Genomic DNA, 144,179 nt, shown 5'->3' on the forward strand with positions numbered 1-144,179 from the left:
GAGGTGCTGCAGCTAAACTGACAGAGGAAAAGTCCATTTTAACCCACAAATGAATGATGGGAGACAGTTCCAAAGCTGGAGTGGCTGAATAAGTGGCAGAAAGCAAGTGGCTTGTATGTGCATGTTGGAACGACAAAAATATATGAACAACAACTACATAACTAATGTGTCATGTCAGGTAATGTGTCAAACTAAACATAACTGAACTCAAAGAAGCCATAAATAAGCTACATGTTCAGACAAAAGGTCAGGTCTTAAAAACCCTGGAGATCCTCATCATAAAATGGCTTCCTTGGACTCTTCCACCTAGACAGGTAAGTCAGTTTTCTGCAGGTTTACACAGTACAATGAATGTATTCATTTGCAGCACACGTCTTCGACATGCCTTATGTAAACTGGTGTATACACAGTCTTTCAACCATAAAACAAACAGAATAGAAGAACAATTTCTATAACTGAACAAAACCAAATATCTTCCCTCACATATTTGTCCCTCATATTTGTGACATCTCCCAGTGATGTCACAAATATGAGCTATAAATACAGGAAGTAATTCGGCGTTTCCTCCATTTGACCCTGGAACACATGGTGAGTACACAAACGTAAATAATCAAACAGTTTTAAACAAAAAGAGAGTTAATTGAATGAATACAGGTGCGTCTTGATTTAACAAATGTTGATGTATTTTAGCTAAACTCAAATAGAAAGCACAACACAAACAAACCCGCAATAGTTTGTGTCTACTGACCACTGTTAGTTTTTGTAGCAAAAATAATTCAATCAAAGAAAACAAATACGGTTAACAGACTGTTGTAAGTATGTTTCTCACCCACTTTGTCACAAATGATTTCAGGTTGTTGTGTGCCTAACATTAGAAATCATCATTTTTGTAAGCCTTATGTATGCAGTGTATTTTGGAGGATTTCATCATATCAATCATATCTTCAGACTCTGAAGCAACTTATTTTTATTAGATAAGGTTGCGAATGCAAACATGCAAACATACCAGCTTGTTTTGTTTGTAGATGGTAACGATAGAATACATTGTGATTGGGAACATAACAAGCTGGTATGGGAAAATACTATCAATGGTTCAACCAATCCCAGGAGCAGCAGTGCTATTGATATAAAAATTCTGTTCACAACGAAAGTCACCAGAGACGAAAAAACATAAATTACGGTGCATGAGTTAGACTCCTAATTGCTAAGAAAATAATTATTAGGCTGCTGTGGTTGCGGGTTCACCAAAACAGGAGAAAACTCTGGTCCCATGCATCTGTCTCTCCTTTTCTGCAGAGTCAGGGCCTCAATATAACATCAGCAACATGGTTCCATGGAAACAGTACCTCAAGTCAACAGTCTAGAAAGTTTTCTTGTCAAGTCAAACAATGATACATTTCCCAAGAAAACCTTGTGGTTCAAACAGTGACTGTGCAGAGGACGGACCCCTGAGCACTGTCACTTTTTGAACGCCACATGAGCAGAACTTCCAAACACTGCCTGACACACTGTGTGGAGGCACACAATCAGGAGAAATCTCATGCTGGTACCACAGAGAGCAAACTTATCTTCTCCAACTGGTGAACTAAACCCTGATCCCGACAGTACAGTCATGTAGCTATATCCAACCAAAGGGTGTCTTGGTTACATTCTTGCTGTGGTTCACTTACGTAAATTCAAAAGCATCACTATTTCTAACCACTATTTTTAATGTGGTATTGAACAGATGGTGTTTTACATGTTTCTGTGTGATCACACAAGCTGTTGCTTTTCAGTATTGTTGCTGATATTGGACACTACAATGTACCTGTGTTAAAATAACCATTACCAACATTTTAATGATGATGCATAAGTAATCTTGAACTATTTTAATCAATTTGGCAGGGATTTCAGTGTATAGTAGAAGCACCCCAGTCCTCAGATCTGAGTCCAGTGGAGCCCATGTGTATGTGGCAGATTAACAGCTTGAATGTGCAGACAGTTGTGTTCCACTTCATTTTGAATGTGTGAGACATAAGTGAAAACCATGCCACAAACAACTGAGGCTATTTTGAGAACAAAGGGAGGCCTCACTCTCTGTGATTTTAAAAACATTAACAATTTGAAATGGCCATATCAGCACATGTTCAGCCACTGTAGAAAGCTACACTAACAAAAGACGCGAGGAGAAGAGAAATATCAGTGCCCTTGAATTTTAATAGATGAAATGAGTTATTTTTTAGCTGTTAGGGTGACCTGTTATTGCCTACTATCCAGCTTCTGAAACGCTGACATATTAGTGACCTGAAAGACTATGTCCAGCCCCGCCACAGCCTGTTTTCTCATCATCAGCTGAGCAGCTTGGGCACTTTATGGCCTCATTTCTATTGTATTAAAATCAGAATGTTTGTTTGTCTTTTGAACTTTTTCTTCTGCTACTTTGTGGCTTGAAAACACTGAAATCCTGTAAGGTACAGCATGTTGACTAAAAAGCTAAGCCTTGACCATCTCCTCTTTTTTACATTTACACTAAGTTACCGTCTAAATCACTTCTGTATTTCTTCAGTAGTTATCAGCATGTATTCATACAATGCAGGCTAAAAGTGGTCCTTAAAGTTTTGCACTATTATTGTGGTGTATATGTGAGAAGCAGAGGTGTGGCCGCTCTCTCCAAGCTACCACCACCTCTACAACACCAGGTTCCTGATTGCGAAGGCGAGCAGCGCTCAATAACCCGAACACAAACGTGTAACAATAATAATTTATTGTGATGATGATGTCAAAAAAGAATTAAAAGAATAAAAGATAAAATAATGTCTGTCCTTAAAAAGGGGAAGCCTCCTTTTAAAAGTCAATTTAAGAGCAGTTTAAAACCAGGGTGCTCCTGGCTACGCTCCAGCCCTGTGCCCCGCCGTCCTACTTCGTTGGTTGGCCCCGAAGAGTCGTCCTCCGCTTCCAGTAACCTGATGGTATCCCGGCCTGCTGCTCCCCTCCGTCACACGGTCTCCACTTACTCAGAACCCCCAGCTGGCGTGGCATGGACCTAGGACGTAAACGGATGGCCAGCAGTCTACTCAGCAACACAGGATCAGTCCTCTCTGGTGCACGGACCCTTCAGGCTACGGCTAGATGTGTATCGGTAAAAACAACTCACACTGATGTTTTGGTGTGCCTTTTGTAGGAAAAAGGTCCACCCACATCCAGTTACCTGACCTGCTTGCCAATCAGTCTCTAATTGCTGCAGCTATCGGTCAGAGGTTGCATTCACTGCCTAAAATTATAAACAACTATTCCAAAACATGCATGCAACTCAAAGCAAGAAAAATAACCACACCAATCGTAACTAAATAAATAAACATGCAGTTAACAAAATACAATACATAATAGAAACAATTATAACCAGCAGTGATGCATTTAACGTGACCCTCAGTCTGACATATAAACTCTTGAATAACTTTGAATCCTTAAATCAGAGTCTTGGGACTACAGAGGTCATTAGAGCTTCAGGATAAACACTGCTCCTTGATTTTTTTTCATGAGGATAGTTTGATATTAAAATGAATGTCTTTGATTCCCAGTCTGTGATTAGTTGATGAATGGGGAGCACAGTTGCAGAACTAAAAGCCCTCTAGCTAACTGGAAGAGTCAAGATAATCGCATACGCTTTGCAATTTAATATCAATAGAGTGGATAGGAATTTCCTCATCCTGAAAAACAAACAAAAATAATGAATCAAGGCCAGAATTACCATTAGAGGCATTAAACAAAAGACTGCTGAATAATTCAAGGTGTCTGTTCTTGGAGGAAATCACAATGCCTAGGATTGATGCAGTCATACAGTTAGTCACATTACCTGGGTTTTATGATGCACACGTAGATTACTCTTGGACATTTATGCAGCTAGATAACACCTCCTCCTGTAGACTTGCAAATAGTTCATTTTCCAGTCTATGCCAATAAATAGTTTTTCTCATGTTTCACATCAGAACATTGACTTGTCGTAAAATCCTGCAGTTACTAATCAGCACAAAAAAAGTACATTAAAAGATTTCCATGATTAACTTGTAAGTGACTTCTGTGTGCTGTTGCAGTATTTTCAGTAAACATGGTTCACCATCTCTCTCAAAGACATACAGGATGTCGTGCAACTTGTCACAAAGATAAAGAGTCAGCTGATGGGCGGTTAATGCAGATGTGTGGTCAGATGCACATTAAAAAGATTAGTTGCCTTGTGGTTGTGTTTATATAATCTTGTGTTCTGCTGAATTGCAGAGTTTTGTGTAGTGTAATCTATTATTTTATGCCATATTTGGGATATATCCCTTGTAATTAGCCACTGTTTCTTCAGTTGAAGTGTTTCTTGTTTGTAAATCACCTTATAAATATGTTTATAGCAGGTGTGGGTTGGTATGAAATTGTGACGGTATTTTAATCTTATGCAAAACATCACGGTTTCATGGTATTGCAGTGATGGTTGTAGCATGTGTTATGTTGACAAATTTTGCATTCCAATACTTTAGTCTCCCGTTTTGTCTTCAAAATAAAATGTACATTTTTTCTATGTCTAAACTATTTATCAGTAATGGAGTCAAGATTGAGAAAAATACGAGAATGTGTTGCGTTAAAGTGTATTAATGTGCTCCAGGGTTTTTTGAAGAAAGCTTACAATTAGTCTGGAGACCTGTTTATTAAATACATTTCATGCATCTTAATTAGTCACTTTTCCTTCTGCGGTGTTGAAAATAATATCGAGCATCGAATATTTTCCTCATTGACAGTGTGAAGTTTGAAATTCTAGTATGTTAACAACTGTAAAAAGAATGTAACATTCAAAGAGTAACTAGCTCCAGTTTGCTATATTAGCTAGTTAATTAGCCAAGTTATCTGCCCGGGTAGCTAGGCTATTTAGTTCACAGATGCTTGAGGCACTAACTTTTGTAACTGGTTGCAAACTTTCATTTTAAAGTTGCAGTTGGCCGTGTGTACAGCGTTGTGAATACACTTTCTTTTTGATTGATTTTGGATAATTTTGGCTTCAATGGTGTTGTGTTTGGTTTACAAATGAAGAAAAAATGCTAAAAATGCTAATTCCCTCTTTTGCCTTTGGCTTCTTCTTCTTAGTGACTGCAACCACTGTATTGGTTTGAATGAAAGATATCTCAGGTAATTCACCATATTCACATGTCCTGAAACATTTATATTTACAACAAGTTCTTGATGGCAGATTCTTCCTATTTTGTTCCTGAGCTTGATTTGACAAGGATTGCTTGCAAATGGGAACTGAATGAGTCAGCCTTTACCTTAACAGAGATTCATATGTTCTACTGAGGGAGAAAAAAGGTTCAGAGCCACTGAATTAGAAACCGGTATTCCATAGAAAACACAGCGAAATATGGAGAACAGAGGTATATGTTTTAATTAGGCAGCAGTGATGACGGAGGGTAATGTGAACTAATTAGGCGGCAACCAACACAGAAAATATAATATGATTAAATGAGCTATTTCTGATGATTGAAGGTGCTATATGTTTTAATTAGCTGGCAATGAAAAGCTAAGGATATATGTTTTAATTAGTACAGTCTCCTGTGGCCCCAGGCTGTGGGGCTCAAACATTAGGTACAGTGTTAATCAAACCTTCAGAAATTAGACTAATTGTTTTCATGCGGCAGTTCTCCTGTGGCATGACAGAAATAATCTCCTCACATCACACGTCTTTTTACCTTTTATTTTTTTGCTGTTCAGTAGTCAGAGTTAGGTACAACTCGCGTCGGTTGCCCTACTTTTGTCTGCTCCCAGGTGACTCACAGATCTGAGCAGGTGTGTACAAACCACACTCCAGATAACTGTGAGACACACGCATTGTGTTTGGGAAGTTTGTGGAGGTCTAAAAGTTTGAAAAATACTGAGACGACTTCCTTTGACATCCTACATGTTATATTACTCTTCAATCTATCATTGACCTGTCTACTTATTTACTGAAACTAAAAGGAGAATACAAATCTCTTCTTCATCACAGAGGGAAATGCTGTAAATTACAGAATACCTGTTGTAGAAGACCAAAGTGGAGACATTAACCATTATTACCATAATGTCAGCCAAATAGCTTTGGGGCATTTAGGAGTCACACCTTGCACAGACTAAGCTAATGAAATGTTGTTTTTCCTTCTTTAGTTTGACTGGTACATTCAACAATATGACAGAGTACATTGCCATAAAACATAAATCACATGTCGGGTACGTCACATTAATTTGTCAGATACTTTGATGTTAATGTATTTTTTTTCTCAGCAGTTTTCACGACTTAATGTTGTCGTTACAGGATTTAGTTTAATGTGAATATTTTTCTACCAGCTCCTTTCAGCAAAATAATTTTGAATACAGCTGTGTTATTCCAGGACGTTATTTAGTTACAATGTAGATTTAGTAGGACATGTGTTAGTCTGCAGCGCAGGTTGCAGCAAAGGAAGAGATTAAACAAAGATCTAAGATGGTCCTTTCAATCAGAGGCCGTTTTGTTTGTCATTACTTTAAATTGTGTGACACAGTAACCCTTACCATCACACGGAAGGTTAAGTGTGTCTAAACCTTTGACTGATGGAGCCTGCCTGTCTTTTGTGAAATCACATGTATTTGATGGAATTCTGATGTTATTAACCTCTAGATTAAAGGGTTTACCCTCTAAGGCAACTAGATTTTTGTGAGATGTTGAGAACCCGTCTTGCAAACGCAGAAGTACAGACTAATCTGTTCAGCACATGCAGACATGGTTAGGTTCTAGGTGTGTTTTTCAGTTCCATCAGGACTGAGACAGGCACATGATTAATTTATTTATTTGAAAGTGCATAGGCTTTCTAATTTGTTTTGTTACACGGAACAATCTCTTGCATCACACTTTGCCAAAGTATCATACAACAATCTTTTGGGGAGGAATCAGAACCTCTGATCTGTCACAATTGTTTCCCCACATTTAGTTTACATCACAAGTCGTAGACTTAGTTTCAGGCACGTCAGGCAGGTTTTATATTGATATGGTCCTCACTAAAAGGGCTAAACACAATTTTCAATCAGATTTTATAGTAAGTGTTCAAATTTTAGCTTCTCTAAAGCTTATTTTAGATTTTGTTCCATTCAATGCCATTCTTCATCCGCCATATTGCCTCCCGATTAAAGAACACCTCCGTGATGCATCGTGTGTCCACTAGGCTTTGGCCTTAATGTATCACAAGCAATCATCCTTTCGCTTAACCGCGTGCAAAGCTTGGACAGCAGGGAATTTTGTTTTTATTGATCTTGTTTTTATTTTACGTGGTTTCTGTATGATTCCCCTAAAAAGCAGGTCATATTTTAAATGAGTGTCGGCTTGTGACACACACAGTTATTTGAGATAATGGTGATCATCATCGTCATCACAATCATCTTCAGTCACATGGATAAAAAAAAAAAACAGCTGAGTGAAACTAACAGAAATGTCATGTTTCCAGATTGTTTTCTACCAATTAATAGAGTTTACACACTTTTAATGTCACGTCCATCTTTGCTCTGGGCCTAGAATATTTGCCATGTACAATAAAGCCTAAAAGACAAACAGTCATTTATTTATTTTTATTTATTTGCATGTATTCTTTTCCAAATATGACATTTTAACGAATAATATGTCTGTATATGAATATATGTCTCGTGTTATGAGGCTCATTGGAATGGTTTAGTTTATAGAAGAATGTAAGAACATGCTGATGTATGAATGAACAGGGAAAAACAATTGAATGATTTTCTTTCTCCTTATTTGTTTGGCAGTTAATCATCAACTGTTTTCTAACCGTAACGACTCCACCATTTTGTCATATTGTTTTATCACCCATCCATAATCACTATAAACGCACAGGCTCTTATCGTCCTAAATCTGTGGACTTCAAGTGGCTTTTAAGTCATGTGAAAAGCCACAATAAAGGAATGTTTATCGCACCCTTTTGAAGAATTGTAAGCACTGTTTTTTTTTTTTTTTTTGTCACTTATTTAAAGTTGGACTTCTTTATAGATGTCAAAGTAAGAAAGCTTCTTTTTTTTTGGAAAAATGCTATGATATTTATTAGTGCAGACATCTTTTATGCATTTTTAGGGTTGGGATTTCCTAAGCAGTCTTAACCTCTCTCTGGACTAGAAAGTGCAGGTTGACAGTGAAAAATAGCCTCAGAACTCAGAGTACATGTCCTAATTTTCTGTTTTCAAAAATTGGTTTCATGCATGTCACGAAAGCTGAATTCTCATCATTATCAGTAACCCCAGGTGATTTTTCATTTGCTGAGCAGTGTGGTGAATGGATAAATAAATTACACTAGCTTATGGTAGCAATGTCCCGGTTCCCCTTTACACTGCCAGAGCGGCTCTGACCAAACAAGACATGGGCTCCAAAAGACGGCTTCATGTTTATGCAAGGGATTGGATGCATTTGTAGCACATCTCACAGATGCTTATTTTTAGTGAGACACGAGGAATTTGTAGTAGAAGTCAACACCTTGAACATTTTGTCGAAGTCGAGCCTATCCTGAATGATTTTTGAAGTGTGACAGCAGCCATGATACAGTACCATTAGGGATGAGCTATGACGTCTTCCAGGTAAAGTTAGCAAAGCGTAAGTTTTAAGGGACGATGCACTGAGAATGAGGCACCCGGCACACATTTTGTTTTTTTTTTACCAGTGTGTGACGATGTATGATTCTTTGTGTGATACTGATTACTGCATTGCATCTCAAAAGAATGCAGTAGTGTGGTGAAAACTGACTGCACTTTTACATGCATGTGTTTTTGTGTGTATATGTGTCGTGGGGGTGAAATGCACGTCCCTAGTGCCCTTTCTCTGGAAAATCAAATCTAACGGAATGGTTTAGAAAAGAAGAAAAATGTAAAAGAAAATAAATTGATCAACTTAACAACTGCAGAGGACATCCACAAGAGGATGATAGTGAGAGCTATGTCATATCCAGGAGGGACGGTGGATGGTTACATGAGTTTGTTTGCCGGCCTGGACCAGAAATAGCCGGTGAGTCACATCAGTTTAATCTTTGCCATTTCAGACCGGCCGCAAAGCTGTTTTCATTCAAGTCTTTGAACCTTAATTTTCTGCATCACAAATGGAAAATGAGGTCTGGCTACTCAAAAGGGTCTGCGACAATTTTCAGCAGGGCCGTGCATGTCAAAATGATATCCATATGAATGCTTAGACGCAGGTAAAACATAGAGATTTAAAATGACTGAAAAGAAAACACTATTCATCATTTCTCTGTGGACCAGCTGTGATCTTCCTGTCCATTGTTTGCTCTCAGCTGTGAGCAGGAGTCGGCGTCAGCCCTCTGAAAGGTCAGCTTATGTAACAAACTGCAATGCTCTGTGTGTTTTGGTGTTTTCTATCGGGCGGGATTTTTGGGGTCGACTAATCAAGCTAATTAAAGTTGATTAGTCAATCGTGACGTCACCATTAAATTAACATTAATCACCAAAGCTGATGTTTGCTCCCGTCGTTTGCTGTTACACAAGCGTTTCGCTACAACAAAAGCTGACATGTTTGTTCTCTTTCCGCCCGCTCTTTTTGCTTATGCAACATTTTGTTTAGCAAATGAGTCGTTGTAAGGCTGGTAGAACCGTGGTAAGTTGGCTTCATTAATGTGCATTTGACTTTGTTGTCCATTTGAGTGAAATACTGCCATGCTTCGCTTGGTTTTGTTGCCGACATGTGCTCCTGTCTGGAGCTTCAGCTGCAGGTGCAAACTGCGGCAGAAACGGCGCCGTAAACATCAGCTCCACGTCTCTGCGCCGTGAAACAAGTCTCCTCCTGCCCCACACAAAACATTAGTCGACTCTTAAAAAGAGTAGTCGAGCTTGTGCATCGTTCCAACTCATCCATTAGTGGAACATTTAAAACATTTAGCTTGTCCTTTCTTGGAATAAAACAAAACATTTAACACATTTCCTACAAAACCTGCTGCTTTTAAGAAAGTTTGTCATCTGCCGCTCCAATTTGTCTCGTGTCAAAGTCGCTCAGATCCTTCCCCTTTCCTGATTTTCCTTTTTTTTTTTTTTTAATCCATGCTGCCTAATGCATCCTGCACCTTGGCAGGTGTCAATGCAATGCTGCTGTTAATGAGCCTAAGCTAATATGCTGTCAGTATATAACACCCATGGCAGGTCCACCGGCTCATTTCATGTACACACACACACACACACACATATATACTTATGTATGCTATTCATCGTTTTTTATAGTTTTCAATGGTATCAAATTATTGCATCCTACTAGGACCCGAAGCCTTTACACATGTTCATTTGGACAGAGATTAGACAACAACTGCCCCTGAGCATATGCCAGCAGCTGTCAGACAGCATGCATTACCACATCTGTGGACAATATTTACAGATAGAAAAGGTTCCGACAGATGATTTATTGTGTTATCCTTGATGACTTGGCTACAATGCAAATTTATTTGATTTACAGGCATTGGAGTCTCTGGCATTGCCAGGAATACCACTGTTGCTAATGATGATAATTTGAATAAAAGAAAACATATGTCCATTTATTCATTAGCAGCGGGCTAAAATGATGACAAATGATGGTGGTTGTGGCATTATCCGTGTTAGCCATCCCCGTTGCTCTGTCAGGGTGTAATAGCAGGGGATAATGGCTTCTCAATTATTCATATTGCCCCTCCACTCTATGGAGAATACTGTCACACAGCCTCTATATGTCTTGATCTAATTAGCCAAAGGAGAGACGGAGCAGGCGGAAGAGGAAATGGAGTGATGAAAAGAGGGGTCGGATATTTTAGCAGGATGAAGAAAACTGTGGGTGAGAAGAAGGGAAGAAAGTGTGTAAGTGGTGTTTTGCCTGGAAGCTTTGTAAACACTCTTCAAAAAGCGGTTGCTTTAAAGTTAATGTTCTCCTTGAGTCTGTGGAACTTTAAGGTTATGTAGACTGTGTGCTTGTGTGTTTGTCTACATTTCTTCTGCTTCTCTGGTAAAGAAAAAAAATCATGACTGCAGCGTTAAAAGCAGCTCGAATCTCGTCTCAAGATCCGATCTAATAATTAAAAAGCACTTCAGTAACAGCTGAACATAGTGTCACTGACATGAGAATTTATACATAGTGCTTTATGTGTATTATGTAGTACTGCATCCATAGAGAAAGACTATTTAGATAATTGTTCAGAGCTAGAAATGTTCAATGTTTGACTCAACAATTCAATTTCCATGTTATGATGAAAAATGATTTATTTATAAGGCCACAGCTCATCAATTTCAGTGCTGGAGAAAGTTGGATTATTAGAGAATGCACACAAAAACCTGACACTATCACAAACTTGTTTATTTTTCTTTTCCCAAAAGAGCGGACAGCTCTTTCCTGTAAGTTCCAGAAAAATAAAACTGACACAGACTTCACAAATGTGTGTTGCTGGTTTCACAAAACCGGAGCTGACAGGTAGAATGCAGCCTGCTGCCGGCTCTGAACAGGGTTAAGAAACTTTGTCGAGGCACAACTTTGAAACGCTAATTCCTGTGGAGAATATCATAAAAGTTTATGTACAAAGTAAGTAAGCAGATGCTTCACAAGAATCTACACTCCACAAATACAACTTAATAAACTAAAATAAATGAGGAGATAAAAAAAGACTCACATGACACAGGCTCCTTAACTGCTGAAAGATGTCATGGTATCCAGAAATATCTAAATTTTCAGCTGGAACTCAGTCCCATTTTGAGATGTGTTCCTCTATTCTATTCTATTCTATTCTATTCTATTCTATTCTATCAAGCCCTTAGTCCCTGCTGATAAATGAAGTGGCCAGTCAGGTTATGTTAATTGATGTCTCCTCCTTTGCTTCCTTCCTCTTTTCTCCAAAGTTCAATTACATTCATCCACTGCCATCCATCACTGGAATGAAGCCGGCTGTGGGGCAAAATTAAATGTGTCAATTTCAATTAGCCAGTCTGAGGGAGTGCAGGGGACAGAGGTGACTGTGGTGGAAATTGGTTTGTGGAGGGGGATTCAAAAATAGGGGACAGAGGTGGAGTGCTGGCAGCATTAAGGGGAGTTTGGGAAGCAGAACAGCCCTGAAAGAAAAGCTCCATTCCTTTCTGCTCCATTCTAGCTCAATGTCTTTAAAGCCTCTCTAAAAAAATTAACGTTCCTTTGCATTGTGATACGCAACACAAACCGAACACACCGTCTTGAACTTATTGAATTCAAACTTTACAGTAGACCTAAGGATATCCAGTGAAAGCATGCAGGCCCTTGCTTATGACTTGCTGTCATAAGAGAGAGCCTGCAAGAAGGAGACTTCCAAAGGTGGAGATACCGTGTAGGATGCTTCAGCACAACAGCCTCCATAAATCACTTGCAGAGACGACATGCAAAGGAATGTGATGATCCACAAGAAACAAGCGGGGGCAAGAACATTACTGTAAGGAGAGGGGGAAACAACAAACCCAGGGGAAAAAAACAAAGCTGAGGAGGGAAGGAAATTATGGAATCGTTGTGGTGGATGATCAACCACTTTTCATGAGTTTTCCACTTCGAATTGAGCATCCCGAGGCTCTCTTCTGAAGCCAAACCAGCATTAAATGACTGTCCCACATTTATGCACATTTGTGAATTCTTTCCAAAATGCTTTAAAAATGTTGCTGCGGTGCATTTAAAAGCTCATGTCTGGAGCTCAAGCATGTCTTGTCATCGAGTTTCAGCCAGCTTAAGACACTAAAATTATTGCATTTATACCATTGGTGCGGAAGCCAAAGAGAATATTTTTTTTGATAAATTATGCATGGAACCTTACTCTTAATGGTTCTCACTCACTGTTTTTCCAAGCCTGATAATTCTGTTTACTCAAAGAAAGGTGAGCCACTGAGCCGCAGATCCTATCCCACGATAAAATAAAAGCTGCATTCACCTTCGACTTCGAGTTTATTGTCAAAGTAGCTTGTTTAATAAGAAGCAAACCAAAGACATTTCTTTGTTACCAGCTTGTTATTAAAGCCACAGCAGCATGACGACAACAATCAGAGGAGTTTCTTTGTGCTGCTGTTTAAGCGCCTCTCACATGATAACTAGAACTCTCTGGGCACCAGACAGGAACGGCTGATAAATAATCTCCTCTTTACTGAGGACTGGCAGACACCAGGGCAGAGGAGAAATAATAATTTTCCCCCCTTTTCTCTCAGTATCCTCAGCAACGGACCTGGTTTAGCCATTTACCCCATCCTCCCTCCCTCAGGCTGAAACCGGCTGGTACTCTACAGAGAAGTGATTTCAAACTTTTAAACGGTTTCTGTGTGACTTGTATATCCTCTAATTGTTATTCATAGCTCTGTCAGGAAAGAAGGAGGAGAGGGAGAAGAGAGAATGAGAAGAGGAGAGGGGAGCATGTCGAGGAGAGGGAAGGAGATGGGAAAAGAGGAGAGGAAAGGAGGGCAGATGGCCACACAGAGCAGATGATATAGAGGTGAAAATGAGAAGAGGAGAAATAAAAATTGACGACCTCAGTCAGGATGTGAGGACAAACACACGGAAAAGAAAATGGCTCAAAAGGCTGAAGACGAGAAACGAGGTCCGTCTGTTTCCTCATATTTCATAATTATTATACAGAGAGCCGTGGGACTGCATACACAAAGGACGATACAGTACGTAAACACGTCGATAGTTAGCTTATACCAGACTGCAGAGACTGCCGATTCAAACTTACAGTTAGAATCGGCATTGATTTTAAATCTTTAAAGGATTACAATCTAATATCCACTCAGGGTATATAAAAAAGAGTCACAACAAATCAGTCATAAGCACTGATGTTGGTGTACAATTTTAGAATCTGAACAGTTTATCATCGGCTGTTGGACTTTCCTCGTTTGGTCATTGATCTGAATTGGCCGATTTTGCTTCCAACAATCTCTGATTGCCCAAAATATCCTGATTAAAGCAACCTTCGAAGCAAAAATTTAAAAATTATTTAAATGTGCATTATATCGAACCATTTTCAGGCCCGAGGGTATTCATTCTTCTCTCATAGTTTCTTCCAACTTCAGCTGTTTGTTAAATTCTGTTTATTTGCCTATTTGTTATTTTGATTTGTAAGCAATTTAATTAGATTTTTTTTGTGTTTTGTTGTGTACTTTTTTGTAACTCATCTGAAAACACACACATTTCCCAATCTGAGGTAGTCCTAAATATCTTTCATAGACTTTGTCTTATGTGAAGGGCGTCTTGTGGCAAAGATTTTTAAAAGCCACCAAGTGAAACGACTGTAACTTGTCCAGTTTGTAGATGAAGTTGCAGCACATCCCATGTACTGACTTCTTTGCTACAGCAACGGGACACGACTCCTGTTCATGGCATGCTTACACAAAAGGCATGCCAGGGCTCAACATTAACGCTTGTCCGCTTGGCCAGGACAACTAAACTCAGTCGTTTGGCAAGTGAAAACGGATCTAATGCTTTCATTTATTTTTCCATATTGGAGAAATCTGTGGTATTGTTGTTTGCCATCCATGCTGCTTTGTGCCCAGTATGTCTCCCAATCCCAGAACAACTTGTGGACCAATAATTGGCAAAATCCCTGTTGATTTAATCCTCCCTCTTTAAGTTTTTTAATTATTATTTTTTTAAATTGGTATTTGTTTTCCATTTTAAGTCAGTCCCACCGCTGGGCAAAAGACTGAAGGGTAAATGGCTGAAAAGGACTAATGTCAGAGCCTGCCTGCATGCCAAGTAGTGTGAACATCTGCTGCTTGAATGACACCGAAGCAAGCATTCTTAAGCAAGGATATTGGATTATTTCTTGGGGCTTTAATTCACGATCAGACTGACAGCGAAGTAAAATGATATTGACATTTGGAGCAGCTTTCTTTACTTTTCTACTGTGGATTGAAACCAGAGGCAGAGAATTTAGATGTTTCACTTTTTGCTGTTGGTTTTTGTGTTGTGGTGTGATCCGTCCCTGGTTTGCAATAACCCTTGAGTAAATTATTTTACCATCTGGATGACTGATTGAAATTACTGGTGTGCACTGGCAAAACCAAATTTTCAACCTCCCCTGATAGTACGAATAAGAGAAGATTTCAGCCTACATTTTTCTGTGTAACCATTAGAAGTAAAACAACTCCAAGGTCTAGGGGGGGGAGTCAAAGTTGTAAAAGCCACATTAAATAAATAGTCTTGAACAGATCACATTGAAAAAGCACAAACACTTGATTTTGCTGGATGGAGATTAAACGCAACACATTAGACATAAGCTAAAATGTTAAAAAACGGGCCAATAACGATACAATTTCTTTCTTTCTGTTTGACTGGCTGGCTGGCTGGCTGGTATTCCTTAATCTGCTTAGGGTCTAATTGTGAGTAATGATGCTATTGGCTGATATGGCATGAGGCTCAGCCAGCCCCTCTGTGCCCAGCCTGCATATCCAACCCATCTGTGAGCTGCGGATGGGGTATCAGCGCCCATACCAATACACACACCAAAACAACTGGCACATACACGTATTACTGCAGCAACCTTCCTTTTACACACCCGCACACACCACAGTAACTGTCAGCTTTAGGACATTGGCTAACAAGCAGATTCATAACACACCAAATTAGCTTTAGATTTGCAATGAAAAATCAGTTAAAGATGCATTAAATATGGTGATACTGAGAATGTGTGTGTGATTGTGGTGGAGTGCGCTTAATCTAGACTCATTTTTTCTGGCCCCCATTTATATTCATCTCCCCTTTACTTACTGTATTTTCTCCCTCTTTGGTGCCAGCAGGATGATACCTCAAATAGCTATAATATATTTTTTTACATCAGAATCGATGCTACGTTCAACCCTAATCACACAGGGGTATCCTTTTAGCCTGGACCGTCCACCAGGAACATTCATTTGCCAGGATGTTGATCAAAATGGTTTCTGTGGAAACGAGTCACGTACAACGGCTGGTTAAGTCGGGAGAGTTTTTGGAATCTTGTAAATCAAATAACAGGGGCCCAGTTGTTCCAGTAAGATTAGAGATGTGGTTTGGTAGTCCCCTTTTCTCATTGGTATTTCTTAAAAAAACAAGCTCCAGCTCCATGATTGCAGGTTTTCTTTCAATGTGCTGATTTACCAGTTGATGCTGCCTGCAGACATACTCTTTAGTATTAAGTCACTGCTTTATTACCTTGCTTGGTCAGAGGTTTCTCTGCCCTTTCCTTGTTATAAAATGGTTCCAAACAATAATACCAATACTTTGCAGTCATAATGCAATTCAGGATCTTATATTTGTGATTTTGGAAATCTAATTCCAGTATAAGAGGGAAAAAAAGACTTGTCACCCAGCGCACATTGGTATAATGGGATGATAGCAACGGCTGACATGGAGAGAGGCTCGTTTTTTCCCGAATAGTGAACTTTGTGTGCTGGATTTTGTGAGATAGAAGAGAAAATTGTGAAGTTATTTGCACACATATCCTTATCTTTGTGCATGTGCTAGTAGAAAACAGTGATGTAAAGTAAACTATTGTGTGCTTAGCGACTACACCACAAGAAAGCATTCAAAAATTAAACAAACTGGTCAAACGTTGTACTTTATCATCTAGCATCACGAAGACGGATCAAAAGGAGAGAGCAAGAAAAGGGGGTTCTTCAGCATGGTGAAAAAAAAAAAAGAAAGATGATGATTTTACAGTAGAAATAGACAGGGCCTCTTCTTTATGAAAGTTTAAACAGGCTGCTGATTGCTTTTACAGATCCTTTGTTCATGTACCCCTAGTGAGTGGCACTTCTTTTTGTCCTGCCTTTGCTTTTTCTGTTTTCTCTCCTGTGTAAATGTGCCCTTTGACTAACCTCTCCTTTGTTGTATTCAGCCTGAGACACACAACAGAACACCTGCAACATCAAAAATCAACAGTTTGATTCATCGAACCCCTGGAGGTTCGGTAATGGTCCAGAGAAAGCCTGCTGTTCATTTAGAATCTTCTCGTGACACAACTTTCCGTATCAACCCAGATTTAGACATAAAAAGTTCAGCTTCAAGCGGTGAGGAACCTTTAACTCAACTAATTGCAAATGTAACCTTCAACTGTATGTTAACCCATTTTTTCTCCCCATATTGCCCCCCAGACGTACAGCAGATGTATCACACATCATCCATTTAGATGTTGTGATTCTCTGGCCAGAACTGGCTTCTGTGTTTATCCGTATAGAATAAAAAAAGAAATTCCTCAACAGTTTTCCTTTTTAAATTGATAAAATGTATGTAAACAGCCAGAACATCCTTAGTGACTTAATTTCTGATGATAAAGATGATTTAGATGATATTGTTTTAGACTTTACTTTGACTTCATATTATCTCGTGCTGCAGAAACTTAGAAAATATTTGCCGTCAGTTTATGAAAAGTTGTTTGACTCAATGTAACCCTCTGAAAAAATGGAGATACACAGTATGCACACAGTGTGGGTGTGACTCTGCTCTGCACTGATATCACACGGTGAATCTCCTCAGTAAACCCATTTTTCTTGTAATAGTAGATTTTTAAAAACATAGCAAATGCCACTGTGTTGTTCTTGATTATCTAGCATTGCTGCTGTTTCCTGCAGAGGTGTAAATGATCCAGAAGCCACGTGTTGGCCTACATGTTTTGAAGTTGTCCTTGGTGTTTCTTTGATAATTGCTCTGACTCCAGGGTGACTTTTTAGCTGTGAAATCAGAACCGTAATAGCTTTATTATTGTCTAATTGTATTTTACTGCGGAAAAGGGTGGAATGCCCTCTCTGGGTTGGGAATGAGATCCTTCCCCAAGTGGAGGAGTTCAAGTATCGGCCCGTCATGGTGAAATGGATCTGAGCCTGAAGGCGAAGCTCTAGGTTTACCGGTCAAGCTACATTCCTACCTTCACCCTATGGTCAGGAGCAGTGGGTAGTGACCGAAAGAACGAGCTCGCGAATACAAGCGGCCGAAATGAGTTTCCTCTGCTGGGTGTCTGAGCTCTCCCTTGAGTTAAGCCTGATTTATGGTCGTCCGGGAAAGGACACTTAGAGCGTCGGAGAGCCCTCTCTGTCGCTTGCGTGCGTCGGCCAACAATCCTATCTATCCGTCGAGGCGACGGAGACTGGCGGAGACCACAAGGGTTGTGATTGGTTGGCTAACATCATCATATCCGGAATCATTTTTCCGGTTTAGCTCCTTCATCTCAGAACAACAACGCCGCCATTTTTGAAAGAGTTTACTGTGTGCTGGTCAACATTTGGTCAAAATGATTTGCATTTCAATATCAATGAGTTCCAACTCCAACAACAGTCTTTTTCTATCGGTCGCCATCGTTCACTATGAGGAGTGGAACGGAGCCAGAAGGTAAACAATCAATCAACGACTTTCACGATAGACATCGCAAGATTGGGTCGTTTAACGTAGCGACGCCTACCGATCTGGAGGTGAATTGCCTTGCATATCCGACAGCCCGATGGAGAACTTCAAAAGGTTTTTTGACCACGGAGTCGGATTGACGGATAGTGACAGAGAAGCATACCGAGGCCTTTAGAGTGAGAAGCTCGGTCATCCGGGAGGGGCTCAGAGTAGAACCGCTGCTCCTCCGCATTGAGAGGAGTCAGATGAAGTGGCTCGGGCATCTGTTTAGGATGCCTCCTGGACGCCTCCCTGGTGAGGTGTTCCGGGCCGGACCACTGGGAGGAGGCCCCGAGGAAGACCCAGGACACGTTGGAGAGACTATGTCTCTCGGCTGGCCTGGGAACGCCTCGGGGTCCCCCCAGAAGAGCTGGAGGAAGTGGCCGGGGACAGGGACGTCTGGGTTTCTCTGCTCAAGCTGCTGCCCCCACGACCCGACCCCCGGAGAAGCAGCAGATGATGGATGGATGGATATTTTACTGCATGACATACCTTTTAGAGTTCAGGGAGGATTTAAATGCCTTCATTTTACGATCCTCCAAATGCTTGTTGGAAAGACTTTTATGCTGAGAGATCAGTCTACCTGCCGATTGAATAACTGACTGAATAATGGGGCATTGGGCACCCTCCTTTAATAACCAACATACTTTCCAAATAACTAATTAACTCACTGACATGCCGATGGATTCATTTTCTGTGCGAACGGTTCCTCACTGGGTTTCTGTTTGCAGTACCTTCAAGGACATCCAGCTGATAGAAAACACATCCCTGTGCATCTAACCAACTCTCTAGCAAACTAAATGAATAACTACATTACTGACTGTCTGCCTGGCTGGTTAATGAACTTACTGACTGTCTGTTTGTAGTCCACCCAAGGACAACCATCCAGCTTGTACACAAACTATTTCACACACAAACACACACACACACACACACACACACACAATCATATGTCTCCTCTCTGGAGTGACGGGGAGAATATTTCCCTGTTTACTCAAGTGCCACTTCATGATTAAAAACTAATCAGGCTTCAGCCAGGCTGGGATCCCCCTGCACACTGACACAGAATGAACTGTAATTATCTTAACAGGGGAGAGAGAAGTGAGAAGGAGGATGAAAGAAGCAAAGGAGGGGGATAAAAAGACAACTTTGAAGGAAAGGTGAGTGGTCAAAGTAAATTAAAAAAGAAACTGAGATAAACTTGTGTCAGATGCAGAGAGATCATGGAATTTAGAGGTAAACAACAGCTAAAATCCACCCAGCTTCCATGATTTGAAGCTACTTATTGTTACTCTTAAAAAGCCATATCCTCTCTCTTTAGCCGAAGCTTACAGTAGCTATTTAGACTTTTCTGTGTGTTGTCAAGTTTTTGCTTTGCCAAGCAACACCAACCTTTTTTCTGTCAGATATTAGGAACGCTGCTCCTGTAGGGCATCAAAGCGTGTCTGGAGGGTTTGTGTAGAAAGTGGAAGGAGATTGTTCAGGCTAAAGAGTACCACTTTAGATGACTTGGCCTGCCCTCAGACAAGCTGCTGAATCATGCTTTTGTGTTTCTTCCCACAAAGCTGAAATGCAGTGCACAGGGACTGCCGTGTGGAGACAAGCTGAGCAGCACAGACAGTGCAGCACTTCAACTTAAAATAGCGATAAAGTCACATAGAGTCACAGAATTATTTTTGTGACTTTTTCACACTTCTCAGATTGGTTTCTGATGACTGAATCACAAGGCTTCATTTTCTATGTCCACGTTGAGTCCATTGTAAAATGTGACACTATTACATTTTCATTGGTACTTGAGTGTGTCAAAAGGCCTTTTCAGACTGGAATATGTAAAAGGAAGGGCTTCATCAGTCTGTTAGATTAAGAGCATTCACTCATTCAGACATTGTTCATTTTTACATTTATGTTCCTAATGGCTTCATTCAGACATAACCATGACAGTGTTGGAGAATGTTTGCACTGGATTGGATCGTATATCAAGTGAGGTACAATGCCAAAGCTTCTTTAGAGTCACAGTTGTCTTATAGTATGTTTATATTACTATAATAGCATAAAAAGGCCCTATTGTTGTGTATTAGAAAAAAAAAAGAAAAAACATCTATTTTGTACCTGTTTAAGTTTGTTTAATAGGTGTGATAAAGGACTTCTCTTGGCTTCAGACTTAGTAAGGTTTTATTGTCTTACAGTTACAAGTTTAATTGCTGTGAACTATAAAAAAAAAATTACATCTTTCACTTCAGTTGGCTTCACTGTCCCCACTGCTGCTCTTTGCTGTTTGCTGATATAGTAATCTTATCAGGTCCAATCTGGTGAAATAGCCATCCCGATTTTTGAAGAAAAGCACGAGGGAGAAGCTGACATCAATCTGGCAGGTGCAGCGGCACTTTGAATAGTGGACAGGAGTGTTTGTCGAAAAGATGCTAGTGCAGCTATTGTGTAATGTAAAATCTGACACCCTCCTGAAAAGCTCCACTCTTGCAACAGTTGTTCATAGATTGATGTGATAATTTGCGCCCTTCCCTGTTCAGTGATTCAGTGCTTTGCAGTACTGGCAACTGGCATCCAGCGCATCCATGAATACAGCAGTGAGGACACTGGGAGGTTTGCAAACTCATGACAGCACATCAGAGGGCAGGTTCGCTGTCCTTTTCTGCATTGTTTGCTAAGATAACAACAAAAATGAATAATAGTAATGAATGTAGGCACATTGTGGTTGTCTTATTTGGAAATGAGCTAATGTAATGACACGACTAGCAATGCTTTTTGTGTTGCTCTCAGGATTTTTATAGATAGGATTACAGTTTACATTACAGTAGAACAATAGTATAGTAAAACTGTAAAACACTCACATGTCTTATTGCTTTCAATTTGGGGAGAGAGTTGCAATAATTGCAATTTATTCACATGTCATACCTGTTTGTACACATGCGAGTGTTATGAGGGCACCTCACTATATGCAAGTATGAATATTGAACCTGGTCAAACATGTCTCTGGGTAACTGCAGACCAGACAAAACCTGCAACTTAAAAAAACAGGCCCATTCTCATCATCTAAAACTGTCCATCAGGAAAGATAGAAACAGCCGAAGAAAGTCATGCACAAGGACTGGCTCAAACACAAACCCACGGTGGCCTAACAAGCAGAGACGGAGCAGCATCTTCTCCACATGAGGCACCAACAACAGAGTGTGAGCTGCAGATTAGCCCAAACTGCCACATAGTAAATTCTGACATGAATACTAATGATGACATTTAGTACATAACACACAATTACAGGCATACAAACCTGAGCTCAGGAAGACTTTTGTGTGTACACTTTCACACATTTAGCTCCTGGACATGCACTCGCACAATCATTCCTCACGCAGACACTGCATCTCACTGTCCGTTGATGAGATTTTTGCATCCCCCAGGAGTCTGGCTCCAAGGATATGAATGCAGTTTAGGTTTTTATGGATATGAATTATTAGAGGGGAGACTGTTTGATACACAAAAACACAAAGCATAGGAGCGAAGGAATACAGTGTGAAACATTGAGATGCTGCAGCCTTTAGCTTGCTCTTTATGCTCTTGATGAAACTCTTGATGACTTATCTTTTCTCAAACCTCCTCTGCTCGAAACACCCGAACATACTGAACCTGCATTTACTTTGCACTTCTGCACCTGTTCTGCTTGTATTATCTCCTTTAAAAATCATTTGAAAATATTTAGCACTTGAATATATACACTTTACTGAGGCGTGAATATTGTTTCTCACTTGTAAATTGCTTTGGATATATATATATATGTCTTTAATTGTATTATTCTTCAATACAATTAAAGGCTTCGGGACAAGGTCCGCAAATTGAAAGTAAGCTAAATTTGGAAGTCTTGTACACACTGCACATGCTTTATCTTTGTGTAACAATGTTTGAATAAGCCATTCTCATTTCCTGTAAAAAAATAAATAAATACTGCAGTTTTCTCAATGCACCCTGACATCTATGAGATGCTCACAAAGTGTCCTTTGATGTTGGTGTCCTGACACATCAGCTGTGATATTATTAGACAGTGAGAACAAACACAGTCATTCTGGAGTGTTTATCCACGAACAAGCGACTCGACTCTCATAAAGCCGCTGGAGATGAAGGATACTGTCTACAGGGCTTGAAAACCAAGACTTGGATTCAAAACCACTTCAGGAGAGACTGCTTTTCCACTTGTTTTTATTCACTCATTGTGAGGCTTCACCTATTGTTTAGCTATGTTTAGGCATCGCAAGTAGATTGTTAAATTTAGGTAAAGATCTGGGTTAGTTTTGAATATTTTAATATTGATCAAGTGTGGTGTGGATTTGCAGGATGGGGACTCAAATAGAGTTGGGCGATGAGATGAGTAACAGAAACAGAAACTTAAACTTACTCAGAAAAGGGGAGAAAAAGGAAAAAAAAAGGCATGACCATACCAATGGCAGATAAACCAAAACCAAAGACACTTTAATGTATATTTATTCTTCACTGCATTACTGGTAGATAAATTATGCTGGCCATAAACCTCATCATTAGCTAGGTGTGATAGTTTCAAAGATGTGATATGAGAGATGAGAAGCTCATGGTGATTTCCCAGTCCCCAAATAAATATCTAACACACTTCATAGTTTCAATGTGTTGGCAGGGGAGGAGTTGTGAGTGAGTCGTCAGAGGCGATACAGCCAATGGGAGTGAAAGAGATGGGTCAGGTGGAGAAATGTCTAAATATGTGTAATGGTACAAGCAGGTGCCTTTCAGACATAATCCCCTCTGTTTCCCAGCCCAGAGCTTCATTTAGAGCTGGATAATTCTGTCGACTATTCTGTTGGTCAATCAATGAGAAACCAAACATTTAATCACGTGCATCATCATTTAAGTCACTTAAATGAAATGCTGTTTTCTGTTGGTGTTGATTTTCAGCAATTTGCCAAGAATAATAAGTAATGAATCATTATTGCAAGCTAATTTATTTCTACATATAACACTCAAAGTCAACCCGATCAGAGAGGTTTGCACAGGGTGAGCTTAGTAGAAATATTCTCAGTTTCTCTCTAGATGTAATATTACTGCAACATAGCCTAAGGTGTAATTTTGCTGCTCTAGACCTCTCACATCCCCTGCCCCCTTTCACTCCCTGCTCGCTCTGATCCATTTCCCAGCTTTTCTTCTCATCTTCCTTTGTGTACTCTGGCTGTCTCTTGCTTTCCTCACTACATCATCTCTTTTGTTGTTCGTCCAAAGTGAAACCTGACCTTTCCCAGTGTTGCTCCCTTTAGAGTTGGTGAATGAATCCTACGTGTGTCTGTTTGGGTACTTTGTGTGCGTGAGTTTGCACATGTGCATGGTATTTAACCGTGCATTAATGCTGCATAGTTGTAGTGACTCGTGTATTTCTTTGCCTTACATGCACAATGTCCTCAGCTTGAATATTGGTGTGGCAGTACGTAAGACTCTTGATTCTAACCATGACATTCATGATACCGGATAAACGTTGTTGAATTTAAAGCATGCTTTAAATACAGTTTAACAGAGGTTCTCGTTTATCTGTTGATTTCTCAGTCTGTGATTTACCACAGTGCAAGAAGTGATGCTGGTACAGATGCAGCCACTTGGAATTCCTTTCCCAGCAGCGCCATGAATCTTTGCTCAATTCGATTTGATCACAATTCACCTGTTAACAGTTCGATGCATCTGTGCCAGGAGATGAAACTCCTCTGAGATCAAATACATAGACTGTGTTTTGATTTGTTCTTCTTATTTTTACTCAATATTCTTTCTTATCATACTGCAACAGCCCATTTTTTCTATTTCACTATCAATGTCTTGCGTCTTTAAATTGTCAAACGACAGCTCGTAGCTGAACTTTTAATGAAAAACAAAAACAGTCAGATCTGTCTGAGTTTCCTTTTTATTTTGTTCCTTCAAAACTCAGACGTGTCGAAAAGCTGCAAGTTTCCAGCATCGCTGTCTGAGTGACCAAACTCTGAAATGTACATACTATATGTTACGTGTCAGTTTCCCCAGACGTCAACAAATCTCCTTCAGTGGCTACTCGACTAGCTTGATTCATTGAATTATTTACTTTGATTTTAATTAGGCTATAGATTGCTGGCAGAGCTGTTTCTGTTGGGAATGGCCTGCTCACACTGCGGCTCCCACAGAGAAACCCATGGCTCTCCACAACCAAATGTGTTCTGAGAGCCTTAGCTCTGAACGCTGCCACAGATGTGGTGATTTTCTTCCCTCTCTTGTAGATGGAGCATAAAGTTGATCGTGCCTTGTTAAGTTTGCACTGATAAGTTGGGCTAGCTGGGTTTAATGAGGCTAGGCACGTTTGGTCAGGATGAAAACAGCTAGCACGGTTCCTTGTATTAGTCATATTACTACAATATGTTTTCACATGGTAGAATTTATGAACACTTTGAATCACTTTTTCCTCTGCTATATCACCCAAAGCACCACTGTAATGTCAGCATAACACATGTGTAACATAGCGACATGTTACTACTACTACTTCTTCTTTTGCTTTGGCTTCCTTGGTGCTTTGCGGCAGTTGAACATAACATAACAACGTGTATTTTTCCGCTGAGGCCCAAAATTCACAAATTCAAAAAATGACTTCAAATTATGTTATGTTCTGTCATGGCATCCATCCACAATTGTTAATTTTTTTGGCATCGGTATGCATTTTAAAATTCCAACATTCCCACACCTGTAGTTTCCAGCGAATTTCAGCCATGAACCGAACAGAGAATTGGCTGGAAAGTGAACGACCTATGCATGAAGCAGCTGGCTGTTCCAAATAGCCATTTCTCTACTGCAGAAGAGTATTGGTTTATGAAATGAAATACAACCTGAGTTACAGCTTTTTTTTTTTTTTTTTTTTGCCATCTGACCAGCAATCAAACTGATGAAGCTAAATTGTTTATGACATTTTCAGATAGTATGTATTTGACCGGTTACTGTGGCTCCTTGTGAGACGTTTTTGCACTGAGGGTTGAAACAAAAATTGAGCCTGGTCCGGGTCTCGTGATCCCATTCTGTACCTATGCCCTCGGGACTGAAAGTGCAACATGCAGGTTATTAACCACAAAGACTTAAAAGTGTAGAAACATGTAGCAAGAACTAGAGTACTGTACTGTCTCGATCCACCTCTCATTTCTTTATACTTAGCTTTCATGCAGCCAGACTTTCTTGTAATCTTTTAAAGTTGTCTTAAGCAACCCTTCTCCTGGCTTCCTGAAGGTCTTTCAAGGTTTTTCCTTGAACATTGACTGCTTTTTCACTCATTCTGGCAGCTCCTAAACTGTGGAACAATTTGCCTCTTCATGTCAGACAGGCTTCCTCTGTGTCTGTTTTTAAATCCCATCTTAAAACACATCTCTTCTCCTTGGCTTTCGACACGATGTGAGATGTTGAATGTATAATTATTATTATTTTTTAAATTTATTTTAGGATTATTATTGTTTTAAATTATATAGCTGTTGTATGTCTTTTATTTTATTCTTGTATTTTATTATTTTAATTTTAATTTTTTATTTTTTCTGTACAGCACTTTGGTCAACTGAGGTTGTTGTAAAGTGCTTTATAAATAAAATTGGATTGGATTGGATTCTCAGTTGGGGCTTAGCCTGGCGACGCCATCCTACGTACTTCCGCCCAAAGATTTTGGCTCCGCACATAGTCTGGCCAAATCCCCCTACCTCAGTTCGCTCAGTGTTTTGCCAATCAGCAAACAGTTGCGAGTAGTGACGCAGAACTCACGCGCGGAGTCCATTGTAGTCCATATAATTGTAGTTCAACCGCAGCGGAAATAAACATGGCGACGGAAGAACGCTAGAAGCTATCCATGAAGTTGTCTCAACTCTGGAGATCATTACACAATTAAAACGAGAGCAAGAGGAATGCCTCGTCAATTTTGTTAGTGGCAAGGATGTCGTAGCTCTCCTTCCAACTGGCTTTGGGAAAAGTTTGATTTATCAAATGGTACCGGTATAATGAAAGCGGATGTGGGAAGCGTGATTCGCGAGCTAGAGCCTCGCGAGAGTAAGCATGAACCTCGGCGCATAACCAACGTCATTTCTAAACATTATGATTGGTTAAGGGAACTCCGTTACTCCAATGAATTTAAGTTGCTGGGGAAGGTCCCGCCCTCCATGGAAACGGATTCCTCTTGGGTTTTCCCAGACTGTTTGACAGAGTCAACAGTCGGCTTTCGCCCAGGCTAGTTGGGGCTGGGTACCGCTACTGATTTTCTGAACTGCTTCAGTTTAAATTCAGAAGGTTGTGATTCAGTTTGATTTACGTGTTGATTCAATATCGATCCATATAAAATTCAGTTTCAGTACAAATTTGGCTTGGCTATGAAAGAGGTTTTCACAAAAGTAATTGCAAAAATAGACAAATGAAATCATTTAAAAATAAGTTTTTTTTGGTCAGGTGCAGAACAAAAAATGTTGCTTTGCTGCCACACGTCTGCCTTCAGGCGTCCGTGCTGTTGTCAGTGTTGCAGCTTCTGTCATGGCTTCCTGCTCCCCAAAGAATCAACTGTATGGGTTTCGGCTGACACGTGCATGACTCATTGCTCAAAGTCGTGAGACAAGTCATATAAAACTAGTCTTGAAATAGATTTCCCAACGAAATTCCTTATGCAGATGATTCTGAAAATGGCATATGATAAAAATCATTTCAGGGACTTTGAGTCGATGTTGGATTTTTCAAAAGAAAATGGGTTCACATTGAAAAAACCCAGTTTTCCCTTCAAACAATTTATGCAAAATGACTGAAGAATATAATATTTAAATGTATGTAAGATTTATATATTATCTTCATTGTTTCTATTAAATTACTATTTAACCTTACTGCCTCTACGTTAGTTGATGGGTATTTTTTAAAGTAAAAATGGAAGCTATGTTGTGCTCAAAGCTAACACAGAGTCTAACCCAACACACAGTTCAGTATAATTTTATAAAAAGAGCATTTATTTCAAAGTTTTTTTTTTCTTTTTTTTCGCTTCGGAGATTGAAGCACATAGTAAAGCAACAGTACAATGTTCAGAAAATATAAGTGTGATGCTGTAACATTTTTTAATCTTCTTAACATGTTTTTGTTGTAATACTGGAATATTCTGCATGTATACTAAAATAAGAACTTTTAAAATTGTACAAATCGGTACCATAAAACTTGACAGAGAATAAAAATGAGGCGTTCTCTCACTGCAACAAACACAAAATTGCTATTTATCCTCTTAAACAGGGAGAAAGAACCAAGAAACGCCAAATAATGAAAAAAGAAACAAAAACAAAATAGAGGATAAAAGTTGTGTGTACACAGGGAACCATAGCTGATATTTAAATTTGAATATTACATTTCTTACAGCTGCTCAAAAATGAAAAACCAACCTTTTGTGACAGCTGTAAGAACATCTGCTGCAAATTGTTAAATATCAGTTTGTTCCTGTGCAGCTGCAGCCAATACAATAACAATTACTGTCATAATAATGATAATAATAATAATAATAGAAAACAACACTAATTATAATAATATAATAACATTAAAAAGAGACTGAACAAAAACCTACACGCTTAAAAAGGATGTTCTGGTTTCGGCCGTTCCAAATCATGTTATTGTTCTTTTCCTATGTGCACATTTTATGTTTAAATGGCAACACGTGTTGATACAACAGATGTTGCTGCCAACATAACATGTAATTGGGGAAAAAACACAATGCACATTTTACCAGTCTATGTGAACCACGCTGGCAGAAGCAGCACATCCTTTTTTAAGGGTGCACGAGGCGCAGGTTGGATCCTCAGAGTGATATATCACATGTCTGCAGATTGCTCTGTACACACCTAACATGGGGAATAGTTTGCTTTCTGAATATGCGTTTCAAGTTAAAAAAAAAAAGAAAAGAAACAAAAGGAGAAAAAAAGAGAATGCACTGCGTTGCAAGAGTGTCCATTAAGTTTAAGGCGATTTTTAGAGCTCACAGGTTTTTACTCATTGTCATCATTGGTGGACTCCAAATGAGGAGGTGCTCATTCATGGGTGGACTCTGCATGGGAAATGATTGCTGATGGGATGATTTTTGGACATGGGTGTTGCGGAGAAGGGTGGCTTTTCTTTTAATGTCTTCTTTGCTGTGAAGTATGATAACAAGGAATCATCCACAGTTTTAAGATTCAATCCATCTTGAGTTTGTCCTTTTTTTGGGAATAGAAAAACAGGGTATTCGTGTAGCATTTTCACAGATAACTCCTACAGTCCATGTGTGTTCATTTGTCTGTGTGTAGCTACTGAAGCTGGCGGTCTCTGTCTTCAGTGTTGTTGTGTTTACCCCTGGAGTTGTTGTTTAATTATTATAAGGCCACCATACTGTGAAGATGCTGTTAGCGTCTTCAAAGTATCAACAACCCAGAGTCGGTCACGCCATCTAAACAACAGTACCTGCTGATTGCAGCAGACAAAACAACAAATTTGACTTTACTGACACATCTTTAGTTTTTATATCTCTTAGCACACAGTTGCTTGATCCCAAAGAAACCTTTTTTCTTAATTTAGTTTTACCTTACTTTTCATCTTTTTCTTTGAGACCATAGCAAAGGGAAATATGCCCCACTCAGGAACCTCTTAAGGGAATAAAATGTCTCTCAGGAACCATCGAGGAAGCATGTGAATCCAGTCCATTCAGGTATACAGAACCTCAGATACACTATACAATTTGCTCTTGGCAAATCATCCTGGTGGTACAACAACAATGTTTCCATCAAATTGCTTCCAAACCGACAAACTGGTGACATATCAAATCTCCCAGCCCTGTAATGCTCAAGTCTGTAGAAATTGAGAGGGAAAGAGCCATAGGTCAGATGAAAGAGATTTGAAATAATGGGAGCAGTTAAAGTCCAAGCGTTCATTATGTGTCCTTTAACAAATGGTCTTCGGTGACCAGGAAGGGAAAACGGTTAATGTTCATTGACGAATTGGCGTGAACTAATCAGTTGGAAGATGGTAACTACTGGAAACTGGGGAGTCTTAACCCTCAGTTAACAAATCCTCTCGGAATCAGTAAATCAGAAATCGGGGGTGTCCACTAAGGAAGACCACTGTTAAGAGTCCTCACCATCATCACCATCATTAATGGAACAGTCTTTGGTCCCGTACAAATCTGCCAGCTTCTTAAACCTTGGCCCCCAACTCTGCAGATAGTCATAATCCAAGTCAGACTCTGTTGTGACAGACTCGAGCGAGCTCAGAGACCCAGCCAGCGATCCTCTGCCCTCATAGCCGTAGATCTGAATGGAGTCGTAAGGAGGTGCAGTCGGGTCACTGTCAGCCTCTGCAATTCGACTCTTGATGAAGTCATCAACATCAACACTGTTGGCTGCAGGAGGCCCAATGCCGGGCCTGATGGGATACTGAAGCTCTGGTTTGATATCCTTCCTTGGCAGGAAACCATTGGCACCGTCTGGGTTCTGAGCAGAGTGACAGAAGTCAGATACGGCTGTGAACACTTGCAAAGCTGGAGTCAATGAAAGAGCTGAAGTGGATGGAATTTTATTTGCTGACAGATGAGATGCTTTGTGTTCAAATACTGACTCGAGAAAACACTGTTGAAGAGTTAGAGAATGTAAATACTTGCCGACATTTAGTTTAATTGCAAAAAGCACTCAACGTAATATTCTAAAACTGACTAATAGCATCAGCATTGCACAGCCTGCATGTGAATATGAGTTAATACCCCCTTCATTAGTAGATCCTTCCATCTTTAATTCTAAAATACTTATTAACACAGCATTCCTCTTTCTTACCTGCAATGTAGCAATGTCGAAAGCCTCGGTGTCCTCCTCGCCACCTCCCTCGTCATCATAAGTGATGATATTCTCCCTGATGTCCTCCTCCTCAAACACTATCAACGGCTCCTTCTTCTGACGCCTCAGAGCAACAAACAGCACCACTATTGCTGCAGAAGAAAGAACATTTTTTTAAATGAATGCAGGTTTGATCACAATCCTCTATGACGAAGCAGAAAAGCAAGTATTAGATAATCAGCGCTTACTTTGGGACATTTACATAATAACATCTGAGACGGTTTAATTTATATTAGATTTATGTAATGCTGTGCCCTTGCAATTTTAATGGATAGTGGTTTTTGAATTATCAGGCTTTTAAAAGGTTTTCAGAATATATAGAGCTGTGTCTAAAATAGTGTAAACCAAGACTGAAGAGCCAGTTAATGACTTGCAAAATATAATCATGTGCGATACTTGAACACCCCTGAGTGCAGTTTCAGCAAGAACTTCAAATTAATGAACATTTTTGAATTTGTATTCAGAGTTTTGCCCAATAAATGTCTGTCATAATAAATGCTTATTCTGTAAACACACTTTTAATCTATTTCAATCGGAAACTCATAAGGACGGTTTTTGTTACTCACCGAGCAGAATGACAATGCAGGCCAGTATAGCTATCAGAGCCCCGGTGCTGAGACCAGCGGGTAGGATGTAAGGCTCCACGTTACAGGAGAGGATGGTGTCTTTGCTGTCACAGGAGCAGACTCTGATGGTCAGGATGTTGGTGCTGCTCATAGAAGGGAAACCATTGTCGTTTATCTCGATGGGAAGGTAGTAAACATCCTGCGTTGGGCGGCTGAATCCCTTACGGAGCACGTAGATACTGGCAGTACTGTCTGTGGAAGAAGAGAGAAATATGGTGTTAAGTTAGTCAAATAATGGGAATATTAGGGAAAATAATGGGACATTTTGCGCTCATGTACACAAACATAGGGTAACAGCCGATGAAATGTGACTTTAGTGATATCGAATTTATCTTTAATAGTGGGTCAGTGCTGTTGTGATACAAAGAAGGCTGGCTCGCTTTGCTTCTGCAGTACCTCTGCAATTCTTTGTTCCTTCCAATCCAAACAATTCATTTCTACTGCAACATAAGCTCGTTGCCAGCAAAGAATGATCTGAGGTCATTTAAAAGGCATTTCAGAGCATCAGGAGCAACGTTTACATTAAAAATGCATCACAAGCAACATAAGAGGCACTTAAAACTGAGCTTAGAATTGTAATACAGAAGATGATATTAAATGTACAGAGATGTACCTTTAACAAACTGTACAGTAAAAATGTTATGATTAGAAGCAATTCACCCATAAATACTTCAATGATTGGGACATTTCTTTTTTACCGCATATAAACGGTCCTATCTGGGTTCAGCTGAGTCATTGTGGGATGGATGCCACTTGACTACTAAACTCTAGTACACTGAACAGAGTTATATGTATCAGGTGAACTTTCTTTCAAGTTTTCTGTAAAATGGGGAGTGTGGTGCATCCAATCATAGACACACAAAACATAGAACTAATTTTAGCGCAAGGGAACTGCAGGCATGGGGAATGGAGGAAAAAACTAATTCCTAATTAAAACTTTTCACCCTCGACTACTCAAGTCACCGTCATCTGTTGCTATAAGCCTCCTGCCAATAGTTGACAGCTCAGCATGTGTGTGGTTGAGTCACGGGTAAATAGAACAAGCTATTTCCATCTTCCATCTCTGTCTGTTTTTTGCATTGTGGTTACATTTTGAGCTCTGATGTTTCACATGGATGAATATAATTTAAGACTGACGTGCTCAATATAGGCCTTAACTTCCATGCTTTCTGTTCTGTTGATCAAATTAAAATCACCTTAGCACAACTTAAATTTCCGTCTCAGTGTCCCCTATATTCTGCTTCTCTGGTACATCTTACTCTCTCATCTTATTTTTTATAGTGTTCCTCCTAGTACTCCCAAAACGTAATTCAATCAGTTGCCCCCCAAAGATATATGTACAGACGGACAGAGACCCCACTGCAATTAATACAGCCCGCAGGACATATGTGCATTCATGAGAGCGCGAGAAAGATTCAGAGCACCTGCTGATTCCTACAAGGTACTGTAAGCCTCCATCTGGCTATGCTTTGATCTAATCTGAGTGAAAGGGGGAGGTGAGTAAAAGACTGCAGATGAATCAACAGAAATACTGGTGGCAGAAAAGGCTAGAAACAAAAAGAAACAAAAGAAACAAGGGGATGTACAACACGTTTTATAGGTCATCTACCTCTGTTGTCTTTGACTGAGAAGTTGTGGTTGTGGGCGACTTCCGGAGCAAGGCTGAATGTGAAGTGCTGTCTGTGAGCCATCTCGTCTTTGTCCACTGCACTCACCGTTTCAATAACCTGAACCACACACATATAAACACAAGTTAGAAGACCACACATCCATATAGAAATGCTGTTTCTGGGTTTGTTATTTGCTGATATACGTTCTTAACACACACAGTCAACCATACCTTCCCTGGTGCTACAGTTTCACACATGAGGACTTCGTTGTTGGTGGCAAACTCTGGGGGGTTGTCATTCACGTCTTTCACTTTGATGTTTACACGTACTTTGGTGTCCTGGTGGTGGCCTCCTATATATGCACACAACATAGGATGAAATCCTCAGCATTCTGGGGTTCATAAACATTTGAGGCTGTGTCAAAGTAATGAAAGTAAGAATGTTTGTTTTTGAATATTGCCTGTGTGTCTGCATTCAAAGCCATGTTTGAAACTGGATGAGTGGAAAGCTAACTATATTTTCAAGGAAAATGGCCTGTCAGTCACTCTGCCAGCTATTTGTTGTTGTGATTTGCAAAAAAATGACAGACACGAGTTTCTGAAGCATCAAACAATTGAGTCAAAGTCTGTCACTCAGAGGGTGCCAGCTATTTCTCTCCTTTTCGAAATACCATTATGATATGCTAAAGTGACAAAAGTTACGCCCGCTGGAGGTTAAAATGAAGAACTGTACGATGCAGACGGAATGATCTGAATGGCTGAAATAAAAACACACAGCAAACACAACGCACGCATTTATCTACCCATCTTTTTAACTAAGAAAGGCCATACTTATGCTGTAGTGCCTTGCATATTTGTAGCTGAAGTCAGTGAGATTTTTCCACTACCCTGTCATTACTAAGCGTTTATTTAGCTTCCCAGGGTCTGTAAGCGGTTAGCATAGCCTGCAATGGTTCTAGCCTTGTGGGCAGCAAGCCTGTTTCCATCTGTCTGTCTGGCGTCTATCACGCCGCAGGGAAACCACGCGGCGCTCTTCGAGCTTGAGCCCCAACCACTGAATACCAGGGTGGGGCCACTGTGGCTTCTGAAGGTTTTCTGGAGTTAAAGCCGGGGATAAAAACTCCGGATAGCCTGTTGGTCGACTGCCGTTTCCCTTTTCTGTGCCCATTCTTTTTGTATAGTTTGCATGATGGTTTTATGGAGATTTTACTTGTATCTTTCCACAACTCGCTTTGTGTGTCACTGAGGATTAACGGTCAGATGTTTGGACTCACCAGCACAAAACAAAAAGGATGGGTATTTGTGTCCAAACAGTTAACCGGTACTGTACCTGCTGGAGCTGGGAATCTTTATTTGCCTTGTGATTCGATTAAATTGCGCCTAACCTATTTACGATTCAGTGAAATGCATCTCCTTTAATAGACTGTGCCAGATGGAGAGATGGAACTCCTTTCAGACGAAATACACGTTCTGCCTTTTTAATTGTTTTGCTTACCTTTATTTATTTATTTTTCTTTTTGTAAATACTAGATTTTGAATCAACACTGCTACGATATACTTTCCCTTTGGGATTAATAAAGTACTGAATTCAATCTCAATGTCTTGCATCTTTGAATTATTACATGACAGCACACAGCTTTTCATTAATACATATAAGCAGTCATATCAGTCTGAATTCTTTTTTATTTAGGTTTTTAAAGATATACCACTAGAACTTCAGCATCAGGCACAAGCCGGGGTTCTCTATAGTTAAATAGGTCTGTAGTTCCTTAGCTTTTAAAGCTGCCACAGATTTGGCAATTCCCTCCCCCTTCTCGACTGTTTAGCCGTCTGGGTGACATCATTCCCTCTTGGATGGTCTGAAAATATCCTTTTTTTTTTTTGTTATTCCAGGTTCTACGCTGACATTCACATTAAGAATGTTAAGTTTACTCCAACCCAGAGGGATTAAATTAATGTCAGCAGCTTGAATCTTCTTAAAGTTTATACATAAGAAGTCATGGAGTGTATCCAACACTGCAGAATGGCAGTTTGGGCTTTGGATGCCAGCAAATGTACAGCTTGGTGGCTATCTATTTTGAATTTCCCCCATTAGGGGATGAATAAAGTATTTTTCTAATCTATTCTATTCTATCTGAGATTTTTCCATCTGTTAGTTAATGTTTGACTTTGCCCTTCACCTCAGTACTTACCAGAGAATGTTTCAGTAATACTAATCACACAACAGGTAAAACCAAAACTGGGTAGAATCTAGCTATTTTACAGACTTGGCATGTTGAAGTGAAAGAGCCAAGATACAGACATTTCGTTGTACCTCCACAGTGCAATGACAATAAAGCTATTCTATTCTATTCTTTTAAGCTCGATATATTAGGCATCATGATGGCATGTGTGTTCTTAGCCTTTATTTAATAGAAGACAGACCGTAAATCAGAGTTGATGTGTATGATCGGTACTCGCATACCTATCTCTATGGCCGACACAGATATGTTGTGCCAGGGTTGTGCTTCTCTGTCCAGCGGTCTTGTTGTGGTAATCATCCCATCTTCTGAAATGCTGAAGAATTGTTCTACATCTGTGTACCGAGGAATCATGTACCTGCACAGAGAATTAAGACACATACACAACTGCTATTACACAATAGAATTAGAATTATGATACTTTGACCCTTAACGCATACTGTAGCTTTATTTATGTGCAACATATGTACAGTTTAACTGTATGTACCTAATTGGCCTACTCTCTTATTATAAATTGTGTAGTTTTCATAAGGCATGGCCAGTTAGGCCTCTGTAATTTCATTATACACTCCATTTTGACCACACTTTTGTTTAGTGTAGCTGAAGGAAAACTTTTTAGGTAAATTTACACTTGAGGGGAAATCAGGTGTAAATTTAGTCTTTTCAAACATATCCCTGTGTGTGTGTGTCCCACGTCCGTGTTACCTGACAGGATTGTTGGCAACATCGGTGTCCTTGGCGTGAACTCGTCCCACCGGGGTGCCCTGTGGGGCATTCTCTTCCACCTCAAAAGTGTAACTGGGAGCTATAAAAACAGGAGGCTCATCTGCATCCTCCACTGATATCTGCACACAAACAGCCACACAAACATGCATGAGTGTCGGGGGGCCTCTCTGATATCAAATACAAATCTGCCCCCAAAAACACAACCAGGTGCTTGCATTAATGTTTGTCTGCTCAGTCAACACAAACATGTATACCTTGATTGTGGCTTCATCTTTATAAGGTCCCCAAGCGAGGAACTGAGGGTCAACATGAGGGTTGGATCCCTCGACCTTCAAAGTGTATGATCTCTTCGTCTCAAAGTCCACTTGCTGAGAGAAAGAAACACCAGACAAGTGATTTAATTACTTTGTTTCAAAACAAATTCAGTCAGTGTTTTAGCAAATGCTAACTGTTCACATAGAAGGGCTGTGAAATATCTGTTCACTCAAAAGAAAATGAATTATTCATACTCTGGCGGCTGTGTTGGCTCTGTGAGATGCCTGCATGACCCATGTTGTATTATTTTCCTCTGATAGGGGGAGCTGTTGCTACATGGATGAATAGAGGCGACTCATCAGTCGTGCTACAACTACCGCTGTGACACACCAGCAAAACCAGGAGCAACCCAAATACAGACTTTAATTTCAAGATCTTTTGTATTGCATGATATGGCATGATATGATGTGATTATTTTTGGATGGGAATGAATCATTTGGTTGTTTCTGTTCTGGTTGCTTTCATCACCAGATGAAAACAACACTGGTCTGTTTCTAATGAGCCAGGATGAGGTTTGGGAGTCTGGGACACCACATGATAAGAGGGAATAGGAAGTGCTTTCAGTCACAAGATGAAGATGAGGAGATGGAGTAAGACCACAAGAACAGCTGTCTGCCAATATAGTTGCACACCTTGAAAAATGGAAACAGGTGAAATTGAGAATACTTTTTATTTCAGATCCCAGGCATGGATTTTCAATATGTCAGTGTAAATGCCTGCGATTAAATTCACTCACATTAAACTATGCATCAGTTCATTTACACAATTTTAAGGGAAAAAAAATCGACTCACTCATAGTAGCCTTGATACCGAATAGATTCAAGTGTGTGCCCTGAGGTTTCCCATTCAGTGCCAAATATACAAATTTTTCTCACACTTTTCCATTTAGCCATATAAAAAGTAACAAAGCACTAATAAATTGATGGCCTTTAGCCAGACTTCTAATGTATCGTCCTCTTTCTACTGACTCCTCTTATGTATTCTACTGCAGGGGAAACTTTTAAGTCAACAAATGTTCTGGCTGTTGTTGTATGATGCAATACTCAAGAGGTGCTTACTGTTATGATAACGATGAATCCTGCCTTGCCAGCAGCACTTGGCAGCAACTTCATCTGCAGCGCATTTGGAGCCATTATCATAGTAAGTGACACTCTTTTAGATATCATTGTTTTGTCATAAACCCAGATAAAATGCACTTTCCGCCACTACAATTTTTCCAGCTGGAAAGGCAATGTTGAAGTACCTGAGAAGGACCTGAAACAAGGTTAATCTTTTCATTTCAAGGCTTCCATCACTTAATGAAATCCCAGGAGGGAAGGAGAGTACTCACAAGCCTCGTGTGAAGACGGAAAAGCAGAGTGCAGCTACTTGAGATCTGAGTCTGGTAACCCTGGATAGCTGCTCAGTCTACCAGCAACACATCACTATACACTAGAGGCAGGCAGTCTTGATTATCATTGATAAAAATCTCTGAATCCAATCAAGATTATAGCCGTAAATGGATAAAGCCCACGGTGCTGTCGAAGATCCAGCATAGAGGCCAGAAGGTAACACCTCTTCTCAAAGGATTAGTCCTCACTCATTCACTTGCAGGTAAACATGTTTGATGCCATGATGATGACGGGCACAGTCGTAGAATAGTTGTGACCCAGTTCTTTCGTTTTCTCTTTGGTCGCTCCGTCCCACCAGCCCCATCCTCTCATCCCCACACACTCTCCATTCTCTCCCCCTTTGTATAATCAGTGTGAGATAATGATAATAATATTCACAATAATGCCCCTCCTTCTCCCCGCCGCTCTCTGTAATACTCACACATATACAGCTCCTTAATATTCTGTGGACTGCTTTCGTCAGGACACAGTTGAAAGAGAATAGCTGATTAAAGCTCATCCCCGTGTGTGTGTTTGTGAGGAGGAGAGTGAGAGAATAGAGATTAGTGAAGGCTACTCTTGATGCTGATTTGAAAGTGTGTATAGGTGTGAGTTTGTACATGTGCTCTTGTGTGTGTGTGTGTGAGTGAATGTATTTGCTTGGCTTTTAATTTCGCGTGACACTGCCTTTGGGGTGCAAAAGGTTTTGATTTCCCTCGAGAGGCATCAAGACCCAATAATCTGAAACACGCGCACGCTCTTTCACTTATGCAAACACATACATACAAACACATTCAAGTCAAGATGCTGCCATCATACCGAGGGGAGCAGAAGTAGGTGTTGCAAGGTGCGAGTGTCTCAGTCTGTGTTCATGCACACACTTTTAATCAGCATCAGCCTGTTGAGCTGCGTTTCCAAGAGCGACGGGGATCTGTGGGACAGAGCTGATGAGTGACAGCTCCGTGTGTCAGTCGGTGTATACACAGATTGATGGCTTTCAATCAGCACCTAATTCTCATTTCTTTGATCTCACTGATCAAATTATAACGTAAAATCTTGTACACGTTCTGGTCCAAGATTACTTTATCATTTTTAAACCAGAGGCTTTCCAACAACGTTTTCAAGCGCTCATGTCCTCCACAAATAAATAATTACATAAAACACAAGTCATAGTTATGGATTTGGCAGTCTCTCCATCTTAGGAAGAAGAAAACGGCTCCTAAGCTTTGTAGTATGGCAGGAGTAACGTCTGTATCACCAGCCATGTGGATGAGTTGGCCCCAGTATACAGTGTGTACAGCAGGGGGCTGAGCTCTCAACCTTGGGAGTGTTTCAGCGTTCATCACCACTGCGATACTGAGTAGGGCAGCTTTTGCGTTTCACAAACCCACTTTTCTGCCTTTGGCTTGATTTGGTGATCAGTGCATTGAGACAGCGTCTTCAGACCACTTATTCACAGCATCATCCTTAGAGGTCTACATATTCTAACTTCTCAGATTGGCTCTTTTTACAAGCATACATGGGGAATATGAGTGATCCGGATTCCAGACCTGCCACAGTCTTCTTCTTAGTTACCTGCTCAAGGGCAGACTAATTATAGTTGCCGATAGGAGAGAAAGGAGCATTATTCATCCTTATAACTCTCTCATTTCCCTGCTTATTCCTGGTAATGTTGCTGAGGGAAGAGCCTATAGCTCTGCCAGTCTCAAGGCCTTGCTTCAGTTCTGAGTGTCAAAGAATCGTTTATGAAGACAGTTTTGGAAATTTAAAAAAACTGGAACAAGCTTGTACTGATTATTTCAGCCAGAGGTTTTCTCATTGCATTAGTGAAAATGAACTGTGGTTAAAGCTGGCTGCTCTTTTCAGCTCACTGTAAACTACACACAGATCACAAAAGAGTCTAATGACGAATGTCAAGTATTAAACTAAATATAGATTCATTAAAAAAAAGTAAGAAACTACAGAGTTTTTTCTTCTTTTAAATTCCAGTATAACCATTACAGCAAAGAGAATTCGATGTAATTTAATTCTCATTTCCTTCACGCGTTGATGATGCGACTGAAATGCTGTTACACGGGAACCCAGCGACTCAGAGGCCAGACACCGTGGGAGGAAAAGCAGGCTATCACAGCTCACTGGAAGACTCAGCTCGTAATCCTGACCTGCAGCCACACATGCAACAATGCGTCTGTGCGCGTTTACAAGACCGAAGGAAATAAATGCGCGTGCGAGCTCCTGTATGTCTGATAGAGCAGTGTGTATGTTTGAGGTTGACTTTATGTGAGCGAATGAGTCGACAAATGGTTGTGTCACGTAGGTAAGACTGAGAAGGGTAGAAAGTAATCATGTGTGCTGAACTGGTTCACTGAAAGCGACGCTTGTGGTGTATATCTGTAGACTTGTGGGTTACAGTCACTGAGTCACCGTTCTGAGGATATGCTCTGGCCTAGGGGAACCATGGAAGCTACACACACGCATTTATGGAGGATGTTAACGTCTTATTTTTTTGTTTGTTATATTTCTTTTCATGCTATAGCTATCCTTTGTTTCACAATACATCAACACAAAAAAATGCAGTTGTTGGTTTACATCTGGTTGAGATCAACACTGCATTGTCTGTAGGAAAAATCCAGTTTCAACTCCATTTTTGAGCTGGCAAATTGGAAAAAAAAAAGTGGGTGATGACACGTACATAGTTTCCATCAGAGATAGCTGTGGGAGCACAGAGCTTTGGGCCACATCAGAAGGTGGAGCACTGTTGAGTTTTCTGTTATCTTGAATCACAAAGATATGAAAACAGAAACTGTGTTTCCAGCAGTTCGGCTCTAACCAGTAATTTCCCAACAACAATAAGCTCTACTGAGTGATAAAATGAATGTGCCATGTGATGAAGTGGCAGTGGCAGGTTTTATTAATGAACTTTTAATCATCAACCACATTTGCAGCTCCTCTCCATGTGATATTTAAACTGCGTTTTCTAATCACACTAGTTTAAAAACAGTTACAAATCAATATCAAATCAACTTATTGGACCAACTTACAAAGTGATGACACTGAAATCTTTACTGAAGTTGACGGGTTAAACAGCGAGCTCTGGCCTCTACTGTTGTGTCATAAAGCTGAGTACCACAAGACAAAATAGTGAGTTCCTTTAGCATCGAGTCTGCTCTCAGTCCAACATAAGAGGCAGAGACTGCCCAAACTTTTTTCTTTTTATTACCACCCATTTTCAATCATGTTGAAGAAAAGGTGTAACAACAACAGTCTAAAGCAAGTCTAAACCTTGACAAGTTACCCCAGGATAAGCAGTGTCTGGTAAGGGTTTGCTTTTAGCCAAAGCTTTTGCCGCTCTATTCTTTCTGCTCTCATGCTTTCCTACACACCACTTTGAACAATTTCTGTCAGAATTGAAATATCTGAATATATGTTAATCTTCATGGAACTGTACAGAGTATTTCATGGCAATTAAACATAACAGCAATCTTTCTCTGTCTTCAGAAACGATTACGCAGCGCACCTTAGAGTGATGCTCACCCTATACTGTTCTGTGTCACTCACACTGCTCTTACAGCAATGCTTTCAACTACAGCAGGCAGCTGTCTGGAGAGAAGAAGATCTAAAACCCCATTGTACACGGCCTGCTCTGCACCAGACAGCAGTTAACTCCTAGGATCTGAAAAAAAGGTTTCCATCAGGAAATGGTAGACACCTCAAGCGGAGAAAAACTAGTGAATATTAGACATACACCCAATGGATGTATACTCCAAATGGTTTCCCAGCAGCTTTGCTATATGTCAATGTTGTGTTTCCATGTACCCATGTGGACGAGGTTTTTCTGGGATTTTTACCTCCATTTGCAGTGAATAACCATTAATGTACATTTTAACTAGTTAACCACGACTTTACTTAAGTATCGTAGGCACATTTAGATTTGAGATGGTTAATAATTGGAGATATCATAGATTTCAGTCCAGTGAAGTAACAGACTCATTGCCTTTACTGTATGTGGACAGATGACACTGTAACAGTCACTCTCCCCAACAGCCCGATCTGAATCGGATCAAAACCTAGTGGAGTTAAAGGTTTTAAGTTTCCACATCTCTTTCCTTCATTTCTTACCTTCTTCAGTTTAATAACAGCCTCCCTGGTCTCAGAGTTTGTTGTCAGCTCAAACACGCCCATTCCATCTCCATCTATTAAGCGATAATTCACCAGTCCGTTGTCTCCAAGATCAGGGTCTTTCGCCTTGAGGCGACCCACCTCCTCTCCTGGTACTTTATCCTCCAGCACAGACATGGAGTACACACCTGGGAGGAAAGCAAGCAAAATCATTTACATGGCTTTGGTTGGTGAGCAGTGTCAGCTTCTGGTCTATGCTTGCTTTGGTATTCAGCACTCTTTAAAGCCCTCAGAGAGTCCCTGGCTGCCTTCCCCTGTGTTTACTGTCTGAGGCAGGGTCAGCTCTGGTGGGCAGCTCGGGATTAACATGAGCTATACCATCTGTCTCATATTGCCCAGAGGATATTAATATCTCCTATACTGTCAGGTGTGTGAGTGGTTGAAGGCGTAGACTCCTGGTTTTGTAAGTGTGAGCAGTAGGACCATATGTCTACTTGCTCTCTTTTATCCTTCCTCCTCTCCCATTTCTCATTTCACTTTCTGCCACTTCCCTCATTCCTCCCCAAACCATTCCTCCTCATTTAATCAAATTTTTCTTCTGCCTCTGCTCCTCCTGTCATATAATAATTTCCCTCCTTTTAGATCTGTCCATCTTCAGAATTCTGTTGTTTTTCCTCCGTCCCTGTTTCTCTCTTCATCTCCTCCAGGTTTCTGGAGACATGCAGAGAGTTACCCCATAATTTTATGAGTTGTACACCATTAGCATGCTTATCCAGTTTATCCAGGTGTAGCAATCCCCTGAATCGTGAAATTCATTTGGTAAAGTGCTGTCTGAGCGAATGCATGTGGAAGAGGAGAGCGGTTCACAGGACTGCACCCATCCAGCTGATATTCCCCCAGCTACCCTCCAGCTCTTTGCCTTTTCTTCACCACATCTCCATCGACCCTCACCAAAGCCCTCCCATCTGTCTTTCATCTCCATCTCTGTTCCTACCCTTAAAACCCCTCCTCATGTCATTTGACTCTCCTTTGCTAATGTCTCTACCTCCCTCGTCATCTCTCACTGGGTTCTCCTCTCTCCACCCTCCCAAATCTCCTCACCTCACCTCTCCTCCCCATCTCCCCCTGTTGCCCTATTTCTCTCAGGCCTGTCTCTCCTCTTCTCTGTCCCATTCTGGGAGAAAGCTCATTTCATGCCTGCCCCCCCATTGCCCTCTTCCTCCTGCTCTTCTCCTGTCATATTCTTGCTTTTCCTAAGTAGCTTAACTTCAGTGGCTCGTGGCAGTTGAGTTAAACATTGTATGACAGAACACACGGGCAGCTCGGCGTACCTGGCTGCAGGCGAAACTGAGGCACAGCACGTACTGCAGATGTACATTTTCATTCAAAGACTGCGGTGGAAGACAAAGGTTGTTTTATTAAGGGCTCATCACTGAATACAGTCAGTGTTTTGTATGAGAAAGGTAACACTGGAGAACCAGAAGGTCATTAGTTGCTTTCATTACTCCCACCTAAACGCCTGCACTATTTGTTCACTTAGACCTTCAAAGAAAGGGAGAATGTGAAGATCTCTTGCAAATGAGTCTGATTTGGCTTGAACACACAGCTTTCTGAGCCTGAGTAAGGTGTGCTACTTCTGCTTATTCAGTGAACTGATTCAGTTGGGGTTTGTTGAAAGTTGTTGGTGATTTAAACGTAGTTCCCTACTATGAACACGCTTCTTCAGAATTTTAATCATGCTTAAATAATAAGGTGATGGCAGTTGCTGTACTGCACTCAAAAACCCCAAATACCAAAGTAAAATGTAGTTTTTTCAGTTTTCCATGAATAACCGCAGGGTTTTTATGTTGCTGGTTTACATCTTTTGGGACCATGGATGCATAACAAATGCACGATGCCTTAACAACCAGATAAGACATGATTGATAAGCCACATTGATTGATAAGGCACATTCACTTCTGAGGTTTAGGAAAACGCCTTGGTTTTGCTTGGTGGTTATGTCCAATTGTTTTTTTGTTTTTTTGCTTGGAAATATACAACTAAAAGCACCCATAGTTTATAAAAACAGAGCTTGTCTAAAGATTTACTGACTGTGAGTGAAATCCCAACTACAGTGAGTTGCAGTTTTTTCTTTCACACAGTTTATACTCCACGAATTGCACAAGTTTTAGCATAAACCTCCAAAGCAAAATGTTCGACACGTGACACTTTTGCTTGCATTCTTTTGCCAAGAAATTATTTCCACTTACTTCAGTGAGATCAACAAAGATGTGGCGTTTATTTCCAACTCAGAATTAAGATTTATTATCCCTACTGCCTTTTTTTCATTGTTTTGTTCTCCACTCTAAATTACTTTCTATCCAAACCTGGGAGGAAACGCTTCAAATTACAACTTGAAGATGAATTTCATTTCAAAGATTGAAGTCATGTCCGGGATTTTTAATTGATTGATTCTGGTGTGCTCTATGACAGTGCCGCAAAAGCAATCTTCGAAGTTACTCAAGGTAAATGGCATATTCAAATAGAAGCCTGTAGACATCAATCAAAAGATCTTTACCCGCTTCAAATGAATTTTATGATCTGCTTTGTTCTCCATTATTTGTGTTTAATCGAGAATGAAAGAGGGAACAGGCTCTGAAGTACTGTGGTTGGCATATATTAACAGTATTTAACAAAACCGTCTCTGTCATGTCAGCGTAATAAAGACTGAAGCTAGAGAGTTATCATAATTTCCCTTTTTATTATTTTTCTTTCTGTTCCTACAAACTCTTGTCGGTGCCGTGGTGGATTTTCAGGACGGCAAATGAAAGACGCTTGATAACGAGGTGAAAGGGAGAGAATTTCAGTGACAGAAAAGTCTGTGAGACTTGAGATGAAGCTTTGGACTGAATGAAAACCCAGAAGCTGATGGAACACATGATAAGGAGTCTGGCTGTGCTTTTCACAATCGTACGTATTACCTCCACGTCTGTTTTTACCTCTTTTCTTTGGTTGTTTCTGCTTTATCATTCCTTTCTGGAGGCATGTGATGTTTACAGGTTGTCATTCCAATGAGAAAAGTGTGCGTGTCTCATTCTGAGTGAGGCATCTAATAAACATCTTGGCCTAAACGATCTAAACTGAAATTTGACATGCTGTTCTTATTTCTTCACTTGCTTTTCCTTTTCCCATTTTATTCTGTTAATGTGTTCTCTTAGTTCACCCAACTGCTAAATAAGTAATCACTGTCATTCACACCATCTGGAAGACTTTTTTTGCAAGTGAATGGTCTGTTTCTCCCTTTTTTTGTTGTTGTTTTTTACAGGAGTGCCCACTTGGACAACATATTTCTAAGGTGTATCGTCTTGCATAGCAGATGTGAACTGCCACTGATGCACAGCTATTGTTTAGATGCAATGCAGGGAGGAACCTCTTAATACTTAAATTGACAAATGGTTATAAAACATACTTTTTGTCAATTTGATCATATTTCCAAAATTATTTACATCTAATATCCAAATGGGAATATGGTTAGCTGTTGTCCAAAACCCTCCAAAATCTCTCTGACTCTTTTACAATTTTTCCCATTTTTAGACACATTTCATTACAGTTTTTAACCAAAGCAACATGTCAAAAAGCATCTCTGATTTGACCCTTCTTCTTGAATCTTTGCCTGGTTCTCATCATTCCCACCTGGTGCAGAAGAGGCTGGGGCTGATAAAAGCCTGATAAGCAAAATGTTTCATGGATGATAAATACTGTGTTTGCTGCTCGGGAGGTCGCAGGAGGCTTAAACGGTCAGAAGGTTATCAGAGATAATGAAGGAACATGAAAAACTGCACGCAGTAAACCTTTGTTTAGAATTTCGCTCCCAAATTCTTCGAAGCATGCTTTTATCTATCAGCCAAAGATCTAGTTTCAAGTTGACTTGGTTTTAACGTGTTCTTCAAGAATGTGCTATCTTTCATTGTATTACAAAACATAGCTCCATAAAAAATGCAGATATGTCAGAAGGGAAACTTCAAAGAACTTTCATTCTGAAGACAGCCTGCTGGAGAAAAAAAAACTAAAAATGTAGTCCATTGGTTGTGGCCCACTGGATCGGATCTTAGCTTTGGATTGCAAGACAATGAAATGCTGTCATCTGGAGTGATGATTTTGACACACTCTTTCCTTGCATCTCCGTGCACTTTGCATTCTCTCACTCATTGATTCTGCTCGTGTTTCTCTCTTTTCTCGCCTATTCAGCTTCTCCACAGGCTAAATCCTGATCCCTCATCTCTCCCCCCCCCCCATCTTCTCTCCATCCATTCCTGCAGCTACTCTGCTAAATCTCTGCCAGGAGTCCCTCAGCTCAGACACGCAGGAGGGGAGGGAGGACATGGAAGGTGGAGAGAGAAAAAAGCAGAGGACTAGATAGAAAAGACTGGTAGAAATGGGGTTTGACAGAACGAGTGAAAGCACGTCGTGGGCATAGAAATAGACCAGAAACTGCAGTACAAAATACAGAAGAGCAAACAAACTATTAACTGCAACTAGATTATTAAAAAAAAAAGAAATTGAAGGTTGTCTTTTATGCTTTCCACAATAATTTTACTACTGTAGATTGCAAGTGAGTTGCATGATTTCCGGGTTGTGCTCTCGTATCGACAATGATGCATATGATATGTATGGGCATACATCCACAAGACACATGATGGAGAAAAAGGGCAGCAAGCTGCAGGCTGGTGCAGGCATGCTGTAATATGGCTGATATGTCATTTAGTAAAAGGTCTGACACTCTCACACCACTAATGGAAATGTCACACCGGAGCCATATGACAGTCACACCGTGGACGTTATAGATGGATAGATAAATACAGTATAGGTGTTGACTCACTCTGCGGGAACTTTGGAGGGTTGTCGTTGACGTCTGTGAGGGTGATTTTAACCTCTGTGGTCCCTGACAGCCCACCCATATGGCCACCCATATCCTTGGCCTGGATGACGACATCATACTCTTGCCGTGCCTCCCGATCCATGTTTGGCAACGCGGTGCGAATTATACCTGAAAAGACAGATTTGGTAGAAAAGTACTGTTTTAACTTTGGGTTACTTTTTATTTCATGCTAAAATAAATCTTTGGTATGATTAGAAAATGGTATGACTGTATTTGAGATGGTCAAAATGTGTTTCTTTCTTTTAATAGAGTTAATTGACTGATAACTCTTTGACCCTAATATATCTTTCACTATGTATCAATACAGAATTGTGAAATAATCTTGGGCAATACATCAATACAGTATTAGAATATTTTACTCCCTAAAAATTGTCATCATCTCTTTAAGTTCAATATCAGTCCATCTCTACTATTTGTTTCTGTTTCATATAATAATCATGTGATTAGACTTTATATCTAAGTCCTGTTTTCTGCTTTGCATTTATTTGGAGACATTTAATTTGAAGGGAAAAAAAAGTATATTTTTATTTTATTCTTATCCTTCAAATTAAAAGGCTTCAAGTAGAACATTTGTGAAGTCTCAGTTTCATCTATTTCAAGCCACAATAATCTTTTCTGTCTGTTTTAATCATCACCCGCCACTCTCTTTCCATCTCTCTCTTTCTTTTTCTACAACTCTGGCTGCAGTGTCGCCAAGACTTCCTGCTGTCATATTATGCCAAGTGTATGTGTGTGACAGCATGAAAAGCTCATAATCTCCAAACCAATTAGAAATGTGAGCTATGGATTTGAGCCAGTCAAATACCCAACACTGGTTTGATTAGCCAGATTTACTCTGCTCAAATCTCTCTGCCTCTCTGTGCCCTAACCACTCTCTTTCCATGAACTCACTCCCTCTAAACCAATTTTTCTCCACTTTTCTCCCCCTAACCTCTCGCTGGCAGTTTTTTTCTCACTCCCTGCCCTAACCTCTCTCCTTACATCTAATTTCTTCTTTAATGCAAACCCAAATATTAGGACTGTGCTCTGCAGGGACCAGGCTGAATGTCCTCTGGGGGACACTTTTAACAGCCAAGCCTTCTTTTTCTTCCCCAATTCCAGTGGAAAAGATGTGCTGATCATGATCCCTGCAGCAGTGAGTTTGAAGCTTTTTACATAAAAAGTGGTGGAAGACAGAAATGTTGAATCAAGAAATAGTTTTTGACTTGCTTGTCCTCGTTGTATGTGGAGTTTGAATGTTCTTCCTCTGCCTGTGTGGTGCTCTGGCTTCTTCCCGTAGCCCAGACACATGCATGGTTGGCTAATCAGTGATCATAAATTGTCTGTAGGTGTAAGTGCACACACTTGTTTACCCTTCAACAAACCGGCGACTTGTCCTGGGTGTGGATGGATTAATTAGCTGTTGTTAATCTTGTAGTGCTGTAAGTGTTCAAAGTTTGTCTTTGCCTGATACTAAACAGATTCAGTAGGAAGATCTATGTCTCTCTATTTGATTGTGTTGTAGAAGGAACTCCGGGCAGGATTTTGTTTTCAGCCTCACCTGTCTGAGGCTCCACAGAAAAGTATGGCTGGCCTTGCAGTATGCTGTACACCAGTCTGGCACTGTTGCCGTAGGTGGGGTCGTCAGCATCTGTCGCTGTCACCTGCATCACTGACGTACCTACAGGACAGACAAGGCAGGCAAGTCAGGGGAAGACTCTACCTCTGCCATTCAGTTCAAGAGCAGTTTGACAAACAGCCGTGTTACAAAGCGTGTGCCGACTCACCTGCCTGCACCAGCTGGATGAGAATGAAAAACATCCTGCCTTCACTTAGCTTATCACATCAGCATGCTCTCCACCATTATTTCTCAATATTTCATCATTGTCTGGTAGAAATATCTAATCTCCCATTTCAGTGATTTTTTTTTTTTTTAATGTTTTTGATTAAACATGTTTCATCAGCGTGCTGACAGGGTTGAATAGTCCAGGGGCTTCATGAAAACCTTTCAAAACCCATTAAATCTTAAAATGAAAAATCTGTAAAATGCATTGATATTGAGCTGAAAAGAGCACGTAATGTCAGTGCCCCGAAAAATCAACCGTTTTGAAGATGATGCTCTACTGCATCTCTGCTGATTAAACTGCCAGTTTATCTGAGCAAATAGGCCAAGTAAATTACACTTATATTAATAAGAGAGGGGTCTTATTTTTGTATAATTGGTTAAAAATCCTTGTTTTAGACTCATAGAAACTCACTAGATAATTCACAGAATTATATTTTGATCAGTTCCACCACTGAAAATCTTTTCTTAAGTGGTGCTCGTGGTGGGTTAGACCTGCGTAATCACCTGTTGAAGGAAAGTCATCATTTACACAACATGATTGTAATCAGTGGCACAGCTGTACTTCCTGCTGGAATAAAGTAAAAATAACATAAGAACTACCAAAAGAAGGGAAGTAGCTGTAATTACAGCTTGCTTATTAGTGGCTCTAGGTAACTAGTATGAAGCCATGGAGGGTATATATTTCTGTGTTGGAAATATTTAACATGAATCTGTTGGCAGGAGTCATTTTAAAATTCACCTTCTGTGCTGTTGGGGGCAAAGGTTTGATTCAAAGCACAATTCTAAAACTATTGAGCCGTTGTTTCTGTAACCCGATGATTTCTTCAGTGACTGAATTATTGTAGGTTCAGCTACTCTACAATCTATTTTTGGTTACACATAAGGTATTTGGATGGTTCTCTGGTTGCAGCCATGTGATCACCAGTAGCCTGCTTCACACATGCGCATAATCCACTTGGTTTCATTCAATCCTGGTCTCAGTGTTGCAGCTACCTTAAGTAAGATCATTTAAAAGAGGCCTTTCTCTCTGATCTTTCTCTCTGATCTCGCTCTTTCCAGTGAAATGTGCTGGAACATGGAATTAGTGAGTCAAATTAAAGCTTCTACTTTGGTAATTTCACTCGTTGTGCCTGTTGGTGAGATGCAGCCCTTTCTTACCTAAAAAATCTAAACAGAACTCATTCAGAATTCTTTTTTTCACAAATTGTTTGTTTGGAAGTCGAGTTAATTTAGAGAAGGGATTTCTTTGGCTTCCGTGGTTTCAACAAGCATCGCTGCCAGTGTATTTCATGTCAGGTGTGCCTTCAGGAGTTGAAAGCACTCCAAGATCACATAAAATCTGAAAAGAAAATCTTCAAGATCAGAAGCTAAAGAGAGAAAGGAGCAGGAGCTCCCGGCCATGTCAACATAGCGCTAAATATTTCCTTACATCCCTTTATTGTTGGCTGGATTTTTATTTCCTTTTTTGAAGCTATTAATAGGGTGTTAATACGACTAGTAAAAAAAATAAGTCAGCTGATTGTGCTTTCTGATGTTATTTCTCAGACTTCCTGTTTGCATGTTTCAGGGATTAATAATAAGATATTAAAGGGACTGTTGATCAGATAAATGCTGCAGATGAACTCCATCAGTAACCCCATAAACAAATCTCACTCAATGGAAGCTAATCCCTGCCAAAAAGAAAAAAATCATTTGATTAACTGTTGTTACTCATTGTCACTAAATACTGTGGAAACAAACTAAATCTGCTGGTTACCTTCATGAGGAGCTAAAACATTTAAACACTCAACTGTATTCTATTGTTAACACGGCCTTTAACATAATAGATATTTCCCATTTTAGAATAACAAGACGGTTTAAGTTCAGATTCATAGCTAGAAAATGTCTCCTAATATTTGCAGTATTATGGGTTGTTTTTTTTGTGAGGTATTTCTCACCCAACTTGGAGATCTTAGGCTTTCAACCAATCTCTGACCTTAACTTTGCCCTTCCCTCAGCACAAAACTCAGCCCCCCCCTCCCATTCCCTGACCCTTCACTTTGTTACTCACCGACATTGGACATCTCAGGCACTCTGGCATAATACGGCCCGTGTAGAAACTCTGGCGGATTATCGTTGATATCCTGAACTTTCACTATGAACTCTGATGGAGGCTCCAGCGGCTTGTTGGTGTCTCTGTCCACGGCCTGGGCTGTTAAGGTGTACTGGGCCTGCTCCTCGCGGTCCAGAGTTTTTGTCGCGTGGATGTTGCCCGTCTTGTCATCGATAACGAAGATTGTTCCTGCGCCTTCGCCGGAGAGGATATACTTGATGTAACCATTGCCCGAGTCTACGTCTGAGTGGAGCTGTGGAGAAACGAGAAGAAATTTAGACGTCACACAGTTAAATGGACAAGCATGACCAGCTTCTGGATTTAAGGTTGTGTTAAAAGCTAGAACAGCAGATAGTCTTAAGGCGAGACACGGCAGGCAAAAACAGTGATTTTTCATGAAAACATAAATTAAAATGTTTATTTCATCACATTTTGTTTACTCGCGGCAGTGCGTTTTGCCCAAATTTACCAAAATGAATTCCCCTATTTAAATCTTTAAATGCCCTTTTCTCAAAATCAGTTTTTTGTATTTTTCCAGTTTCAATATCTCAGCCTATGGAGCACCTACTAACACCAAACTTTCCATTTATACACTTAGCAGTATTCTGAAGATATGTACAGAAGGATTCGTTGCCAAATCATTCCTGGCCTGATTTATGTGACATTACAATAATAAAAATATGGCGAAAATTGGAGGTTTTTTGGCTATGGACGGTATATTTTGATTTCCTAGGAAATGAAAGCAGATATCCTTAAATCCCTCTGTAATTTTCCTTTAATTTTGTGTGTTAACAAAATAAAAAAAGAATTTTGCACCTGGCTTTATCATATGTTCAGATCTATCTTCTGGAAATATATGCAAATGTGCGCATATTTAATGAGATAATGCCTCATTTGCAGAATTAAACATACAAATTTCTGAAACTTGTAGTACATTTTTTTTCATACTTGTATAAGTAATCAACTGAGGAAGTTTCATGGTGATATCTATTATTTAAAAATATTACCCCATTTACCTGTAGTGTCTCGCCTTAAGTATACAAACGGGCAGGAAATATTCTGTATTAGACAGGCAAATGCCAATAAGTAAGAGATTTAGAACATCATCATGATAAATGGAGGATATTTAACATTCAGTTAAATGCTTGCTCTTTCTTCACAGGCCGTTGACGATGAAATAAGATGCACTGCGATCATCATTTGTTGTTTGCTATGAAAACCACGGCTCAGTCAGATTAATGGTGTTGTTGCAGAGGAGAACCACCAATCATCTCTACCCGTTGTCAGTTTGATCCCCCCCCTCTTTTTTTTTTATCATTCTCTCACTCCTTAAAAGATGAGAAAGACACATTTAAATCTTGTTGGAGGTTAGCTGTCACCATGCGGGCCCGCACCATGACTGTAACTGGAGGACATTGTGGCTATTAATTAAACTATTATTCAGGCACTAATTCTATCTGAAGCGATCAGGGGGGGAAAAAAAGAACAGTTTAATGGCATAAGTCATAAAACTCACCCTGCCCACCAGAACCGGATCAGGTCCAGTGTACTCTTCAATGACAAAGAACTGATTCCAGACCCATCCTCGTTTGGACCTGTGGAGTACCTGCCCTTCCTTCCCTGCCCTCTGTTTGTGTCTGTGCAGATTTGCGTGATCTAAAACACACATGCAGAAACAACACATGCCATTACAGCAAACTGGATATATTTTTCTCTTTTTCTAGTAGAACTCAAAGTCTATTTTTTATTTTTTTTTAATTGTGGATCAATGGTTCAAATCCCAACTGTGAAAAAGTGGGTGGATTGTATGAGCAACACGCACTTCAGCAAGATGTGCTGTCAGTAGCTCTTAGCAAGGTACTTAACCTCTGTTTGCAGCAGCGCAGCCGCTCAGTGTCTAACAGGTGCAGTCTGTGTTTCCACAGAGCGGCCGCCGTGTTTGAACATCTGCAACTGAAGAGCGCTCAGAGGAAAAATGGATTGCTTAATAAATCGTAAAACAAAAATACCTGAACTTCTAAACTCCCCTGGAAGATGAGACGTTTAGTTTAGAAGGACATGTGAATGTAGTGCGGTTCTGTTAATATCCGTTATTACTAATGAACAGTAACTTGAACATTAAGCTGTTAAAACTCTCAATATATTACAGAGTAAGAATTTAGTGTAGTGATAGTTTTTATTCTTTAGACAGACAAAAAAAGATGAAAAAGACATGATGTGTGGGACCACCTCGGTCACAGTTCTGAATACGATCCAGTCATACTTTTATTGCACAACACACAATCCAGAAATCTGGGTCTTTTGTCATACCTGGATGTCTGTGTCTGTGGCTCCTGTGATCCAAGGAAGTAGTTCCTTTCTTGGTTCCTAATGCAGCGCTACAGATCACAGAGACTCCCAGCAACACCAAGAGGGCCCTCAGCAGCCCGAAGCCCCGCCGCTTCATTATCAGTATCGCCATCTTGACCAGCCCGAGCAATCGTGCACTTCACTCCACCCCCAACGTTCTGGTTCCTCTCAGTGGAGCTCTGCTCCCACTGAGGCGATATCCTGTTTTTTTTTCCTTACGAAATGTTGATTAAGAACCTGCTAGTTCATCTGCTCAGATGGGGCCTGTTTCTGCAGATACTCATCACCGACTTGCTACGTTGAGGCCTTTCTCTCTTTTTGTCTCTCAGAATGTCTTTACTTCCTCTGTCTTCCAGTCAGAGAGCCTTAAAGAGAGCAGAAAAAAAAAGAAACTTGGTCAGTGACTGGAGAAAACAAAAGAAATGAAACAACTAAGCACAGTTACAATTAAATCAAACTTGTACCTTGCTAACAGATTAATGAAAATTGGACTAACTGAATTCCAGAACTGGCTTCTCTAACGATTGTTGTGTTAATTAGGGCAATGTACTAATTACCCAGACAATGTTGTCTGTAAAACAATTAGCTTTAATTCAATTAGACGCAAACAGATTCATTATAGAAGAGACAGTTCATGTGACAGCAGGTCACTGTATCGGTCTGCATACAGCTCATTCAAATGCCTTCACAGCGAGAGGAAAAAGACAAATATTGCTTATTCAGACCCTGTTTACCTGATTTACAGCTTTGTATGTTCAACAGTGAACTGTTTACTTCAGTTGATGATTTTGGCATCTTTTGAATGAATTTGTGGGGCTGACACAATTTGATCTCTACGGGAATAAAAACAACGTGTCCATCAACAGCACAGAGCTGTGAAGCAAGAAACTGCTGGTTCGTGAGAAATTCTAGCTGAATGTCATAAACTGCCTGAAGTGCAATTTCTATTCAAAGTTTTAGCATATGAGGATTCTGTAAACTCCATTTAATGGACCGATGAAGGAATTCATCAAATAATGCCAAAATCTTTCCTTCAAAAGCTGACCCTTTTTCTACTTTTTCGTTCATCTTCAATTTGAATTTTTTAAATCTTTTTCTAATAAAGTTTGGTGTAGACAGTGAGCACTATTTCAGTTTGACTTGATCGAAGTGTGTTGTTCTGGTAAAAATAAAGTCCTTAAGTTGCAAAAGTACAACAATGACACTCGGCATTCACCTCTGCTGCTGTGTAAGAGCAGAGAAAGGCTCTTTCATTTGAAGCAGCCTTTCAGGAAATGTCAAACAAAAGCCATTTGAAGCTATCTGACTCTATATTGAATACACGTGTTTTTCCATTGGCCTCACTTTGTTTTCTGAGGTTTCTGTGATGCAGGTGATGCAGCATGACTGCAGTTATGGAGAGAGAATATAGTGACAAAGAAAAGCAACGATATTTTCCTGTTCCAGTGTTATCCCACTGATATAATATCAGTATATCCTCCATATTCCACCAAATCTACGTTGCCTTAAACTAATATCAGCAGATAAATGTGCAAATCCAAGTTCGCCTGGAACCTTCAGTTCAGTTTTGTGTCCGCAAGGATTCATCGACGGACGAAGCCAGACAAAGCTATAACTAATTAGAGCAATAAAACGTGTCAAGTCTGTGGCCTTCTGTTCTATCTTAAGTGTCAGAGCTACTCTGTGTGTGTTGGATGCCCAGGAACAGGGGGAAATCTGTTTGGAGGAGGGGAAGGCCAGACCCTCCCTGCCAGAGCAAATGAAACACGAGCGTCTGGATTTCTTTGGTCCCCAGGCTGGTACTGTCTCTTACTGCATGCTTACCCAGTTAAACTTGGAAGTGGTCACACTAAGGCTCTTAATACATTTTTTAAAGTTTTTTTTCCTGGACCAAATGAGCAAGAATTGTGTTGACTAATGTTTTAATCCTCAACAGAAGAAAATGCTCCCTTGAGGCTCATCGGTTCCTGTTGACCACATGACCAGCCAACCAGGGAGTGTTGACAGTTGCTCCCATACCAGCTCATCATCTGCCCAATTATGCTGAGGTAATCTGATGCCTGAAACTGTTTGAGGATATGTAAATATGTGTGAATGTTCTGCCATTCATTTATTTAAGCCTTGAAGCTATTTATTTGGCACCATTACAGCAAAATGGCTGCTTGATGCAACATATCTGGGACGACACTGGAATTAGCTCGAGGAAATAGTTGAGACTCGAGAGTAAATTGAAGATGAGAAGCGTATTTATAACTATATCTGAACACAAAATGGATAGACCGTTTGTGTAAAGACCGAAGATCATTTGGGTGGAGAGATCTACAACGACCTCCTCAACGATTCGTAACGCGACCGTAAAAAAGCAAAGATTCGGCATGATCTATTTTTAAGGTTGTCTCGTTTATTTTTCAAATTGGACAGAGGACGGGCTAAAACTTCAGAGTAGTCTTAAAAACAACAGCAACACGGAGAGACAATTACGTCTCTGGTGTACACTTGTTGTTCACAGAGCTGACACCTGCTCTGCACGATCTATTAACAGGCCTTCAAACTGTCATTTGTGTGTCAAATTAGGCGCCGGCTTTGGTTAACAAGTAAAAAATAAAGAATCCAAAATAAATTGCTGTCCAGAAAAGCTGTTTTCCTGCTACAGGTCATCTGTTATATGTCTGAAAGACTGTCAGATGTGTCAAGTCATACACATAAAAACAAAAACAATAGAATGAAAGACTGATAGCAGAGTACAGAGTGACAGCTCAGACATTCACAGCTTGGATGAGTCTGATAGTGGGTGACTTACTTCATGACACAGAAATAACCCTGCTGTCGCATCCATACAAATGAGTGTGACTTGGAGACGATTTTCTATCTATCCAGTTGGGGAATTTAGATGTGGCTAATGTTTTCCATCCTTCTCAGATACATTCAGCAAGTTTTTTTTTTTGTATCAGTTACAGGAATCATACAAATTCACATATATTATGACCTTAAATCAACCCAGTTTTTTTTTGTGTTGAAAGCTTCACAATAATATTCTGGGTTTTAATATTCTGTTTTTATTTAACATAACAAATGAAAGCTGAGCTCAGAGACTCAACTATAGGAGACATCCAGAACTGTGAGCATCGGTTTTAGTAAAGGCAACGAGAAAAAAGAAGCTATATTGTTTGTGAGGGCACGATTCTAACCAGAATAGAGCTGTGGGATAAAAGGAAACTGCTGCTGCACTGAAGAAACATGTTAAAAACATACACATCACACAGAACAGCCAGTCGCCCACTCTACTGCGCTTTTTAAATGCTGCTACAAATGCTAAACCTAAGCCTCTTTGTTTAAAGAGCTGCTGTTTTCAGTGTGTCTGTATGCTTTCTTGCATCTCTAATGGTTGACAGAGCAACACAGAATGAGACGGAGGCAGAAACTGCAGCACAGAAACAGGCAGTGATAATGACTCCCCAGGGCAAGCATGCCTTTTGGTCAGACAACTTCCTCTGTCTGAATACATGACTCAAGAGCCACATTAGAATAGTGAACAGTATGTCCGTGCATGTGTGCGCACCCACACTTTTCCCTTGGGTTCCAAGCGATGCTGTGAATCCATGAGTCAAGTGTTTGAGTAGACTGCCGTGATTCATTGGCTAACATTAGAGGGCAGCTGGATGCTTACTTTGTATCTGTGTTTGTGTCCCAGAGGTCAGATCAGTGGTGTCAAAAAATTTAAAAAAATTAAAAAATGATCCGTGTTACATACTCTGATGTGTTCCCAAGTATATGACTGTAGGCTGCAGCCCATCTGAGCCAGAATCTGTCTGTAAAAATGTTGTTTTCCAGGTGACTTTGGGTGCCCCCTCCTGTAAATGCATGTTAATCCGCCTGCTTGTGATTTCCAGAACTCAAAACAGTTTCTTATAGTTGTATTTTACAGTAATCTATGCAGTAACATTCATAGTACAGCTCAAAAGCTTGTTGGTTAATTAAATCCCCATTAGTAAGCTGATATACAACTACACTTCAGTTGGATTTTGAGGCCTTAAAACCAAAAAAAAACAAGGCAAATGCACCACTTAAATAACACATTTCTAACGTTAGATCCAAAATGGAGAGTATTTCCCACATAATTTCCCAAATCTGATGCCTTTCAGCATTGTTTTCCTCAATCTTTGACATGCCGGAGGCTTTCTTGCCTGTTCCAAACAACAACAACCGACTGCTCTGCTATCTTTCCTTCTACCACTGCCTTCATCTCTCCCTCTTTCTTTGTCTTTGTTGTCATCACTTTCTGGACTGGACTTTCATTACTTTCTCTTCACTGAGCCAAACCTCCAACAGCAGCCATTAAAATAACTTGGTAAAAGCCTGAGAAGTAAGAAAACAGACTTGACCCTGATGTCTTCACTTTCCCTGGTCTAACTTTCCTTTTTTTCCCTCCTCTCTCTGGAGGTCAGTTGTAATGAAGGTGAAAGCAGTTTGATGCATTCATGTATGAAAGTGATATATATCCATGTCTGGTTCAGCAGACTGATTTTAGTATATTCTATCTCCACATGTTGCCTGTGTCAAGGAGTTGTGTAACCAAATAATGGTCTGCCCCTACTTTCAGAGAACAGCATGTACAAAAGGAATCATGCATTTTATAGGAAGCAGTGGAGAAGGCAAGAGAAAGGTTTGCAGTTGATTCTTCTTTGTGCTGCTTCTTTTTTCACATAGATTAAATTCAAAATGAGCTTATATCTTAATCAAATACACAGCTTAAATTACTTACATTTCACACAGCTTTTAAGTACTGTAGGCCGGATGTTGCCCGTGACAAACATTTGGCAAAACTGACTGTGATACTTTGATACTTTGTAATTCAACACGTCATAGCTGCCATTATTTGTCAGTCAGTAATCGTTGCACAACTCACATTCTGACACGCATTTGGCGAGTCACTGTGTCTCTTCTGGCTTCATCACGAACATCAACTATCCTGATTCCAAGAGACAAAATAATCATGTTTGAAATTCTGTCTGAAGATGGTCAACATGAAACGGAAGTGGACGTAAAGTATTCTCTTTGTTGTCTCCTCTGTGATCGGGCAAACAATATCATTGTTTGTTGTTGCCACAGCGGGTTTTGGCTTCGGTCTGTTCTTACATGAACCAAGATGGCCACACAGCAAAGGTGTGCCCTGTTTTGAGGTGAAACAGGGATTAAACTACATATTTTCACTTCAAAGCAAACGTAATAATCAATTCATTGAAGATTTTGCTGGATTCATATTTGGGTTGTTACACAGCTGAAGGTATTTTTAGCCACACTGATGACAGTGAGTCTTCTCTTGGTTGAGGAGACGCCCTCGAGGACACCATAAATGCACAAAAGCTGACTGTTGCCGGGACCGAAGTGTAACCACTGGACCCCTCTGTTACGCTGTACACTATTTGAACCAGATGTGGTATATTTTTTTCATACGCGGGGATGAGGAAGAGGGTCATGGGAGGTTTAAAATGAGATTTTCTTTTACCGTAAAAATCCACCCTTCTCCAAAACAAATCCCTGAGCTACTCTGGAGTGGACGCAAAGCTCTGGGCTGTCTCTTTTTCTGTTGTTGTTGTCGTTTTATGTGTTTTTTAAGGAGAGATTTCATAAGTTGAAGTATGTGTGAGAAAGAAAGGAGAGAAAGGGAAACTACAAAGGACATTGTAACCGTCAACTGTCAAGTTTGTTTTATTCTAACCTCTAAGTTGTTGCAAGGATGTTTCCCAAAGTATTCAGATACGTTTTACAGGAAGGTGGTGTACAGTTATTAAAAACAGATTCAACTGAAATGAAGGATCTCAGAAGGAGAGACGGACAAGACAGGGAAGGATATAAAAATCTGAAAGGCACAAAGACAGAGAGTCGGTGTATTAAAGTTCACTTTTGGTGTCTCGTTTCGGTGGCCAGCTCTTTGTGGTCTGTTAAAAGCTTTAAAACAGAACAGTGCTGAAAACAGACACCCAACGTTTAGCTCGCACCACGAAACCTGAGGTTTAATTGCCTTTCAATTAGAGGAACTAATAGAAGCATGTGTGTGTGTGTGTGTGTGGGGGGGGGGGGGGGGGGGGAGAGTGAAGTAATTACAATGAAAGAACTACAAAGCTTTCTCAGCATTCTCGAAAATAGGTATTAATGAGAGACCAGCCACTCTGAAACACTCAGACACAGACTTGCATTATTTGAAAGTAGGCCTTTGCTCTACGCATGTATATGCAATGTATGTGTGATGGCTGCTGATTTCTATTAAGCCATCAGTAAAAATGACCAACCCCATCTCTGCTGTTTCCACATTGACACACACAGGGTTTCTTTGTGTAGCATTATGGCTAATCAGCGCCATTTTACCGTAATTAGTATCCATTTACATGAAAAAGAAGGAAATGCTGAATGTTTCGGTGCTGCTTAGTGTCCAGAATTTGAAAGTCTCCATAATATTCTGTAAGAAATGTCCTCAACATGCAGTCAGGTCGTCTGTTTCTCAACATTTCCACTTTACCAGATATTTGGCTCAGACAGAAATGATTGGGGAGAGTAAATGAAAGAACAATTGGATTTGGTCTGGTGTGATATGCTTTTCTTTGACTAAATCGGTGGCGCCCTGTCAACAACGTGATATGCCTGCACAGACTGTTATCACTGATTCTGATATATCCACGGATACAAGTGTGTAGCAAAGTAATAACCAACTATGAATACTTTGCGAATAGATTTGGTAAGGATGAGCATTAATCATAACCAAATCCTGTCACCCATTATCCATCAAGGGAAAGGTAATGTGCTTAGTGTCCTGGACCTTTGATGGGTTTTTGATGGTGAGGACGGTCAACAAGGGATCAGTTTGCACGGTGAAGCAGATCTGTTGTCTCTCAAGAGACAGACGCATCACCCACAAGGAAATTTCTGCCATTGTGTGGAAGATGCAGAATTGATGGGAATGAATATGTGACTGATTATGAATGTGGGGCTTTTAGCTTAGCAGGTGTTGAACACAGTGGCTTTGATTTACAAAAAAAAAAAAAAAAAAAAGTGGTATTGTGGCTCTTGGAGAACAGTTAATTTGTGTCAGAAACATGTCAGTGATTTCAGTAAAAGAGCTAATTACATGCAGCCCATGCAGAAATAACCCTGAAGTCTTGGCCATCTATCGTAGATCAGACCAGTTGGAAATTACAGAAAGCTTATTGTGAGATCAAAAGAAAAACAGCAGGCTTTAGCAAGAGGAATGGCACTTTGATTGGAAACTTGGTCCAATTAACTGAATAGAGAAACTCTAAAAGGCATCTTTTGACAGAGCAACGGAGGATATGAGATTGTGATACCACATTAATATCATTATAGTAGCAACAAATTATTCCGTTTAATATTTATTTTTTTCATATATCTCCAGTAATTCAAACCGCTGCAGGCTACCTGCTGCGTTGACATCAAACAAATGTCAGATGCATTTACAACCATTTACAAACCAATTAAAATATATTTGGATGTGATAAAGATGTGAATGTGCAAACTTCTTTGGTTTACTTTCATAATTGCAATCTGACCAGATCAAATTATCTCGGTTTGCGCTTCCAGGTGAGATAAGTTATTAGAAAACATTTTCTTTGTAATCGGCTTCTGCACAGTGTGGCAGTTGCAGTGGGTTGTTGTTTCATCTGGACTGTGTGCAGGAGGTGCAAAATGAAGGATATGGACAAAAGACTGCCCGCTTTGTTAATATTTATTAGGGATTAGTTTGTGAAACTGTTACTTTCAAAGTATCAAAGTAAAAAAAAAACAATGTTATTAATGCGCATGGAGAAAATAGAAATGTATTCACCATTGTTGCTGGTATAATAAATTAGTTGTGGTATGTGATGCTAATTTATAGACTGTCATTTTCATTCAAAGCTTTGTTCATTAAAGAAAAATAGGCTGACAAAAAGTCTAAATTATATTAAAAGCTGAATCATTTTGCTGAAACACCCATATTTCATAAACAAAAACTAGGTTTACATGTGTATTTTGAGAACGTTTAGCTCATTATGATTTCCATCCCTAATTACAGAGAATTGCACTAATTTGAATCAAAATAATATGTAATTTGTGTTAAATTATGTGCAATCAGAACACTTTTCCTGCTAATGAGACAGAGGTTGCTTTTTAACATCACTTGGGAAACATGCTGTTTGCATTTTAACAGAATGCATTCCTCTCTATTTTGAATCACTGTGGTTCATTTCTATCATAACAGCTGCATCATTTTATGCATCGTGCATTCAGCAAAGGACAGATTGGTTGCCACACACAACCTGTATTTCCGTGTTTATGGTCTTTGCATGGTAGCGTAAGTACCGTCCTTATTCATATAATGTTCAGTCAAACACATTTGCAGCTTCTGAAATAGTGAAATTGATGTTTTTAGGAGCTTCAGGAACTGCTGCTAGCATTGTCGGTGCTAAAATCAGTGAATTTGTGGGCGGAAAATATGTTTTCAATCCAGTGAAACATAATAAAAACGTTCTTAAAAAGGCAGCAACGAGGTGAATGCTTCAGCAGGGTGCATCACTGTGCTGTTCCTTATTTGGTCTTTAAAGTTGTACGGAAATCCTCTGAGCTGAAAACAAGTTAATGACCAAACCCGTAAAACAATTTGTGAGCTGATGAGACTCAGCTCAGCTCGAGCCAATTGGCCTGCTGACCGCTGCATGAAGGCTATTGGTTTGCATGGGAATGCCCCTTTAAAGGGCTTTATCGTTGTGACCATCTACTCCTTACAACTTGAAAGATGAACTCCACATTAGAGATGTTCACAGTTGATTATGTGGAGTAATCTGTGGCATACCCAACATTAGAAATAACAGTGATCATTTAAAGAAGGGGTAGTTGTGTAAAGACACTGCTCTAAAGCCAATTAAAATTGATTTTTTTAGTGACTTAAATAGAAACTTGAATGTGGTTTTGACCCGCATCCATAATTAATCCCTAATTTTTTTTCTTTTATCATTTTTGTCAGTTTTTCGCTCTTTCCACTTCCTATTTTTTTTGCTCTTTCTCCCTTCTCTGTCACAGTCCAGCAGGATCCATCATTGCAAATTACAGCTTTGCAATCCGAGGTTAGACGGACGCTGTAATTACTTCAGAAGACTTTAAGAATATACTTAGGAATAGAAAATGAACATGGTGAACAAGCATAATTATGTGGTGCTGCAGACCATCACATGTTTTGTTTAATTTTCAGCCTCCTTCATCTTATTTTCCTTTTTTATCTCTGAATTAGAGAAAATGGCTCATGAAATGCAGTCAGCTGCTTTCACACAGTCGCCTTCTTTATGCGAGGAACACATTCACATGTGACTGATGAATGAGTTACATCAAAAGGAACTCATTGAGGACATCTGCAGAGGTTCAGAGTTCACAGGCACACACACACACTAAATCGCAAGAGATTCGTGACACGGACACCTTTTAATCTGAGGCAAAGATAGAGAGACAGATGAGTACAGCAGGAGGTCAGCCGAGGCAAACACAAAAAGGCTGATTCCGTTCAGTAATGACAACAGAAACATTTATTTTTCACACAAAGGAGTCGGGAAGGGAAAGAAAGTTTTGAGGAATTCGTGCTATGAAAAAAAAAAAAGCGAGCAAAATCTGAGACTTTGTGCCTCTTTGTGTGCGAGTATGTGTGTGGTTTTGGTCTGTAGACCCTGGCAGGGGGGAGGCGGGAGAGGAGAGACGGGGCAGGAAATGGTGGCGTCTGGAATTGATTTGAGGCTGAAGGAAAAAACTAGAATACTTTGGATTCTTAAAGACTTCAGGAGCAGGGACAGATGACCACAAAGAAATGAAAAAAGGTAGAGGGAAGAAAGAAAGTAGCCACATAATCACAAGGGAGGAAAAGCAGAAAAATGTAGTGGTCGGGAGCAGTTATAACGATGGATTTATACCTCTGTACAAACATCTGTGTGCTGGCTTCAAGTGCAGAGGGGGCTATGCCGATTCTTGAATCTTCAAACCGCAGCAACATAAAGGGAACAGGCTTTGTGGACATGGCAAGAACTGTGATTCTTATACTTCAGTCAATTTTTCATTTAAGTGCCCAGGATTCCCTGGTTTGGAAGTAGAGCCAATAAATGAAGCAAAACACTAACCAAAAAAAAAAAATCATGTCATTGTTACCCACAGTTTTGCTATGACGACATGCAGAGGTATAAGGTAATGAGAGTAGAGGCATCACATAATAAAAAGGGAAATAATGAGGATGAAAGAGAAAGAAATGGGAATAGAAAGCAAAGCTGGGGAAAACAGGAGTGAAGGGAGGATGAGGGGAAAAGGGAGCAATGGCGTGAGTAACTTGAGACACCGCTGCAGTGGCTTGAGATTCTCCTGAAAACCTTTTTCACACTACAGCTGTGAAACTGTTTATTTTCAATCCCTTTCACCAGCGGTGCGTTAGCATCCAGATTTTGATTCTGCCAGTTACTGGGATCCCCGCGCATGTTAGGAATACCTCGTGACAACGGGATCCAAACCAACCAGAACAACTAACACCAGGAAATGGGGGAAAAAATGGTAAAATTTAGATAAAAACAGAGGAAAGAAGGTCAAATATGGTCCGAAAACCAAACTTATTTCAAATCAGGACACTGTAACAGAGCAAAATATCAATTACTAGGACATGTTTTACAATATTTATTGCTGTATTTGAATACAAACTTGTTTCTATGAAAAGAGAAACAAAAGAGGTCAAAAGTTAAAAAATGAATGCCATCCATAAAGATACACAAGTTTGCATGTGGGTTAATCTTGCTAATCTGTTGAATGTTTAAAACTGTCGTGACCTCAGTATTTTTTCTGTGTGTATGTGTACACTGAGAACTGTAAATCTCAACACCACAGAGGATCATTGAACGTGCCATTAACTGATCAGTGGGAAGCCCATTCATCTTATTAGCAATGCTCGTTAAAGCAGCCACAGCAATGATGAGTGCCGTTGCGTGTTATTGGCTTGGCGTAACAGTTACACAGCTGCCAAACCGCCACAGATGGAGAACAAAGAGGCCAGCTAAAAAGAATTGATGCTGCTTTCAAGTCCATGACAAACATGTGACATTATGAGGGAGCAGATAATGGATGATGGTGACGCAGAAATGAAGAGATCAACTGAAATTGCCGAGCAGTGGGGAAAAAGAGGGAGAAACAGAGCAACAGAGAGGGATTTGTGTCCAGCTATGGTTAGCCATGTGCGTTCATGCTTTAGTGAGCTCAGTGAGTCTGTTCCAGCATGATGAATAGAGACCAGAGATATTAAAATATGAGACACAGAGAGAAAGAGAGATATCAAAGGGAAGCTGAGAGGATAGGAGGCGGAAATCCTCTTTTTTTCTATTCTTCCCCAATGAGAAATGAGAGACTTAATCCTCGGGGGCTTACATTTGTTTTTTTTCCCCTCTATATCTCTCTGTATTTGAATGTTCAAGCCTTCTAACACTCTCTTTACCCCACCTGAGCTTCACTTTTCTTCATTCTCCCCTGCTCCTGCTAACCATTATCCATATTTGCATCTCTCTTTTTGCCATAGCTATATCTTCTCCTTGGTGAATTCCATCTGTCCCAGAATCCCCATCATTTCCAGTTTCCATCCCTCTTCCTTTCCTCTATCCCTCTGATTCCTTGCAGGGTTTATGGGTTTATGATGCATAGTAATCTCTCTCCAAACATATTTATCAGCTGATTCTTTCTCTTTCTTTCTCTCTGTAAGCTCAGTGGGTATCTGAACTGTGCTGTGTTATCCTACAGGATATTTGCATTTGGTCTGAGTAGGGAAAAGAGCAGAGTGCACAGACAGAACAAATCAGAGCAAAGAAGAGCTGAACAAGTCGAAACATAGCAGTGAATACAAATACGGGAGACAGCAACTCAGTTAAAAGGCAGAGCAGAATTCAAATGAAATCCATCCCAGGGTTGCATGTAACGCTTTGGGGGGAAAAACCATGTCCATCTGAATCATAAAACTACCTTTCTGCTCGTCCCATTTGAGTGATCGTTGTGGAATGGCTTGTCTATAATTAAAAAGCAAAAAAAAAACAACATATTTGGGTCACAATAGTCACTTTTTGAATTCCAGTGCAGGTATATTTGTAGCGATACGCTTGGCTGATCAAGTTAAACCTCTCATTTAAAATTGGAATATAGCTTAATTTCTTGCATTTCGTTGTGCACCTAAATTTCCTTCTATTCTGAAATGACATTTTCTCCAGATAGTACATCACTTAAGCTTTTAAATTAAATGCTGTTTCCCGATCTCATCTTTTATTGTTCCCTGAGCTCCAATGGTTACATCTTCACTTGTGCTGCTGTTTCCAGCATCTATGGCAGTTTTTCTCACTAAATCAGGCTGCAGCAAAGAGGAGCCTCCAGTCGCCCATGAATTAGGCTCTGTGGGTTTACCTCTTATTACACTGCAGATCAGGGCTAAAAACCTTTCCCAACACTTCATTTAGAAATTTTTCTGTATAAAATGAGGAGTTTTAGTTAAACTTTAGCATATTCCAGAAACTGCATTCTCAGCATTAGCTCTGTTGGTGAGAGACTTTCAAACTGGTGGATATTCAGTGTAATGAAATGGGCGAGCATGCCATTATAGCTCAGTCATTTCTCAATTACTGTACCATCTCGAGTGGGAAACGTTTCCTCTTTGGATTTCTGTTTAGCTGCCTGTCTCTAAAACTTCTGATACTGATTCTGCACATTAATCTGGTGTTAATTGGAACTGATCAATCACAACGTTCAAGGCAACAATAAACAGCAAGAGCATCAACTTACATTGAGACTTTACGAAAGCAGCCTGGACAAAGTAAACAGATTAATATATTACCGTGCAACAAGCTGACCAACCAAGGTGTGGTTTGTTGATTTCTGTTTGATTTGTTAGATTTGAACTCCTATTGTGTACATCTGAGGCTTCCAAAAGAAACTACCTTTAATCAGTCAAAGGGAGAATCTTGGGAGTTTACTAAGAGACTAATTCCTGAACCCTCCAACTGTTACCATTACATTTTACCTGATCTCAGGAAGTATTAAACTGCATGTTTGTGTTTGTGTGTTGGTGGAAAGGAACAGTGTCTTTAAACTCTCCCCAGGTTTTCCAGAATAATTTATTGATGTTTGCTTCTCTATATCTAGCTTTCAATCAGTCAGGCAGCTGGATAATCAATACTGATGGAGGGCGTCGAAACGCTTTGTGTTTGTGTAAATCCCAGGGAAAAGGGGTGGAAAAAAAGACTTCTCCTCCCTAATTCCTGCTCCTTATCTGTCCTCCCAGACACCCATCAGTGTCACATTTTTAAAGATATATGAGCCTGATAGTTAATGAGTTTTAAAAGCATTTTGCCACTCTACACTCTGGAGATGGGCTTATCAGCGCCGTGTTGCACCTTCCACTGGTTTCATGTGTTGAGGCTCTAAATGCAGGGAAACTGCTGCACTTTGCATTTTCTACGTGTTGTGTTAACATTTACTGTTTCACCTGCATTTGTGAGGTGTTGCAAATGTCAGACATTTAACTGTCCATTAAGGACAACATTGCTAAACAAAGGTTAAACTTTACTGGTTTTATTCAAAGACTTTCATGTGAGCACACTATCAGCCTTCTATGAAATTATCAGTTTTTGTTCTTTGTTTAATGTGGACCCGGACAATTGCTTCTGCATTTTGAAATCCAGGTTTTTTTTGTCACCTAAAAGTGGCCACACAATCAGCGATAATCAAGTTCCTCCGGAACTCGCAGCACTTGGGATAAATGCACAAGTAATGAGGAACAAATGCTGAGAAGAGCAATCATGACCCGATTAATGCACTTCTTGAGGCTCCAGTGTATTACACACAGCAGATTAGATCATTAGATCAGAAAACAGTTTTTTTTTTTTAGTCAGCTTTTTTAAAACCTCTGGCAGAAGCACAGCACATTTTCAGGGGAATTCTCACTTCAATATCCAATTTTCTAATCATTATACTGCAGCTATACGCTTCATGTACATTGATGCCGTTGTAAGCATTATATTTCACTGAACTTAATGCATGCAAAATTAGACTACAATACGTGATCTCCATGTAAACAAAGCTGTGATGCAGAGCGCCTCTTAAGTTAAATGAACTTGCACTTGGAGAAATGAGAGGTAATTCGTGAAATGACTGTGCTCCTTTTGAACCTGAAACTGTCTCGTGGCTGATTGTGCAGCCAAGTTTGTAGCTCTGCTGCCTGAGAAGTTTAATTCTACAAAGACTCAAACCTTTGTGCTCTGTGGCTGAAATACATCCTAATTACAAACTGCCACAAAAAAACCCAAACAAGTGGAAAGAGAGGAAATAGATGTTACCCCTGATGTCCTCCTGCTGCGCTCTTTGAAAGTGCTATAGAATGAAATAATCAAGAAACCTCGCCCAGGGCTGCCTATTTAACACACTCAGGACAATAAATCTGCTGCTTTCTTTCAGTAGCAATAGGTCCAAAGAGGAACCCGCTAATCTAAGGGAGAGGGACGTAGAGATACACAGTTAGTACAAGAGAGACATAGGGATGGTATGACCTGAGAATTGCACAGATAAGCTCTTTTGTTCCTTTTCTATTTCTGTGTCACTGAAACAGAAACACACACACACACAAATGCTGAATCTCTTTGTCAGTTGGCCTGCCACTGAGTTGTCCCACTGACTAAAGACGTCATCTGGGTGAATGCTTCTTATTATAGGATATGTGCTCTTATCCCCTCAAAAGGTTAAACGCCCAATCAGACCGCAGCATAGCTAAACCGTTTTGAAACCGAGAATCACAATACGCCACCAGCAAAATCAAGAGATGATGGTGGGATGTGCACAAGCAGCCACGAGGCGTAATACAAGCAAAACCAGACGAATCGTGAGCACTAATCCTGCCTGATGGAACTTTTAGAGCCACTCTGCAAGCATAATTTAGATGCATGAAGTAGATGTACGACAGAATAACCATGTGTTCGTGTGTTTAATCTTCTTAGGTGTGTCATTTTACATGTGCATTTGCATGTGGACCACTTTCACCATGCATGTATAATTACTTTACACTCATCATTCAGTCTTCTCAAACCACAAGTGGATAACACCCACTCCCATCTCATCAGTTAGAAGACTGGTCAGGAGCACCGAGTGTCCTATTCTAACACGCCCATTCAACATAATGTTGAACTGGAATGAACTGAGCTGCAGCTGCACCTTTCTGTGGGAGTACTTTTATCGGCTGACAGAGACCACCTCGGGAGGAAGAAAAAGTCGGGAGACTTCCAGTCAGAAGATCTGAGTTTTGGTCTCCTGTTTCTAAAAGCATTTTACATAATTGTTAGAATTTAGCTTTTCATTGGCCTTTTGTGTAGATTTAGGCACCAGAACTACTTTAAGCTAAACACATGTTAGTACACTTCTCCCCTCTTCTCAATTTTCTGGGTCAGCATCTATTTTTTATGTGGAGGAACTTCTGTTGAGGTAAAAGTGGTACTCGGTGCATTACAACCTGGTGTCACTTTGTTCTGAACAAGCTTCGCCGTGCGATGAGTTCAGAGTAAGATCGAGTTGGATTGTCTGCTTTTTACCTCTAACAAGGACTTCATGTGGTTTAATTCTGTTACTAGAATTACTCAAAAAGGTTATTGGATCGCATGGATTGTCGTGGTTGGCACTGTCGTCTCACAGCCAGAGGGTTCTGGGTTCGAATCCCGGCTGGGGCCTTTCTGTGTGGCGTTTGCATGTTCTCCCCGTGTACTCGGGATTCCTCCCACTGCCCAAAAACATGCAAATGAGGTTAATTGGTGACTCTAAATTGTCCCTAGGAGTGAGTGTGCGTGGCATGGTTGTGAGGCCCTGTGATGGACTGGCGACCAGTGTGTACCCTGCCTCTTGACCAGTGACAGCTGGGATAGGCCCCAGCCCCCCAGCAACCCTAAATTAGATTAAGTGGTTACAGAAAATAGATGGATGGATAGTTAATGGATGGATTTTTGTTAGATATAGTAAACTGTGTTTGCATGCTTTTAAAGGCTTCCAAGTACTAGCTTGATTTGTTTAAAGCCTTAGTTGTCCACGTCCTCATAAAGACATGCAAGTGGAAGATGCAACATGGAGGTGACCAGGCAGAGGAGCAAATGTGAGTGGTTATTCAACATCCTTGTTGTAGGGGCCACAAATACCACCTACAATGCTTCCACCATCACTTTTTCTGCTGTAATCTGAACTTCAACCAGATATTGACCACCATTTTTATTTATATGTTCATTATTTGCATCCTGCAAATCTGGAAGTTCTGGGCAGTCTGCGTTTGCTGGTGTGCCTCCTGGTGTAATCCTGTGGCAACACCAAGTATGTGGGCAATTGCGCCAACGTTGGTGCCGGCAGACTGCATGAGAACAATGTTAGAATCTGGATCCAAGTCTGATGGAGATATGAAGTCACTGCTATTGTCAAGAGCTAAATCACTGTGTTATCAGAAGACCAGTATATTAATTAAACTGAGTGTAGATATATTATATGACTGTGCATTTACTGCCAGGGGAAATTACATCACAGTATAAGCCGCATTCGGACTGTAGGAACCTTTGGCAGTTCTTATAACCTTCTAATGAACGGGGCCGTTTTCTCCCGCATTCGGACATACAGGAACTCGGGACCACGGCCCTCAGTTCCTGGAACCATTTTAGCTCCTTCTCCGAGGTCGGGTCTTTTCATGGTTCTATAGAACGCATCTGACGGAGGTGTTTGGTGGTTGGTAGCTCCGCCCTTTGTCATGTTGTCAGGCTGAAATGTTTCCTCATACGACACAGACACAACCGGCGCGTGTTTAATAAGTTAAACTGACACGTGGTCCTCCTTTGTCCGTGTCCTCCTTTGTCTGCGGTGCTCTGCTCTCTTTCCTTCATGAAACCAAGAAGTATGGCCTGCGCTCAATCCTTCGTCTCCTGACTCTCTGTGAGCTCTTCCAGCCTCCATGTTAGACGCCCGATGTGATCGTCCATGATTAATATCACCATCATGCAGACCATGAACACGGTGGCCTCCCCGCTCTCCATATTAGCTTCTTTGTGGCGTTTTTTTCTTCTCTCCTTACTTTTCACAGGTTTTGTTTTGTTGTTGAATGAGGCGCTAAAGTAACATGTCACTGTCGCAGACGGTTGCGCTGCATCAGTCCCGACCTGGTCCTGACTCATGTGCGAATGCAAACTGAAACGGTTCCGCTGGGGAAGGGCAGTTATTAGAACGAAATTCGAGGAGGACCGTTCTTAGAACGGCGTTCTTAGAACGGCTCTGTCCGAAAGCGGCTATTGTCATCCCAATAACTACAAGGTTTTTTTTACATTTGCAGAATTGAGTCATACATAATGCTCCTTGAACCCTGAATACATGATCTTCCTTTTTTTTTTTTTAATGCAGTGTTTGAATCTGCGTATTCATTTACTTTCCTGTGGTCCTTCCTTGACCTGCTGTATGCAGGTTTTGCACACGTTTGTCTTTTACCAGTTTGCAGTCTGGAGTTGAAGGATTAGACAATGCAGCTCTGAAATCAGCTTGTCAGCCTGCCAGCCACAGATAAGCACACTCAGGGTCGATTAGATCTGCCTTTTAATCTATTCAACTTTTTTCCAGGCGAATAGAAAAATGCTTAGTTTGGAGGAGAACTGAGGTGCAAGATTCTGTGATATTGGAAACATGTGACCAGAGGGCGAAGGAACTGTAAACCACTTTTTCAGACATGACATCATATTAAATATGCATTTTTACAAGTCCTACTTAACAAGCTGCTTTAGGCGAATACAAGCTGAACCTTCCTGAATAAGTTTCCATTAGCTGTGAAGGACAGAGCTCATTAACAACAGAGATGAAGGAAAATCTGGAAAAATGCCTTCATGAAAGACGGTGACAAAGTAGGAAAGAAAATGTGTGCATGAATGAGAGGGAGCTCTGTTAATGAAACGCTGAATCGGTCAGTGAGTCCATTGCGTCGATACGACTTCAAAGCCTTTTGTTTCACAAACAAACACACAAAAATGGCTGCACGCACCTTTTAGCTCATCACTGTGCTGGATAGGACGGAGGTTTTCTTTCCTGCACCGCAACACAGGTCAGCCTGAAGGAAACGGGAACAAGAGAAAGGAAATCATCTTAATGACAAGTAAGAAGCACCATTTAGGAAAGAGTTCAGACACTTTATGTTACTGTGACGTATTTACATATCAATTAACTGTTGTCCTGGTCTGCATGGAATCCATTGAAAGTCAGACAGGAACTATGCTATTTCCAATGTTTGCAACCTCACCAACAAACCTCTTGTGATCTCTAAATACATTAAAACTGTCTTGATATTTCCAAGTTTACGATAATTGCAATTACTCAGCAGCAAGCTGACAGCACTCCAGTGGAGATTCTGCAGAGAATTAAAGACTGTAACCCTATCTTTGGAAATTAACTGAATTTTACTCACTTCAGACAAAACAACTTTACTGTAGCTATGCATGAGCGGACTGAGGAAACAGCAGCTAAAATATAGGTATTATCCATGTGTTCACTTTGCCAATTCAGCCTGCAGCTATTTCATGCATCTTAAGACTTTTACATAAAGGGTAAAAAGCACAATGTGTACATTTGAAACTTTACAAAGAAATAAAACAGCTCAGTTTCACATTTAACTTTGATCTATCTCTCTGAATTAAGGCGAACATCACAATCTGAAAACCCTTTTACATGTGCTTCAATAAGAATAAGACGAATCGCCCCTTAAATAACCATGACTGACATTACTGTGCATGTATCATCGGGCCTGACAAAGTTGAAGACGAGATTAGTCAAAGATCGTTTGTAAATGAAAGCCACTGCCCTCACTATATGTATCTGTTATATCCCCAAAATCTTCTGAAGTGTTCTTAGGGTGGAGAAAGAAAGAAGACATGCTTTTTCCTCCATCACTACCCATCACTGAAGAGCCCCTGGGTGAGCTATTTAACCCTGGCCAGTCTCAGAGTGACTCAGGCCTGGTGGTGGTGCTGAAAGGTTGCACAGAGCAGCTCGTCTGCATGAGTGTGAAGCAGGGGCCTGCTGAGAATGAACGTTTGGAATTTTCTAAGCCTTGAGCCGGTGGATACAGCTATAAAAACTGTAGAAAGCAGTCTAACAACATGGTTTTGGTTTGGTCCGTTCAGTCTTGTGATTATGTGTCCGTTATGGCTCATGAGTAGGTCGAGGGAGGTGTTTCATAATGATGCGATGGCTAAGTATCAAAACGCTCCTTTATCCTCCATGGCACCTTTCTTTTATCCACATATTCCTGAATGTGCAGTGGGAGATCACAGAGCTCTGAGGACTAAGACTCTGTAATCATTAATCTCTAAGGTAAATAAGGTAAATAAATGTTCCAACCAGAATCAAAGCAAAGTTAATGCCAATTAACAATTTTATGTTATATATACTATATAATAATAATATATGATCATAATACTATCAATTAAGACTAGACCTTTGTGCACACATGAAAATTTCACTTATGTCATTGTCACTAAAGAAAGCAAATTCATGCCTTTTGGTCAATGTGGTTCAACCCTAAAACATTTAGTTTCCTACGAAAATTTGAAACAAAGTACTGTCATCCGATCAATAAAGAGAATGGATTACCTTGTTTGCGTGACAATAAAGTGAAGGCATCGGTGCAATTTAATTTCAGCATCATCAACATCATTATGGTGACGCAAACACCACCATCATTATCAGCCGCTCAACATAACAAATCATCATTATTCAGTGACTGTGATACCCCTCGAGCATAACACCAGTCATTATCATATCATAATTATTATTGTCTGGCAGATGAACCTGCTTTGAATGCAGAGAGCCGTGGCTCCTTTCACCTTGTTAAAGAAGAAAAATTGATTTTTATCAGAGTATCTCCAGCGGCACATGCTGACTCAGCACTTGTCGCCAGTAGAAACTACGCTATGTCGTTCGTTAACTACACTTTGAAAACGATGCATGCATCTTTTGAGCTCTGCGGTGTGGAATTACACCAATCACAACCGTGCTATTGTGATTATTATTCTGCAGCTAACTCTGCCTGCTCTGTATGCGCAGTCGATTGAGCTCCCTCCAGCCGGAAAATGACAGCTCGTTATGCGAGGGAAAATGGATTTTACCGTGTCCTGGTATTGCTGGGGACCCCAAGACAATACTGTCAATACCATCACAGATTGAATTGGTTCTTGTGTAAAATGTGAAATGCATGAAAAAAGACCTATTGATTGGGAGGCCACTTCCAACAATCTGTTGTGCTACATGTTTCACTGCATGCACACAGGCTTGAAGAGGGTGATAATATTTTCTATTGATTTATTTTGATGAATTGCGCTCACTTCTAAGGAGTGATTTTTTTTTTTTTTTTATTGATGAACTGAAAGACGACCTGCAAGTTCAACATTTTATCGCGGCAGTAAATAACAACTGAGTTAAAAAGAAAGATACTTGAAAGCTGCTGTAACGGACGACTCTTTTTGAACATTGTGTGTTTTAGTGGTAATGGATATACAGGTTCAGCTTTGTCCTTCCTAACAGAACTGTTCAGTTCATCGGGCGGTATTTCAAGCTATTGATCCTTATGATAAAACAACGCTACTCTATTCCACTGCACAGCAAGCACTCAGAGGCAAAACATCAGCTTTTGTGCTCAGCTTTCACTCTCATGCATTGTGAAATGCTGTTGTACAAGTTCTGTTCTCCTTCACAACCAAAAGTAGAGCAGGTATGAAGGAACGTGGATTGCAGCTAACGAGCACATAACTGCAGAAAGTAATCAGAAATATAACTTTTTTTCTTTGTCTGCTCTGTTTTTTTGTTTTTTTTTAGATTTTTCAACTAGTGTACAATTGGTGTGGGTTTGGCAGTCTGCACGTGCAAATGCACACAATCTGTGCACACAAGTGTCATGAACAGATGCAAATAGACTGCTTGAAATCTAGCCATTAGTGTTGTGCCTGTCATTAGCTAAAAGGCCTAAAGCTGGAGTGGAACCAGAATAATTATTGTGATTATAGTCCTCTGTAGAGCTCTATCCAAACACATTACACTCTCTCAGATTAAAATCTGGTGTTGCATGTGGTTTCTAAATAAAGATGCTAGGATTTATTCCATGATACCGGCCAACTGGATTCTCTGCAGCAAAACTGGAGAGAAGACAAGTTTACATTTAAAGACAAAGTAATAGTTTGCTGGGCCAAGAGATACAGTTTAAAGCTATCTTTAAGTCTTTAAATCCTCATACAGCTACTACTCTTTGGCTTTCTGGTGCAGTTTCATAGATGGCCTTCAGATGGGAAGGGCCTGTAGACATTCTTGACATGAGTTTAAGAAGAATTTGGACTTTAGTGCAGGATCATGGTCATAATCGATGATTATTGACAGGGGCTCTTCATTCAGGACTGACATGGCATTGGCTATTTTTCATGGCAATCAATTTAAAACATGTGATATGTAATGTTCATGTCTCGTGTCACAGAATGGGAGTTTGATGCTGTCAGCTTGAAAAGAATATGATGGCAGCTTTGAGGCTCAGCATAGTGGGCACAGCTGGTATACACACACACACACACTCACACACACGTTGGTTGGCAGGGACTGGTGGATCCCAGCTGTGTCTGTATTATCCATGCACCAGTATGCATTCACAGTTGCAGGGACATGGACACTCTCCTCACTCTGTGCTGCTGAAGTGAAACTATGTACTGGACCATGCGCACACATTCACACACTGTGCAGATGCTTAAATATCCCTGCATAATTTAGACAGCCAGGCTCCTAGACATATTGGCAAACACTTTTTGGCATGAGCCAGACATCTAGTCAGGAATTTTTTCGCGACCTTTCTAAATTTAGCGCACACCATATTTAACTTGTGACTCTTCTTTTATATGCCGTCTTTTTACTTATTTTTGGCGCGCGGTTCCTTTCATATATTTAATCTTCAGGCGAGCATCCTCCTCTGACTTGCCTCCTCCTCCTCCGCTTCCTCTCGCCTCCTCACTGACTCATTGCTGAGTCTAAAAAAAAAATAAAAAACGCTGCACAAGAGATGCAGGTGCGAGTGGTTATTTTGTCTACTTTTTTTCTTTTATCCTTAAGCTCAGTTGTCCTGCTCCCACAGTAGTGCTACTCCTACAACACTTGCTCTAGACAGCAAGTGCTGTAGCCTGTTTCTCTGTCAGATGATCTGAAATATCTCTTTGGGGTTAGATAAGGCTGAAAGCTAAAAAAAAAAATTTCAAAAAATGATATACTTGTTCCAGTGTCAGTGTTAAGCGAGTCCATATCTTCCCATGAGAGCTGTAATTTTGAAAATGTTGATTTCATTTTAAAACAGATTCATGGTTATTACATTGTGGCATGCATGAATATTTCATGCAACACACATAGAAGAACAGCTAATATTAAGTGCGTATGCAAATGTGCTTTTTAAGCCTGTTGAAGAGAGCTGCAGGCTCTGCAAAGCTCAACTCAGTGTGATCTGCAGAGTGTGAGAACAGCAGGCGCAGGTGTGAGGTCACCTGCAGACATGCTGATGCTGTGTGTCTTTTTAAAGGTGGGTTTGATCTGAACATCCATGTCAAGATGGGGAACTCTGTGTTTGAAAATGACATATTTGTCTTCCTGCCTTCCTTCGGAATTCCTTTTTGTTTGATTACACATGCTAAAATGATGTGATAAACCAATCTTTTCATCATACAATACTCTGAACACTTAGACCCAAAAGACCTGAATGGGAACTTTTAAAGCACAGCAGTTGGTTAGGCTGCCATTTTAGATCCCTATGTTCATACTTTACACATCGATTCCTGCCAAAAAATTTGTATTTGCAATGTTCTTAATGGATGTGAAATTTTCACACTTTCTTTTCGGGTAAGAAGCTTTAATTTGTACCCCCCCGCAACTGTTATAAGCACAAGTTTTAATATTCATGGTTTCTTCACATTTAGTTATTCTAGTAATTAGTCTTTTTGCCGTTTAATTCTGTAAAATTATGATAAGGAAGCGAAAAGCTCTGCTTTCTCATTTTAGCACTTTACTGTGTAATAAACTGAGGAACTACAGCAGGTTTCTTTTTTTTTTTCTAGGAATCAGGTATTTTCCTCTGCCCTCCATCAGTTTCAACTGCTGGAACCTGGGGCTAAAGAAAGGTCAGAGGGAGACATTTTAGCCCCAAACGGGCCCTGACCAGGGGTAGTACTTTTGAGACTACCTCGATCTTTGGGTTGGGACTTACAAAGGTGAATATTTCCGATTGGTTGAGTAATCCCAGCATTTTATTTACACCTCTCTGTCTCGGTCAACTCAGATTTAATATCTACAATAGCTCATAAAATATGTCAACTTTAAGTTGTATCACAGCAATGTTTGCAGTTATTACTTTTTGTAAAAACAACATTCAAACTCAGACATTCATTTTGGAAGCTCCAGAATGAACGAGAAGACAGAGTTCAGACCAAACTGGTTTCTTCTGCTAACATCCTCGCAGTTTCTGTCTTTCAATCTCCTGCTAGCAGCCTGTGTAATTACTGCCTGAAACAGTCTATAACAATCAGCAGCCTCAGATACTCTGTGCTAAAGGTGCAAGATGGGGGCAGAGAAAAGGCAGCCCCTTCAAACAGCCTGTCAGACCCAAACAAATACACATCTGCACAGAATACACATGCTAGGTCTGACCGACAAGCAAAACGAGGCTTAGCTTATCTGAAGTTAAATGCACCCTTACACGAATCTGTTTTTGTGGAAAAGGTGATACAAAAACACAAGATGTTGTTGTTTTTCTGCCTACAAATTGCACTTACATAAATGGATGGAAGCACACACAACAGATGCTGATGAGGCTCGTCAAATACCAACATGAAAACAATGCAATGACAGAACATGCGGATAAGTCACACACTCATTTTTACTGAGCATTCCCATGCAAAGACGGCAACATGCACACACAGCGAGGGCTTTACACAAACAGATAATGGCAATGTGTGTTAGTGAGAGGAGAGATCTATCGCAGCTGACATGTTGACTTATAGAGACAGAGAGAAACGAGCAGCAGTCATTGGACTGACAGGTTGGGGTGGAAGGATGGAAAGTGATGGAAGAGGTGGATGATGGATGAAGTCAATGCTAAAAGAGGAGAAGAAGGCAGGAGAGACAATAAATATACTTTTTACATATTCAGTTCTGCATGGCTGGGCCACTTATGTATGTAGGCGCACACTCGGTTATGACTTCCCTCACGTGTCGATGATTTTCATTTCGATAGTTTGTTATTTTACGACACAGTCTCTTACTCACATAGTACTTCAGACATCAGTTCACACAAACACACATGAATATATAATGATCTCTAAGAACGGTATTGCAACATGGGCCCGGCAGTGTAATATTACTCTTTACTATCTGTTTATATTGAATAAAAACACCAACCAACCCAAATCTGACTTGAAAAAAATACAATCAGATCTGAATGTAGCTGCAACTGTCACCACAACACATGGATAGCTTCTGCAACATCAATTATCTATTTAGGGTCAAATATGATCTGTGATTTCCATTTTCATGTGCTCCTGCTTGGTAATTAAAAAAGACCTTCAAAAGGAGGACAAGCTGGAAGGCTGGAAAATGGCAATCATCCACTCCATGTCCCTCATTTATCGCCCATGATAGCGATAATAGTTTTAAAATACAGTATTTTTGAGGATTCATTCATTTCTGATTATCATGTACAATCAGTTGATCTCTTTCACCTAGACTATGGGAAGCTCTTCCCTACCAAAAACCTTTCTCTTGCTGATCCAGTGCCTCCTTGTTTGTGTCGCAGCAGCACTAAAAATACTGTTCTGTGCAAGAGTTTCAAGTCTTAATTTCTGTTATGAAATGAAAAATTGGTGCTGCACTGTATTAAAATGTGCAGACATAACGGGAAACATTCAAATATGAATGGAAATACAGAATTTCAGGCTAAGAGAGTTTGTACAATTCTAATGAGATTGAAAGTCAATATTTGGTCTGAGCTCCTTTATTCTACAACACAGCCTGAACCCTCTCAGACGAGCTTTCTGTCCTTTCTTTAAGGAGTCTTCAGGAATAGTTCTCCAGGCTTCTTGAAGGACATCCCAGAGCTCTTCTTTGGATGTGGGCTGCCTTTTGTTCCGTTCTCTGCCAACATGACCCCACACTGCTTCAGTAATGTTGAGCTCCGGGCTCTGGGGAGGATTCATCCCTCCATCAGACCTGCTGCCACTGATTTTCAGTCCACTTCTTGTGTCCTTTGGCACAGCTCAGCCTTTTCTGCATCTTTGTGACAATCTTTGTCACAAAGACAGACTGCTAGTAACAAAGTGCATGAAATTACTGTATAAAATGTGTTCTTTCCTAAGTTGTCTGTTATATGTAGACACAACACTGGTTCATCCTTTGAGTTAGGTGCCTATTCTATGCTTGAACGATTCATAAGTCAGTGTTAAGTTGCTTAAGAAACAAGAAATGGTGAGGTTCAAGAACTGGACTGAAAATGAGTGCAAAAGCAGCCAATGTCCAAAAGACACTCGAGTTTCCAGAAAGTCTGGAGAACTATATGCTCAAAACCACTTTAAAGATGACAAGAAAGTCTGGCTGCATGGAAGCAAAGCACAAAGAAACGAGTGGGGGCTCAACTTCCCTGCAGAGATCTTTTAGTATATCACAGCTCCACCATGGTTTTATTACATATAGTTTTAAAACTGAACAGAAAGTTTGACAAAAGTATCAAATACTTTATACTTGAAGCTACCAGATACAATCTCTTTCTTTCTCTTAAATGATTCTCAAAGTCTATCACAAAATGTAAAAGTGATTTGTGGTTATGTTGGTCATCTTTTTTTCTTAATGATGATCAGTGTTCTGGCACATCGGAACGTCTTATTTACCACCAATCACAAGGGTTAATGTAAAAGACAGGCTATCATTGTCTTGCCCACTAATTAGTCAGTCCAGTCAGAGTGCTGAAGGCCTCCACGCTCAGTGTGCCTCCTCAGAGAAAAGCGCAGTCGGTCCTGTGAATCACTGCATTCAAAGGCTCTTGTGGCAAATGAGCAAAAATGATTGAAAAGCAAAAGGAGAAATTCATGAGTCTGGAAAAGCTATGATAAATGTATTAGCAGCAGATGACATCTTCATCACCACCTCATCGATCACCTTTGGGACGTTGTGTGTATGTGTATGTGTGTGTGTGTGTGTGCGTCATATGCAGAATCAGACAGATGAAAACCATCTCTTTCACCCCAACACACACAGTGAAAAATACATGCATAAGGAAAAACTAAAGATAGATATATTCGAGACTGACATGTTGCGCACACACGCACACAAACAGGCTGAACTGCGTACTGCAAGTTTGCAAATTTACTTAATCCTGAATTTACAATATTTATACCTACATTCAGATCAAATTTGTACACAACAAAGAGCATTAACTTCAGCAAATCCAGCTTAATGCACAGTCACACTGATCATATTCTGTTGTTTGCATAATTTTCCCATGCATGCAAATGGATGAAAGACAGAAAGGCGAAGCTCTCTCTTGACGAGCAATATGATCTGCAGATGACAGTCAACTTGCATCTCGGAGCCCTTTGCACCCTCCTGATGAATAACCTGAGCTGGCGTCGCTGCAGGATGAGTCTGAAACAAAGTGCAAATGGCTCAGTAAATCTGGCCCTCGCTCCCCGCTCTGCCCCAGCCTCTCTCTTGTTCTATTGGTCTGTCTCTTGGTATTCAGCAGCCGCTCTCTTGCAGCTCAGACTCTCTTATCTAAATCTCCATTCAGACAGAGAAAGAGACAGAGCTGGAGAGAGCGGTGAGAGATAGATAATGCAGGTCACTCTCCAATGACAACTCTAAAAGGCAACTGGGGAGTGGAGAGAAAAGGAAAGCAGTGGAGAGGAAGAGAGAAAGGCTGCTGAAAAACGTTATATGGATTTCTGTTCTAAGCTGGGTCCATGGAACGCATGCAGACTTCATAAGTAGCTTGCTGTGGAAGTTACTGTACATCTGGTGTTTTTTTTAAGGCTCACAGCGGCTTAGCTGTTTATTTTAAGAGTGGTTGAAAGCCTGAGAATTGATAAATCGGTAAGAAAGGACCACCATATGCCTGAGTAATGGAAAGCTAAGCTGAGTAACCCTCATCAATGCAAAAGAGATTTTTTTTTACCTTGACTATAATTTGTCATTTGAATGCAAGAGGATCAGTCATTCCTCATTTCTGTGTTAGCCATCCTGTTTTGGCAGTGTAGTTTAATCTTTAGGACAACTTTTGCATGCACGAGCAAAAGATGACTGTATTTTCATGTTTTTTTTAAAGATTTGAATTATTGTACAAACGTCTTGAACCGTATGTATATCTTTTAACTGTTTGCTTCCAATGAGCTGCACTTTCTCGTAGTCTTTTAAAATGTTCTTGAGCAGTAATTCCCCAGGCTTTCTGAAGGTTTTTCACTCATCTCCACACCAGTCCTTGTACCTGAATATTTTCAGAGGAATATTGTTTTTGAGTGGAATGGGTTTCTTTGTTCGTTTGCACCAATTCATACAAACCTATCGACCATTCAGGCATGACACACATAATTTCTTCACATTTCTTTAGTTTCATCTCCAAAAAATACCAAAGATATTGCAATTTGCCAGAAATTTTAATTTTAATTTTTGCAATAACAAGGTGATTCCTAAAGAGCAGTTGGCCAAAACCTGGCATATCTCTGTATGATGTGAATTCTGTCCTTGCAATATTTTGATAGATTGCATAGGACAAGACCAGATGGACAAACTAAGAAATGGTAGACCTGTAAAACTATCTACAGTGATGTCCTCCAGCTGATTCATCTGCTGTTGGCCCAAGCCTCATCAGAAATGGGCTCCATGAAAGGGTGGCTGTCAGGAAGCCGTTCTTAAGGAAGGGAAACAGGGAGAAAAGGCTGAGCTGTGCCAAAGGACACAAGAAGTGGGCTGAAAATCAGTGGCAACAGGTCTGATGGAGGGATGAATCCTCCCCAGAGCCCGGACCTCAACATTACTGAAGCAGTGTGGGATCATGTTGGCAGAGAACGGAACAAAAGGCAGCCCACATCCAAAGAAGAGCTTTGGGATGTCCTTCAAGAAGCCTGGAGAACTATTCCTGAAGACTCCTTAAAGAAAGCACAGAAAGCTCGTCTGAGAGGGTTCAGGCTGTGTTGGAGGAGAAAGGAGCTCAGACCAAATATTTACCTTCAAGTTTGTTAGAACTGTACAAACTGTTTCTGCATGTTTCAATAACTCACTGCACCCATTTCTTATTTTTCTGGTAATATATATATATAAAAAAAGAGTGGTGGCTGAAGACTTTTGCTTACTACTGTAATTCCATGTCATCTTGGATAATGCTCTTAAACTCCCACTTTAATCTCCTATCCTCAAATTCACCAGTTCATACATGAAGGCAGGCTGATTGGAACTGATACCTAAAGCTGCACTGAACCACAAATATAAGCCATGCACATGCACACATGTAACTATTTTTAAATTCTGTTCATTCCTAATCTGGAGAAGGAGAAATAAAAAAAGTCAGTTGAATACAAGGTTGTTTGTTTTATCATTCGGCCCCTCCCTGCTGCACAGCTGACTCCAGAGATGTTTATAGCGGCTCATTTATCTCTCTCGATTACTCTCAATCTCCTCGATACCTTTACCCGTCTCCTCCTCTCCATCCCTGTCATTACTTCACCACCTCCTCCGTCTCGGTCTCCTAACATGAGCCAGGCCATAAACTCCAAGCTAAATTGAATTCGGCATGTTCTCAAACTGCTGTGGAACATAGTGCTACAAGCGTACACCGGTATTGTTCATTGCGATTTCATATCTCTTCATATGGTGAAGTCTGTGCCACATTAAGCAGCTTGGAAGTTGCAGTCGGAGCTAACCAGCCCTGGCAGCTCTTCAAAGACAGAAATAAGCATATTAATATCAGAGCGATTAAATGACAGTAAGCCAAAAACAAGCATTGCTAAATAAATCATTTTGACCTGTTGTTGGCGAGGACGTACAGAGATATGCTAATAGAGGCAGTGAGAGAAGGTCGCCAGCCTGGACACGCTGTTTACCGTTTTACAGTACAGTAAACCTGGAAACAAATCCACCTCTCTGGACTGGTTTGCTTTTATTGGCTGAGGTTTGAGCGCATATTCCATTGATCCACCTCCCATCTTGGGTCTCCCTTTTATGGATAAACTTTCGGCGTATTTAGTCATCCAACTCTCTCTGTCTGCTAATCTCTCTCAAGCCATTTCTCTCCGACTGTGCCATCAGAAGGCTGTAATGTGGAGTCATTCTTGATCCATCTCTGTTGTGCTATCAGATCTAGTTGGCACGGCCATAGTGAGCCCTGCTGCTCAGGCTAAATGAATGTTAAAAGCCTATTGAGTTTCCTTGCGTCGGCTGCAATAGCTTTGTCCTTATTCGGGTAATACGATGTGCTGCGTGTTAGTGTGTGGGTATGGACACTTTGTTTGCAGCTTGTATATGTGTGTGTGAGCTGTATGTAATGTGATGCTGTCTATTAATTTAGGAAAGGAGACACAGTCAGCAGGTAGAGGTTACGACCCCTGCCAGAGGACACATGCATACTGTAATCTGACGTGAAATTGATTTCAAGGTAAAGCAGCAGAACACGTGAGCCTTCCTCTTTGTGTGACTGCTGTCTGGCATGTTTGTACGTTCAGTTCAGTCATAATCCAATTATTAAAGCCCATATTATCTGTGGTGGCACATTTTTCACTGCAAACCAGTTCCCACGCTTTGGCTCCTTGATGTCAAAATCTCCCAAAAGCCTAAACCGTCCGTCTCCTCTCTGAAAAAATATTTTTCAACATTAATTCTTTAAATAATGATACGTGAGCATTGCTTTCAAATGGGTTAAAGTGCCACCTGGCTTAAAATCTGAACTCAAAGACCTGCACCAACAGGTCTTTATGCGTGGATCGACTTGTTTTACTTCTGCTGAGAATCTCAGAGTCGCTGAGTGAGCTTTTGCATTAAAGTCGTTTTAAGGGGCCACTCAGAAGCAGTCCTCTTCTTGGCAGTAATGACTATGAGAATCACTTGCACAAAGCTGAGAAGCAGCAGCAGTAACTGGATCAATGAAGAGACTGCAGTTAGAAAATAGGGGTCGGCGTAATCAATTAGTCTCCTAACTGCTGCTGGAATGATAAAATATCCGCTGGTGGAAAATCTCAGTCACTGCCCCTGCCTCTTATGTCACTTTTACCCATTTTGCTCTGACTGTATTAAATATATCCGACTGATATGTTTTGGACTGTAAAACCTAGACAACAGCAAGCTGATTTAAATAAAAAAAAAAATTGGCTTTGTGCAAAGTTTAATCCATTTGCACTGTTTGTCTTAATCCTGCCCTGCGTCCAATCGTTCACTCTTAATTGTGTGAATGAAAGACAACGAGCCAGCTCCAAACACCCCACATGTGTATAATGTTTTTCCTCTTAATTTGCTGCTTCTGTGCCGTCTCTGTTCCAAGCTTTGTTTTCCTTTTTCTCTTCTGCCTGCATGTGTATCTACCTGTTAACGAAACGTAGCATTAAAATAAATCTGAAGCCGTTTCCATGTGCGAGGTCACCTTTGTCCAAACAGGGCAGCATGTTTTAAATAAAAAAAAAATCTTTTCACCTCTCTTCATGCAGTAGCTGATTTTGCTTCTGATGTTTGTTCATGAAAAATGCAACATTGGTTGTTTTATTTCTCTTCACGGATTGAGTCAGGTACACCAGAGAGATTGTGAGTCAGAATACACGTGGTGCGTACACTTTTTTTTTCTCATCAGAACAAAATACAGAGAATTATTTCCCGTCCTAAATCTCTAATCACAGTTTTCTCTCCTCTCTTCTCCTTTACGCTCCCCTTTAAAAAAACCTCATCATTCAATGCTACGTGCACCAAACTAACCTGAACAGAGGATTTTATGTCAACAGTAATCACACACACACACACACTCAAACACCAGAGCTGCTCTATAAATGGTTTATATCACAATCTTTCTCAAGCACCCCCCACACCCATCGCAGTATCACACAATCTCACACACTCAAACACACACATGCACACACGCTCCCTCAAGCATCAGCCATGGAATTGAAAAGCCACTTCAGAAAAATAATGGAGCTGTGGCAGCCCCGCAGCATGTGTGTGTGCTGTTATGTGTGGGTGTGTTTTCTGAGGAGCTCTAGGTGTGTGTGTGTGAGAGAGAAAATGCGCACTGCTGTAGGCTTCCTGCAACACGTATAAACAGATTGCAGAACGGTTGTGGCCATGGTGATTTTACTTGTTTATGAAGACAGGTGTGTTTGTTAAAACACATGTATCTGTGTATTCACTGCAGTGAGTGTGTGTCTGTGGTGGGTGTGTGATTGAGATGTGGACATATGCAAAATGTGCTTTCAATGTGCTTTAAATGTCCTCCCAAAGGAATTTCTTATGGAGACTAATTGATTGACTGATTTTAAACCAAGTAAAAAAACAATTTCCAGAATAATTTATGAGAAAACAGTAGGAAGATATGTAATTCATTCATATTAACGTCACAGACAGGAAGCACTGCGTGTGTGAGCCCTGACATGCAGCAGAGGGTCATGCAAGACAAAATAAAAACCAAAAGAACGTAAAGAGCTTAGGAGCAAAGAAGAGGATTTTCTTTAATCTATCATTATTCAGATGCATCATTTAGATGCAGATAAATAGATGGAGAGATTAGATAAATTGACAGAGAGAAAGAGAAAGAGAGGGATGCTCGCATGGCTTGCAAAGGCTTGTCTGATGATGAATAACCCCATCTGTCTGTCATTACTACCAGGACCACAAGTGCTACATGCATACACAGCAGAATCTGTCACAGATCCCCTCTAAACAGCCTCAGGGGATCCACAGAGGGAGCAGGAGTGAAAGATAAAGAAAGAAAAGGGAGGGCAGAGATGCTGGGTGTGTCCTGGCCTGTAGATAAGCGCAGAGAGGCTGCGCTAAGGAAATGAAAATCAGGACAAAACTCTCTGGGAGAGTAACAACCTGTTCTCTGACTCACAGATTTTCAGGCAAAGCATCTATTTTTAGAGCTCTGTTATACCAGAACTCAAAAGCACATTTGTGCTTTCACCATCCAGTTGTGACACCACCTGGCTACATCTGAATAACGTTCGGAGCGAGCTGACTGTAACAAGCATTGGGGATTTTATTAGCGAGTCAGCAGTGACCTCTAGTATCCCTGATGGCTTGTATGGCTCTACAACCTTTTGAAAAAAAGCTCCTCCAGGATCGACGGAGGTAATGTGTTGGAGGTTGATTAGAGACATGACCGGAGGTCAAACCAATTCAAGTGAGGTTCCAAGTGTTTTCAAGATGCAGAGTGAAATTAGAGTTCTGATTTACTTGGGATCGTTCTGCTAATTTAAATCAGTTCGAACACTAAATGAAGCCCATCTCAGGATACATTTAAATGCATTTTTAAATGCTCACATTTAAGAGTATGTTTTATGATTTTTTTTGGGGGGGGGGGGGGGGGTTCCCTCTTCTGCAGTGTCTCACATAATGTCTCTACATGTTTACAGCACCTACTAAAAGCAGTTTTCTCAGCCGTGAAATGTCTAATTTGTTGTCCAAGTTTATAGCCTCACTTATATGAGACACTTTGGTCTGACACCTGCCTCAAATAAAGACGGAGCAACTGCCTGCACTCCACTTTTTTTTTGCAATCAGCTGACCATTCAGAGCAGACTGGGCTTTAAGGACGCTTATAAAGAAAAACAGCGTTCCCGGAAAAAAAAAGACAAGGATAACATGGGCTTTTTTTTGTCTATAAATCCAGTGTTATATAATGATTCAGTCGTGGCAATTTTTACCTCGGGTGTTCTAAATTGAAGTTTCCATAGAAAGACTGAAAGAGAGAAGTATCTCTTCCACATAGTTGTCTTAAAAAAAAAGCAGAAGCTAAAGCAGCCAGTTTCCACCTGATAATCCCAGCCTGCTCTGATTGTTCAGTCCCACAGGCCTGAGCTAAAGTTCTGACTATGCTGTTCTTTAAATGTACACAAAAAATTACGAAGCGTTTTATAGATCGGCTTATGGACCTCAAGAATAACCAAACATTTAAGTAGAGGTGTGATTTTAACTCAAACTTTTAAGCAACGAATGTCTGGGAGCAGATGAAACAAAATATAATCGGTAAAGAAAGAAAAAACTGTAAAAAAAAAAAAAAAAGCTCTTTGTACAGTTTTAGAACAAGGAGTTGTGACTCACTGCGCTGTTTCACTCTGGGAGACTCTGGTTTTGAGCCTGTAGTAGAACACTATCAAAAATTCACTTCATGTTTACAGATAACATTCAATTTCCTGATGCCTTTTTTCTTCCGTATATTCGTGGTATTAGAAACTTCCAGTAATCTGAATCCCTCCAGCTGTTCTTGTTCTTTAACTGAACTCTGAAAACCTGAGCTGAGGGCAGTTCTCTTTCACTGTAATCAATCCAGCAAGTGGGCAGCTTGTAGGCTCTTAAACAGCCAACAACTGGGGGTTGTGCCCAGTGTACAGACAGTGTTAGTCGTGTGTATTCATTAGAGAAAGGCCAGACAGGGAAAGAATGGGACAAACACACCCTATCTCGAGTCATTTTACCCACTCTGAAACCCAGTTTTATGTTTTTCTTAATCCTTAGTACATGTCAGAATGATTACCCCATATCAGAAAGAGTCTTATCAGGTGTTTATAAAACACCACAGCTCATATCTTACATACATTTTGTTTCCAACAACACGAGATATAGAGAGAGAAACAATTACAGGGAAGGAAGATACAAAACATGGCTTCTCCAGACATCAGATTTTTACATGACAGTTCTATAGCTCTCTTGCTAAAATCTACAAACACACACAAAGCCTCCATGTTTTCTCTTCTTGGTCTGTAGTGGGTATACAGCCCATTTTCTTTGTGTAGAACAAGCTGATTTGTGACATTTAAACACAAAAGACATGCAAAAGGGGTGGGGCTGTAACTACCTGAAAGGACAACATCAGCAACATAAACCACCTTAGATTTAATTCTCAAATCATCTGTTAATACCCATGAAAGTTCATTGACAGGAGCCTCTCTATTTCTTGTATAGGACATATTACATTAACTTTTATTTAATTTCATATCTAGTACCTGCAGGGTGGCGGGTGTTGTGCTTTTTCTCTATTTGTCTGGTTCCTCTACAACCAAAAGGAACAAACAGTCCACCACCATTCAAATAAGCACCTCTGTGATGTTGTGATGCACCAGGAACAACACACTGGCTACCTAATATTTGAATCTAAAAAGGCAGAAGAGACAAACATTCCAGTGTATTCTAATGCTTTGTAGAGTGAAGTGTCTGGCTTTTTTTTCTCTGTTGTTGAGAATGTAGCGAGTCAAAAGGCTGAAAGGCAGAGGGAACAGTGCAAGCTGCCACTGACTGTTGAACAGGAACAAACAGGCATAAAAGACCATGAAAAGAAAAATCATTTACATCACAGGCAACTCATTTGTTAGATGTTTACCGTGTGTGTGTATGTGTGTGTGTGTGTGTGTGTGTGTGTGGTTTATTCTCTGACCTCCTACTGAGTCTCCCTGCAGGTCCAGCACACACACCGTTAAAGTGAGCGTCCCTTTAACTGCATCTGACTGTAGTGTTATGCAAATGAGGGATGTTACAGGGCCTCCCCCTCCCTCCCTCTGTCTCCCACACAAGACTCTTTACTGCTCTACAGCATTGTCTCCAACATCCACCCTTCTCTCATAAGTAATGGTAAAAAGTTTTTTGCCAACCTCTGTTTCCATAACGATCGCTCTGCCTCCTCCTGGACCACCCAGGCTGTACTGTCTTTACTAATTAAATAAATTTTCTAGTGGAGAAAGTGTTTTCTTTTTTTCTTCTGGCGACGCTTAAAGACTCTCAGAAGTTTGCTTATGTTGGACGCACAGACCTAAATTGAACACCTGTCTCTGCTGTGCATGTGTAATTGCTATTATCAATTATAATTTCTCTTTTAAAAAGAATGCTTCAGGATGCTTCATTAGTTTCTTTGCGTCAATATAAAGTTTTTCAATTGTTGTTTGTGCTGACGTCCGTACATGTGGTTTGTTTTTCACAGCAGCAAACAACAGTGTGACCTTCCTGGTGATAATGATATAAAGATGAGAACTGGGCTCAAGGGAGGTATTTCGTGGCATGTGCAGGCATAGCATGTGGCAACCAGGTGAGCCACAAGTGTAGCAAGGTGAACGCAGATATATTCAATTAGCTGATCAAATTAAATAAATGTCCTTCAGTCACTGTCAAACAGTTTTAATCCCTTGGTAGTTTGGGGAAAGAAGACAAGAACATAACAAAAACTTCACGTCTTTGTTTCTAAAGACATTTTTTCATACTCTTAAACTTTGTATTTCAATCTGGAACAATCAATAATCTAACAAAAGATGGCTTGTTTCTCTACACTATCCAAAGCAGTATCCTGAGCGAGACATGACATGAAAAAAAAAGAGAAAACGGAGAAGCTGGAGTGAGTCAAATGGTTGTAGAGGAAAGAAAAAACAGAAGGGAGAAAAAAAGGAGAACATATGAAATATGAGAAACAGTGGAGGGGACCAAACCCAGACTTTGCTTAGCATGTCCAACCAATCCAGAGTGCCAAAAATAGCTTGGTCACTTGCCAAAGCCACACACAAGCTCATGCACGCTAAGAAACTGGGGGCCCCAGCCATGGAAAACTCATCAAATTAGGAGTCTGAGGAGGCCAAGAAGGAAGAAAGAGAGAAAGAAAGGACAAGGAAAAGAAAGAAACCCATCAAAGTAGGTAGTCTGAGTGCGTGATTGCTGTCAGGCAGGGTTTGCCTCAACAGAACTATTCGTAGCTTGAAAACTGGCTCGGCACACACGGACAGATGTCCTCGCTGCAGTGAACAAGCAATGCCTGCACACCATAACCTCAATTCCCTTCCTTCCCTTTGCCTTATTTCTTATTACTATTCCATTCTTTGCCATCTCTTTTTGATTTTTCTGCAGTGCACTGTTTCCTTCCTCATTCTGTCCTCATTTTTGGGTTTCCCCCCCTCCTCCCCCCTCTGCATTAGATTTTTTTTTTTCTCCATATCATGCACCCAAAATGTCTGGAAAATGCTGACTATGTTCAGCTATTATAGTTGAGGCATGCGCTTAAGATGAAATACTGGTGTACATTTTATGGATATAGTTTGAGACTAATCTGTCTTTTAGCTTCCCGGTTTTGGAAACAGCCTTTCCATCCACAGCTGCAGTCACTCACCTCACTCATTCTTGTCAGCTGAAAATCGGCCTCTTCACTAACTAATAAAGCACTCTGGCTCCTCTTGTCTTTTCCCAGCTTTATTTGCCCTAAAAAGCTCCTCTCTAAAAAAGGTTTTCTACTTCACTGCTCTGCCCTTACTCCTGTCTTGCAGCTCTCTCCAGAGGGTGCTGCTGATGAATCTGGGAATTTGACCATATTCTGGTGATGATGTACATGTTCATCTAAAGGACCGCAAAGCTGTGTAAACGATGAGATGGGGAGTTTTTGAGTGTATTGACAGATTGTGTCCGTTCGAGCAATGCCAGTGACCTGAATTATACACCTCCGTTTGTCTGAGTCATGCTTCTGTCTGTCTGCTTATCTTACTGCTGTCTGTCGTCTGTCCATTTGTGTGTGCGTGTGCGCGCCCTCGGGCCTCCATCTTTCATTGTTCTCGACCGATAAAGAGATTGGGTCTCACAGAAAAAAAAAAAAAAAGAGCCCTGCAAAATCACCCCCCACACACACATGGACACATTCACAGCCACACACACACACACACGCACAATCAGATGGTTCTCTGGATGAAAGGGTCATTGTGGTAGCGCAGCGACAAATCCTGGCAACACTCGACAGCTAAAACACACACACATGCACACACTCGCAGGCGCGCACACCGAATTCTTGTTGGACAAAACGCTTCTTGTCTTAAAACCTGCGAGCCTGATCCGCCTAAACACACAAAGGCATGCACACACACACAGCCGCATATCCATGACTTCTGAGGACATCACACTTCATCAATATTACCTCTGTCCCTAAACAGACCTGCGACTTGCCTAAATGTCATTTTACCCTAATTGCAACAGGTCTTCGCTCTAAAGTTCAATAATTTGCCTTTATCTTTCCCTATAAAGAGGACGTGCAACTATGTAAACAGACGATGGTCCCCACAGCATTTGTAAAGTTTGCACACACACACACTCGCACCACCCAGGGGCTCATAAAGGTGCATTACCCTAATTTACAAATGTATGGCTTTGTGACTGACCCATCAGCAAAAGGAGTGAGAGCACAGCCCAATGAATTATTCAGCGCCTCCTTAAGGGTTAAAACAGGCGGAAAATATGCTTATTAAAATCTGATAGACCAGACGGAACACACTTTTAGAGAGACGTGAGATACAGCCGGCGAAAAGAGGAAAAGGGAGAGGAAGAGAAATGATGCTTCTTTTTTTTGGAAAATAAAAATGTTAGTTGTAAAATATGCAGCGGATGACATCTAAAGTTAAGCTAACACAAGAAGAATGTTTCCTATATGCTGCTGATGAAACACCATGGATTTATTTGGTCTCTTTAAGAGTGAGAGGAGGTAGGAAAATATTGCAAAGTCTACAGATTAGGGCCAAAATGCACCTCTGTGAGCTTAGAGAAGGCGCAATCTTTAGGCTATGAACGCATGGAACAAAAAATAAAAGATTTAACAGAAATCATTTTAAATGAGTGTTAAGATAAACATGTGGGAAATACATGGTTTTGGAGTATTTCTATGAATAGCTGTGGGTCATGATGAACACTGTTTTTCCATGTCCGAGAAAGAAAATATACGTTTGTGTCACCTCTGATAAAACACATGAATGAACTGAGGAAATTACACCACCCTTCTATAAAGAGTGAAGATCAAAAATCCTCCTGATGATTACTTGACTCGTTGGCCTTGGAGAGCGAGGTAAATCAATCAAAAAATAAATCTGTCCTCTGAATCCTTCCCTCCGTGTCTCAGTGTCCAATCACCCCTCCCTCCCATCTGTCCTTCTCCTCCCTCTGTCTGTCCCCTCTTTCCAAGCAGCATCTCTCTTTTATTTTGTCTTCCAGCCTTCTCCTTTCTCAAAGCTTCAATCTCGCTTTCTGTATCCGTCCAGGCGTATATAAGTGAGTGTGGCAGGCCTGGTTGGTGTCTCTGTGTGGATCACTGCTTTAGACTAACAACACCCCCCACCCCATATATTCAAATTCAAAAGGCCGAAGAACTTCTTTTTTTTAGAGTTGTGCCAGATGTTCCATGGTTCATATTCATACAACAACATCCTCTCCTTCTCATTTTCCATCCTTGTCCCCTTTATCTCCTATTCTGTCACATTTGTTTCTCACTCATCTGGCATTTTATTCATTTCTGTCTTCTTTTGCAGAGCGTCCTCTCTATCCTCTCTTCATGTTTTAATTTCCCTCTTCCATCCCTGCATTCATCGTCACTGCTTTAAAAAAAAAACATCTCATGTTTCTGTTTCATTTCTGCTTTTTGTTCTCTTTGTGTCACATGCATCCTCCACTCTTTTCCCCCCTTTGCTCCCCCATTCTTAATTTGTTTGGATGTGCCTGCACCCTCTTCTCTTCTCTTCCCCTTTCCGATCCATTTTCTCACCAGTTCCTCTCCTCTTTTCCCTTCCGCCACCTACCCCTCTTTCTGTCAATACAGCTCTGGAGCCCAACTCTACAATCCATTCACTTTTAGCTCAATCTGCTGAAAACTTGAAAAGGAACAGTGGCTTTTAGCTGGTGAAAGCATTCACAATTATATCCTAATATTCTGGATATGACAGATGTGCAAGAGGGAGAACTTTTAATATCTTCATCTTTAATTTTCCACTCTACTCCATGTCTCCCCTTTTATACAATTCTCATTCATTCTCATTCTTTGACTCTTTTCTGTATTGATGCATGTATCTTTCCACCAAACCAATTTTCCCCCTTCCTCGAACATGATGTTTTCTTATTAACCATCTGCATCCCCATTTCCTCTAATTTTATCCAAAATTTCTTGTTCTCCCTTCCTGCACAATTCCCTGCATCCTCTACCTCCTACATCCCCATCTTTCTCTCTTTTAGGCTTATTGATTTACGGTGATTAAATAAATTCTATGTCTTCTCCAAACCTCTTTGGAACCCAGAGTACACACTCATAAATATGAAGAACCAAAACAGATGGGAAACGGGGAGAGCTGATCAGGAGAAAAGATGGAAGGAGAGAAGGGAGAGTGATTTGCACACCTTTTCATTTCTAACTCTTTTGGGGTTCCAAGCTGAGACGCGGCTCTAGTCTTTATTCATCTCTCTGGAAATAGAGTATGCATATAGTAGAGTATGATATACTTAATATGGATACAGATATCTGGGCACAGAGTATGTATATGTATGTGTATTGCGCTGAGTTGCCTCTCTCCAGCCCCAAACATCCCTGTTTTTATTTCCATTTTCTTTTCCTGCATGCATCTGTGTCAGCATGTCAAATCTTTTAAATCAACCTTTAATCCTTCCACTCTCTGCCTCCATTGTCCATTTTTTCATCTTTCACTCTTTTCTCCCTCCTTTGAACTCATCATCCTGCCACACTTAATGTTGAATTTAACCACGCTTCCCTTGGTGCCGGCCTCGATCCGTGCGCCCGTCCAGCCCCCTCTCCGATACTTCCTTCCATTCATTCAAGTATTGATCTAGCTGTCCATGATATGTCATTGTGATTGACAGCTACTAATTGGCTTAATCCCACCCCGAGGGGCATGTAGCTCTTGGGCTGATCTGGATACAGCTGTCCTATTGTACAGCAGCTGACACCATGACCCTCGGGAACCAGTGAGGGCCAGAGAGAGAAGAGATGATGAGATAGGGGGAGATGTATACATTTACAAGATCCAGCTTTCATTTTCAGTTGAAATACACGTTCCTGTCCTATTCTGATGGGCAAAAACCCAGGAGCTCCACTCTACCATTTGGAAATATATCCTGTGTAATTGGGTCAAATGTGGATCCCACAGAGTGCAAACAGAAGCAGACGTGTACCAGAAAAAGACGGACAGACAGTTTGATAGAGACCTCTGTGCACTCACAGTTGGGCTCTTGCCAAGCGGTCTGACAGACGACACTCTGACTCAAAGGTCAGCACTTCTTTCGCTGTATGCGCATCAACAACCATGTGTCCCGTCAGGGTGTCCTTGAGCAAGACGCTGAGTTGCTTAGGTTGAGGAGGAAAGTAAAGAAAGAGGGAGGTAGACAGTCGCCCAAGAGACGAAAAGAAGACCCAGATTAGCTTTGCTCTATTGAGGAGGCAAGGGGCAGAACATAAGGTCTTAGTGGATGCCACTAAGCCTTTAAAGACCAGCCTTCAGCCAGGGATGCACTCCCCCAACCCATTTATCCTGTAACTGACGCACACTGTTTACATTCAAATTAGCCCGTGGAGACCTCGGAGGCCAAACACTCCGGCTCAAAGGCAGGTCATGATCCGCTCGTCTGGAGGCCATTAGTCGTTTTTAAAGCTTCGAAGCATTTATTTTTTTATTCCTAATGATAAAGTGCAAAGATGGGTTTGACTCTAAACCTGCATGCGCATCATTAAACCCATAAAGGCTCCCAGATGGTTAGAATTTACTGCAGGTTTTTCATGAATACTGTTCAACGATGGGCATCCTTAATGTGGAGAAGGCAAACTGGAAAATTTAAAACAAGATGCCAGAATGGGACTTACATTTCTACATTGGTATGACCTTTGACCTTCACGTGGATTTTGATCAAACTGTCCCTTCTTTATTCCTTCTAGTTTTGTTAGAGGTTTGGTTTTAACACTTTAAAAATCAATGAATTAATTGCAGCAGGGGTTTGTAATAGAGGTAAGGAAACTTAATAAGTGGTGTTGCAGACCATTACACTTACCGTGCATGTGTAATGGCCCTAATTACCCATCTAAATCACATATCATACCCTCTGAACACTGACATACACTCGACTCAGTGACACAGAAGATGACACAAGGGTCATTGTGCCATAACATCCTCCTCTGCAAATGATCCCCTCTGCTGGCTCGCTCCCTATTCTCTGTTTTCCAAACCAGTGCTTGGACACAGTAGGCACTTGATGATAACCACCCCCCCACCCCACCCCCCCAATCCATCCCCACATGGTGAAGCCAAGATCCCTCCCTTCTTTCTCCAGGTTGACACAGAGAGCCCTTTGTTGTTCTGAGCTGCAATCTCATACTTCACTAACCCTGCACTGCTGGTTCCAAAAATTCCCTCAAGGCAAAGGTCTGCTAAATTGATGTATGTTAGTTTGGGGGGCAGCCATATGAATAAAGTAGTTGCCCACAGTTTTTTTTTCTTTTTTCTGTTGTTGAACAATTGGCTTGAATGCCAGGTGTTTGCATTGTTGCCCAAAGTTAAGGAAAGAAAAAAGGATAAACGTTAGGGGACATGGCTTGAAACATTCTCCAGTCATTCTCCATAACATCAGGTGCTTTATTGAATTGTTGAGGATCCCAGAACCTCTTTGTGAGAACTAACAGATGAAGCCTGCAGCTGAGACTCAACATCAGGAGCGCTGCAGGAAAGTGTCCTCAAACAACTGAACCGGCTTCTTCGCCCTCAAGTATGTTCATTTGAGAAAAATGGATCACATCCCCTCATAAATGAAACTTTTTTTTTTCTCAAACTCAAAATGTCCCCTCAAAATATGTTTTTCTACATATTTCCTTTCATCTGGAGTGTAAAAGCAGGTGACATTCAGCTCTCATTGCTCTAAACTGCTCCTAAAGATCGGTGCATTGGCTCGTTGAATAAAATATCAGCAAGCTCTGTGAATAAAACATCACAGCTGTTTTCCAATATAAAAAGGTCAAAACAGCTGTCTAGACAAGCAGTGATCTATTTACCCCAGTACGCTTACCTTCATGCACACACAACTGCATTGTGCTCTTCATACAGTACACTTGTAAGGTTTACTTGAGGCTACATCCACCCCACAAACTCCTAATCTATACGGCATCCTTCAGAAGCAAATGTCCACCCAATGCTTCATCTAACTCTCGTTTAACTCTGGAACCTTGTCTGAATATTTCTGTGTTTATGGAGGCATCTGGCTCTTATAAAGATAAGCCGAGGCAAGAGTCGTGAAGCTGACACACATCTACTCACACACAAAAGCCTGGGCGACCTTGCAAATCTCACCTTTAGATGACATGGACTCATGGAGACAGACTGCCTGAAAGGAGTTTTATTTGTTATTCCGGTGATGCTCAGGTGAACCAGAATGCGCGCACAAAAACATAGATTGCACGCTGACCTTGCTTGGTCAGCTTTAGCATTACATGTGAAAACACAGGCGTGGACACGTCAGGGCGACACACACACACACACACACACACACACACACACACACACGGTGACCTCATTTGTTCAACCTTGCCACTGGAATATAAACACTGTTGATTGAATTTGCTTTTGTAACATCACAATGATAATAAACATAGCTGTGACAAATTTGATGTCACTGCACGGAAGAAGAGAGCAGTGGAAAACTGGATTTAGAAATAAACCCAACCAGAGTATCCATCTGTGTTTTACATGAATTAAGAGTGACGGTCACTGCCATTTTATTGGCCCATTAAAACCACAGAATGTGACTGTAGGTATTCAAAACTCCTAGCGAAACACAGAAAAAAAGGTGTATAAAAGTCCATTTGCACCACATTTTTGGTTAATGTTGAAGTTGAGACAAACTGAACACTGACTAACATTCTCATTATGGTTTAAACTTAGTTTTATATTCCTTCCATGGATTAATAGCAGTATGAGGAAAAATGTCTGTAACTGGAGGGCGGCAAATCTGCCTCATATCAGCCCTTGTTCCACTCTCTATATATAACTATAGCTAAATAACAATTAGCCAATCCTAGAGGAGGCTATATCTGTCTTTCACTGCTTTTTCTTCTTTCCCTGAAAAAGGTCAGTGCAGTCACAGCTGCAACTGAAACCTAAAGCGACGGCGGAGAAGAGAGATAAAGGCGGTGAGAGAATGAGAAATGGAGCCGACTTAAAAGAAAAGCGAGAGGAAATAAGCAGATGTGGCAACAAAAAACTTCGAGGGGAGATGACAAGTAGGAAAAGAGGAAAAGAAAGGGATGTTTCTTCATAGAAATGATGCTCTATACATTACGGTCAGGGATTAAAGCATGGGGCAGGCTAAGAAATGTCCTGCAGTCAAGCAGCTCACGTGGGAAAAAGCGAAATTAATACTGTTCAATGAAGAAGCCACAGTCATATTCAATCATATTACACCATTATAAGTGTCATGGTTGATAAAGCATGGTCAGTGAGATAGAGGAAATAGGAAAGAAAGTATGGGAATGGGAGGAATATGGGAAAAAAAATCTGCCAGACAGGAAATAAAAGGAAGCATTGCAGTATTCAGTGAGAGTGATAAGGACGGAGAACAATAAGCACTATGACACAAACAGAAACAGACGCGGTAAAGAAAGAGGTTATCATCGGGAAAGAGGTAAAGCTTTTTGGACTAAATGGTCAGAAAAGTCAGAGACACGTTGCATGCTTACGTGACACGATGACAAACCAAAAAATTCAGCCAAAGGTTCCAGTTTTTGTATTACAAGTAAAGTGTATGTGTGTATTAATACAACCGAATTACCCAAAAAGCTTTTTTTGTTTTCATTATTCAGGTAATGTTTCTTTCGTCAGGTGGCTAAATAAGTCTGAAGTTGTGATTGAAAATCAGTCTATTTAGACTACGTGTCAACTCGTGGTCCCTCAAACCATTTCCAGGCTGTCAAATTGCTCTAAAAAAAAAATTGTGATTTTATAACCACAGCATCATCTGACAAAACCATCATTCAAGCAACTTAAAGGCAACGTCTGTGCAGTGGATTCAGCTATACTGATATGTACAATAATCTCCGACTTTTCATCCAGTCTGTGCTGCCACAGCGTCTGACACACTTCAGTCAATAACTCGATTCCGCTCCTGTGGGTGTATACTGTGAGCACGGCGGTGATCTAAGGAAACGGCTGTAACCGTAAGCTCAACTCAACTGTGCATAAACCGGGCTGACTGTTGTCCCTTAAATCCCAGCTTGTTATCCACAGAGCTGAAGCAGTCATTTGCAACACATTTAAGAGTTTTGAGGAGTCTGGCACAATAGTGAACTTACTTATTATGCATTGAGCAAAGAGACATTGTTCGTCTCATTTGGTGCTTAATTTAGCAATAATCTCGTTGAGTGTCAAGCAGACAGCTGTTGCTTATGTGATGTATCATATTAATGGATAAAACCCTAAAATGCATCTGTCCTTGCAGGTTAATTTTGGAACTTTTTCAGGAAGTAATTGGTGTGTTCATCCACAACGTAGTGTGGACAAGTACAGATGGAAAGGACAGGAGATGCGAGAAGAGAACTGAGGAGGATGCATGAGAAAAAGGGACGGGAGGGAAGAGGAGTGGGGTGGAGGGGAATGAGAGGGCAAAAGAGGAAGAGATAGGAGTGGATGAAAACTGCTAGATAAGTCCCAGTGTGATCAAAGCGCTATGTTGACATCAAGAGTGGTCTTACCATCATGGCAGTTAATGCACATAGGCACTTTGAAATATTAGAATATGTGAGGCTAAGAAGCTTCATCTTTTATTTACCCCGGTGGTACTGACATACAAAGTGAGGTGGACTGTTTTTATATAATGATAAACATCTTGAACAACTTGTGGTTTTGGATCTGATCGTCTCACACCGGACCAAATGAGGGCTAAAACTCCACAGTTTAGCTTTAATTTGATTTTAGATCATCGTTATCTAACACTCACTCCAGCCATAATGCAATCCAAGCTGGACTATGCTACTGTAAGCAGCTCTATTTGCCAGAAAAGAGGACACACAACTATTCTGCTGCTTGAATAAAAACCTGTTTGCCATGACTCAGTTTTTATCTGAATAATTCAACCGGTGGAGAATGCTTCTCTCCCTATCTGAAGCTGAAGATGCTATAGATGATGTGAAAAATGTAGGTTGAGAGCAAAGAGGTGGCACATGCTATGTTGATTGGGCTGTTTTTTTTTTTTAGAAAGTTCATAGAAACAGGCGTCAGAGCCCCTTTTCTAAACATGACATCAGACAGCACACGTTATGACAATTTGTTGGGCACTCTGCCTGCAAGCTTCATGTTCAGTGTTCATTATGCGGCTATTTCTGTCCGCTGTGCATTGTCATCCAATTTCATGTCTCGCTTTCTTGTTTGTCTAAACAGCAGCCAAACAACAGCAGCATATGAGGAGATGATCGAGTAACAAATGCTCTCGCCCACTTGGAGGTCACGGTAACAAGGTTTTTTAGACTTCTGAGCCACCAGGATGCCACTTTTTAGTCAAACTATTTATTAGTCGGTTTATCTGCATGTTTTTTTTCATCCAACCCATCCAGTGCAGAGTCCTCTATCCAACCCCTGCTCACGATCAGATAAGAACTGTGCAGCATTTGCTTTTTTGGTAGGCCACTGAGGCTGTGTGTGTGTGTGTTCAGCGTCCAGTTTCACCCGGCGTGTCTGTGTCAGCATGTGCGCTGCAAAATGAATTCTGTTTACAGGCGATACACACCTGTTTGGAACAGATCTGTCATCCACCAACGTGCACCGTTGTGCATTATGAATGCATCCATATGCACACACACTCATAGACATGTTGTTGCTTGAGGCCTTGGCTGGCTGTCTGTAGAGTTCACCTTTACAAATGTGTTCCATCAGCAAATCAGCTTGCTACAATTAACATAACCATGTTAATTATGATAATCCTTCACACAGTGTCTGTAAATACACACTCAGACCTGTGTGTGTGTGTGTGTGTGTGTGTGTGTGTGTGGGGCAGGAGATAAATTGAGGGATAGACAGAATAATGGAAGTAACACAGTGGAAGATAGATTGATGGCTTAAGTTTGACAGCTGATAAATACAAAAGCCTTATTAATTAATTACATTTTGCTGTGTATTAAACAAAGATAAGCGTCAGGCTTTGGGAGTTTTTTAATACTGTTTTAATGCAGCTTGAAAACTCAGTGGTTCAGATGATTATTAGTTAAAAAAAAAAGAGAGAAAAAAGAGATTTATGCCTAAACTGAGTTTGAGAATGAGAGGTGAAAGACACCAGGGACGAGTTAACTATGAATGACTGCTTCACTGGTGGCTGCAAAGAAAAAATGATCGCACACTCACACACTCACACATGGGCCCACACAGTTAATTATTATACTGAATAATGAGCAGCAAACGACTCATTAAATCTCTCCTTGACCCACACAAGAAATTCGCCTGTCTTCCTCTCCGTTTTTCTTTCTTTCTTTCTTTCTTTCTTTCTTTCTTTCTTTCTTTCTTTCTTTCTTTCTTTCTTTCTTTCTTTCTGTTTCACTGACTCCACTGTTCTTCTTACCAGTGTCAAACCAGAAGTCTTTTCAGCTGTGAATTATTAATTGGTATTTAAGAAAACCCCAAAATTCTCACTGACCTCAATCCGGACTAATTGAGGAGCAAAATGACAGGAGAAAGCAAAAAAAAAAAAAAAGAAAGATCTCCAGAAATTCACAATTAAGATTAACTTTCTACTTGACCTTCACCCCCCCCCCCCCCCCCCCCCCCCCCCCCCCATGTGCTTGTTTTCTCTCCTTCGGTGTTCTTAAGTTTCTCTCCGTGCTGAATACAATCTAGCAGAGCAGAAATGCAGTTAAAATTGGCCATAAAAAACAACCTTGCTTTTCTTTCTCTCATGTGACTGGTGTCATGAGACCAGGAACCACCTGACTGCAGCAAACAACTGTCACAGAAAACAAATTACTCCGGATTACGCAGATCTGCTGTCTCTCACACAAGTACAAAAATACACATCTATTTCCACAGCACGCTAACACCTGCAAAATCGCATTGGCAATACATGTACTTGCACATTGAGGCATGCATTTTCTGGTAGAGGGAACTTAGGCAATCTCACACACACACACACACACACACACACACACACAGTGCTCTGATCAATATCACTCTCTATCCCGAGTAATCAGTTTTCATTCTCCTTGAATCAATGTCCCTCTCCACACTGTATTCTGATCATCAATGGTTAAATCAATGAAATCACTCATTAATCCTGATTCAGCATTGATCCGGGCTCCAGTGTTATTACACCGCAGCCTCGTCACCTGGCAGTAAATCCACGCGGCCTGCCTCACCAACGCTCTGCGCTCGCATGCGGCAGAGAAGAGGTCAAACCCAAACTGAGGAGCACCGGTCAGCTGCTTCTGGAGAGGACCGACACATTTCGTCTGCAACTGGCAGCTTTTTGTTCCCACTCACTGTTGTTTGACTGCTCTAAACGGTGCCCCTCAGTTTTGGTTTGTGTTTATTTCCGGTGCAACTTCCTGTCTCCGACTCCGTATGACTTCGGTGTGACTGTGCTCATCACATAATGCGAGCATGGGATGTGTCCATGGATCACACTGCAACCCGCTTTGTTGTTGTGCTCCAAACTAAAGACATTTCCCAGCTTAATGACTTCAACTTGGTATTTTATTAATTTCTTGTCACTTTTTTTTTTTCTGTGGTTTCAGAAATTGGAGTCATTCCCAGCCACAAAGTAGAAAAACGAATCCCATACACAACAGTGCTTGAACTGCCACTCGTGCACTGTAATTTCCAAGTCGCTGGCATGCAGAGCACTGGAGGACTAATTGAAACCACATGAGCAAGAAAGATAAAAACAAAAAAAAACATACAAACTGCATGCTTGAGGGCAAGGAAACTAAACCCATTACTGGAAGGGGATTATGTCAACAACACTGAACCACCTGTGTCGACTCAGTTTCCTTCAAATGCAAAAAAATAGCCAGAAAATCATTCCCCCGCCGTTATTAACTACAGACAAATCAGCCACTGTCTTTCCTTTTTTCCTCCACGGAGGGAGTAAGAGATTAGAGGTCAAAAACACTAATTACAGACTCTGTCATTTAATCTGGTTGAAACCAAGGATTAGAGTTATAATCCCACTGCACTGCCACAGGAAATAATACATCAGAGTGACATCTACCTGGCCTCCCATTACACTGCCTTAAACAGATGAAGATGGATCTGGGGATGAAAACAAATAAATAAAAAGGAAGAAAAGGGCCAACGCTACTGTGTTACATTGACTTTGCTTTCTATCAAACCTGGAGACACAGAGATGGTAGGACAACAAAATGAATAACAGCAAAGGTGGAACTCAATTCCCCTTCAAAGACCCCCCTCCCACCCTGCTCACTGGGAGGTAATGTGAATGTGAAGGTAACAGAAACCAGTCACGGTGGACATGCTTATCCCGACAGACTGTGTGTGTGAGGGAGGTTGGGGTGTGCAGATTGAATCCTGTATCCCCAGGGAGCCTAACTACCTCTGCATCCCTCTGACTGGCCCTCTGAGAGGGAAAGATTGGTGAAGAATTAGAAAGAAAAGGCTGAAAGAAGGAAAATTACCACAGCAGAGCAGTGGATGTTGCAGCACAGCCCAACAGCTCCCTCTGTCGTCACCTAGAAAAGCCTGAACACTCTCTTTTTACTTTCTGATTCCCGTCTCTCCTTCTGCAACATCTCACCTTGTTTTTATCCTCTCTGTCACCCTTTCATTTTTAAAGGGCAGTTATTTGAACTACAGAATTCATAATAAACACAATGATTACGGCCTAATAAAGTAATCCATCTGTCCCTTTGCCTCAGTTGCGTCGGCAGGTTTAGTTAAACTCGTACCTGAAGGTGAGGCTTTTTTATTTTTTACTTTTGCTTTTGAACAAATGTAGTCTTCCTCATTTCAATAATGTGGCTAAATCAACACAATTTTTGCCTTGAAATCTTTAAAAGAGGCAAAACAGTCGAACATACGAATGTCAGAAGAGACGGTGTTTAATGAGGAAAAGCGGGAGGACAAACGAGATGAACTAGAGAGGATCTTTGTGAAATCAGTTTTGAGCTGCAGCTATTAGCCTGAACTCAATCCTGAGTCAGGACAAATAGATCAGTGGAATCACGTCATGGACTGTTTTATCCTCTTGAAAAGTCTCAATGATTTCAGTGTGATCCTCGGTTGGGAGTGTGCAGATTAACTTAAATAGAACGGAAATGCATTTTTTTTTTTTTTTTCTCAAACGGTAATGTACAGATTCATGTGCTTAAGCACTGACTAACTATAAGGAACAAAAGCATGATGAACTGCGTTTCCTTTGCCAGGTCCTGCAACAGCTCTCATGAAATCCAACAAATCTGATGACATTTTTTTGTGCAAATTTCTTGGCGAAACATCAGTGAACAATCAGATACCTCACCCACCACGCTTTCATCTGTCATCTAAGCCAGGGTTCTGCGTGAGGCTCACCCCAAATAGCACAGAGATGTACTGGTGCAAGGACGCCAGTGTGTCTGTCTTGCCTTGAGAGCAAACCGTCACATTCACAAGCTACACTTTTGCCAGATCTGCTCATTCCTAAGAGAGTTAAGTGAAGACGGGCAGCCTCTCATTGTGAGCCTCGTTTTAGCTTAGACATCAGCAGTCCTCATGGAAAACGAGGAGAACTACAAGTGCTGATAGAAATCACGCTGCGCTCCTCTTCTCCTCACATCTTGATAGGAGTCACGCTCTTTTCGTCTCAGCTCTGCTCCTCTGATCATCTGCCCTGTTGTTCCTCATCTCCTCTTTTCACCTCACGTCCTCTGCAGACTAACCGGCTTAGTGGCTGTGGTCTGCAGGCTTCCGGATCCCCCTTAACTCTACACACTGGCATGATGTGACTGAAATGTAAGTGGAGCTGGTGAGGAACTTAAGCAAATGGGGTCTTACGTTTAGGCTATTTGTCAAGCAAAGAGTTGGAAAACTCTTGAGTGAGCAGCTTCCAGTTAAAGCTCTAAAAAAGAAGAGGGGACATTCTTTTCTTGTGATGTGTCTGAAGTGGCCACTGAACCACAGACGGGAGAAATGAGGGGAATTCTGCCACTCATCCCCACAACACTGACTGATCTATAAACAAAATCCAACATATACAAAAAAAGCTCTGTCTGAAAAGAAACCACATAATGAGGGAATGTGGAGGAAACCACAACACTGCAAACTGGAGAGTTCAAAAGGCTTTCCATCTGTCCGTCCGCTTAACAAAACGGAGCTAAATACCCTCTGAAGGATCTCTGCCTCTGCATCTGTGCCTCATGTGTTGACTTTTGTAGAGATAGCGCTGTGAGAAACGGCTCAGCACACCAACCAGGCCTTGCTGCTGAGAACACCCCCGTCGAATAAAATACAACAGCAGCAAATGATTTTCTCAATGGCTCCCACAAGACCGAGAGAGTCAGGGGTGTGGGGGGGGGGAGCTGAGACTGTGGAGGGGGGGAGAGAGGAAGAGAGGAGCGGGGTGATGAGATGCAAAAGGGTTAGCAAAGGTAAAAGCGTAGAGAGGGGAGACATTTGGAGCAACAGTGTGGGAGACGGAAGGACAGAGAGCTGGAGAGCGAGAAGGGCGATTATTGCCTGCTCGAGAGCAGAAATCTTCCTTTGCGCCGTGAATACCAAAGAGTTTACAGCCCCACAGTCAGTCCCACCCCCCTCCCACTGAAAACGCAGTGGAATTGCAGATGTCCAAATTATACACCGATATTTCACTTTCTCTCAGCAGAGGCTCCATCCGTCCACAGTTATTCACATCAAGCCGAAACAGTGCGGATCCACGTTTTGCAGTGGACTTGGGTTGATATCTGTGGAACAGGTCAGAATGATCTAATGTGGCCCTGCAGGGACTGTACAGCAGACGTACTGAATAACTGAGTGCGGAATGAGCTTGAATAAAGCTCCGGGCAGGTGATCTGGCGCACGCGGAGAGCAAAGGCGCAGCTCCGATTGACGGGTTCAAATGGACTGAATTCTAACCCTCATGGGGTCTTTCATACTTTCACACTCTTATTCCCACGAGGCGATTGTAAATCTCGCAAAGATCAGTGTAAAGATAGAGAAAAAGACCGTGAGAGAAAACCTGAGAATATTTTTTAGAAGTAGCGGTTCATAGTCGAAACACCAAAAAAAACAAAACAATCGGGTTCGAACTGAACAGCAGTTGAGAAGTTGGGTTAAAAACTAAACGGGATTTCCAAAGAAATACAAATGCAGCTGTCACGCCAAAAAAAGTGACAACTTTCCACCTCCTGTAAAAAACGCAGACACATCAGGCCTCTGCTGAGAAAAAGTTGTGCTTCGCTGGAGCCGCCGGGAGGATCCAAGACAGCGAAAAATGTTCATTTCATGTGGCCAGACATATTAAGGCTGCAAACGCAATCAGATGCGCTCGCTGACGCGCGCAGACTCGTGCAAAAAAAAGTAAGTGCAAATATGCAGACATACACCGCGCCTGAGAAAAAGAAAAAAAAAACGCAAATACAGACTGTGCTCTGTAGAAACCGCAAAAGATCTAACCGTCATCCAGCGGACTGGGAGACTGATTCCAGCCACAGCTCTGCATACTGTCGCCGTCGTAAATGCGCAAAGGTGCAGCGGGGCTTTAGTGACATATTCCTGGTGTACTCAGTCACAACGAAGTCCGAAGTCCTCTAAAAGTGACTGAATAGTGTTCGTATGACAGTATAATCCCGAGTTTAACCAGAATCCGATCCCCTGCATCCTTGGAACCGAATATTTTACTTGGTTGTTCTTTTTTTTTGCGCTCAACGCCTCTACAGACGGGGGAAATTGGGTGCAAAGAGACAGAAACAAAACGGGATAAAATAGCAGAACGTGACTGTGTTGATGTTACACACGCAAAATCTCAACCCTCAAACTCCAGCGGTTCTTACCTTGGAAGTGCGCAGCCCGTCTCTCCAAGGAAATTTCCCCAATACATACAAGCCAGTAGAAAACGGCCACTTCTTTCAAGTAGTATCGCTTCTTTTCCCCGATGTCCAACACATCCACTGAAGGAAAGCCCAATGTTTTTTTATTTCTTTCTGCTTGCGTGCGCGTGGAAAATAAATGACAGGGGAGAAAAAAAAAAATCAAAGCAGAACCAAGTCGCTTTCCAGCTAGAACGCAGAGGCAAAAACACCAAACCAATCAGGCAGGTTTTAAGATTAATTCAAAAGAGACGGAAAAGAAGAGGACTGAGGAGCCGTGCGTCTTGATGAGGTCCCGAAATTGAAGTGATGCGGAGGTGGTGGTGAGGAAGAGGTGGGTACAGGGAGAGGAAAAGAGGGGGAAATCACCGTAGCATCCCTCCCTCCTTAGGGTATCAAATCCGGTACCGTCAGCGCTGTTTATCCGTCCTCTCTCCAAGAGCCTCAGAAGCGTTGTGAGGAAAACTGAACGGGTGCGCAACGGCAACAGCCAGAAAGAGAGGGAGGGGGAGATGGAGAGCGATGTCGCTGCCGATGGAGGGCGTTGGAAACTAAAGTAACCTTCCCTCTCCTCGCTGTCTATGTATTTGAACTCGGCTGAATAATCATATAGGCCTAACACTTAATTGGCACCAGTCGATGACAATGATTAAAAAGTGCAAAAGGAGATCCACAGTTCTCATTACAGTAAACGTGGATTTGAGTCGGGGTTTTAAAAATAATATATATGAAAAAAAAAAAACACTTGCGCTGAAGAGGAGCTCTGAATTTATGTTTTGGCCGCTTTCTTTTTTTTTTCGTTCTTTCATTTTATGGCACTCATCTCGGATCAAAATTCAGCCCGAGAGGCAGCAGCATCAGAAGCCCCGCGGGAGTCTAAATGAATGCAACAGTTGCTCACTCCTCATTGGCTGAGACTGGCCTCCAACTGCTGCCAGAGCTCGTGTAGAGTCTCAAATGCAGCCAATGAGAGCGGCGAGGGAGGGACAGCTGTTGAGAGTTCTTATTTCTGAGTAGCGACTGGTTTAAGAGAAGTCCCATTTAAAGTAACTCCCAGCCACTGAGAAAGATAGAAAAAAACTTTTGAAAAAAACAGCTTCATTTTCATAACTGCAGTCAGGTTTGTCAAACATTTCCTGCGTCTGGGGAAAGCAACACTTTCTGCTTTTGCAGACTGTGGATTTGAGTCACATCTTTGAATAATCGGCCTCCTAAATCCCTCTTAAATTTGAAAGTGTCCTTGTTATGTGACTATACTTTCTAACCTAAGTGTCATTATTGGTTTAATTCCGTTTTAATATGAATACATTGTGCATCTATCAGACTGTTCTTTTGCACCTTACTGTTGTTCCTGTTGTTGTTTTTTTGCCTCATCAATCTTTGCTCTTTCATTGAAGACAGTCTTCATACTTTGGTCCCCGAAGAGCTGATGAATGCGTGAGAAGTTGCACAGATTGCAAAACCATTACAGTGTTTGCTCCATGAATGCATATCTGTGCTGTCGGCTTTGGTCAAATGACGCAGCAGATGGTCTGCAATACCATCCAAATATTTTCTCTGTCTCCTTGCTGTTTAGGTAAATAGTAATTCATTAAAAAGGTTTTTGTGCTTTAGAAGTCATCACTTAAGTCTAAAACCAAGGAAAAAGTGTGCAGAAACAATCCCACTAGTTACTGAAATTATGGCTCTTTGGTGTTATTTCTTCAACTTTAACATGATAAGTTTCTCATTCTTGTAGGTGTTTTTGTGGTGCATTGGGAATACCTGTAGAAAAAAAAACACAATTAATCAAAGATATAAAAACAAAATTAATACATTTTTGGGAGATAATTGCTTCATATTTTTTAGCTTTTTCTTTAAATCTGTGCAAGTCTCTTGCCTTATCATAACTTTTTTGCTTATTTTCATTAGCCAGCTGTACATTTTGCAACACTTTTTTCAATCAAATTGTCCATTTTGTTTCAGTTTGTTCTGTCCTCATTTATTCATAATTAAAAAGGACTCATAAGACGGTCCTCTAAACCAGTGGTTTTCAAACTGGGGGCCGCCAGGGGGCGCTAGGGGGGCCTCAGAAAATTGGAGTGAAGATAAGAAAAAAATGCAAAAATAGAATAAATTTTTTTTTAAACATCATTATAAAAAAAAGTCAATTTTTTTTTAATCAGTATTGTAAAATACAATTTATAATAATATATCATATCGAAAAGTTATTTGCCATGCTTGTCTTTCTGATTGGCTGCCTTTCAAAACATCGTAGACCAAGCTAGCGTGTCGGTAGCTTAGCCAAAATGGACAGGTTTTTGACTAGGAAGAGACCGAAAGAACTAGCCAACTAAAATCAGAAAGTATGATGCAGCAGACATTAACTTTGGCTTTATAGCCATACAGAAAAATGGCCACGATTGCCCGAAATGCGTCCTCTGTCTGGAGACCCTCTCAAATGTGTGTTTAAAACCTTCGAAACTTCAGCGTCATACAATACAATAAAAAAACATCCATCATAGTCCGAAAAAACGGTTGACTTCTTCAGACGTAAAGAAGAGCATTTAGTCAGGCTGCATTCACACGGCAAGCCACTGTCCGTGAAGAAAAGAAAGAAAATACGTTCTAAAAGTTGATGTTTCTTTACATATTTTGTAGCATTGTCTGTGGTTTGGGGGTCCCCGGCCAGAAGCTAATACTGTTTGGGGGGCCTTGGCATGGAAAAGTTGGGGAACCCCTGCTCTAAACGACCACCGAGGCTGCAGGAGGAAAATAAGACTGATATGAGCATATCCACATCCACATGTCATTCTCAAGTGTTTCCTACAAAAGGCCACAAAGTTCCCTGAAGGACACAGGAGTGGGGTGAAAGGCGCAACTGTATGTAATTTTTAAAAACATCATGGTTTGTGCTTAAATACATTCTTTTTTTAATGACACCGTCATCTCAATGGACGCCATTTTCTACTCCTTCCATGCAGCTGCTCTGATGACCTCTAGAGGGCGCATCACCTTGAACGTAATTGCTGCCAGCATGAACAAACGATCCATGTTGTTTTTGGGAGGAAGAATCAAATGATGTCATCCTGCCAGTGTCAGAGGATATGCTGAGACTGTGGGAACTAGTGGCTTTTCTCAGCCTCCCTGAAATCTTGTCTATATATCAAGGTCAGTTTTCTGTGAATAATATGTTTTGCTGCCTATAAAACCCTTGATGTGACACTAACTGCAGCTCATTGAGATATTCTGGGAAGCCTATTTTATAAAGAGACAATGTCTGAACTGAATTGTAAAGAGGCTTCAGTTTTTGGGTATTAATGGCAGAGGTCTGAGCAGCTCTGAAATGGGGCTCATTTACAAGAGGGACAACAGGGGCTTTCATTCAGTTGGTAACAGTGGATGATAATGCATACTTTCATTTTAACATTCAGGCCTTTATTACATTGGAAGCAAAATGAAATAATTACATTAAAATAAAGGGTGGGTTGTCAGATGTAATTAGAGAGTAGTTTTGGCCATTATGAATGAGCATGTTGACAACTACAGTCTTTTTGCTCATTGCAAGATGTCTGGTAAGCAGACACTGATTCAAATCAATTGTAATATTTCCGCCAGTCTTTTTCTTAAAATATCTGATAAATATTGACTTCTTGTATTTGAGTCTCCTCCATGCAAGAAGTCTGCAAATACAAGGAACAGGTATAAGGCAAGGCTATGAACCAAAGAAGGGATTTATTTCTCCTCTTTAAAAAAAGAAGAGTTTCATTTGATGCTTTTCTGAAACTCATGCGCACTCTCACCTGTACTCTCACCTTCCCACAGTGTTTTCTCTTTTTAAAGGCAAGGTTTTAAAACTCTGTTTTTTTATCAAACATACTAAAAGTAGCATTTTGTTACTGGCCTTTTGTCTGTTATGATTCATTGCAACACTCAGTTGAGTGCTGTAGTGTGTTGGGCTTTAACTCGCTGAGGGAGAGGAGTATCTGCCTGACTTAACTAACTGTGTGCAGTCTGCCAGGAGTCCCGTCTGGGTTACAATGAATCTTCATCTTTTTATCTCTGGCCCTGGTGTGTGAGCAGTCAGTTAATGACAGAAATATAAAGCGATTTTATGGGAGATTTTTTTCAGAAGGAATTTTGTTTATATGGGGAAACCATACCTACATGTCAGACTTATCAATTCTGATCACAATCACGTCATCATTACCAGTTTGTCAACGTATTTTGAGCCTATCGTGACATTAACCATGTAAGAAGATGTGTGTGAGAAGGGTTTTTAAGTTTTAATGCTTTTTTTTCAGTGAGACTTGGACAGACGTACAGAAAAACGAAGGTGCTGAAAATAGTTTCCTCTGTAACTTGTACTTTAAAGCTTCAAAAGAATGAACAAATTACAGATTTAAGTTGATGCTGCATTTTAGAAAACATCCCAACTTCTCTGGAAGTTGGGTTTGTATATGTCATGAGGGGCGTTTGAAACAAAAACTGCACTCTGGGTTTAAGTACAGTGCGTGGTGGCCACAATGAGAGCCTGCACTCTCCTGCTGTGAACCATCAGCTGAGGCAGCAGTTCAGAGAGGTCTGGAGTCAAAAGACGAGTCTGGTGTTGTACACGCCGACCCGCAAACCCCAAACAGTAAGGGGATATCCACAGCGAGCTCGGCCACCCACCGGATGCACACACTCATGCACGTATACGCACATGCTCACATAAATACATGGACAAAAGGACACACAAGCCAAAAATCAATGGAAGCATAAGAAATATTGCAAAGGTGAGCAAAGTAAAAGACGTGCAGAGGAAGTGAGAGTGATATTTTTTCTCCTTCACCTTGATGATGTCACTGCTCGGCGTTTAACACCTCGAACCGCAGGAACACAGATTACACTGCACTGTTGGAAACAACTGTTTGACTTGTGCATTTAACAAGTGCATGAGACTATTTAAATAGTTTTTTCTTAATCCTAATTTAATCTAAGCTTCAGTTCATCGTCTCGGTGGCGATTAGAGGTGAGAGAATGAAACATGTGGAGCTCACTTAAATAAATATGCAGCTCTGAGCCATGATAACTGAGTGCTATGTATATTCTAAAGGTTAAAATTTGTTGATCTTTTTCAAGGAAATTGCCTCAAATTCACTGAAACATATTTATATTTCCTTTATCGTAGCTATTTTACATTTTTGTCTTTCTTGTCTGTGATTAGAAGCTGAATTTGCAACGTTTCTGATACTATTAAGGTCATTGATCTGTAAGTCTTTGTAACCTATCAGAATAAAAACACGGAACATTAACTGGAATTCACTTGATAGATTGGTGAGATATTTGATACTGTAGCCAAGCTATGGATTCAAATAACTTTGTAGTTTCACATAAATGGTAAATGGGCTGCATTCATGGGGCTCTTTAAACTTTGCTGACCACCCAGTGTCAGTTTCACAGAACATGCTTTAAAAGCTTTAAAGGAAAATGTTTTGGTTTGGAAAAGTCTAGAAGGATATGATAGATGATATCTTTTTAAGATAAACCAAACTCAGCCAGAGTGCTGCATCATTTTGTTCCCCCTTTATGCATAAAATGGAGTTCACAACAGCTTGTTTTGCATTTCACCGTGCTCTTTAGCCTTGGTCACCACCTCCACATCTCTTCTATTTGCTCCATATGAAATCCCCAGAGTGAGAAGACAGAGGTGCCATTTTCACAGTTTGTGTTGCTAATAAGGAGCTGGTAGTGCTTTCTCTTGTTAAATGTGACCAAATCTTGAAAGACACTAATGGCATTATTCCCAGTTTAGAAAGAAAGCTCAAGCGATCTCCCTCATTTATGCATTTTCCTGTACAGTGGAAGCTGTTTCTCCTCTTTCATCATAGTTTAAACAATCATTTTCAAATTTGTTCTCCTCTGATTTCCTTTTTTTTTGTCTCTAAACACTTGAAACATAAAATAACTTAAGCTTCAGAAGACATTTTACAGATAATACACCGCTTCAACCCCTCAGTCTTTGAAGTGAAATTCAGCAAATTCATCTAAAACAAAAACACACACGCTCATATCTCTGTCTCCGTTCTCATGTTTTGGTTATGTGTGCTGAGGTCGCCTGAGTGATTATACAGGGATTATGGACTGAGCTTTTTAGGGCAGAGTTGTTTGTTTTAACTTGAGCCTGAAGGATACCAGGGGCTTTAAAGGGGATGAAAAGAGTGGGGCGTATGTTTCATTTTACTTATTTAACCCGTGTCTCAAATTTCCTCCTACCTTCTTTTTCCCGTTGCTTCCTTCTTGGTCATACTTCACATTTGACCATTCAGCCTTTTTTTGTGTGTGTGTGTGTTATATGTCTGTCTCCTCCTGTCCCCCATGTTGGGCTCACTAAATAGAGGCCTGCAATGACCAATCGGTGTCCTGGGATTTTCACACATTCTGCAATAATTGAATTTAGCCTGATGGCACGGTAGCTGAACTAGGGAAATTGAGGAAGCTGGGACTTCTTTAAACTGACAGAGGATGGGAGAGGGATGGAGTAAAATTTGGAGATAGAATGAGAAACACAGGAAAACGTGAACATTCGAGCCTTCGAGACAGAGATAAGTCATAGAGAAAAAAGATCTATCTATCCTTTTTCATTAACTTAGTTATTCCTCTATAGGTTCATGGAGCAGCAATGATGTACCCCATTCTGAGAAGTGGTTTGAGCAAATAGAAACTAGGCTAGAGGTATAGAAATGAAGCTTTCATTTTAGAGAGAGCAAATCAGAGTGACAAAATTATTGAGGCAAAGGGGCAAAGATAGAGAATTAAATAGAGAGATCTGGAGATGGAAAGATGCGGGGGCAGAGAACAGAGAGTGGCCTTGTGTATGAGTTGGCAGTGAGGAGCAGAGCAGCATAGCAATCACTTGTTTGCTATGCTTTAATCAGCCAGACAACGCTAAACATTAGCTCGCCTCCAACACTCCAGACTCATTTAATCAGAGCTCAAAGTCATCGCATTAGTCTTCTCTTCATAAATATATCCAGAGTCTGCAGCAGTACCGACATGACAAAAGAAAGCTTTTAAATGACGGAGGTGCAAACTTTTTTGGACTTTTAACCTTCTTTATTAAAACGTGTAGAAGAAGGTTGTGGTAGCGGTTCACTGAGAGGACGGGGAACTTGTTTTGTGCCAGTGGAGATGCAATAAACATGGCGGCGGCAGGGAGGGGAGGGGGTTGGGACTTTGAAGCCGAGTGAGGAAAGAAAACAACTAAATCAGATGAAAGGAGGCATCACAGTGGTGTCCCAATTTACACTTTCACTATGAAAACATTGGTTCAGACATGAAATATAATTAAATCACAGAGCAAATTTAAACTATCAAAAGTGCACGACAAATGGACAGCGTTCAACATTAAAAGAGAAGCAGTCTGCAGAAATGATGGCAGATGCTCAGAAGATGCATGAATAACTGTTTCCAACCACCCGATGATTGCACTAAATCCATTATTTTCTCCATATTTATGGATATTTAGCTTTATTTTTAACTTCTGTCAGCTCTTTGGGGCTAAGCAGGTTGTGTAATGGTGTGTTTTCCCCCTCTAAAATATGCTGCCAGCTGCTACAATGGTAGTTCTTGGTTCAAGTGGTTAAGAGAATTAGAGTGTTTGGTGGTTCAGTTCATGAGTGTCATGTGGAAAGTCATTGATGGGAAGCCAGCAGTTCGCTTGGCAGGTCCGTCGCCATCGGTGTACGAGTCCAACCTGGTGTCATGGAAAAACAAAAATGATTTCATCTCACTGACACCAATTGTGCATTTTAGAAAAAAAAAATGAATGAAACTTGATGTCTGTCAGCTGTAATAAAGAGATTCCTAACATGCAATAGATTTCATAAGACGGTGACTGTCAGTTTCTGAGTGTGTGGGTGAATGAGACACTTTGGGACCAGCAAATGCTATAAAAGGGCTCTATAAATACAGTGTATTCAAACAACAAAGCTCCTCTTATATTCAGACCTTATTAATGCTTTAAAGCAAAAACACAATAATTAGACAATTAGCAAAGCTGCCTGATTAATGAGGCAGTTTGTGTTGGCCTTGATCTTCAATCAAAGATCAATTTTTATTTTCTAAAATAAAAAAAAATAAAAAGCCCAACTAGAAAAAAAAAATCTTCTGTAGATCGTATCAGCTTTGATTTATTTATGATTCATTTAGCAGAAAAAGCTTTCGGTCTAAGCTGGTTCAACATTAAGCAGCACTGTTGGCACACTGGGGTTGGTCAGACAGCGATGGGAACAGGTTCAGTGTAAACACTACGATGCAGCCCAACGATTTGCAAAGGTATTCTAACACAGACTGACGTGTTTTACAGTGAGAATATTTATTCCTGCAGGTCACTTTTGAGGCCAAACATTTCTGTCCAATGTGCGTTAAATTCTAAAGTTGCCGACCAGAACTGACTTGTTAAAAACATGAAGCTGACACCTGAGATGAAGTGAAGTATTCATGTAATAAATGAGCTCTTTCTCAAACTCTCACGCACAGAAACACACACACACACACACACACACACACAGCGAGCAAAGCACAAGAGATCCAACAGATAGAAAATTGTATTCTCACCCTTTGACCACACATGGGAGATTAGGCTTCTGACAAAATGTAGATGATTGTGTTTCACAGTTTAAGCGGTAACATTTTCAGAAGTCTCCGGATAAAGATTCCTCACCAAGATGATGCCGCCCCCTTTTAGTAAACCCTAGCCTGGCAGCTGTCCTTTGCATTCAGTGGTAACTGTTTCACTCATACACATTCATGCTGTTCAGTTGATCCTCCTGATTTTCCCTTCAGTTGTTCTTTAACAAAGGTTAATTTATTAGAAAGATACCAGATTTTTGCAGGACAAGTCAGAAGGGATCCAAAAGCAGAGTAGATGTAAATGTTTCCCTATTTCCTAAATTTGTTGAGTCACAGTTGCCAACTGCCTTCTCCCTCTTGTGGAAGTTCTCATCCCTGCTGATACTTTTCATAAAACAGGACAGAGACTGTTACGGGTTTGAAAGCACGAGGAGAAGCATTGCTTTTCAGGTTTGAGAACACCACCCGTTCACAGAGAGACAAACCCTCCTGTTGTCTTGTGGGTCAAAAGTGACCCACTATCATGTTTAGCTGTAGAAAAAACACCTTAAACTATCTTTTTCCAACTTGAAATTTTGTGACTTTTCCTAAAGGGACCCCATCATTAGAAAAAGTCATACTTTATATTTGTTTATGTTTCCATATGGGCTGTACACTAGGGTACAAAGATTGTCTTATGGGTCATTTTTGACCCGTGAATTATAAAAACATTTAAACACCAGAAAAAAGTTCACTGTTTTTTTCCCTTTCAATATAATTAATTCAGAAGTAATTACTTCACATTTATATAATAGCAATAATAAACCTTTATTTTGTAAAGGAAAACTGAGAAAACAAGAAAACTGTTGGTCCAACTGACAGTTGGTTTGTGGTAAAAAAAAAAAAAAAAAAAGTGTAATCCTGAAAACTGGTGATTGTCTTTTTGTATTGTGTAACAAAAAATACATGATAAAAAAAATGTATTGAATTGAGTTGAATAGATAAATAACAGGTGGTTTCATCATACAAAATAGATTTTGTATATAATTCAAATAAGTTACTTTATTTTGGGGCTTTGGTAGGGCGGGTCATTTTTGACCCATAGGACAAGGGGAGTAAACACAATGTTAAGACCACACAAGGGTTAAGTAAAAATGCCATTCTTCATGTGAAGCAACGCTGAAATGACTAATATATATGTATATGAGGTACCTGTGCTCCATTGAGATAGTACAAAAAAAGTGGCATGTCACCTTTTAACAGATTTTAGGGCAACGCGCTGTCCAAGTCCCACTTCAGTGAGCATAATTGCTTTTCAGTCTCTCAGCTGACATTGTGTAACAGTCTGTACAAGCGCAAGTCAGTATTTTTGGATCCCACCATTACAGATTTCCCGCAGACAAATCAACATCCCACTCTTCATGGGGGAATTATTATTATTGGCCTCATTAATAAATAAAAAGGTGGAAAATTCAAACTTACAGACATTGCTCACACTGACTTGTATCTTAGCTTACCTATATCTTTCAGCTGTCACACAAACCCACAAACCTTGCATCCATCGCACAGTCACTCAGTTTAAGGGTGTGAAAGTTGTGTTTCGGTTTCCAATGGGGAGTGCAATGTTTTGTTTGTGTTGGGATTTCCGATTCTTTTTAAAAACAGCAAAAGTAATTAAAGATTTAATCACTGTTGCACTGGCTAACACAAAAATAGACGCAGATGCAATTATTTGGGGGTTTAACTATAATCATTACACTCAAACCGGTGCTGTTTTTGCTGCAGAGATGAACTCGAATTGCAGATTTATTTCCCGTAATTACAGAGCTTTGTTTAAAAGATAGCAAAGACTTTGCTGTATTTTTATTTTAACACCACACGTTCCTCCCTTTTTTTTTTTATCCCTCCAAAGTAACCCTTTAAATCAGGTTCTCTACTGGTTTAGTAAACGTGTGAAAGCCCTTTGCATTTTTATTGTGTTTGTGTGTGTGTGTTGTGTTACTGGCTAATGTGTGAAAACCACTTCTGTTTTCTTTAGACACAGCCCCCCCCCGCTGAGTGGGATACACACACATACTCATACAGACACTCCTGTGTTTTTCTTGAATCTCCTCACAGCAAGACTCCCCTCTCCATCCATCTCCTGTCATTATCTTATCCCTCACTGATGACTGGGTGGAGCATGGCTGCATATCTGTAAGAGACTGATAAAGGCAAATAATGAGTAAACAGACATTCTGATCCCTCTCCCTTTAAATGTCCATGCGAGCAGCAACACTTTTCCTCTCTCTGCTTGTTAACATACTTGTTAACACTTGCTTTATAGCAGCCTACTTTTATGTCCTGTCTCCTCTACAGACAGTTTATTTTATTGACAGAGGGAAAAGTTGCAAATCACTGACCTTTGGGCTGCCCAGTGCAGCTACTGCCCACTTTTACTGGCCACAGAGCAATTGAACTGAAGTGTTGCTTTGCTCAAATGTACCTAAATGCTAAACCTTCACTGTCCCCACCCACATTTTGTGTGGCCGAGAAGAATTCTTGAAACCGTTTCTACTGCTAATAGAGAAATAAACAGTATCATGCAAAGAATTCAGCCCTATTTATTATTCCAGAGTCCACTGAGTGCTCCAGACAATTTTTTTACTCTTATTTCTTCCATATAACACTGTATAGGTCAGTCCATTGTTTCATACACAACTGCTTTTTGAGTCAGCTCACTTCAATAATACTTTTTTAATTCCCAAAGGAAAATCATATTGCAGCTGTATACATCCCTGGGATAAAAAAAAAATCGAAAAAAATAATGAAATTGACATAAAGTTTAGTTAACAAACTTTTTGAAAATTAAAAAGTAGCAGAGGTAGGTGTGGTTGAAACTTTCAGACATCGCTATGAATGAATTAGGGTGTTGATTTTGTAGATCGGCAAAAATGTAGCTGATGATGTTACACAGAGCATCAGCAGATTTCATGGGTGGACTCACTGTTAAAATTGGCTTTGTTCTTAGACATTATAAGTGCTGTACTTTTCCACGATACACATGACATATGACCTTAAATGATCCAGGCATAGGGAGACAAAACAATTAGCCTGGGAAAGCAGGTGCAAGATTCACACATACACACATTGTTATGACGAAGCATGTTGAACCTACTCATGTCCAATCATACTCGGTCGAGTGTGAGTCCAACCTATGTGTCATATAAATACAAAAGATACCCGGAAATCGAGGCTCGGTCTGACGGATTTCCTGCGGGAGCTCTGTTCCACTGAGCCCAGCGCTGATATGCTTCATGACTACCAATAAACACTTTATTTAACTTGAGATTCCTCCGGCTTGTTCTTGAGCTTCCAATGAAAGAATCGAGCTAACACTCACTCAGTAGACAATATGGACAGAAATCCAAAGCAGACAGTTCAACACCCCTTCAATGTAACATGTTAGGGTTATGTTTGAGGCTGCGGACCTCTTCGGCAAGTCTCTCTTCGAGTGGATTCCTGCTTCTTCTTCTTCTTCTTCTTCGCTTTCTACCTTGGCGTTTGAAAACAGCGGTCTTTTATTAGGGGAAACCGGAAGATGAACACGCCGCCGGATGTGATGTAGATAGTGGCTTGCGATCGCGTCTTGCGTCTTGCGTGAAGTTTAGAAAATTGAGGTGGCACACGCAAGCACGCAAGGGGGGGCTTGCAACCGTGCAAGGTCTTGTGTTGCGTCTTGCGTCACCGACCATAAATTGACTTATCGTATTTTCCGTGACCATCTGGAGAAGGAGTTAAACTTCCTTCTTGTTTCCCTCCACTGTGTTCCCGCCCAGCATCCTAGACGTCTCCTCTTCAAGCCGTCTGGATTTAGGGTTTTATTCCAAGCATTTCTTTGTTTTTTTGCAAAGCTCAGTTAGCTGCTCCAACATGTAAACAACTTTCCAGTCAGCACACCAACGCATCACAACAGATCCAGACAAGCGTCAAGATCAACAGCTAAAATCATTTCAGCAGCACAGCATCCAAAGGGCAGAGAAAAATATCTGGTGTTTTCTTACAAATGGCCCATCAGAAAATCTGAAAAAGATACAAAGAAAGACACAATTGATCTGTAGAAGTGAAGTATTTCTGATCAGTAAATGTCAGTAGACACAGTTTAATGAAACATTCTGATGGGAGAGCTAACAGCTGCTCAGAAAGTGGCTGCCAGAGGTTCAAATTTTTCACCATTTTAAACAACTCAAATATCAAAATGCATCTATAGTCATAACATCGTGTTTCACAGAGAACATTTTATTTGGACTTTTCCTTGAAATAAAAACTGCTGGATCTTTTTTTCTTGCACTACTGTTTGGTTTGTAGTGATTTTATTTGAACTCGGTGATGTCTGGACCCACCTCCTCTCCATCAACGGTTTACTTCCACTACATCTTGCATATTGGCCTTGACATATGCAGGGATGGCCATTATTGTTACTTTGGTTGCCTCACAACAGCACCACCAGTAATATAATATGAGCCTATATAGAGCAGGAGTCTCCTAACGAGCTCAGAGGTACTTCAGCTCAAAAATGTGATAAAAAATTCTAAAGTTTCAATATTTTTTCTGTGACGGGCTGCTCACACAGCTGGTTGCAGGAACTGATGTCTCTTCATGTCTTTTTCATGATCGAACCATTTAATGCTTCTTTGACTAATTGCATACACTCTCTGGGCTCAATCCTGTGGGTTTTCTTAATTTCATGTCTTTTATTAATGTCTTTATTTTTTTTGGTGAGAGAATTGCTCTTTTATGAAGAGGGGCTTTTGTGTGGGATGCCAAAGAATTATTAATGAGGTGATGTATCAGATGGACGCTCTGAGGTTCTCAAGTAGAGCAACTAACAGCAAGATACCATTAAACTTTGCACACTGCACACAGATACGCACATTTATTAAAAACAACAAACAGCGAGACTTCTCAGTGTAGAAATCTACACTTGGATATTAAAAAGTAAGAGGAATGGAGGAGAGTGACAGTCGGTGAAAGTCTATAAGACTTTTTTCCAATGGAATGTAGCTAAAGCCTGCTCTAAAAATAAAAAATATGTCATCAGATGACTTCATTGTCTGATTAGCATTTCAACGGCATCATCAAATCATATTTACATTCTGCATTGTGTCAGTGATTTGCATCTGCTTGCCTCTTTCCTCCTCTGTGCTAAAAAATGCTGTATGTTATTACCGCTGAAATCTTAATAAAGCTGCTCTCAGTCACATGTTTTTCTCTTTTTTTATGGCAGATGGTAAAATGACTCTGAAATTGTGACTGAAAAGCATTAGCCTACATGTCAATCCACAGCCACGATCAAAGCCTCTCAAGACTGCTGCTCGACTCTGATAAACTAATGTCGCATCATCTGACAAAGTCAACATCCGCATCAGTTCAACAATCTCTGTTGTGAATGAATCTATATTTACATGGAAGATGAAAGTTGGAAGCAGAAAAATGTCTGATACGTTTTCTTGAGAAGTGCAGCGTGGGGACAGACTTTGCTTTTGCCGGTTAGTATTTGAGACGTTTGACCTAAAAGCTTTTAGAGTTGTTGCTTTTTTTTAAGAATATTTGATGATCTGGGGTCCGTTTCACAAAGCAGGTTCAACATACTCTGAGTCTATTCCTGACCTCTGAGTTGATCTACTCTGAGATAGAAAAGCCTGAGTTTTTGGTTCCAGAAATGCTGATTTGAGTGAGTTTAATCAACTCTGAGTAGGTTCACCTTGAGTTTTGCGTGTGCGCCACAACTTTAAAAAGCCAGCATCAATGGAGCCCCGATTCGACGAGTCACCATGGCAACGGGGAAGAGGAGGGGCTACGTTTTTTTTCAATACGTTTTTAGAAATAAGTGCAACACCGTTGCAGCAGCAAAAGTGTAAGTTTAAATGTAGTCCTTTGCAATCACGATATTACAGGGAAAACTGCTTGAATGGTAGCCCATTCATTTATTTCATTTAGGTGCAATCTCGCGGGGGAGAAGCGCTCTTGGCAGCAGTTTAAGATGAAATATAAAAACATTGTTCAAACAGGTGAGACCTCGGCATGGAGGTACCTCATTTTGATCATGTTTTACAATGTAAAATAAATATTAAGTGGCTATTTGACTGTGCAGTTATTTTATCCCCAACATAATGCTGTTTTCACACACATAAACTATGTCTTCTCATCTATACCATGTTCTGTTAAATACTTATGCCTATTTAAACTAACATAGACTTCTACTGAGCCAACAGAAAGAAGGCAGATTCCCGTAAAACGGGTGGTGCCCAGCACCGCCACCTCTAATGGGAGGGCAGTGGCTGAGGGAGTCCACCCCCAAGACACAAGTGTCTTTATAAAATATAATAGGCCTATATATATATCTTTTTTTAAGCCTATTCATACAAATATTTGTTTGTCTTTTATGTCTTTTGTCCAAACAAAATTATGATGGTGCCGCTCAAAAAGATAATTGTCTGTAAATGCAAAAACATCTATGTCGGTCTGATAACCATCTCCGACGAATATTTATTTCTCTGCGCAATAATGCTGCACCTTCATCCATGGGATCGTTGTCAAAGGACATGCCATGTTCGTGAAAAAAGTTGCCTCCTACTGTGCCTAATGGACTTCTAGAAGTAGAAGAACTCGCTCTGCTGACTGAATGAAAGAGGAAATCAAATGGCGTGTGTGGTTGAAAGAGGGCGGAGACAGAAAGAAACTCGAGGTTTCTTGAATAAAACCTGGTCCCGACCAGGTTAGGTTCAGAGAGTCTGTTACTACGGTAACTGACCGAGAGGTTAAGTTACCTCTCTTTGTGAAACATGCTAGAGTTACCCCTCTTTCTCGGGGTTGAGTTACCTCCCTTTGTGAAACGGAAAACTCAGGGTTTCCCTCATTTCAGGGTTAACCTACTCAGAGTTTTCACTAAACCTGCTTCGTGAAACGGACCTCAGGTCTGAAAAGTAACAAAATCTCGCCCTCAGTTAGCATTTGAAAACCCTAGTTTAGTATTACCATGAGCTTGTGGGCTCATCCCACCTTCCTGCAGCACTGTGCTGAGGTGGCTGGCACTGTGGCTGGAGCCTTTCTGTGTTGAGTTTGCATGTTCTCCCCCTGTGAGTGTTCCTCCCACATATATGTTAGGTTAACTGGTGATTCTTGTCAGGATGCGGGTTGGCAGGACACGGATGCGGACTCCAGAGGTGAGAAGCAAACTGGGAACTATTATTATTACAAGTTTAACAAACGGCGCGAAAAAAACTGAGCTGTGGGACGAAACATGAACATGACTATGGCAAAAACAAAACAAATGCAATAATAACAACTTGGATATCAAAGAAAAATGGGAACTGGAAGCGAATATCATAATATCAGAAGAAGAGTGGGAGGAAACATTTAAAGAGGGACACAAACTAACTAATAGTCCAACATGGAGGGAATTCGATTGGAAAGTGAAAATGCGTTACTTTTACACTCCGTTCATTACATCGAAATACAGCAATACAACTGATTTATGTTGGAGGGAGTGTGGAGCAGTGGGTGACTCCACTCATATATTCTTGGATTGCCCAAAAATACAGGATTTTTGGAAGAATATTCAAAAGGAAATTAAACAGATTATGGGCATTAACCTCCATCTGGAACCAGCACTTTACATTTTGGGTATAATCCCTGGCAGTATGACAGATAAGAGCTCTAAATATTTACTGAGAATCCTGCTGCTGATCGCAAAGAAGACCATAACAGCTTCCTCGTTGAAACCACAGCCTCCAAGCATGATGCAATGGAGAGACAGGGTAAAAAAATGTGTTTATCATGGAAAAAAAATCACAGCAAGACTACAGTTGAAAACAGACATGTTTTGGGGGGCGGTCGGTGGCGTAGTGGGTTAAGCAGCAGCCCCATGTACAGAGGCTACAGTCCTCGATGCAGCTGGCCCCAGCTCGACTCCCGCACCGGGCGGCCCTGTGCTGCGTGTCTTCCCCATCTCTCTCTGCCCCCTGCTTCCTGTCTCTCTCACACTGTCCTATCATTAAAGGCATTAAAAGCCCCCAAAAAATACTTAAAAAAAACAGACATGTTTGATAAAAGATGGTCATTATTAGTACAAGCAATGCCAGGACTCTAGTTACCTCTATGTTCTTGTTTTTCTTATTTTATTTTTGTTTTCTTATTTATTTATTTATTTTTATTAAATCTTTAAGCAATTATAACTACATATAATATACACCTCCTCTGTGTTAGTTGAGTTTTTTATGTATGTATGTATGTATGTATGTATGTATGTATGTATGTATATGTCAAATAAAAAATCAGTTAACAAAAAAAAACAAAAACAAATGACTAGACATGGCATGAAAACCCACTTATCTTTAACGTGGCGTGGCATGAGGGGTGAAAAACAGAAAGAGGATTTCACAAAATGAAAGGGGAAACCTGGAAACTAAATACTGAACTGGGAGTGATTGAAAAATGAGTGCAGCTGGGGACAATGAATACAGGTGACGTGACTGAAGGTGGATGAGCAAACAGAAAAGGTGAGGAATACAATGGCAAAACTAAAACTAAACATGAACTCAAAAACCAAGACATAAACAACCTGAAACATGATAAAACATAAAACTAAAAACATGGGGAAAACCCCATGAACGTGACCATTCTCTGGTTTTTTGTTGCTGTGTGGCCCTGTGATGGACGGGGACCTCTCCAGGGTGTATCCTGCCTTTCGCTCGGTGGCAGTTGGGATTGGCTCCAGCCCTCCTGAATTGGACTAAGGGGGTAAGGAAAATGGCTGGATGGTTCATCAACATGACTGACACAGGCTGTAGAGCCAGGCCAATGATTTTTCTTACTTGAACGGCAAATAGGTGTGCTCATTCTTATATTTATGTGACAGTCATGGATTAGTGACATTAGAGCAACCAGTTACAACAACAAAAATCTCCCATCCTTTTCTGACAGTTGCAATGTGCATCGTTCTTCTTATGCTTTATGGGCGAACGCCATACTTTGAATAAAACTGAAATTATTATAGTGATGGAATAAACGTTAATTAAAGTCTTAACTCGTAATCATAACTCTGTATATCTTTAGCAAAAGGAAAATAAAGATCAATAGAAAGAAACAAACAAGAAAGGTAAAGCATCAACCACTTCATTCCTTTGAAGGCCAAATAAATAAAGTATCTGTTTATTTACAATTCATGCAGAATTTCTACCTGTGATGTAAACCAAGAGTGAAGAGGCAGATATAAACATGCATCATGCATATTGAGAGTAGTATTAAGGACAAGATGCGTTTGTTTGCACAAAGTATTGAAGTCAACTGCTCCACCTTCCCAAGAGGCAGCTCCCAATGGGCTCCACTTAATTGCCACTTTAGATGTCTGGAATGAGAGTGCAAATTAGTTGAAAGTGTTCAGTTGACCCCAGCTTCAATTAATTTGTGAGGGTGAACACATCCAAACCAAATACTTTGCACCAACAGCTTTGAACAATTTGAGATCCCTCGTTGGCTGAAGATTCTTCAGGTAATCTAAATGTATCACGAATCTGCTTTTAATAACTGTCTTTCAACTGCATGCATACTGTTTCAGCTCACTTCAGTGAATATGTGCATTCCCTTTGGGTGACAATTAGCTCACAACAAGCACTTGTAGTCAAAGACTCGAGGGACAATTAGCGTGCAGTGAGTTAGCGATTTGTCATCTTTGTAACACAATAGCCTAACACAACCACCCACTGTGGAATTGACTGAGTTATGAAGCTGCCATGTATATCCTCATAAGGAGACGCACTCCCTCTCACACACTCACATGGGCACAAATAAGTATATAAATAAAAATGGCAATGTTGGGTACATGAGCCTGCCACAGGCCACTGATCAGATGACAGGACCATGTAAAATCATTAGAGTTCTCCTCTGTGAATAAGAGTGCAGGCCCTGGAAGAAGCATTACCTGCGAACAGACAAAGCATGCAGCTCACAGGGAAGTAGCAGCCATTTCTAGGCATTATCAACCATTAAAATTCATCTTCGTGTCAACATTTTCTGCAAGATGCAGACTATCCCAGCACAGCGTGGAAATGATTAGCATTCAACCCTCTCACTGCTGCCAGCGACTTTGAGAAAATGTCAGGCAGCAACTGCTAAAGGAAAAATGCCAGAACGGCACGAGTGTCAATTGGAAAATCGAATCGGAAGTTGATAATGTTTTCAAGCTTCATGAGGCGTGATAGAGGATGTAAAAACATGATGTCGCCCATTTACCTGAAGTCAGTTTGCCTGAGAGGCGTAAGACCTGTCTTCCATAAGCAGTTTTAAACATTTTAACAGACGGGTGAAGAAAATGTGACAGGGCCCAAATGCCCTTTAAGATATAAAGAGGTCAGCATTACATAAACACTGGATATTGTTTTCTTTGATGACGGATAGATAACGAAATACAAATCAGGGCTCACATTAACATGTAATATTTATAAAATGTAGCTGAAAATAGGTAAGTTTAGGTAGCTTCTTACAACCTATAGTTATTATTTCACTGTTGTTTATGTGTAACATGTTTGGCTTCATTGAGATTTATTTACTTCTGTGCTATTTTTCTCTTAGGTAAGGTGCAGTTATCCTCCTAACAAATGTACTTCTCACTTTGGAAATTGTTTGCGCAACATGTACAAAAAGTCCGTCCTGCTTGATTTATCACATACTGAAAGTATGGATCACACATCACAGCAGCATATATGTATATATTGGGGCTGGGCAACGATTAAAATTTTTAATCTAATTAATCACATGATTTCCCTGATTAAATACAATTAATCGCATTTGTACACAAAATACAAAAATGAATTCAAAAGTAGTGTATAGCTTTTAGCATTTAGTTTTATTTTAAATGTGCGGCCATATGAATGAAAGTGCCATAACATTTGTTGTGCAAACACACTTTTAACATCCAGCATCTTTCTGTAGTTTTTATGTAGAAGCCTCGCTCCACTGTCTGTTTCCTTGAATGACTTGCTGCTATCAGTTGTGTGTGTTTGCCTTTAAGTGATATTTTAGACTGGAACTACTACGGTGAGAAGACAATTCAACTTGGCAGTGTTTACAGATGACTTTGGTTCTGTCGACTCCGCCGTCTGGAAGAACTTTAAAATGAAAATGGCCGAGTAAAAGTTCCGTACCCTTCTCCATGATTGGTGGATCCGCCAATTACTTTCTTTTCCGGTTCCGCAGCAGACAGCAACAGACTTTTACAAAATAAAAGCCTGTGAGCAACAGACTTTTACAATAATAACATAAATAATAAAACAGGGGTGGTCCGTGGCGTTGTGGGTTGAGCAGGCGCCCCATGTACTAGAGGCTGCAGTCCTCGCTGTAGCTGGCCCCGTTTCGTGGCCCGCATTGGACAGCCCTGTGCTGCGTGTCGTTCCCCCTCGCACAAAAGCCCCCCCGCCATTTTTTATTTATTTTTAAATGCGTTAATACACGATAAAATATTTATCGGCGTTAAATAATTGACGCGATAATAACGAGTTAACTCGCCCAGCCCTAGTATATATGTATATGTAAGCCTTTATGTATTGGTTAGTTTATTTTCTCAAGCATGTGATCTTTCTTCATCCAAAACCCCAGGAAGTCCCAGTAAGTTGGATAACACAGGCCAAAAGCTTCAAATCTTTTTTCTCTTTATTATTATTTATGATTAAAACAAACGAGTGCAGTCATACCAGGAAACAGCATTTTGGGTTGCTTGCTGAAGCAACTGATCATTTCATGCTGATACTCATGTGTTCAGAATCGACCCATCCACCTGTATCTTACTTTATATATTAATTCTGGATTAAATGTTCTGTCACAGGTAATGCTTTGCTTCTGCTCGTACATAGCAGAGTCTTCACAAGTAAAAAGAGCACCTAAACCTTTTTAACCATTCAGAGAAGTCCAAAAACTTCTAACAATGTGATTTCAGGTGTCAAACAACCACTGATACATATAATGTCAGTGTGTTTTTTCCTGTTTGGAGGTGCGTCAGTGCAGTAAGTAACCAGGTGAAAGTGACTCCAGTTGGTTCTGACTCCAGATTCTTTGCATCTGTGGTTTCCGCAGATTTAAATGTGAATGTAATTTAAACGTTTCACTCCAGCTCCACCAAGGCTTGATTTTTTTTTTTCATTCTGAAGGCCAAAAATATATTGGGCAGTGTTACAGATAGTGTGAACAGTAAGATTTTTGCCCATTTTCAGCATTAATGGTTTTCTGCAGGCACCAGCTGGAGCATAACACCCAAATGAGAAAAGATTTACGGCTTGGCCTCAAAGGGAATCTTGTTATTTGACCTCTTTATAATAAAACAATTGATGTGCAGTTATTAAAATGGTTCATGGGAAGGAATGCATGTCCCTAAATTGAAGGAGGACAGTGTAAACAAACAGTTCTTTCTCAATCTCCTCTTTTATTGTTTTCTTCTGTTTAACTATTGTGTAACTTCACTCAGTGTTTGGCTTTGAGTCTCTTTCTCATACTCTCCCTTCTCTTTTACCATCTCCTTCTGTCCAACCATTTAGTAGCCCTTGACTGTCTCTGTCTCTTTATATGTTTGGCCAGATCTCTATCTTTATCTGTCCAGTGATGGATGGCTCAGGGTGAGGGCCGGTGACTTGTGCTGGATGGAAAACAACTGGCTTCTCTCCATCTCACCCTCTCACGCACACAGAAACACACACTGAATAATTGGCCCTGGGTGGTCCTGTGTGTGTTTGTGGTCAACCCAGTTATCTGAATGACTGACAGCTGGCACCCATCTGCTGTAGATAGAAACCATACACAGACAGACAAACAACACACACAGTGTGACACTCAGTTTCATCGGTTGTATATCTTGGTGAGACATTTTTGCAGTAATTATGTTAAATCCTTTGCATTAAAGCAATCTACTGGTGCGCCAAATATACACAATGAGTCATTTGGGGATATTTTTTGGCCAACAATTTTCTGCTGACAGGAAAAAAAACAACAACTGACAAGTAGATGTGAGGACATTGTGCTAAATATATGCTTTTTATTAATTAACATGCCCAAAATTATTTTCTTAAAGCCTTTATTTATGGTCACAGAAGCAGTTTTTTTTCATATTTGGACTATTCCCTTTCTTCTGATGAGATATAGTTAGTTTTTCTTGATTTCACTGTTCCATTCCCTTCACAGATTACTGTATCGTTGGGTTGACCTAATGCTCATCTAATGCTTAACAAGTACAAGGTTTTGAATGTAGAGGGTACCCCCAGATAATCACCTTTTGACACAGCAGAAGGATAACTGGCAAAACGCAGCAGTTCCCTGTGTTTCAGAAAGTGAGTGAAATGGGGTACCCACTGCATTGAAAATCGATGCAAAGGGTGTTTGACCAAGTGGCAGCTAGGAGTAACAATTTTGTATTTCTTGTCTCTAATAATGCTGTGTTTGATGAGGTTGCCGGTCCCACTGTTTCAATATGCTAAAACGAGCAATGCCAACATATCCAAACACATTTATCTTTGCTTGTTCAGCGACAGTTCTGATGAGCAATATCCTTCTCTTTCGTCCAAATGAGCTAATGTGTGCCTTCTTGGATTCTTCTTGGTTGGTGTCAATAAAGCGTTTGCCTTGAGATGTCAATAGCGAAATTGCTCAGATTCATCAGGATTGCCTAGATGGGGATCTTTGGACCTTGAATGACGATTGACCTGCAGAAAAAAATTGAAAAAAAAGATTTGATCAAATAAGAACGAGCTAAAAACCAACCAAAAGCCCTCCACAGCCCTTTCTCTAAATCATTTCAAAACAATATCATTGACTCCTAAATAATAAGATAATAATGATGGTACTTCTGCCCATGTGCGACAGTGTGAGGTCACATGATTGCAATCAGAATGTATTGTACATTTAATCAGTCACTGTTGTATCCATTGCCATCATTATTCTGATGTAACCAGGACTTTGCAAGCTGAGGATGTGACACACCCACACAGGCACACACAAAGATGCAACCTTTGAAATCAATTCAGTCCAAGTTGCCACTTCTTATAACACATCACAGCTTTGAGCTGATTGAATCTACAGCTGGATTCTGATCAGCACTACTTTAGATTCCGCTCACACACGGACCCCTCATGCCTTTCCTCCACAGATGACTTATGGTATATCTTGAAAATGCATTTTGTGTTGGAAGAGTTCTGGACAAAGTTCACATTCTCAATTTTTGTATACCCATATTGTATTTGTATTGGCACAGAAAACCAATACGTTCTTCCACATAGACATATAAAAATGTTTTATTATCTCAAGACAAAGGCAAACCAACAAATACTGCATTATTCACTTTTGAAGGATAGGGTTTTAAAGTTTGTCATTGAAGAAGGGAAGCATATAAGAAAGTAATCTCTGAATGAATATCCTGCGTTATAAGGAGTAATAATTACTATAATCTAGTGGATGTCTTTAAGATGGACCATTTGGGCTGCTATGACAAGGCTGCTTTTTTTTTTCTCCATCACAGGCTCCATTCACAGAGAATATGTGACTTTATTATGTCTTTGGCTTCAGTATAATGCAAAACCTTTAGAAGATGATGCTTGCTTGTCGAGATCACAAATAATTCCCTACAATCGCTGCATCATAATTGGCCTAGAATTTCAATATGTCTCAAATTCATTGCAAGCAAAGCATCAATCCTAAGACTAACAGCAGTTCTTACAGTAAAGTTCTTACAGTACTTACTCTGAGGAGCAATGAGCAGCGCTCTGAGAACCTTTATGTACCAATTATAGGGCAAACATTTCAGGAAGCTGTTACTGGCAAAAGGGTTCATCAAGTCAAAGTCAAAAAGTAAATTCCTGTGGAGTATGATATGCACTTGAAAAATGAATATAAATGCAGATAAAAATGACTTAATTGTTCAAAGCAAATGTAAGGAAGGAAGAATGAGTGTTTTCTGCAATGAAGAAGGACTCTTTACAGAATTCAAGTATCCTGAGCAAAAGTCTGTTTGACAGTTTTGAAGACATCTTTGTCCACAACTTTTACTTTTGAGGAGAAGTTGAGATGAGGAGGTCAGACGACATTGTAGCGCACATCTTTCCCGTTCAAAGGCGAGCAGGTGAAATATTAAGTCAGTCATGTTCCGTTGACACAAGGACACACTCAGATGGTTTGAAGCTTTGTGGTGGGAGGGTGCAGATGGACTTTAATGTCTGGATATATTGCCTTGAGTAAGTATAGAAGAGTAGGATATCATTCCAATACCTTTATGTGCTCTCATTCCAGAATGAGAGCATTTTTTTAATAACCACCTAATGTTCACTGTGGTGTCTTCACAGCACTCTGGGTGAAAAGATTTCTAAAACCGCATTTCAACAGTAAGTCAACCAGCGGCGGCTCCTCCATAGGGGCGATTTGTGCGACGCACTACCAAACACGGAGGTTTTTTTTGTTTGTTTTTTTTAATCTAGTTGCTAAGATGGGACTGATCTACTGTAGGCAATCTGGTTGTATATGTTATTGTCCAATCAGATTAAGGTCGCTCCTGGTGTTGCCACGCCCATTTGGGGCGATTTCTGTCAGGGTCGAATTTGCACCAGGAAGCTCCCAATGACATGAATGGTGCGTCAGTTTTTTTCAAAAATCCTGCTCCCAATGCATTTTCTATGAGGGTTTATGTGCTCGCACAAACGACGCACAACGTGCTTTCGTCATATGTCTGTTGCTGCGCGGGACCATGAACATTCTACGAAGAAGATGGCGAGTGTCGAGTGCAACAATACGGTAGTGTTTCTGAAAGAAGTACCCTTTAGTCGTCGTACTAATGCGGAGAAGGAAGTTTGGAAGAATTTTGCGGGATTTTCGGGCTAGCCTTGCGAGGCAAAGATGAAACCCAGGCCTCCACCAACCCTGGTATTTTTCCAGGTAGTATTTGATGTAGCTAAATAACTTACCCTTTTGTGCTCAGTCATTGACTTGTAATATTTATATAAAAGATTATATAAAAGATTTAAATCTTTTATATAATGTTGACAATGATAGCAGAATGCATAATGCCATTGTTAATGGTGCAGTATTATATTTAAAAAGAGAGAAATCTCACATAAGTAAGCTGCACTTAACCATGTTTGACAATTGGTTATGCTTTTCTAAGTCATATTTTCCAAAACTTCAAAAAACACTTGACTTGGATTTATATGTTGTCATTTTAATTACATTCTTTAGAATGAAAATTGAATGAATCTTATCATTAAGAGCTTATGTGTTTACTTATTTCATAGAATCCTGGAACAATATGAGGAAAATAAATAAATAATGGTTATGGTGTAATATTAACTGATTGGCAAATTATGCAAAAAAATAACAAAAAATAATTAAAAATAATTACAATAAATTACGCTACCTAGACAAATATACCTTTTATGGTACTTATGGACATAACAGGGGGAAATTGCAGAGTCACTTTGGTTATTTGGCAGACCAAATAACTCCTCGACTCTGCGTTGTGTTTATTTAAGGAAGACAAGGAGTTTCTGGACGATTGGACATTTTATTTCCTGTGTGGGAACATAACAGGTTTGCATCAGTGCAATCGGTTCAGCTTCACACAGCACACTCTGATGCAGCTTTCACAGACTCGAAATTACACTACCTAAAAAAAATGTCAGGAGCCGCCACTGAAGTCAACCAAATTTTTAGGCTAATTTCTTGTTGATTTGACCGGCAATTCTGTTTGTTTTCTTTATGTCCTATTTCTCAATGAAATAGCAGTCTTTTTCTCTCCACGTTTATTTACATAGGAACCTGGGGACTCTCATATCACATTCCATAGCTCCTCTATGTCATAAACCTCAAAACCAGTGGTTTAATTTGTGCCTGTATTAGTGAACCATAATCAATCCACAAGTAACTTTTAGTTAAAAAAGACAGACGCCAACTCAACTGTCAAATGAAATTCTGCTCAGCATCTCAACATCACATTGTTCACTTACTAAGAGAGATACTCTCACTCAGATACGGAGCTCTGTGATTTTTAAAATGCTGCCCGATGCTCAGACATGGCGGGATTCAGGAAAAGATATCTTGCTTTTACCCTATCAAATATAAACTAAACTTAGAATTTTAAGATAAGATCCAAATTCTAAAACTGTTGGGATGCTGTGTAAAATGTACATTAAAAACAGAAACCATTTATTTTCAAATATCTTAAACCAAGATTGTATTCACAGGAGAGCATAGAATACAAATGTTAAAGGTGAGACTTTAATCTTAGTATTTCAGAAAAAACACAATAGCTATTCTCAAGTTTACAAAAAAATTGGAAGGGGGCAAAGCTGGAAAAATAAGTGTTACCAAAAAGAAACAGTTAGAGCAACATGTTGCAACTGGTCAATAATATGATAGGGTATACAAAGAGCACCTTAGAGAGGCAGAGTCTCTCAGAGTTCAAGAAGGGCAGAGGTTCAGCAATATGCAAAACACTACATCCAGAAATCGTGGAGCAAATTCAGAGTAATGCTCCGTAATATAGAGGTGTAACACAGTCTGTTTAATTGCTGTAGATGCATGAATATTTTAGTGACGCTTGTAAATAATGCATGATCGATGCACAAGTGCTGCTAGAGTACTAAATGTATGGGATAATTTGGAAAGTCTGTTAAATCATAAACTGTTTTTTTGCTTGCCACTTTTAGGATCTTTTTATTTTTCTTCTTTTTAAAAGGCTTTTACTTTTGCAGCTGTCATACTGCAAGTCACCGACCTTAGACCTTGATGTGCTTGTGCTGGAACAAAACGCCTTGACAACCACAGTCTCACTTGAATATTACTATTGGCAAAACATATAGGCTGCTTTAAGCGTGGTATGTGTGAACAAAACCAATGCAACAAGCATGCTCAACAGAGTGGCTGTTGGGGTTTTGGAAGTGGGTTCTCTTTCCTTCCTGTAGGTGGCGCCAGGAGACGGGCAGGAGTTCCATCAGGCGCACCTGGGGTCAATTACTCCTCATTACTGGGGAGCATTTAAGCAGCATGCTGCCGGCCCTTCGGCGCCTGAGTGTTTGCCACACGTGGTAACTTCAAGCCTGAACTTACAAGTTCTTAGTCCAAGTTTTCATGCCTTCTGACTACTTACAGTTGTGTCTTTGCTATTGTTCCCCAAGGTATCCTGAGCTCCTTAAGTGCCAAGCCTGTTTTCTACAGTCGTCTCCAGCTCCAGAGTTTCAGTCCAGACCAAGCCAGGACCTAAGACTCAAAGCTTCCGCCTCACTGCCTGGTCAAACCCTGTCCGCTCTCCTCCGCTCACCTCCTCGATCCTGGAAGGAACGATCTGCCGCCACCTGAGAACCCAAGAACCCAATAACCCATCTGGAATCCCTCAGCCCCTTCCTTTCCCAGAGGACTTCATCCCGAGCCCACTGGAGGTCCAGCCGTGATACCTGAACTCAAAGTATCTTCATTCCTACACTCACTTTGGAAAGAAAGAATAAACCTTTTTTTGAACTGCTATCGTTCTCCTGAGTTTACTCTGTACGTGGGTCAGAAAACTAAAACAAAACCATGACAGAACACTCAGGCCAACAAGACCCCACAGAGTTGCTCAGAAGTTCCATTGCAGACCAGAAGCAAATACTCCAGTCACATGATAACATGCTTCGCACATTCTTTGAACAGCAGGAAGAGATGCGCCAGCATCTTGACCAAATAACCACCATGTTTTTGAAGTCGCAGCCGGCCCAGTCTCCTTCGCCTACAGGGGGCGCAATTGCCCCGCCTTCCATTCCTTCGACGCCCCACCAGCTTCCTCCATCCCGTGACGTCAGTCCCCCAAACCCAGAAAAGTATTCCGGTGAGTCGGGCTGTGGGGGATTTCTTTTGCAATGTTCCTTGGTTTTTAATGGAGCACCTCAGTCTTTCCCTCACGACAATTCTAAGATCTCCTTTATCATTGGTTTACTGACTGGAAAAGCTTTACGATGGGCAGAAGCCAGAATTACAGATCCGTTAAACTTTGGTTGCTCTTTTCAAACATTCCTCAGTGAGTTCAGACTAACCTTTTCACAAGACCCTGATCCGACTAGCGTTTCAAGGAATTTCTGGAATTTAAAACAGGGGTCTCGTTCGGTTGTCGAACACTCCATTGATTTCCGCACCCTGGCAGCGTCTTCTGGTTGGGACACCTGTGCTCTAAAGGCAGCATTTTTTCAGTCGTTGAATGATTCAGTTAAGGATGAGCTAGCTAGGGTTGATGAGCCTAAGACTCTGAATGAGTTGATCACCTTAGCCACGCGACTGGATAACCGTTTAAGAGAAAGAAGAAGACAAAGTGGCAGATTTACCCTTGTAAAAAGAAATCCTCACCAAGCAAATCTAGTTTCTGAACCAACAGATCCTGAACCCATGCAGCTGGGCCGAGCCCGTCTAACCGCTGCAGAAAAGCAGAGACGGAGAGAGTCAGGATTGTGCCTTTACTGTGGAGCTCCTGATCACTTTGTTAATGCTTGTCCAACAAAGCCTTCAGCCCCCGCACAGGCTAAACCAAAAGGGGAGGTCCGTCAGACTCGGGGAATCTGACGGACCGGTCCACTTCATTAAAATCCCCCCGGTTAACACTATCAGCAGTAATACGATTTAACAATGATTCTTTTGAGCTTTCAGCCCTCATTGACTCAGGGTGTGAACAAAATTTGATCGACCGGACCCTAGTTTTCCAAGCAGGAATCAAGACGTTTAAGTTAGCTGTTCCTCTTAAAGTCACAGCTTTGGATGGAAAGGAACTACATACTATAACCCACCAGACTGAGCCAGTCCAACTAATCATTTCAGGAAACCATCATGAAGAGATTTCTTTTTTTGTCTTCCCCTCACCTTTCCCCCCCATTGTTCTTGGGTTTAAGTGGCTGCAATATCACAATCCCCACCTCAATTGGGACAAGTTACGAGTCGAGTCTTGGTCCACTAAATGCCTTTCCACCTGTTTACAGTCAGCTTTACCACCCAGACCCAACCCGTCGCCGGATCTTCAAAATGAGGCAGACCCCATCGACCTCAGTAATGTACCTGAGGAATATCATGACTTGAAACGAGTATTTAGCAAACATCAAGCCCTGTCTTTACCGCCCCACCGCCCATACGACTGCGTCATAGACCTCCTTTCCGGCGCACCACTACCATCAAGCCGCCTTTATAATATTTCTCGCCCCGAACGCCAGGCCATGGAAAGATACATTAATGATTCTTTAGCTGCCGGGATTATTCGACACTCTTCCTCTCCTCTAGGGGCAGGCTTCTTCTTTGTTGGAAAGAAGGATGGAACCTTAAGGCCGTGCATAGACTACAGAGGCCTAAACCAGATTACAGTGAAGAATAAATACCCATTACCACTGCTGTCATCAGCTTTCGAATCTGTGCAGGGAGCGACAGTCTTCACTAAACTAGACCTCCGTAACGCATATCACCTAGTCCGCATTCGGCAGGGCGATGAATGGAAGACCGCCTTCAAGACCCCCTTAGGCCATTTCGAGTACCTAGTTATGCCCTTTGGACTCTGCAATGCACCTGCTGTATTTCAAGCCCTAGTGAATGATGTCCTCCGAGATTTTCTTAATGTATTCGTTTTTGTCTACCTGGATGACATCTTAATCTACTCCAAAGACACTCCCGACCATCAGAGACACGTCCGCCTCGTCCTTCAACGATTATTGCAGAACCGTTTGTTCGTTAAGGCGGAGAAATGTGAGTTTCACAGATCCTCTGTAACCTTCCTTGGCTATGTACTCGAGAGCGGACAGGTTCGACCTGACCCCGAAAAGGTAAAGGCAGTTCTGGATTGGCCCATTCCTGATTCCAGGAAACGGCTACAGCGATTTCTTGGCTTTGCCAATTTTTACAGACGTTTCATTAAAGACTATAGCCTGATTGTAGCCCCACTCACCGCCTTGACATCTATCAAGATAAACTTTTCTTGGACACCTGAAGCCGAAACGGCATTTTCCGAGTTAAAACTAAAGTTTGCTAATGCACCTATTCTAGTCCAACCCGACCCATTTAAACAGTTTATCCTTGAGGTGGATGCTTCAGATACAGGAGTCGGAGCTGTCCTATCCCAAAGATCAGAGTCTGATGAAAACTTACACCCTTGTGCGTTTTTCTCCCGAAGACTTTCCCCATCTGAGAGAAACTATGATGTTGGAGACCGAGAACTCCTAGCCATTAAACTGGCACTCGAGGAGTGGCGACATTGGCTCGAGGGTGCGGAGCATCCGGTTTTAGTGTGGACTGATCACAAGAACCTATCCTACATACAGTCAGCTAAACGACTCAATTCCCGCCAATCACGTTGGTCTCTGTTTTTCTCCAGATTTAACCTGTCAATTTCTTTCCGTCCAGGCTCTAAGAACACCAAGCCTGATGCGCTATCCAGACAGTTTTCACCAGATGACTCAGAGAAAGCTCCGGCACCTATTCTCCCTCTCACCTGCACTGTGGGTTCTATTACTTGGGAGATTGAGGAGATCGTTCGTAAGGCTCAGCTAGAGGAACCGGCTACTGTGAACAGTCCGCCGGACAAGACCTATGTCCCCATTTCCGTCCGCTCTCAGCTCATCCATTGGCACCACTCATCTAAATTCTCAGCCCATCCTGGATCTAGCCGAACCATAGCGCTCATCTCCCGGAAATTCTGGTGGCCATCTTTACATAAGGACATCAAAGAGTACGTCTCCGCCTGCTCCATCTGCGCCAGGAATAAGCCGTCTCATCGTCCCCCAGCTGGCTTACTCCAACCATTAACAATTCCCAAGCGGCCATGGTCCCACATTGCCATAGACTTTGTGACTGGACTCCCACCTTCCAAAGGTATGACCACCATCTTAACTATCATAGACCGATTCTCTAAAGCCTGTCACCTTGTTGCCCTCAGGAAACTTCCTTCAGCCTTCCAGACCGCTCAATTACTGGTAAAAAACGTTTTTCGACTTCATGGTATTCCGTTGGAGATCCTTTCTGACCGGGGGCCACAATTCACATCGCAGGTTTGGAAGCAGTTTTGCCTGGCTCTCGACGCCCAAGTCTCCTTAACCTCTGGGTACCACCCCCAGTCCAACGGCCAAGTAGAAAGACTGAATCAAGAACTCGAATCCACACTCCGCTGTCTCACAAGTAACAACCCCTCAGACTGGAACAAATATTTACTGTGGGTGGAATATGCTCATAACACTCACATTTCAGCAGCCACAGGTTTGTCTCCTTTTGAAGCAACCCTAGGTTATCAACCTCCTCTTTTCCCTTCTGACGAAAAGAACATTGCAGTAACTTCTGTTTCTCATCACATTCGCCGCTGCAGAAAGATTTGGAGAGACACTGTCACAGCCCTGCAACGTACCTCAGCACAGAATCGACGTTTTGCAGATCGAAGACGGATCCCTGCTCCTACATATGCTCCTGGGCAAAAGGTTTGGTTGTCATCTCTGGATATCCCCCTGAAATCTATCTCCAAAAAGTTGGCTCCCCGTTTCATTGGACCTTATGTGATCGAGTCTGTCATCAGTCCTTCTGCAGTTCGTCTACGTTTGCCCTCCTCTTTACGCATCCACCCCACCTTTCACGTTTCACGGATCAAGCCTGTCATGTCCAGCACCTTGTGCCCTCCGACCGAACCCCCTCCATCCGCCCGGGTCTTTGAGGGACATCCAGTTTACTCGGTCCGACGGATCGTGGACTCCCGTCGGCGAGGTCGCGGTTGGCAGTACCTCGTCGATTGGGAGGGCTACGGTCCTGAGGACCGATCTTGGGTGCCCCGGTCTTTTATTTGTGACCCCACTCTGATCTCTGATTATCGATCTTCCCTGCCGTCTACATCTCCAGGGCTGCCAGGTGGCAGCCGTTGAGAGGGGGGTACTGTTGGGGTTTTGGAAGTGGGTTCTCTTTCCTTCCTGTAGGTGGCGCCAGGAGACGGGCAGGAGTTCCATCAGGCGCACCTGGGGTCAATTACTCCTCATTACTGGGGAGCATTTAAGCAGCATGCTGCCGGCCCTTCGGCGCCTGAGTGTTTGCCACACGTGGTAACTTCAAGCCTGAACTTACAAGTTCTTAGTCCAAGTTTTCATGCCTTCTGACTACTTACAGTTGTGTCTTTGCTATTGTTCCCCAAGGTATCCTGAGCTCCTTAAGTGCCAAGCCTGTTTTCTACAGTCGTCTCCAGCTCCAGAGTTTCAGTCCAGACCAAGCCAGGACCTAAGACTCAAAGCTTCCGCCTCACTGCCTGGTCAAACCCTGTACGCTCTCCTCCGCTCACCTCCTCGATCCTGGAAGGAACGATCTGCCGCCACCTGAGAACCCAAGAACCCAATAACCCATCTGGAATCCCTCAGCCCCTTCCTTTCCCAGAGGACTTCATCCCGAGCCCACTGGAGGTCCAGCCGTGATACCTGAACTCAAAGTATCTTCATTCCTACACTCACTTTGGAAAGAAAGAATAAACCTTTTTTTGAACTGCTATCGTTCTCCTGAGTTTACTCTGTACGTGGGTCAGAAAACTAAAACAAAACCATGACAGTGGCGTTTTCAATCCATGAGGTTTTCAACGAGTTCAAAGTGAAACGTTGAGGCCAAGTGGATAAACAAAGTTAATTTTTGGTCTGTGGTGGAGAAGAACTCGGCATGAAACTTAAATGTTGTACACTCCCATCCTCTACGCGCATGCTTTTTGCCTTGCTACTTAAATGATAACTTCCAGTAGGATATGCAATAATAATGTGATTCCAAGGGACTCTGGGTTGGAAAGAGACGAGGTGCTCGTTTCCAAAAATGACCTGCATGTCATTGCCAATAATTTCCTTTATTACAGTAATATAGTCTCTTTGTCAAACCAGAGTCATCCAATGTGAATTTTACCTCTGAGAATCGGTATCCTACTAGGTTTGAGGGGATTTTATGCCAAAGAGAATTTTTCGTTTATTCAGAGAAAGCACTGGATTTACACACATCACTGGGCTGGGAGTACGGGGGGGGTGCTGGGAATATGGGGTGATGAGAAAGAGAGAGGGCGGAGGTTTTCAAATGTCAAGTCCAGGGAGATTAACAAGCAAGTGAGGTAGGGCTGAGCTCGATTTGAGTCTACCTCTCCCTCCTCGGCCTCCTAAACTCGACACCCGACATCTCTCTTTCCTCCTCCTTTTCACTCTCTAACATCTCCCCTGTCTTTTGCACATGCTCATATGCACGCACTCTTGTGTCATCCCCTTGTGTCTTTCACTCCCCTTCTCTGTCTAGCTGTCTCGCCTCTCACTCTTGCAACAAATATTCTAATGCCCTTACAGTGTGGGGATTTGGTAAATGAGAAGCCAAGAAGAAGAAAAAAATAGTGTGAATAAATTTTAGAAAGGAGCTAGTGGTGGGAACAGAGAAGTGGACTCTCATTGTTATGTATGAAAAGTCTGGCAGACTGAGGAGAAGGGCGTGTGGAAAGAACAGAGGGCCATGGAGGAGGAAGGCAGTAGCAGCGTAGTTTTATTTAGTCACTTCTTAGAAATAATCAAGTTGACTGTTCAGGAATGTTGTATTCAAGGATAGAAACCTGTTTCTTCATAGCAACTAGCAAAATTCTCTGCTTAAATGTTAGTAACGACAAGATTAGACAGCTTGAGACCAGCAGGAGAAATGATACGTGAGAAGTCACGAAAAGAGAAAATTTAGGAGCAAGAAGTGGCATCAGCTGTAAAAAGTAGTGGAGGACAGTTCAGGAAAAAGTGGAGCAGAAATTATTATGCAGTGATTAATTATTTAATGACGGAACAAATATAGATTGCGACCAACCTAAACCTCAGTTTTTGTCTCAGTAGTTAATTGGATTCTGTTTGGTGGGCTGCACAGTAGAGTGGTGGTTAGCACTGTTGCCTTGCAGCACGAAGGTTCCTCGTTCAAATCCCAGCTGGGGCTCTTCTGCATGGAGACTGACTTCCTGCTCCTTCCTGCTGCCCAAAAACATGTGGGAATAGAAAATAGGTGGATGATCGACTGGTTCACTTAGCTGGAAGACGTGAACTGCAATGTAGTACTCTTTGATTTTTAAATAATTTTAGTAACCAAGTTACAAAAAAACTACTAAGGTCGAGATTCTTTTTTAAGTCATAGCTCCTTTAAAGAAAACTCAGCTGCACAAAAAAAACTTAAGCCCCGAGCTTAAGACTTTCTTAAAATATTCACTGAAGCATTTCATGTTCTCTATTTGCTGTATTTTTTTTAAATTTATACTTCAGTAATTCTTTGGATTAATTAAATCATTTCGGGTCCTGATTCTGATTATGTAGTGGATGATTGCTCTAAGGTTTCTGTCACAGAATCTTTTCCATCAGCCTTTTTTCAAAGAGAAATGCGCAAATGTCACAGAAAACCTTTTATTTGTGCTCATGACCATAAATCTTGTATTTCTTTCAGGCCATCTTGCTCGACTTTCAACGTAATGTATGTCAGTCAGACATGCGGTTCGTATGTCCTATATGTTTTCTGTGTTTAGCCAAGGGAGCAATACTCAGGAGCTACTAATCCCCGAAATATTTTTATATATTGAGATGATATGTGACCTGTCCAGGGTGTACCCCGCCTCTCCTCCAATGACTGCTGGGATAAGCTCCTGCCCTCTGCACCCCTGAGATGGTTGGATGTTTTCTTTTGCCATTTTTATTCACTGTTGCACAAGCGCCAGTGGTGTGAGATCATAACAGTATTCTCGTGGATTATATACATACTTATGTATATACTCATTGGTTCTAACCAAGTACTAATGGCTTTCTCCCATTGTCCAAAAACACGAATGTTAGGTTAACTGGTGATTCAAAGTTGTCTGTAGGAGTGAGTGTGCATTGCTGTTCTTTGTGGCCCTGTAATGGACTGGCGATCTGTCCAGGGTGAACCCCACCTTTCGCTCAGTCGCAGCTGGGATGGGCTCCGGTACTCGTGACCCTGAATTAGATTAAGTCGTATATAAAATTAATAGATGGACGCATTTCTATGAGATATTCTATCCATTTTCAGTTATCATCGAGAATTGTTCTCAGCAACAGTGTTACAGTCTAAATAGAACAAGTTTAGAATAGATTTTATGGATACACAACAAGCTTGAAGTGAACATCACATGAAAAAGTAGACAAGAAATAGGACAGCTGTTCAAGGTTAGCAACTGGGATAAATTTGTCACTCTCAGCCAAAGTAAAATCTAGTCTGCCAGAGCTCACTGCCACAGACCTAAGACCTGACCTGGCATTTGATTCAGTGTTTGGCAGTCTCTTCTTCAAAGTTATCTCTGCCATTGGAACTTACAACAGCTAAAGTCTTCTCAAACGCTTTGATGAAGAGATAGCAGCCAATGATTGCCGGTGAGCCTGAAGAGATGGAGGTTCATGCTTCATATCTCCTATTACTTCGCGCCCTCCAGCAGAGATGTCGGGATTGAATATACCAAGTGGAATTTACCAAATAGTTTTTAATTTATTCTCTTTAGGACTCCTGGCACAAGATGCAAGGTGCTAGCAAAAGGTTCAGAGACTGTGCCCGTTCAAAGCAAAGTATCCGATTTGAATTTGAACCTTTGAAATGGTCACCTTGTGCAGTGACGAACCATCCCTGGCACTCCTGCTCCGCTCAAAATGCCACCTGGAGGTGAAGGTGGAAAGGTGAAGACACTGAACGGATCAGTGGCCAAAATGAGTCGGACAAGGTTTTTGCTTTTTAAAGCACAACCCCCCTTTTTTTTTATTGCATTTTGTACCTGAACAGTGAGTAGATATCGAAGGACTAAGGATAATCATGACCGCAAAGCTGTTAGATATTTTACTGTGTGAGGCTGTTGGATCCAAGAAAAACTGATTTTAATGATGAAACAGCAACAGCACGTTTTGATTAATTTTTATTTCTGTTTACATAATTTTTATTTAATCAATTAACGTAACGGATGTTGGAGGCTCCATTGGTGCTTTTATTACAGTTTCCTGGCCTGAAGTACACAATTTTCGTCATGCTGTTTCTACATCAAATTGCCATTGATTTTAATTTGAGACACTTTGTAGGATCAGGAATGTCCTCGAAGATGGCCTCCATTGGATAATATGCTTGAGGAGTGATGACCAGAGCAGGGATAATTAGACGAGTGGAAAAAGTATCCCAAGTGAAGAAGGTGTTGAGGGTCATAAGCAGTCACCATCAGTCTTTTTGCTTCAGGCAGTGGGATTGCTATGTTCATGGTTTATATTGAGCTGCTGAAACAGTCAACAGGAGCGTCATCATGATTTAGGATAATTGAGATAGAACTGTAGCAAAGACAGAGCCCTGGTACTGGCATTTATGCAGTTTCCATTACTTGTTCTGTCGATATTTATATTTTTGATACGCAATAGTTTTGAAAAAAGTTGATATGTCATGAAAAATGTAAAAATAAAACAATTGAATGATCTTTACGTCATTTAGTTAGACTAGCAATAACTATAAATTACGCTTTCCTCTATGTGCCTGCATACATTTATGGAGCAAATCTGAGCAACAAAATTTGAAATTACTTTTGGAAATCATAGATTCGGCATTCTGAGGGCTCAAGAAGAGACATCTTGTTTGTTTTCTGCACAGTTTAAAAGCAAGAATCTCTAAAATTTTATCGCAAAGTATGCTGCCATCCAGACTTTTTCAGAGAAAGCGTTGCTTACTTCAGCAAGACAATAAGAAACCACTTTCTTTGTAACAACTGCATGGTTGGGTAGTAAAAGACCAGATACTAAATGATAATGCCTGCAGACCCAAACTGTCAGTCACCTGATGCAGGAGAAGCTGAAAGTTCAGGGTTTTAGTTTTCATTTGGAGTTTTATGTATTTTCAGATTACAGTGCGATTGTATTGTGGGGAAGTATATCATGTATGGGGACCTCTGTGATTGCATTATTGCAGTAAAGTGTCTGGGTGGGTCCCATCCATTAGCAGCTGGTTCATTTGTGCTGCTAGACGTTCATGGAGTGCTGTTAGTTTCTTTAGCTAGTAAAGGTGTGCATCATGTCAGGACCTGGTGCAGTCCAGCTCTTCATCCTTGTCTGCCACCGTGATGGTTACTGGTTTCTGTTCTGGGAGGTTGCTGTGGTCGGCTCTCAGATCCACTAGCCATGTGGACAACTGCGAGTCATTGTTTGGCATTCTCCAGTGCCTCAGGTATGAAGAGTTTGTTGTATTTCTTAGGTAGTTTCCTCTTCATTGCACCTTTCTGAAGCTCTGCTAGCTGGCTAACCTCTGTGCTGCCTTGATCTCCAACCTTCGACTCCATGAAGGGTTCAGCACCTTACTGCTCCTTGTGTAGTTTATATTGTAGCCAAACAACTATAGGATCATGGCAGCTGTGGTGTACATCAGCTTATTGGTCTCTGCGCTGGTCCCAGTAGATGTAGTATATAGTGCTGCATTCACATCTCCTTCTTTGGAAACCATGGATAGTAATGCAACCACAAATGTATTCATGAACAAATTAACTTGAATGTTATTTTAAATATGCAATTTTACTTTATTAAAATGTGAACGGAATAGTTGACACAGTGGATGCTGAGCCAATATTACAATATGTATTAAAGAATATAAGTAATTTCATATTCTATCTTTTGTGAAATGCCTCCCTTTTTTATCAAATGGAAGTAACCACCATTTTGTGACATAAAGTTGTGCCTTTGCCTCTTTGAAAGTTTAATTTTCAGAGGTGTTGAGATTGATATGACGAAATTGGGAAGTTACAAAAGGAGTGTGAGCTCATTATTGAATTTTAAGACCGCTTTGAAGCAGTAACATTAGCCACAAAATAAGCTCAACACATGCTGTATCACATACCACTCATAACCAGGACAATTAGTTAATTATTCATACCACTCAATGACTGTATGAAACAGTGGGGGGCACCACTGTTCAGAACTTTCTTTCAAAGAGTTTGTGAGGAATGACAGACGAAGAGACAGAGCCCTAGACAGAAGGTAATGAACTAAAAACGAGGATTAAAAACGCAACTTATCTGGTATAGAGTACTCTTCTCTCTTTTTTTTATATTAGAAAATTTTAGGTCCAAATATATGATTCTCTAATTTTTATAAGTGAGGGTTTTCTCATCATACTGTTGACACTTTAAAAACCTCAAAGGGAGCACAAACACACATAAACACAGACAGAAATGGCACTAACTACATTTGCTTCATCTCTTCAAAGGCCGACTCATTTTTCTTGCACTGTGTGTGTGTCCACATTAAATTGTTGATTCTATAGTCTTGTAACATCTGCAGTTGTTTTGTTTGGGGTTTAACAGTCACGTACAAGAACATTTACCGTAAATTCCGGACTATAGAGCGCACCTGACTATAAACCGCACCCTCTAATTTTAAAAAGAAAATCCATTTTGTACTTGTATGGGCCGCACCGGGTTATAAACCGCGGGTGTCCACATTGCAATATGCGATATTTACACAGAAAGATGTTACACGTGAGGATTTTTGAACTTTTAATTAAATGCGTATGGTAACATAAACAAATACATACTGCAAATGCTTTCTTTCCCCCGAACAGTGCCTGTAACACCGATGGTTTTAACTTAAATACCTATCGGTAACGCACAAATACTTGGCGTAAATGCTTTTTTTTTTTTCGAACAGCGCCTCCACCGTCTCACCATCGATTCATTGACACCAAGATTACGTGCAGCTGCTCTGATTCCTTCTTCAACAGCCAGATTGATCGCCTTTAATTTAAAAGCTGCATCATGTGTATTTCTTCGTTTGTTTTCCATGTTGAGGGTGAGTAAAAATGACCGATTTACAATAATTTAGTTGTGTAAGTGTGTTTGATTTATTGTACAATTTCATTGGACCACTGGCATGAAAAAAAAAAGAAAAAACATATATTAGCCGCACCGTATTATAAGCCGCGGTGCTCAAAGCCTGGGAAAAAAGTTGCGGATTACAGTCCGGAATTTATGGTACTTATTTGTAAGTACTTATCAAAGTAGTACCTTGAGGTGATTAATGGAAATGTTTTGGACCATCCAATATAACCAGCAAATAACTGGATAGCAAATATCTAAGTAAGATGGCATATGAATACAGATACATTCATTGATAAAATAAAAGTTAGATACAACTACAGTTTTTGTCAGACAAACGTCTACGTATTTGTGCTCTCCACACTTTAGCCACACGATCGGTCAGCACTGCTCCGATTACAAGGCAACACCCCTGAAAGCTGCTGGTATCAAAATGTTAGTGCTTGCACTTCTATTCAATTAAGACTCAATACAGAATTGATGAGCGGCCTTGAAGTAAACAATCCAATGCCACTTTTCAATTACAAATCGACTCTACTCGACTATTCTCTTTGTTTCCACTTCAGAAAGTGTCACCTCAAAATGGATCCTTATCAATATTTCAACATTTGTGAGGCTGCCAGACACAGAAACTGATAACTTCCCTGCATCGAGTGAGAGTGTGACTAGCTTTTGTACGAAAATGTTTTACAATTCTTCAAAGTGAGCATAATAATATGCCTCAGTTCAGTGGAGGAAAAAAAAAAAAAAGCCATGCATGGATTGAATCAATCATCTTAAAATTTGAAAATAAATTGAAATTGGTCTGCTAATGTTTGCAGCAAGATGCTGGATGTTTGTAGCTCTCTGCTACTGCTTTGCAGCCGTGAAAACAAACTGGTAAAAACACCCTTTTACAGTCAAAGGTTTACAGACCCCAGCTAACGGTCAGTGACTTCACAAAAACAGTTTCTTCTTGAATTTGTTCTTTTAAAAGCGTGAGGCAACACTTCAGAGCAGGTAATTATAGCAAGAAGTTGCTCCCCTCCACTCCTCCTTATAGCCACTACTTATTCAGTGATGTCCTCATCATCACCTGCAAACTACTTTAATTATTATGTGTTCTCACTTCACCACATAAAGCAGCCTTTTTTCTGCAATGCTGTCTGTAGGCTCTCTTTGTATCTATATTTTGGTAGCACTGTCGCTAGATGCTTTTAACAAGTGAGCAT

At 40.7% G+C, this 144,179-nt stretch overlaps 1 protein-coding gene across 1 annotated transcript; it reads right to left on the reverse strand.

Annotated features, from left to right (window-relative positions):
• Positions 1 to 27,351: 27,351 nt before the first annotated feature.
• Positions 27,352 to 105,003, reverse strand: cdh11 (cadherin 11, type 2, OB-cadherin (osteoblast)). The gene is made up of 16 exons (XM_075480613.1): positions 104,517 to 105,003; positions 70,527 to 70,592; positions 52,412 to 52,815; positions 51,618 to 51,757; positions 50,060 to 50,354; positions 47,725 to 47,844; positions 46,125 to 46,292; positions 41,267 to 41,454; positions 35,717 to 35,830; positions 35,442 to 35,581; positions 34,961 to 35,094; positions 32,728 to 32,849; positions 32,497 to 32,614; positions 30,828 to 31,079; positions 30,202 to 30,353; positions 27,352 to 29,865 (listed from the first exon to the last, which is right to left on the reverse strand). Exons 3-16 carry the CDS (start codon positions 52,560 to 52,562, stop codon positions 29,500 to 29,502), a joined length of 2,460 nt encoding a protein of 819 aa, XP_075336728.1. The 5' UTR covers positions 52,563 to 52,815; positions 70,527 to 70,592; positions 104,517 to 105,003; the 3' UTR covers positions 27,352 to 29,499.
• Positions 105,004 to 144,179: the final 39,176 nt, after the last annotated feature.

This window comes from Odontesthes bonariensis, chromosome 2 (genome assembly GCF_027942865.1).
Source record: "Odontesthes bonariensis isolate fOdoBon6 chromosome 2, fOdoBon6.hap1, whole genome shotgun sequence".
Taxonomy (NCBI): Eukaryota; Metazoa; Chordata; class Actinopteri; order Atheriniformes; family Atherinopsidae; genus Odontesthes; species Odontesthes bonariensis.

Coding starts and splice junctions, on each gene's coding strand:
- cdh11 (XM_075480613.1), bottom strand. CDS start 52,562: ATGGCGATACTGATAATGAAGCGGCGGGGCTTCGGGCTGCTGAGGGCC. Junction 32,850..34,960: donor TGTGTCGGCCATAGAGATAG/GTATGCGAGTAC, acceptor GTGCATATATAG/GAGGCCACCACCAGGACACC. Junction 30,354..30,827: donor CTGCATTGTCATTCTGCTCG/GTGAGTAACAAA, acceptor TTTCTTCTGCAG/CAATAGTGGTGCTGTTTGTT.